At 41.9% G+C, this 144179-nt stretch overlaps 1 protein-coding gene across 3 annotated transcripts; it reads left to right on the plus strand.

The window, feature by feature from the left end:
• The first annotated feature begins 1509 nt into the window (after positions 1-1509).
• Positions 1510-120063, plus strand: oat (ornithine aminotransferase). 3 transcript variants are annotated; one of them, XM_060939213.1, is made up of 10 exons: positions 1510-1578; positions 54329-54538; positions 88793-89017; positions 89275-89370; positions 100619-100746; positions 100887-101009; positions 108037-108165; positions 110712-110825; positions 115167-115311; positions 115392-120063. In XM_060939213.1, exons 2-10 carry the CDS (start codon positions 54337-54339, stop codon positions 115550-115552), a joined length of 1323 nt encoding a protein of 440 aa, XP_060795196.1. In that variant the 5' UTR covers positions 1510-1578; positions 54329-54336; the 3' UTR covers positions 115553-120063. The 3 variants fall into 3 exon arrangements, with proteins under 3 accessions (XP_060795196.1, XP_060795198.1, XP_060795197.1); XM_060939215.1 differs by lacking the exon at positions 1510-1578 and adding an exon at positions 42603-42785; XM_060939214.1 differs by lacking the exon at positions 1510-1578 and adding an exon at positions 42791-42877.
• The last annotated feature ends 24116 nt before the right edge of the window (positions 120064-144179 follow it).

Genomic DNA, 144179 nt, shown 5'->3' on the forward strand with positions numbered 1-144179 from the left:
CGAGGGCTGATAGGGCATGCCCGCCCTCTGAGCGCCAATACACGTCAAGAAGAGCAAAGATTAACTCGAGCATACATCTCTTAATATTGTTAATATTCTACTCCATTCTATTTTACTATTTCAGCGAGAAGGCTAGAATTCTTCTGTGACCTTGTGTCTCACTGTGTATTGTACTGTTGTGATAACACATTGCTCGAGACATAATATTGATATCTTTTTGAACATTCTATCAGGACGTGACCTGCTCAAGGTCTGACTACAGGCTCATCTCATCTCATCTCATTATCTCTAGCCGCTTTATCCTTCTACAGGGTCGCAGGCAAGCTGGAGCCTATCCCAGCTGACTACGGGCGAAAGGCGGGGTACACCCTGGACAAGTCGCCAGGTCATCACAGGGCTGACACATAGACACAGACAACCATTCACACTCACATTCACACCTACGGTCAATTTAGAGTCACCAGTTAACCTAACCTGCATGTCTTTGGACTGTGGGGGAAACCGGAGCACCCGGAGGAAACCCACGCGGACACGGGGAGAACATGCAAACTCCGCACAGAAAGGCCCTCGCCGGCCCCGGGGCTCGAACCCGGACCTTCTTGCTGTGAGGCGACAGCGCTAACCACTACACCACCGTGCCGCCCACTACAGGCTCAGTTTTGAGTTATTCTCATGCAGGCATTTGCAACGATTAATATCCCTTGAGATCACACCTCAGCCCGGTAGATGGCGGTAATACACAGATTGTTAACCGCCAATAAATCGACAGAAGAAGAAGACGACGACATCATCCGCTAGCTGAGCAATCTCCATCATAGACATCCTAGGATGTCAGATAAGAAACAAGTACAGAATTGTATGAACGAAAGAAAGATACAACGACTACACGCCAGGGGTTATACAATATACATACATAAACAAAGCAAAAACACACATTTACAATACAATATTAAACTTCGTACACAGTTTCACAGTCTTGATAGCTTTTGTGTTAAGTGAGGCAGAAATGGTATTAATATAAATCTCTAGATCTTTAAAAAAAAATAAGTAAAGGATGGCTTAATTCTTATGACCTTGCACTTATGAATATGGAATTTAGCTAAAATAATTAAAGAAAATATTCCTCCTCCATTTCCTTACTATAAGTGGTAAAACCAAATAAAACATCTTGTAAACATAACTGAAAAGTATCACAGATATGGTCAATTATAAAACGACAGATTTGACGCCAAAAGTCTTTTGAGAAGTCACAAAACCAAAAGAGATGAATGAGTGATTCTGAATGTGTATTACAAAAGGTACAATTGGTATTAATATCTTTTCTGAACTTGGCTAAATAGGATTTCACCGGGTAACAACGATGCATGATTTTAAAAGAAACTTCTTTTACTTTATTAACTAGTAGAAATCTGCTGGGTAGCGTCCAAGATCTCCATCACTGAAGCTGAAGCCTTCTCCCTCATTGCGTCATGCGACCTGACTGAGTCACTCGGCAGTGCGCATGCGCGAAAGTAATTGGCTGGAAAATTACCAGAGCTAGCATCTCTGTTCCGGACCGAACGGCTCGCTTTTCTACAGGTAAATGAGGTGTGAGTGGTTTTATTTGGTGAAGATGTTCTCCTGATGTTAGTCCTGTGTGAATGAGGTGTGAGTGGTTTTATTTGGTGAAGATGTTCTCCTGATGTTAGTCCTGTGTGAATGAGGTGTGAGTGGTTTTATTTGGTGAAGGTGTTCTCCTGATGTTAGTCCTGTGTGAATGAGGTGTGAGTGGTTTTATTTGGTGAAGATGTTCTCCTGATGTTAGTCCTGTGTGAATGAGGTGTGAGTGGTTTTATTTGGTGAAGATGTTCTCCTGATGTTAGTCCTGTGTGAATGAGGTGTGAGTGGTTTTATTTGGTGAAGATGTTCTCCTGATGTTAGTCCTGTGTGAATGAGGTGTGAGTGGTTTTATTTGGTGAAGGTGTTCTCCTGATGTTAGTCCTGTGTGAATGAGGTGTGAGTGGTTTTATTTGGTGAAGGTGTTCTCCTGATGTTAGTCCTGTGTGAATGAGGTGTGAGTGGTTTTATTTGGTGAAGGTGTTCTCCTGATGTTAGTCCTGTGTGAATGAGGTGTGGAGTAAAGCCGGAGACTCAGAGATTTCGCATTGCGGTTGTGTGCAGTGTTTTCCTCAGAAAAAAAAAAATAACCAGCCCTAAACCAGCGCCCTCAGCATTCCGCCGGCTAAAATGTCTGATGTTGCGGTGTTTTTTAGGTTTTTGTTGCGATTTTCTCTTTTTGTGATTGACTGATAGGTTAAATATTAAGGCTACGTTCACACTGCAGGCTGAAGTGACTCAAATCCGATCTTTTCGCCCATATGTGACCTGTATCCGATCTTTTATTGACAATATGAACGACACAGATCCGATTTTTTCAAATCCGACCCAGGCTGTTTGGATATGTGGTCCTAATTCCGATTCCTATCCGCTCTTTTCATATGCGACTTCAGTCTGAACCGCCAGGTCGCATTCATCCGACTTACACGTCATCAACAAGCCACAAACGTCACCATTCTGCGCTGAAGTAGGCGGCGGGTCTCTCAAAAAAAGTTACAACAACATGGCGCATAATCACGGGCGCAGACAGAGGGTGGGACGAGTCATATTTAAATTCACTTCGTTCGGTCCCCCCCACTTATAGGGAGGAAAAAACGTCTATGCTGTCTTTCTTTGCATAAGGCAAACCTCACGGAAAAATCAAAAGACTAATTACCATTCGGTTTATTGAGGTGCACAGCAGTGTATACATAGTTGCAACAACTCAGATAAAACAAAACAAAGACTGATATTCGGTTGGTTGAGCTGCGCAGACTGCACAGGTTGCGAGCTCGAGCTTGGTTGCTATGGTTACTAACAATAAGTTTGACAGGCATATCGGGGTTGGGGTTGGTTTGCTGGCAGCTTTGTCCCCCCCAGTTTTTTGTCCCTCCCAGTTCAAAAAACGTATCTGCGCCCCTGCGCATGACATCAATGCGAGGGACGCTTCGGGCTGTGAAGGTTCTGAATCTTCTCAATGGAAGGACGCAGAGGTTAGGGAGCTGATTTCCATTTGGGGGGATGCAGCTATTCAAGCTAGATTGGATGGGTCATACCGCAACCGGGCGGTTTTACTTCCGTAAACACTGGCCATGCTCACTGCGTGTGACGTCGTCGTATCCTGCAATGCGCATGCGGAACACTTTTAGGTCGCTTTTCGTTCATACTGAGGATCACATACAAGTCGCATATATTTGTTAATGTGAACGACCTCACAAAAAAATCGGATTTCACAAAAAAATCGGAATTGAGCATTAAGCCTTGCAGTGTGAACGTAGCGTAAGTTATTACTGAAAAACTACTGAGTAAAAAAACAAAGGCACTGAGAAATGGTCCTATAAACAACTTTACCAATATAAAAGATTACCAGGACTACAAAAATGCAGAAAAATAGGCTTTACTTATCCAAATGCACCGGTTGGTTCAAAAGTTAAGGTGCATTCTCGAAGTCGGACATCCGGGTACTTTTGACGTCAGGTCACATGACCTTGGAGCCGCCATATTTAACTAGGGGAAAGCCTGGCTTTATTGTCTTAGCAATAAAATGCCTAAAAGCTGTTGTGTTGTTGGCTGCACAGCCAGTGCAAACAAGAACCCAGCATTAAAGTTTCACATGTTGCCGTTAGGTGGGAAAAGACGTTTGCAGTGGCTGAGAGCCATAAATAGAAGCGAAATCAAGTCTGATGGATCTGTGACGTCACGCCGACTTCGAGAATTTCAGCAAAGACAAAACTGACTAGAATATAAACGGGTCAGCCAAGATCAGATGGACCTTATAGACCCCTTTCACATGACGTCACCGCGCCGCGAAATTTTGTTAGGCGCCATATTGGAAAACCAAGTACATGCACTCACAATATAAAACAAAGTACGAGCGAGAGTAAAGTGACACGATGGCTGGTAATTCTGGTTATGTGAGTACATTACATTACCAGCTGCAGAAAGGGCACGGTATGTGGAGAAACTGGCTGTGATTGATGGGTTTGACCCATATGATAAGACTCGCGGCAATGGAGAATGGAAACACAGGCTTTCGTCTAAACGGGGGAACAGGGGCGCTGCGCCCTCTTACTCTCGGCGTGCGCCCCCTTACCGACTCCGTGAAAACATCCCAGCAACACTACGTGACAATGTGTCTGATCATCAAATACGTTTTAATTGCTCCAAAAATATTCCAATCATAGTAGATACACCGCCAGACGGTGCAAAAACAATCCGAATTGGCGTTTTCCAGACTGAGGCGCCATGTTGTTTAGTTGTCGCGGCTGCTCTCGCGAGATTTGACATGGGTTACATACAAGGTCAGCTGACTTGTAGAGTGAGATTTCTCGAGACTGAATGACCCTTCACCCACCGGCGCGGAAGCTTTTGACAGAAGTAGTTCGCGAGTTGTTTTTGTTGACACTTGGGCATTTAAAGATGTCATCCCGCGGCACGAAGCGGAAGAAAGCCAAAGACTGTCCGGGGCAGAAGAAGATTACTTCTTTCTTTTTCAATGTTGACAGACAATTTGTTACAATTTCCCTCTCAGATAGCCTCAGAATGTCCCATTGGAGCATTTTTCAAAGGCTTTGCACGGCGGGGGGGGGACAACGACAACCGGCACCATCCCCCCCCGCTTCGCTCCTTCGCCATGGTGAGCACCCTCATACTAAATTTTTCTAGAAAAAACCCTGGAAACATAAGGAGGACCAGACACCAATTCTGCCATCTGTTTGCTACCCAGACATTGTAAACTATTTGTTGTTTACACCCAGTGCCTACAAATCAAATCAAGTTTATTTGTATAGCGCTTTTAACAATAAACATTGTCGCAAAGCAGCTTTACAGAATTTGAACGACTTAAAACATGAGCTAATTTTATCCCTAATCTATCCCCAATGAGCAAGCCTGTGGCGACGGTGGCAAGGAAAAACTCCCTCAGACGACATGAGGAAGAAACCTCGAGAGGAACCAGACTCAAAAGGGAACCCGTCCTCATTTGGGCAACAACAGACAGCCTGACTATAATATTAACAGTTTTAACAGGTATACCGTATTTTCTGGACTATAGAGCGCACCTGTATATAAGCCGCATCCGCTCTATTTTTAAAAAAAAATTAAAAAAAAGATATACAAGCCGCACCGGGCTATAAGCCGCAGATATCTATGTTGAAAAATTAGATATTTACTGCATGTACAGAACGATTTTGTACTGTAAATGTACATGTATGTACCTGAACAGATTCTTTCCGAACAGTGCCTTTTAACACGGCAGCAACTTTGCTGATTAAAACGGAACAGAACCAAGAGAAAATAACCGGGATTTATTTACCTTCATTTCTCCTGTGTTTGAAACCACAAGTCACTTTAATCATCTTCGCTGGATTTGAAAATAATTACCAGTTAGTAATTTGTCGTGCGTGTTCTATCCAGGGCTTTGAACCGGTTCAAGGAACGAAAACGAAAACCGGGAACTTTTTCTATTTCACATGGAACAGAAACGAAACCAGAAACTTTATTATTTTTTATGTTCCGGAACAGAAACGCTTATTAAAAATAATGGTAACCGGTTAATACCGGTTTTTATTTCGTTCCTCAAAGTTTCTGTAGCCTACAAATAGTCATTCTTCTCCTGCGCAAGTTTCTATGACCCGCTGGGGTTCACTTCCTGTGTGACGTTCGCTGATTGAATGGAGAGCGCGGGAAGGTGGACTGCTAGTGAGTAAATGCATTACTGAGTGTCTGAGCAAAGAAGAGCCTGAATGTTGCAACCTCCCTATTGGCTGTTTGTAAAAATGTATCAGTTGTTGCCCTTCCCACGGGAATCATCGCGGGCTCGAGAGACGAGACCTGACGAGTTAGTTCGTTGGTAGCAGAACAAAATGTCTGGACACAAATCGGGTTTTCAGAAAAGGAAAGAAAATAAATGGAGGGTCGAAAATACAAAAAAGGAGGCAGAAAATGCAAAACGAGTTTTAAGGTAGGACAAATGGTTAGTTTTCTGAGGCAGCCCGCCGTGGCTGCCTGCAGGCTTATTTATTATAGCCCATTTAGTTAAAATAGTTGATATAAAATGTTTATAGTTATAGTTATGTGATGGTTGTCCTGATTTAGACTGTTTTTTTTGGGGGGGGGGCACGATGTTGCACCCGGGTCCAGATTAGGGCAGAACCGGCCCTGGCTACATTTCAGGTGTAGTTTATGAATGTATGTACTTGCATAGATGTGTACTTCCAATATGGCGCCTAACAAAATCTCGCGGCGCGGTGACGTCATGCGGTAGCCCTCTATAGGGCCTGACTAGCCTTTGGTAACACACTAAACGAATTCTCTTTCATTTTTGGCACTTTTTCTGTTTGTGTAGATGGGAAGACATACTGAGAATCCAAATCGCCAACATTTGAACTAATAATTGTTTTGAATTATTTCTTGTCTTATTTAATGAAGGTTGTAATAGAATTAGTCTACATTTGGCTTAAGCTGGATGAGACAGAGACATAATTTTATAGCCATTTGTTAAACAGCTGAGAGGGAACGTAATTAACCGTTCCGGGAACGAAATTTTTTTGTTCTAACTGGTTCGGGAACGTCTATTTAATGGTGGAACCCAAAACCGGAAACGTTAAAATTCCGTTTCTGTTCGGAACGAACCAATAGGAAAAAAATTCCGGTTCAAAGCCCTGGTTCTATCTGCTAAAGATCTGCTAATTCTTCTTTGCATTGATTTTTCGTCTATCTTATTTTTGATTCTACTTCCGGTTAGAGCGCCCCTAGCGGTGGAAGAAAAATCCACAGAATAGCCGCACCTTTGTATAAGCCGCATGGTTCAAAACCTAGGAAAAAAGTAGCGGCTTATAGTCCAGAAAATACGGTAACCCTCAACTGTCCTCATGGGGCCGTCCTTCACAGGAGCGGTGCGATAAAACTCCGACCAGACACAGGGCACCAGGATGGATCAAGCAGGTCCGAGGGGCAGAAGAGGCCAGCATCTCAATCCCAGGATCAACATGTAACTCAGAGGGACAGATTGGGGGGGGGAGAGAGAGAGAGAGAGAGAGAGAGAGAGAGAAAGAAAACACAGGTTGTTAGGTATGCCCTAAAAATGACAAGTATTAAATCTGTGTGGTAGGCTCGCAGAGACGAGAGTCTTTACATCAGGCATAACACACAACAATGGCATGTTAATATGGTAAAATATATCATGACCTGCTCTGGCTGGATGCTTGATTGGGTGATGGGAGCACACTCCTCAGCAAGGATGAGATGCAGATGGGACCCTTAGGGCTGGCCAAGACAATTCAGTTACATTTCACTGGGTCTGGGACATGCGACAGAATGTCTGACGGCCGATTCCCTGCAGGCTACGATAGCCAGTCGAGGTCTCCACCCTCTCCACCAAAAGATTTCCTGTTGACTCCATGTAACTCAGGCTGCTGGGCCATAGAAGGTTCACGCTGCACGCTACACGCTACATGTTCACGTGAAGAACCGGACCCTGGGCCATTAAACTTCATGCTTGGATGTTCACGTGTTGCGTCTGTTCTACTTTGACCGAGTAACCAACAATACGGACTCTTCGGATGACGACGATTGCCTCATTCTGCTTTTACTGAGACAGAGGAAGAGAAAAAGGAACAGAATTTGGAGCCGAGAACACTTCCTTCTGAGAGAAACCCGTGGTGAATTTCACCGAACATTCTATAATCTGCTTGACAATCCCGATGAAGAACTATTTTTCAATTATACCATTCAATTATATTTTTTCTGAAGTTTTCCCCTGAAAGCATAGAGTTATCTCCCTAGACCCGTTCTGATTGGCTGGCGCGGCGGTGACCGCATGCATTGACTGGAATTTCCATCTTCACGCCTAGAAAAAAGTGTGCATGTTCATTTCACGCTTCACGCGTGAAGTGTGCAGCGTGCAACGTGAACGCCGTTCTATGGCCCAGAGCAAGTCATGCTACGTTTGTCCACTTTTCTTTACACGCGTGTAGCGTGTAGTGTGCAGCATGCAGCGTGAACCTTCTATGGCCCAGCAGCCTCAGACCCCGTCCACACGTAGCCGGGTATCTGCTAAATCGAAGATATTTTTCTACGTTTTGGCCTGTCATCCACATGGAAACACATCAAAAACGAATATTTAAAAAAACTCCGGGCAAAGTGAAGATTTTTGAAAACTCCGTGTATGCCTTTTCGTGTAGACAGAGATAACCGGAGTTTTGCGTTTTAGAACGTCACAATCTGCGCCAAAAAATGACAACAAATCTGCCCTGACGTCAAACGTGTGACCTTTGTTTACTGCAGAAGGCAGATTAAGCATGGACTTAAGCTAGCCGCACACCACGGCGATCCACGCGGTACCGAACCGACCCATTTCAGAGCCGACTCCCGACTGTTGACGAGTGCAGTCGCGATTGAAGCGACACGTGACAACTTAATAGCTTTGTGATTGGCTATTGGATATAGTTACTGTTAAATCCAACACTTGAAGATGCTACAGGCTGAATTACAAATGACACAACATGGAATATGTAGTGCACTATCTAGGCTGCATGAGCTATTATTTCCAGTCTTAAATAGTGCACTTATATAGGGGAGTTAAAGCGATTTGGAATTCAGCCACACAACTTGAGCAGAGTGGCTTTCCAGCCCACCGTGTCTATGGATAAAGCTTCAGTCTATGGAATTACAGTATATACCTGCATTAGGTGCTACCAACACGTATTTCTCGTGCTAGAAATTGTGTTTAATGATGTCACGTGTTATATGCGAAAGATATGATTGGCTATTGCTCGCGACTCTCGCCGATCAGTCTGGCTCCCGATTAGTTTTTCGAATCGGCTGCGAGATGAGTCGGTACCATCGAAAACTAGTCTTTACGCCTGACTCGCGACTTCAGTTGGCTCGGTATGCTGAAAATCGGCGTAGTGTGCGGCTAGCTAAAGAGTAATGGATCGGAGTAGTGCCTTGAAAGCATTAATTATTGTGCAGGTGCTATTTACATGTTTAATTTTAGAAGCCCAACTACTGCTCCAAGAGCACAGGCGATGTGATTAGGGGGTAGGATTTGGGGAAATAACCATCTACAGGTTTGGAATGCTTATGAATGTGATTGAAAACGCAGATGTTCGGTTATGTGTGGAAGGGATTTTTTTCGAAGACGAGGTGGTGTGGATAAAACATTTTTATAAACGGAGGGGGGGAAAATGTTCGGTTTTAAAAATACCCGGCTACGTGTGTACATGGCATCAGAGGGACAGATTTGGGGTGGGGGGGAGGGAAAGAAAAAAACAGGTTGTTAGGTATGCCCAATGTCACCTGAATAAGTAGGAGCAGTATACATTCTGTCGCATGCCTACACTCAGTGTTCAAACTATGCCGATATTTTCGGGGGGCCCCTTTTTTTCCCTTGGGGGTGTGTGTGCTTGCGCTTGTCTCGGAGCGCGGATCTCCAAACACATGAGAAGCCTATCTTACGCACATATCACGCGGACTCCACACCTCCACACACGCATCGCGTCTGAAGTCATAACTCATCAGGGGAAATCGTGTCCGCATTGGCATGTTCAAAAAACAACCTCGCGTCAACAATGATACCACACGCAAGAACAAAAAACAGTCAGGCTACTCAACAACCAACCTGGCAGCAGCGAGCAAGCCCCAAACCATCCTAAATTATTATTATTAAATTGTAGAAGTCTGGGAGGCTTGCTCCTCATACAGTTATCAACTTGGGGCCACTTTAGCATGTTTTAAATCTGAATTTCTTGCGTTTGCTTACCTCAAAGTGTCCGCAGATCATGCACAGACTTATCCATTATATCCACAGTTTTTTGCCAAGTCTCACACAGGTTTCTCTCAAGTCTACTGTTGGGCCAATAAATCATAAATAAAACAGCTCAGATTTGTTTGTTTAAGTCGTTTGCCACTCCACTTTATTCTTGTGGGTTCACATACCGCTGCCGTTATTATCCCCTTATCACGAGTTTGTTGGTCTTCCAAAATGGCGCAGGGTCTGTTTACTTCCGGTTTCGGGTGACGTCAGTGAAAGGGGTCTATACATGCACCATTCTGCTAGGTTGTTGACGTTACGGACACTACATTAAAAGATGTAACGGGATAGATCCACTTAAAACACCTCAAAAGCAAATGTTGATGGGGCAACGAACTGTTATGCCATAAAGTGCCCTGTCGAATGTTACAATTGAGTATAGTTACATATATTTGCTGGGTCTTCTAGTTATGTGACACGTTATCAGGGACCCCGATATTAGACAGAGAAACACAAAATTTCACAACACTTTATTAAAGCTCCAATTATTGGGCTCACAAAACATCATTTTATGCATAGTATCGGCTTATTATACTAGTTCCTTAATTAATTGACAGTTGGTTGTCCTTTCCATCAAAGATTACATAGCTTATATACTTGTTGAACAGTGTTACACATAACGTTACGGACACTACACCCGTTACGGACACTACATATTGCAAATATATCTATTAATATAACAACTAAAGACGTATGGATATGTAACTAGAGCCCTACATGAGGCCAACAGGACCAATGCATGTCATAATCACCAAAAATGGTAAAAAATTCTGCAGCATTCTGTTACAGCAAGACCGTTACGGACACTACAGAAAACAACGGAAACGACACGCAAAATCTTTGGCATGTGAATTTTGCAAATGTATGCCCCCAGCAACAAGGTTTTTGTATCAAATCATATCACACACTACATAAAATGTCTGTATTTAATTTAAAGTGTTTATTAAAATGCATTAAATAAGATTTCTCAGGCCATTTTCGACTTTGCAGTGACAAAGAAAACAAATTAGGTTCAGCACCTCCCACTGACAAAACTATTGTGAAAGATTTCATTTTTATCGGAATTCCGTGATTCAGCTGTCAACTTGTTCCTCAAAAATCTGCTGATTTACTAAAACAGTTAGTGTTTGACAAATTATTGCCAAGTTTAAGCAGCAATGATGCATTCTGGGGTATTAAATCAAATGAACATGCGTTACGTGGTGAAAATGTGCAATATGAAGAGTTTGTCTGATAAAAAAAACTGAAACATGGATTCAGTGGTGGTAAATTATGATCTGGCTTTAAAATGTCATACATTGGCAATGATAGTCTACCATTACAACATATGAAATAGTTTAATAAACATAAATAGAAGGCTGTTACATAGTGTTACATGATCTCAAACAAGTAGGTACATCTGATTGTGGCTGACCCGAATATATTACACATCTGTGTTGACGCTGTCAGTGACAGGAGCTGCTAAACGACTCCACCCGTTTCTACAGAACTGCACTATCCACAACTCATACAGCCATCAGTGTTACACTGACTCGTCCCTAATTCATAGGCTATTGACCCTTCCCACTCACGTGACCTTCGTAAACGCGACCGCCATTTTGGACATAAAGAAATAACGGTTTATGGCACAGACCCTTTCGGTTCTCGCTCATCTAGCTGCTACAATGACTGCTTAGACTGCAACAATAATACCTAACACACATTTAAGTATCCGTCGTAAAGACGTGAAACTCATCTAGTGACGAGTGTGTTCATTGATAAGCTAACACAATCTAAAAGTAGACATACCATCACACTGCCCTGGCGCTGTGTACAGTTTACCTTCTATGGTTTGTGCACTCACTATTTGCCATTACTTTCTCCAACCCAGTGTTCGAACTATGCCGATATTTTCGGGGGGTCCCTTTTTTTCCCTTGGGGGGTGGGGGGTGCTTGCACTTGCGCTTGTCTCAGAGCGCGGATCTCCAAACACATGAGAAGCCTATCTTACGCACATATCACGCGGACTCCACACACGCATCGCGTCTGAAGTCATAACTCATCAGGGGAAATCGTGTCCGCATTGGCATGTTCAAAAAACAACCTCGCGTCAACAATGATACCACACGCAAGAACAAAAAAACAGTCAGGCTACTCAACACATCTGATCCACAGCAGCACCAAAGCATCGCTGGAAATCATGTCAACAACCAATCTTCCATTTCAACACGCGTCAACAAACAAATGGCACCACAAACATGAACGAATCGGTCAGGCTACCGATTCCAAACCCACAGCAGACGAATAATTAAATTCATCTTACCTTAAAGCAGAATCGACCACAAAGGAAGTGTGTTGGCACTGTTGGCACACTTCCTTTCTACTAGTTTGTGTCCCTAACCTGGCAGCAGCAATCGTTGTCATATCGGTTTATTTTATCTTTGATGTAAACACAACACTTCGGATATGCAAATGCTTCCCGTTACACACGATTGCTATGTCAATAAACATCATTTTGCCAATATTTTCGAGACCATCCATCTTCTCCGTCCGTCAGCATCTGTCGGGATGCGATAAAATGATAAATCTTGCCTTGTGTGTTGATGGTTACTACATCCAGGTGCACAACAATATAATGGCATGATGGAAGTCTTGCTGAAAGTAAAAACTTTCTTTGATGGCTATATTCCTTTCGATGCTTCGCCGTCGTTCCTCGTTGTTGGCTGTGGTAGACTACTGGTAGTTCATGTCCAAAATGGCAGCCGCATTTGTCGTGACGTCACGTGGGATGGGTCAATACACGCCGGAGAAGCAAATCATTTATAAAACAACGCAGTGTATTTTTCCATAAGCCACAGAGAGTCAGTTAGAGCTCAGCTGTTCGTTATCACAGAGTAGGGCTTTGACTTCGAACTTCGAGATTCGAATACAATTCGAATGTTGTGAAAAAAAGAGATGTTCGAACGAATATTAGGCAGCTCTAAATATTCGAACCTGTATATGGTATCATTAGGCATAATTCTTTTATTTTTGTGAATGTGGTTGTAAACATTTTCAGTTCAGGTCGCAGGTTTTTTTTTTTAACGTCTGTGGAATTTATGTGAATCGCGAAGGTCATTGTCTTTTGTCTTATCTGGGCACCTGTAGACGTTAGCGTCAAGCTGGCACGCATTGAACAATGGAGTCAGATGCTAGCACGTTGGAGATTTGGACTCCGGAGAATTTAAAAAGTGATGTGTGGTGCTATTTTGGATTCGAAAAAAAAAGATGGAGAATGCGATTAAAAAAAAGGTTACCTGTAAAATATGTGGAAACAAATTGGCCTATCAATCAACAACTTCAAACTTGAGGGCCCACTTGAAGACATTGCACGCGGGAGCGCTAGAAAGTGAGAGGGGGCTTTTTCTGCAGATATTTGGTTGGTTTTTGTACACCTGATGTTATAAGGGCTACGTTCACACTGCAGGCTGAAGTGACTCAAATCCGATCTTTTCGCCCATATGTGACCTGTATCCGATCTTTTATTGACAATATGAACGACACAGATCCGATTTTTTCAAATCCGACCCAGGCCGTTTGGATATGTGGTGCTAATTCCGATTCCTATCCGATCTTTTCATATGCGACTTCAGTCTGAACCGCCAGGTCGCATTCATCCGACTTACACGTCATCAACAAGCCACAAACGTCACTATTCCGCGCTGAAGTAGGCGGCGGGTCTCTCAAAAAAAGTTACAACAACATGGCGCATAATCACGGGCGCAGATAGAGGGGGGGACGAGTCATATTTAAATTCACCTCGTTCGGTCCCCCCCACTTATAGGGAGGAAAAAACGTCTATTCTGTCTTTCTTTGCATAAGGCAAACCTCACGGAAAAATCAAAAGACTAATCACCATTCGGTTTATTGAGGTGCACAGCAGTACAGACATAGTTGCAACAACTCACATAAAACAAAACAAAGACTGATATTCGGTTGGTTGAGCTGCGCAGACTGCACAGGTTGCGAGCTCGAGCTTGGTTGCTATGGTTACTAACAACAAGTTTGACAGGCATGTTGGGGTTGGTTTGCTGGCAGCTTTGTCCCCCCCCCCCCTGTTTTTTGTCCCCCCCAGTTCAAAAAACGTATCTGCGCCCCTGCGCATGACATCAATGCGAGGGACGCTTCGGGCTGTGAAGGTTCTGAATCTTCTCAATGGAAGGACGCAGAGGTTAGGGAGCTGATTTCCATTTGGGGGGATACAGCTATTCAAGCTAGATTGGATGAGTCATACCGCAACCGGGTAAGGTATTAGGCAGAGACCCGTCCACCCGTAAATTTGACGGGCGATTGCCGATTTCAACGGGCAAGTATACACACAGACGGATACTGAAACGGACGATAATGCCGAAAATTTTCGCACATGAATACTCCCACATGTCATCCGATAAATCCAGTTATGTTCCGCCCACACACGGACTGGCCATCGGGAGTAGCGGGAGTTTTCCCGGTGGGCCGGTGGTTCAGTGTGGGCCGGCGGAGAAAAAAAAAAACAAAAAAACAGTTGCGCGCTGGCCTTTAATATGATAAGCAATGTTAACAGTTTCTTTAAGAAACTGTTAACATTGCTTATTACAGTTGCGCGCTGGCCTTTAATATGATAAGCAATGTTAACAGTTTCTTAAAGAAACTGTTAACATTGCTTATCATATTAAAGGCCAGCGTGCAACTGTTTTTTTTTTTTTTTTCCTCCGCCGGCCCACGCTGAACCACCGGCCCACCGGGAAAACTCCTGCTACTCCCGATGGCCAGTCCGTGTGTGGTTCCGCCATCATTTACAAATCGTAAGAAACACAGTTTAATACAAAAAATACTGAAAACTTGAAATGAAAAATCAGAATATTTCATCACTTCCGCCATTTTGGCCCGCACTGAACCTTGTAACATGCGGACTGAATAAATCGCGAATTCTGATTGGTCGAAAATTGCCAAACACCCTGCGTTGTAGTTTCCTCTTTCTTGGCGGGAGAACTGCATTTTTTTTTTGCTGACTCACTCTTCTGGATCAAGATGAATCCCAACAAACGCCCCAAATTGAATGTTACAAAAATTGATTCGTTTTTCCACAAAAAGACAGAAAAGGTATGTGTGATACATTGATTAACAAGGGGGTTTCATGGGGGTATGTGGCTGTATTCCTGAGAATACAATAACATAGGACTCAAAGTATTCACCTGGAAAATGAGGTGCAGTTTTCAAATATCTGTAGGCCCTAACAGTACAACATTTGATATTTCAGAAAACTGCAGAACCATCAGTCCCAAATAGTAATGCAGGTGTTACAGCACATTTGGCCTTGGATACTGATGGAGGTGGTGGAGAAGTACAGGCATGCCATTCTAAAGACTCAACACCAATTGAAACAGACATACTACCAGATATACCAATAGCTCATAAGTTCGCAGCTAATCAGTCATCAGCTACATGTATGGAAGCTGTGCTTGAGGAACAGCAGGTAGATCCTGCTATCACCTGTGTGTCTTCATCTGGAATTGACACTGAAATACACACTGCTCCTGTTAAAACTACAAAACCCAAGACAGCCAAAGTTTATGCTAAAAAGTTTCAGGATTCTTGGTGCACAACATTTCCATGGGTGAAACATGATATGTCATCTGATGTCATGTTCTGTACAATTTGTCGACAGTGCAAGAATGATACAGTTCTGAGCTCTGGAACACAAAATTATAGGATCAAGACCCTTGAGGACCATGCCAAGAGTAAAGGTCATTTGGCTGCAGTGGCAGCTGCAGATCCTAAACAAGGCCAAGTGTTGGTGGGATTCAGTAAAGCCGCACAGACCAGGAAAGCTGCAGTCATATTAGCTCTAAAAACAGTGCACTGGTTGTCGGTTGAAGAAATAGCTAATAAGAAATATAGTAGTCTTCTCCACTTCCTTCGTGACATTGATGTGAAAGATGCAGTTCATCTTCAGAAAGGTGCGAATGCTACCCATGATAGCCCAGATATATTTAACCAGCTTCTTGAATGCCTCAACTTTGTCCTAGAAAGAAATCTCAAGACCGATCTCAGAAAATCACCATTTGTGGGCATTGGAGTTGATGAGAGCACTGATCGAGCACAAGAAAAGCATGTGGTGATTGTTGTTCGGTATATTCAAAAGCAGTCAGCTACACCAAAGACCACATTTTTATCTTGCGTTTCTGTACGTGATGGAACAGCTGCCACTGTACTGGAAGCAATTAGAACCAGCCTAAACCACTTTGGAGTGCCAATTAGGAAAGTTGTTGGCCTGGGTACGGATGGAGCAAGCTCCATGGCTAGTTCTCAGAATGGTCTCAATGGGCTTATGAAAAACCTCAACCCCTTCACAGTACATGTGCACTGTGTCTGCCATAGATTGGCATTGTCAGTGAGTCAGGCATGTAAGGATATTCAGCTGGCACAGGCTGTTACCACTATGATATCCACAGTTTATACGTATATCCAACTTTCCCCTAATCGTCTAGAAAGATTTAAGGATGTTGCAGCAATACTTGAGAGTGACACAGTGAAATTTCGGCGTCTCTTTGAGATAAGGTGGTTATGTCTTGGTGAGGCAGTTGTTGCACTGATCCGCAACTATGAGCCCCTAATGATCATGGTTGGCCAACATGCTGCTGAAGGTGATCTGACAGCAGCCAGTATTGAAAACCACATGTCTCAGTACAAATTTGTTGCAATGTTAAATTTGCTGGCAGACATTTTGGCTGCCACAAATCACCTCAGTAAACTATTCCAATACCAAGATGTGTCATTTGGGTCCATCAGGACAAATCTCCAAAACTGCCTCACAATATTAGAGGACTATCAGGCCAATGATGGTGTTTATATGCATCAGATGGAAGACATGCTTCATGAACACGGCTCGTACAAGGGTCAGGTACTGTCAGAAGCACCAGGAAGGGGCGAGAGGCAAGACCAGAGGGAAACTTTCATAGCAGCAAGGACTCAGATACTTGAAAACCTCCTTGCAAACATCAGGCAAAGGTTTCCTCGTGTGGATCTGCTGGATGCCATGCAAATCTTTGACCCCAGTGCCTATCCCATCGAAGTAGGCCTTCCTCTATGGGGCATTAACCATCTTGAAACCCTCCTGGCCCATTATGGTGCACATCATGACAACAGAGAGGGGGAAAGGTTTGCTGCTCTTGTTGATGCTGACCAGGCAAGAGGAGAATTTCTTGTCTTCAAGCGACTAGTATACCAGAACAGGTTCTCAACAGATGGTGATGATGAATGGCAGGAAGAGGGTCATTTTGCAAGACCAACTCAGCTCATGAAGAAGATATTTGGAGGTCCAAACATGCCAAATCAGCGGCTCTATCCAAGCATGTTTCACCTCATGTCAATGGCAATATGTGTGCTTGTTGGCAATGCAGAGGCTGAGCGAGTCTTTTCTGTTCAGAACAGGATCAAAACCAAGTTGAGAACAAAATTAAGTATAGTTAGGCTGGAGCAGCTTATCAGACAAAGCTACGAAAAGTTAGATCGTCAGGAATTTGACTTTGATGCAGCAGCAGACCGATTCTTGCAGGCCCCTAGACGTCTGTAATCTTTGTGTAAACCAAAGAAACTCAGTTCCCGTTCTTTCAAAGTTAATTTTCATTTTTGAGTAGTTTGGTCAAAATATTATGGATGACAGTCAGTGACAGACATTCTGCGATTTAATTTGTGCCACGTAAAATAGAATACTGTTGGGTTTTTTTTTTATTAAATACTGTAACTAGATCAAAAGATTATATACAATTCATTGTTGTTTATTTTCTTTTCACTTTTGTTACCAAATCAAACACCATACATACATCTGATACATTCAGGAGTGAAACTGAAAAAAAATACAAAGTAAAAATATGCAATATTTCTGATAAAAAATTACACGCCATTTCACCCTGAAAATGTCCTAGAATGCAGGAAATGAAGTCTAAATTTCAAAAATTTTCTGGGGGGGCATGCCCCCAGACCCCCCTAGAGGGACTTCACGCCTGCGGCGCTCGTCTTCACGCCTGCGGCAGTCATCAGGATTATATAAAATATTATTTTTGACTGGTAATTTTCTTTTTCTGCCTAATACCCTACAACCGGGCAGTTTTACTTCCATAAACACTGGCCATGCTCACTGCGTGTGACGTCGTCGTATCCTGCAATGCGCATGCGGAACACTTTTAGGTCGCTTTTCGTTCATACTGAGGATCACATACAAGTCGCATATATTTGTTAATGTGAACGACCTCACAAAAAAATCGGATTTCACAAAAAAATCGGAATTGAGCATTAAGCCTTGCAGTGTGAACGTAGCGAAGAAATGAAATTACTAACGTAGACTATTGCCGCTTTTCCACTACAAACGCGGCTGAGTCGGGCTGAGCCGTGCCGTGCTGAGTCGAGCTGAGCGGGGCTGTTGGAGTTGCATTTCGACTACAACCGCGCTGAACCGTGCTGGCTGGAAGTGGGTGGACACATTGGGTGGAGTTAGCGAAAGTGGGTGGACGTCAGGTGATGTCGTTAAGCGGCGCAAACAGTGACATCAGTGATCTTTTAAGCGGTAGTCTCACGACCCGAATAGTAAACAATAAACATGGAGGACATGGAGTCGTTAGTGTTGCTGGTCTTGGTGCTGTGGCTTGTTGTCACCGACAACGCGGACAGATACTGGCAAGAGCGTATAGATGAGGCGAGGCTCATAAGGCTTCAGAAATTCTCGTAATTCGTAATTATTCTCCTTCCGGGTTTACGGTGTTTACAGATCCCAGCGTGCTCGCGGGGCGTGTGTGGGCATGTGAGGACACTCCTCCTCACCAATCAGTGCACAGGGGAGTGTCTGCTCATGCCCCTAGCCCCACTTGGCTCGGTTTGGCTCGCTTCAGCCCCACTCCAAAACGGTGCGAGTTTTAGGGGCTAAGCAGGGCTGAAACGAGCTGAGTCGTGCTGGTTTTTGGTAGTCGAAACGCGAGCCGTGTCGGGCTGAAGTGAGCTGAAAAAGGGTAGTGGAAAAGGGCCATATGCGACACTGCGCAGTAATGCTTTCATGCGCTGTTATTTTTGTCAACTTGGGATAGTTGCTAAAAAAAAAACTATTAGCTTACTTGCGCAAGTAGCCTATAGGCCTAAATTAATTTAGCCTACACATGGTGGAACTTACATACCATGAAGTTCATAAGTTAACGAAGTGAGCACGTAAAACTAATCTGTGATCTTATAACATATCGTGTCCGTGTTTGTTTGAATTGTGAATCAGCAGGAAGCAGTGACATGACAGCTGACACCGGTCTCATTCAAAACAAACATTCTCAAAAGCCAACACGAATGGGCTCGGAACGGCAGTGTTATAAACTCACAGATTAGGTGTAGGCCTAGCAGTACCTGCTCATTTTGTAAACGTTCCCCTTTGATTGTCAGTGAGGCTACAGTTTAGAGGCTTTCATCAGTACAAGCAACCAGGAAACCGAAGGAACAGTGTTTCACACAAAAAAGGCAACGGACAAACGACGAAGTTTGTGGATTATGTAACGTTAAAAGTGTCAGCCGGTATAACGCCAATTACTACGACACTGGACGTTTCATTAGTAGTGGTTGTAAAAACACGCCTGAATATTTCATATTTCCTGCACGTAATCTTATTGACATTGACTGAACACTGCCCCCTGGTGGACTGAATATATTTAATTTTGATGCCGAGGTGTTGGTGAGGCATTTAAGAATAATATAATTAATAAAAGTTCAAATACTATTCGAATGTCTAGATTAATTTCCAAACGAACTTCGAATATGATTTTTGGGCCAAGGTCAAAGCCCTATCACAGAGCCTCCAAACCAACATTAGCTACAGACAGACGACGCTTTGGTTGCAGTGCAGCTTCACAAAAACACCACAGAGAACAGCTGCTTAAGAAGAAATGGCGTGGAAAATATACAACCACAGAACATATATTACTTAGCTGGAAGGCAGGCGTACCTGAGTTCATTCGTCCTCTTTTCGTGGACCAGTGCAGAGAGGTTTAAATCCCACGGATGTCGGATTAGGCCTTCATTGTTAGCTCACTGGCTAGTTTTCAACATGGAGCCGAAGTGACACCGGCCGGCAACACACACCAGCCGAAAACAAACTCATTCCCAAACTTATCAGTCACACAAAGGTTCACATGATGTACCAAAACCTAGTAGTGCTGCGTGCTTCCCCTAATTCCCCTAACATGTACGCTCTCTCTTTCCCCTAGTCAAATATGGCGGGCCTGTTGTCAAGGTGTGTCACGTGATCGTGACGTCACGCCGACTTCGAGAATAGAACCTCACAGCACAACATGAAGTTACCTTAAAATATAATGCCTCCGCTTTCGTGTAAGAAAAAAAAAAACTATTAATACTAGTACTGTGTGCAGGCAGTCTCTCCTGAAGACTAAATTAAACAATAATTATAAACTAATAAAATAAATGGCTCAGGCTTCATAGAAGAAAAAAAACAATTTGAACAGAATCTCACAGTATGATGCTGAAGCTGCCGAAACAATGGAAAATAAAATACCATTTTGGCAAAAATGTTGGCATCCATTAATTTCTTGTATTAAGTAAAAAAAAAATGTAAAAGTGCACACAGTCCTTCACTGTAAACATCACACACTTTCAGTAACAGAATTTAAGCCTATAAGTAAGTAAGTAAGAGCCTTTATTGTCTCTTCAAGAGAGAAATTTGTCTTGGGCACAAAGTCTGGCAATTCACATCGACTTATACACACAATGGACAACACAAAATACATTTAACGTTTAACATCCACACAACAGCATTCATAATAAATATTACCACACACACACACACCCGTAGACAGACACACACACACACACACACAACCCCATCACCCCCCCTCCACCCTCCCTTTCTAAGAAAATTAAAAGACCAGGGAATAAAATTGCACTTAACATAATACCACGGGTGGCAAAGCCTAAAAAACCTAACCTAACACCCCCACCCCAACACCCCCACACTACCTACTATTGAGTCATTTAATAGACCAAGGAACCATTGACAATTTAAACCTATTTGTCCTGCAGTTTGGCAGCCTATATCTTCTTCCTGATGGTAAGAGTTCATATTCTCCATGCAAAATGTGTTCATCATCCTCTACGATTTTCAGTCCCTGCCTCCTCACTGCCTCATCCAATAAAACCTGAAGCGATGTGGGAGGGGGCATGCCCATTATCTTCCCCGCTCTCTTAATAAGGGTTTGTAATTGGGCTTTCAGTTTCACAGACAGGTTCCCTAACCAAACTGTGATGCCGTATCTGATGATAGACTCAATGGAGGCCCTGTAAAATGCCATCATTATGTCTTTGTCAATGCCAAAAACTCTTAGCCTTCTCAAAAAATGCAGCCTCTGGCTAATCCTTGAGCATAAAAACTCAACATGCGGTCCCCATTTAAGTTCAAAGTCGTATACAACACCAAGGTATTTGTACATTGCTACCTGTTCCACTGCCTCCCCATTTAACGTCACCAAAGCATGGTTGCCTATGGATCTGGGGTCAAAAATCATCTCTTTTGTTTTACTCACATTTAAAACCAGTTTGTTTGATTCACACCACCTCACCACCCTGTCTATTTCTGACTGATAGACAGAGGCATCTGAGTCCTGCATTAACAGACTAAGAATTACTGTGTCATCTGAAAACTTAATAATATGATTATTTGTATAATAGTTTCTACATTCGTTGGTATATAGTGTGAACAGCAGAGGTGGGACAAAGTCACTAATGTGCAAGTCACAAGTAAGTCTCAAGTCCTACCACTCAAGTCCGAGTCAAGTCACAAGTCAAGGCACTTTTGACCAAGTCAAGTCCAAGTCCTACCCAAGCCAAGTCGAGTCCAAGTCCAAGGCCGAATCCCATTTCACCCCTTGGACCAACCCCTTGGCCCTTCCCCTCCATTTTGCGCGTTCACGTGAAGGGGTAGGGGTATCCCAATCCCAGTTAACGCGGAGGGGTAGGGGAAGGGGTAGGGCTTCTGTACCCCTCCAAACGGAGATTTTCCTGGAGCTGACTCCGAACGAAGGGGTTTGAGTGATTTCCCACAATGCCATGCGGATTTCAGCGAGATTTCATGCGGATTTCAGAAAGATGGCGGTTCCCGCGGCGAAAGATTGTCATAAATGTATTTTCTCCATTATTTACGTGTTTTAAGTTGTTATCCAGAGGAAACACGCCGCTTGATTCGCTTTCGAGCTGAGAATGAGCAGCGATTTCTGAAATCCAAGCTGCTGCTAAAAAGCTTTGGGAGTGAGTATTGTTTTCGGTTGCTTGACTGCGTACGTTTTGTTCTGTTATTCTCGCTTTTATTGTTTACATGAGTGTTCTGACACCTCATTCTGTCGGATGTGGTGCACGAAGCGCCAAAGATATCCCATTCAGTGGTGTTAGTTAACAATCACACCCTGCCAGCAGAGATTTCTGGTTCTGCCTCTGGCTCTGACTGTAGCGGCTGGTCGCAGCCAATGACGCGTTTGGTCGCGTTTTGCTAACGTAAACGGTAACGGAGGTACGCGATGACGTATGCGATCGTTGAAGGGCTATCCCAATACGTAAGGGTTGAATTTCAAGCCCTATCCCTTGTAGCTCAGTTTCAAGGGGAAGGGGGAGGGGAAGAGGAAGGGGTAGGGGTAGAAATTAGAATTGGGATTGGGCCCAAGTCTCATTTTTTTCCAAGTCCCTAACAAGTCACCATTTATTCTACAGGCAATCAACACATTTTTGATCACAAATGTATTACCTCTCCACACTGCAGTGTATGTCCTCCTTTTCCAGTCACCTTGGATAAAAATGTCTGCTAAATGTAATGTAATGTCAATGATTCATAGAGTCAGCATAAGTAACTACAGTACACCCATTCTTTTCCGTTTTAAAATGTTTTAGAGCTTGTGCCCCAAGACAATCAAAGAATCTCAGAGGAGACAATGATTAGTTAGTTAACGTTAGTAAAGCATCCTACATTTTCAGTGAGTTTAGTTTGAGTGAGTCAGTGTACATCTGAGGCTAAGGGTGTGAGAATGAGTGAAAGTATGACCATTTCCTTAAATTTTTTATTGGAAAATTAGTGAGAAATTAAAACAAAATTCTAAACAAAGCTAGTACTGGTACTGTGTAACAAAAATCATTTTCTTTTCATTTCATTCATGTAATTTTTCACATAAAAATGCTTTTCATGTGCATTTTAAGACATGAAACTCAAAGTCCAAGCTAACAGATGATCTGTGTACTTTTAGGCTACGTTCACACTGCAGGCTGAAGTGACTCAAATCCGATCTTTTCGCCCATATGTGACCTGTATCCAATCTTTTATTGACAATATGAACGACACAGATCCGATTTTTTTCAAATCCGACCCAGGCCGTTTGGATATGTGGTCCTAATTCCGATTCCTATCCGCTCTTTTCATATGCGACTTCAGTCTGAACTGCCAGGTCGCATTCATCCGACTTACACGTCATCAACAAGCCACAAACGTCACCATTCTGCGCTGAAGTAGGCGGCGGGTCTCTCAAAAAAAGTTACAACAACATGGCGCATAATCACGGGCGCAGATAGAGGGTGGGACGAGTCATATTTAAATTCACCTCGTTCGGTCCCCCCCACTTATAGGGAGGAAAAAACGTCTATGCTGTCTTTCTTTGCATAAGGCAAACCTCACGGAAAAATCAAAAGACTAATTACCATTCGGTTTATTGAGGTGCACGGCAGTGTATACATAGTTGCAACAACTCACATAAAACAAAACAAAGACTGATATTCGGTTGGTTGAGCTGTGCAGACTGCACAGGTTGCGAGCTCGAGCTTGGTTGCTATGGTTACTAACAACAAGTTTGACAGGCATATCGGGGTTGGGGTTGGTTTGCTGGCAGCTTTGTCCCCCCCCCCCCAGTTTTTTGTCCCCCCCAGTTCAAAAAACGTATCTGCGCCCCTGCGCATGACATCAATGCGAGGGACGCTTCGGGCTGTGAAGGTTCTGAATCTTCTCAATGGAAGGACGCAGAGGTTAGGGAGCTGATTTCCATTTGGGGGGATGCAGCTATTCAAGCTAGATTGGATGGGTCATACCGCAACCGGGCGGTTTTACTTCCGTAAACACTGGCCATGCTCACTGCGTGTGACGTCGTCGTATCCTGCAGTGCGCATGCGGAACACTTTTAGGTCGCTTTTCGTTCATACTGAGGATCACATACAAGTCGCATATATTTATTAATGTGAACGACCTCACAAAAAAATCGGATTTCACAAAAAAATCGGAATTGAGCATTAAGCCTTGCAGTGTGAACGTAGCGTTAGAATCAAAGAATGGTTTTCCTTCTGAAGTCAGGCACTGTCCCAACATACAACATGACATGCCTTTAACACAATACAACGTGACTTGAGTACGTTTGTGTGTGTGTGAGAGAGAGACCAACTAACTGACAAAAAATTCCGGAAATATCTGTTCTCCACTACTGAGAGAGGGATGTTGCATCCAACGACCAAATCTGTTAGTATTGAATTTGTGATGGCTTTTTGTTGTGGGTGGGTAGCATTGTACTGTGTATCTTTTGCAGTAAGGAATCCAGAAATGGACGGCTGCTCTGTCTCACTTGGGATGATCTTGTTCTTCAGATATTCTGCAAATCTAAACAAGAAAAAAAATGTAAAATTAGTAGGCCTACTTGTTTTCTGTTTTTAATCATGTAGACATTAACATGTTTTTATCATTTTCAATATCAAAGTCTGAGTTCATTTAATCTGAACATATTTGTTTATACACAGTATAATGTTTAATACAAGCCAGCCAGGATGTTCCCTTAAGCAGTTTAGCTAGACCACAATGCATTCACTAAACACTCGCTAAAATACCGGTAGCCTCAGTAAACACAGAACGTTGTGACGATGTAGCCAGAATCAGAGTCCTCTAGCGCTACGTTCACACTGCAAGGCTTAATGCTCAATTCCGATTTTTTTGTGAAATCCGATTTTTTTGTGAGGTCGTTCACATTAACAAATATATGCGACTTGTATGTGATCCTCAGTATGAACGAAAAGCGACCTAAAAGTGTCCCGCATGCACACTGCAGGATACGACGACGTCACACGCAGTGAGCATGGCCAGTGTTTATGGAAGTAAAACCGCCCGGTTGCGGTATGACTCATCCAATCTAGCTTGAATAGCTGCATCCCCCCAAATGGAAATCAGCTCCCTAACCTCTGCGTCCTTCCATTGAGAAGATTCAGAACCTTCACAGCCCGAAGCGTCCCTCGCATTGATGTCATGCGCAGGGGCGCAGATACGTTTTTTGAACTGGGAGGGACAAAAAACTGGGGGGGACAAAAAACTGGGGGGGACAAAGCTGCCAGCAAACCAACCCCAACCCCGATATGCCTGTCAAACTTGTTGTTAGTAACCATAGCAACCAAGCTCGAGCTCGCAACCTGTGCAGTCTGCGCAGCTCAACCAACCGAATATCAGTCTTTGTTTTGTTTTATGTGAGTTGTTGCAACTATGTATACACTGCTGTGCACCTCAATAAACCGAATGGTAATTAGTCTTTTGATTTTTCCGTGAGGTTTGCCTTATGCAAAGAAAGACAGCATAGACGTTTTTTCCTCCCTATAAGTGGGGGGACCGAACGAGGTGAATTTAAATATGACTCGTCCCACCCTCTATCTGCGCCCGTGATTATGCGCCATGTTGTTGTAACTTTTTTGAGAGACCCGCCGCCTACTTCAGCGCAGAATAGTGACGTTTGTGGCTTGTTGATGACGTGTAAGTCGGATGAATGCGACCTGGCGGTTCAGACTGAAGTCGCATATGAAAAGAGCAGATAGGAATCGGAATTAGCACCACATATCCAAACGGCCTGGGTCGGATTTGAAAAGATCGGATCTGTGTCGTTCAAATTGTCAATAAAAGATCGGATACAGGTCACATATGGGCGAAAAGATCGGATTTGAGTCACTTCAGCCTGCAGTGTGAATGTAGCCTAGGGCTCTGGCCAGAATGTGAGAATGAAGCCCTGGCAACATTCTAGAGAGCCGTATAATAAAGTAGAATAAACAGTTGTTGTGAATTTCAGAATGTTCAGCGGAATCCTCCAGATCCAAGTTGCGTGCTTTTGGCGAATTTGGTTTCTCGCCAGAGACTAATAAATGCACTGGTAAAGCCACGCTATGTAGAGGCATTGTGTGCCCTGTTGTTTGGGTAAGACTGTGGGATAATGCTTCGCGTCGGAGTAGGCTACACTCCAATCTGTCAGGATGTACTGCGCTATAAAACGTCAGCTGAGCTTAGGGCTGTGCCGATAGACGATGCCATCGTCCATCGACGATGGTGGTCATCCATCACGATGGAGAGCCACCATCGTGATACCACGCCCCCTCCTGTCATAAACATGCATATACGGTATCATCTGGGCCTATTTAACCTAAAAAGTTAGTTTTTTGTTAGTTTAGTTAGTTAGTTTTGTTTAATATATAAATATATTATATAACATATAATTATAAATACATAATTATATAAATCATTATAAAGTAATATCCTATTACCGCTTGTTCACACAGGCTATGGTGCAGGGACGTGCTAGTGAACATAACATGGTTACACAAATACAGTATGCTACTAATAATAAATTTCGACTTCATTTTTTAGCCTACACTATACTTTTAATGTAAAATTTGTCATGTTCAAACAAATAGCCACAATTAACGACTTCAGTCGGGAAATATTTCACCTTATCAAACGGCAGTGAAGCGCAGACTTCGGCAGAAGTCAAATAACTTTAATCTGGTAAATAGGCCTACTTTCAGACTCAAAATGGTCCACTCTAAGCCATAATGTCAAACCAAATGGAAGAATGAAGGTGATTCTGATAAATGTAAAGACAGTAAAAAAAAAAACAATATTAAATCATGATTTTAAAAGCTGGTGCAATAATTCAAACACTAATAAATTGGAAAAATTAGCGCGTTCAAGTGCGCACTAAAGGCTGAAACGCATCTTCAATTGATATGGTGTAAATAAACAATGAGTAATAGCTTAAGTGTAGTTTCTTCTCATAGTTTGAATACTAGTCTTTCATTGTTAGAGCAGATTAATATCTTGCCGTGATCAGTGAGTGCTCAGGGAGGTTCATTTCCACCTGCGCTTTGCGCAGCTCATTTCTCCGAAGCCAGCTGTGCGCAAACGCAGTGTTGACTGCTCGGCAAACTCCAAACGCTCGGTCTGTACTGGCCCTCTGTTGCGCAAGCGAGTTGGTTATGGCCAGGTTCAAATAGTGCCCAAAACAACTTGACCACGGCCATTTCAATTGCCTGATGGCTGTGACAATATTCACCCCGTTGTTGCAGGCGATCTTTTTCTCTATTTTCCATTCGGCAAGTGTCTCGCGCAGTGCGTCTTCTAAATTGTCCGCTGAATGTGTCTCTGGCATGAAACTCGTCTGCAGGCATTTGGACTGCATTGCCCACTCTCGGTCCACATAACAGCGCTCGAAACTAACGGTGTCCCGACGTCCCGGGGACCATAAAAAATGTCATCGGGACACAAAATTATCATACCTGGGACAATCCCGGGACAATGGAAAAAATAGATCTAGAAAAAAAGTTCTACATTAATATTATTTACAAAGCCGTAACACATACGTAGACATTCACCTAATTTGTCAATTTTAATTTTAAAACGTTAACAGCGAAAAATACATAGTAGCTACACTTTCGATGCACCTGCATCCGTAGGCTACAGAGCAGCGCATTCTGTTCTAGAATCTTCGGCCGGAGTCCGCATTATATGGACTTGGAATGGAATTGCTAGCGCACACGCTGCGCCGACTCTTGCCAGAACAAAAACGCTTAAGTGGTTGAAGCGGACCGACCGCGGGGAAGAAACTGAAAGCCCAGACATAACGTCTCCGGGACCTTCAGGATCCAAAGTGTCATCGCCTGGTCTGCAGGCAACGCTAGCAACTGAATGAACTTAATGAACACTGTTAGACACGTTATAAAATACAACAGGAATGATGTGGATGATATTGACGGAAGATACCGTTCAACAGAATAAGTGAGTTTTCTTGGTGTCTTTCTAGTTCAGAAAGTTTAGTCAGTCAGCAGCACAACTAGGCTCGGACCTGCTGGCACTATGCTGATGTTGCTAACATTTGCACCCACGTTTCGGCAGCGAAAGTTCATAAAATGGATAACAGAAAGTTCATAAAAATGGATAACGGTAATGGATAACGGAAAGTTCATAAAAATGGATAACGGTCTCATCTCATTATTTCTAGCCGCTTTATCCTGTTCTACAGGGTCGCAGGCAAGCTGGAGCCTATCCCAGCTGACTACGGGCGAAAGGCGGGGTACACCCTGGACAAGTCGCCAGGTCATTACAGGCCTATGGATAATGGTAATGGTGAAAATTATAAGTTGGCCTTATAAGTGCCAACAGATATTCAAGGTATAAGTAGATGAAATGAACGTAAAAGGGGTGTTATTTTCAACTAAAGTGTACTGCAGATGTAGGGAGTTGAAACATTTTCTGAATGAGCTAGTTGGCCCCTTTAAATAAACGGGTATCTATTCATACAGTGAGATCGCCAAAGTTTAATAAACTGAAAATGCAATAACTGTAATTTTGAAGTAGATGATGTATAGGACATGTCGCTTGTGTCTTGTGACTTATTGTAAAAATGATATAAAGGGTTCAAAATCGCATAGTTACAAATATAATAGTAACTTCATATGATAATATTAACCACTGGTTATTTCAGAGAGGAAAAAAATGGGGACACTATTGCTTCCATTCGGGACAATACAACACAGAATTCGGGACCACTGGGGGACACAAAGAAAAAAAGTTAATTTCGAGCCCTGCCACATAATGTACGGTAGCTGACATGTAGGGCATCATGTTGCAGCTGGACCACATATCCGTTGTCAAGGCCAAATATTCCACATCACCTAGCGCTTTTTTTTCCTTTACGTGCCAAAGCCTCGGATGAGTATCTAATACTTTTAATAATAATAATAATAATAATATTATATTTAATAACGTGGTATTAAAATCCCCCCCCCCCCGCCCACGATATCATCGTCCATCACGATGTTTGCACTGTAAACATCGTCGATGCCAATTAAGGGGACGTGGCACAGCCCTAGCTGAGCTTACATTTTACATAGCCCAAATGGCCCATTATTCACATTGCCTACATGACACCAGAGAGAAGAAGAGAATAGAATTGAATGTCTCTGATGACACGTAATCCCAGCACTAATAACACGCATCGCACAGCGTCCACGACTTGGTGCAGTACGTAGCAAACAGTTAAACGCCTGGTTTAACTTGCATTGCTAGTCATCTCGTCTCAGTGGTTTAAATGCCTTTCATGACAAGCACTGACTTTCTCATTGCAAAGAGCGAACTTCTGTTTTACATACTTAGTTTGCAGCCTGGGTAACTGTTTATTTGATTCACGTTTTATCCTTTGCTGTCCGGTTCTTATCATAAGTCTGTGTCGTTCTGACCAGAGCCTTTATAACAATCTTGTAAACGTTCTCTGCTCTGACCAAATCACCACCTTCTGGCTATGCCTTCCCAATGTGTGTTAACTGGTAGCCTAGCCCACATAATCTAACACTAGACTGAACACAAAAGCAATCCAATAAAAAAATCTACTTCACTATTTTACATTCAGCAAAGCAAAACAAATCCTTGACAGCGTTAATACATTAACACATTCCACTTCTAGCCACCAACTAGCCTGTACAGATTCTTGCTAGCTGTAGCCTAGCTTTGTTACTTACTTTTCCTTATGCAGCCTCAGGTGACGAACGAAGTTTGATGTGGTTGACTGGCTGTCCGAAATTGTGGCTCCACATGTTCTGCACGTAGCAATGCGTTTGTCATCTGTATTGGAGTATTCTTTAAATCCAAAGGAAATTACGCGGGGAATCATGTTTTTATCCGTCCGTTCATCATTCAGCGTCATCAATGTTCAGCGTCCTCGTTGCCCATCACCGTTTGGTTTTTCATTTGAACCAGTTGAAGTGCTTGAGTGACACCTAGTGCTAGTGGATTGAGCTGTCGTAGCCTAGGACAAGGAGCTACACCGCATTCAAATAATAACGAGTGTACTTGGATTCAAAATCGAGGGGGGGAAAAAAAGAATATTTATACCTGATACGCCAAGTCATTGCAAGCTAAAACTGTCAAGTCCAAGTCAAGTCTCGAGTCAACAGCGTGCAAGTCCGAGTCGAGTTGCAAGTCATTCCTCATCTAGGGATTTCAAGTCTCAAGTCATCAAAATGGTGACTCGAGTCTGACTCGAGTCCAAGTCACATGAGTCGAATCCACATGTCTGGTGAACAGTAATGAAGAGCTCACGCAACCCTGTGGAACTCCCATATTAATGGTCAGTGAGTCTGAAAGTGTGGAGTTTATCTTTACTTGCTGTGTTCTATCAGTAAGGAAGGCTTCATACCATTTTATTATTACTGGGTTGACTTCCATACTTTTTAATTTATCTACTAAAAGGTTTGGTACAATAGTATTAAAAGCTGAACTAAAATCCATAAAAAGTAATCTGGCATATGCCCTGCTGTTTTCCAAGTGTTTTAGTATGAGGTGGGATGTAGTGCATAAAGCATCCCCAGTGCTTCTCCTATCTTTGTAGGCAAATTGATAGGGATCAAGGAGATAAGGGTATAAACACTGACTCGCACATCATGCAGTGTTGCCAGATACTGCTGATGTTTTCCAGCCCAAAATATGTTCAAAACCCGCCAAAATGCACTTAAAACCGCCCAGTCTGGCAACACTGCGCACGTGCTGCTTCTCTTGAACGTATACACGGAAGTAAGGCGGAAGGTAGTTTGTCGACATCACCTCAAGACGACGCCAGCGATTGGTCAAATTTGCGGGAAAGTTGCGGTGATTGGATAGAATTGCAACACCGCCCTGAATTCGCGGGGATTGGTTGAATTTGCATTGAAGTTGCAAATCGCAACATCCTGGAGGGTCTGCTAAATGAGCATGCGCCCCGGAAACACTTCTGAAAACAGATGCTCTCAGGTGCATTTTCAGGGTCTCTGAGAGGTTTTAGATCCATGATGATTATAGGGTAGATTTGACCAGTGTTTCAATGATTTCTGACCTAAATAGTATTAATGTATACACATTTGAAACTTCACCTTAAAGTCCAACATGCAAGTTAAACTGTTGTGTTATAGATTACTGAAGTATACGATAGACTGAAAATCTACAGGGATCCCTTAATTACCTATAATTAAGTAGTGTTGTAACAAAAATATGCATGAAAATATGCCCAGTGGTTTGCTCCATCTTATGCAATACAGTGAAGAGAATCGATCATCATGACCTCCTGTTGATCACAAAGGGATCTGGACTAGGGATGGCGAAAACTAAAAAAAATCTTGACCGACCACCGAGCCTCATTAGCCGGTTAAAGTCGGTTAACCTGTGAGTTTAAACAGGGATGCAAACGGCGTGCCTTTTGGCGGATGCCGCCTTTTTCACGGCTGAATCGTGCAGATCCGATTTTTTTTTTTTTTAGGGGGGGCGTTGGAGTGTCTGAATAATTTCATCAGAGTAAATTCTGTATTAAAATTACTAAATAAGCAAATGCCGTTACAGTCCATGAAACATAGGAAGTATGAGTATGAGAAGAAAACAGTAAATCAGAAAGCTGCGCACGTTTTCGCGGATTTGTGCAGCTTTCTGATTTACTGTTTTTTTCTCATACTTCCTATGTTTCATGGACTGTAACGGCATTTGCTTATTTAGTAATTTTAATACAGAATTTACTCTGATGAAATTATTCAGACACTCCAATGCCCCCCCCCCCCCCCAAAAAAAAAAAAAAAAAATCGGATCTGCACTAGGGATGTTAACCGATGACCTTTTGACCGATGGTTGACCGAATCAACATTAACCGGTTAATTTTTTTTTGGTTGTCGGTGAAAAAAAAAATCAATTGTTCTGGAGCGGAGAATCTGGAATTCTGTGTTTTGTAAACGCTTGGGGCATGCCATGTGGTGTAAGGACAACAGCTGGCAAATCAGAAACGCCCATTCAGTCATGTCCCGCCCTCCTGCCCCAGTTAAAGACAGCTGACAAATCAGAAACACCCATTCAGTCATGTCCCGCCCCAGTTAAAGACAGCTGACAAATCAGAAACACCCATTCAGTCATGTCCCGCCCCAGTTAAAGACAGCTGACAAATCAGAAACACCCATTCAGTCATGTCCCGCCCCAGTTAAAGACAGCTGACAAATCAGAAACACCCATTCAGTCATGTCCCGCCCCAGTTAAAGACAGCTGACAAAACAGAAACACCCATTCAGTCATGTCCCGCCCCAGTTAAAGACAGCTGACAAATCAGAAACACCCATTCAGTCATGTCCCGCCCCAGTTAAAGACAGCTGACAAATCAGAAACACCCATTCAGTCATGTCCCGCCCCAGTTAAAGACAGCTGACAAATCAGAAACACCCATTCAGTCATGTCCCGCCCCAGTTAAAGACAGCTGACAAATCAGAAACACCCATTCGGTCATGTCCCGCCCCAGTTAAAGACCCCGTCCACACGTAGCCGGGTATCTGCTAAATCGAAGATATTTTTCTACGTTTTGGCCTGTCATCCACATGAAAACACATCAAAAACCAATATTTAAAAAAACTCCAGGCAAAGTGAAGATTTTTGAAAACTCCGTGTATGCCTTTTCGTGTAGACAGAGATAACTGGAGTTTTGCGTTTTAGAACGTCACAATCTGCGCCAAAAAAATGACAACAAATCTGCCCTGACGTCAAACGTGCGACCTTTGTTTACTGCAGAAGCCAGATTAAGTTTATCCTCCAAAATTGTGTTTAGAAGCAATTCTGTCTCCGAGTCTGTCCAGACGAACGAGCTTGGCGCCATGTTTTATGTTTAGGCGGAAGTGACGCCAACAGAGATCTATTCTCATGTGATTTGGGGAAATAATGCCATCTACAGGTTTGGAATGCTAATGAATGTGATTGAAAACGCAGATGTTCGGTTATGTGTGGAAGGGATTTTTTTTCGAAGACGAGGTGGTGTGGATAAAACATTTTTATAAACGGAGGGGGGAAAATGTTCGGTTTTAAAAATACCTGGCTACGTGTGTACGTGGCCAAAGACAGCTGACAAATCAGAAACACCCATTCAGTCATGTCCCGCCCCAGTTAAAGACAGCTGACAAATCAGAAGCACCCATTCAGTCATGTCCCGCCCCAGTTAAAGACAGCTGACAAATCAGAAGCACCCATTCAGTCATGTCCCACCCCAGTTGAACACAGCTGCCACCAGTGTTGCCAGATTGGGCGGTTTCCCACCCATTTGGGCAGTTTTAAGTGGATTTTGGCGGGTTTTGAACATATTTTGGGCTGGAAAACGTCAGCAATATCTGGCAACATTGGCTGCCACTCGGCGAAAGAAAAGTGTAGACACAGGCTTTTTAGCTTACAAATTACTATTCTGGGTTTTTTTTTTTTTTTTAATTATTATTAGAAGGCACATGGAGTTTAGTCCTGCCTTGGCCAGTGCATTCTGAAAGTATGTTTCGGTCTGTAGCCAACAATGCATGTTATTGCAGATCATATCTCTCCACACAAACTAAAGGCGCAGATGCCGACTTTTTCATGGACTGTAACGGCATTTGCTTATGTAGTAATTTTAATACAGAATTTACTCTGATGAAATTATTCAGACACTCCAACGCCCCCCCTAAAAAAATCGGATCTGCACGAGCCGTGAAAAAGGCGCGCCGTTTGCATCCCTGTTTAAACTCCTAGGTTAACCGACTTTAACCGGCTAATGAGGCTCGGTGGTCGGTCAAGATTTTTTTTAGTTTTCGCCATCCCTAATCTGCACAATTCAGCCGTGAAAAAGTCTAACTTAATATTTAACCTATCACTCAATTGTAATCACAAAAAGAGAAAATCGCAACAATTTCTCGCAACTTTCACTTCCTCCCGCAATGTAATCGCAACAAAAACCTAAAAAACACCTCAACTTTCATCGCAATTTTTTGGAAAACCCCCCGCAACATCAGACATTTTAGCCCACAACAATCACAAAAAAGGCCCGCGGAATCCTGGGGGGACTGCTTACTGTAACTGTAATGATTTAGAATGTTTGTTTCTGATGCAATTACCGTAATATACTAGTGCATCTCAAAAAATTAGAATACCATGAAAAAGTTCCTTTTTTTTCATAATTTAATTCAAAAAGGTAAACTTTCATATATTCTATATTCATTACATGTAAAGTGAAATATTTAAAGCCTTTTTTGTTTTAATTTTGATGATTATGGCTTATAGCTCATGAAAATCAAACATCCAGTATCTCAAATTATTAGAATATTCCCTAAGATCAATCAAAAAAGTATTTACAATACAGAAATGTCCAACTTCTGAAAAGTATATTCATTTATACACTCAATACTTGGTTGGGGCTCCTTTACCATGAATTACTGTATCAGTGCGGTGTGGCATGGAGGTGATCAGTCTGTGGCACTGCTGAGGTGTTATTGAAGCCCAGGTTGCTTTGATAGTGGCCTTCAGCGTATCTGTATTTTTGGGTCGGGTGTTTCTCATCTTCCTCTTGACAATACCCCATAGATTCTCTATGGGGTTCAGGTCAGGCAAGTTGGCTGGCAGTCAAACACAGTAATATCATGGTCAGCAAACCATTTGGTAGTAGTTTTGGCACTGTGGGTAGGTGCTAAGTCCTGCTGGAAAAGGAAATCAGCATCTCCAAAAAGCTCGTCAGCAGATGGAAGCATGAAGTGCTCTAAAATCTCCTGGTAGATGGTTGTGTTGACTTTGGACTTGATAAAATACAGTGGACCAAGACCAGCAGATGACATGGCACCCCAAATCATTACAGACTGTGGAAACTTCACACTGGGCTTCAAACACCTTGGATTCTGTGCCTCTCCACTCTTCCTCCAGACTCTAGAACCGTGATTTCCAAATTAAATGCAAAATGTACTTTCATCTGAAAAGAGGACTTTGGACCACTGAGCAACAGTCCATTTCTTTCTCTCCTTAGCCCAGATAAGACACTTCCGACATTGTCTCTGGCTCAGGAGTAGCTTGATATTAGGAATGCGAAAGTTGTATCCCCTTTCTTGAAGATGTCTGTTCGTGATGGGTCTTGATACACTGGCACCAGCCTCAGTCCACTCCTTGTGAAGCTCTCCCAAGTTCTTGAATCAACATTTCTTGACAATCCTCTCAAGACTGCGGCCATCCCTGTTGCTTGTGCACCTTTTCCAGCCACCCTTTTCAGCAATGACCTTTTGTGGCTTACCCTCCTTGTGGAGGGCATCAGTGATCATCTTCTGGACAACAGTCAAGTCAGCAGTCTTCCCCATGACTGTGGTTGTGTGTACTGAACTAGACTGAGAGATGCACTGTGTTCATACTGTTTTACTCAAACTCGAAATGAAATATTCTAATATTTTGAGATGTTTTTTTTTTTTGTACTGTATGCCATACTGATTAAAATAGAAAAATGCTTGAAACATTTTAGTTTGTGTAATGAGTCTATAATATATAATATTTTCACTTTCTTAAATAACTGATGGGAAATATTGAACTTTTTCACAATATTCTAATTTTTTGAGATGCACTAGTACTGTATGTATAACTAAGATACACTGAAAAGAAAAGTAAGGCAGCTGCATATTATCAAGTTTAAATTTTGGCACTTTATTAAATGGACTAGATTAAGATTAAAACATACTTAAAGGAAAAAAGAACTTAATTCATACATTTAACTTTGCAGAAAGATTATGTACTTATAAACACATTCATTGTATTCACATTCAGTGTAGCATAAGGCCATTTATTAAAAAATGTTCTGTTTCCGGTCCACCGGCCGGGTGAGTGCCGTTTGTGCGGTTGAAAAAAATTTTTTTTTTTTAACGCCGGTTTTTCAACATTTTTTTCGGGTTCGTAAATCTAAAATCGAACTTGACATTTGCGCATTCCCAGGGCTTTCCACTAAGGCTCATACTAGCCAGCCATGACAAATAAGTAGCCAGCCGGGGGGAGTAAACACAAAATAAACTCCTGTGCACGCAGTTCCCAGGATTAAATGTATTTTCCACAGACCATTTATTTATTCACTTTACTCAAATACAAAGTAAAATGGCAGTAAATCTTCTTTCTTTTCTTGCGTATTGCATCATGAGGCGTTCCTGGCTTGTAAATCTCTTATTTTCGGTGCATGACACATTCACGCAGCTGAGCATGCTATGAATTAACAACGACAACGGTCTGCAGTGGGGCGACACAATTACACACTCAGCCAACATTTCTCCATTTGTGTATGAAAATACACTCCAACCACTCAGTTTGGGTTCATTTACAACCAACGGTGTCTTTTGATGCCAGCACGTAATTGAACGAGAGAAGACTGGTTTACCGGAGACAAAATAAGCGTCATCTCTGCCTCTGTTCACTCCGACACACTACTGCCTCCGCCGAGTGCGCGCGCACACACCGCATGTCGGGGCCGCGGATGAGTTACTCTCCCTCGATCAACGAAGTCGGCGGGGAATTTGTGGTTATTATCGGTACAAACAGCGCGAATCACAACTTAAATGAGTGCGGTTCAGTTTGACATTATTGTCAGTCCGTGAGATAAACATTTAATTTTATTAAAATCGAAAATTAATATTTAGAGCCTGTGGGCTACAAAAATAAGTCATTAAAGTAGCCGGCTAGACTTAATCGTGTAGTCGGCTGTACGTCCGGCAGCCGGCGCTTGTGGAAAGCCCTGCATTCCGCGCAGAATATAGAACTGAATCAGCTCTGCGCATGCGCCGTGCGGCACAAAAAAATGGCAGCCACCATGAAGGAAGGCGATCCGAAGTTTTCAAACATTTGCTTAAGTGTGAAATCACAAAATGGTATTCTAGCGAACAACAAAATAGTAAAGATTCAGAAAAACAAATCATTCAGTGATCATTTTAATAGTGTAATTTCATCCGAACTCGGCCTAACGCTCGATTTAGAACTACAAAAAGCCCGTGTGTCGGACATTTTAAGTACCTTTGTAAAAGTTTTGCAAATGTTGCAGTCAGCATTTAAAACGCTAACTTAAAGTTTTTGTACAAGTTTCAGTTGATTAAACCGTCATATTTTATTAAATGTGTGTCTGCTTTTGTAATAAAAAAGTACTGAAAGAAAAAGCAAACACAGCATTGCAATTTCTTATCCATCCATATATAAAAAAATAAATAAATCCATCTCTCCCGACTGAAAATTTTTTTGCTCACCTGGTGGACAGGAAACGGATTTTTTTTTTTTTAAGGATGGCCTCATGATTGCATTTTCTAGTAAGTTAGAGTGCTTATTATGAAAACTACACCACAGCTGTCCATATCTTTAACACTATACTGTTGTGGACCAACTTCTTATGCCCTTCATGGATTTGCATGGCTGTAGATGTTCTAGCTCTTAAAGTGCACATCTTGGGTAAATTCAGGAGCAGGATCAATGTAATTCTCCTATTTTATATTCAACTTTGGTCAAATATCTGTCACATTTTGCATTTTGTGCAATTTTTTTTACCTTGCGCAATACCAGAAAAATTCACTTGAAATCAAGCCATTTGAGGCGAATTGGTCCGCCTCTGAAAAAACCCGCCGTTTGGATTTCCCGGGAAACATTGATTTTCGTGACGTCGCGTGCAGGACGCCTCCTTCTGAATCCTACGTCAGCGCTGGTTTGTTTATGAGAAAACGACCTGGTGGTTTCCTGCAAACTTCAACGTTATCGCGTGATTATTAAAATGGTTAACAGATGTATCGTAGCAGGGTGGAGCAACACCAATCTTGATGGGATTAGTACTCATCGTTTTCCAAAAGACCGGACAATGAGAGAGAAATGGGAGCGCTTCGTGCGAGGCACCCAGAAAAACTGGCAACATGCAGCAGACCACAGCGTCATATGCGGGGCTCGCTTCATAAAGCCCGACGACTTTGAGAACTCTTTGCAGTGGGAAATGGGCTTCAAGAAGCAACTTGATCTGAAAGAAGACGCAGTTCCATCTGTCAGAATGCCCCAAGCAACACCGTCTCCATCTGTGTCAGTGTCACCAAAGGAGCCAGCCGTGTTCGTCTCCCCTGACAGAAGGCCAAGTGCCGTGACCCTTCCACCGCCGTATTATTTACATGCCCGGTGTTGTCTCCGTCGTCTTCACTACTTGAATCATCATCATCAAATCCAAACAGATGAAGCCGCAGTTCTGACATCTCATTATATTCTTCATCCAAAGGTGAAGTAACATTGCGCTCAGGTGACAATTCCATATTTCAATGCAAGATCGCTGGCTGCTAAACTTGGTCTCCACAGACTGGGCGCTGAACCCATGCAGGGTCTCTCAGCCTGCTGGCGGATCCGCACGCGACGTCACGACTCCCTTGGGATTTTTCCAGACGTGTTTTATTTTATTTTTTTCTGCTGTAGACAGATGGTCTTGTGCGAAATTAACCCTTCTGGATGAGTGTGTAAAGGGACATACTTTCATATAAAAAAAAAAAAAACACTAGGTCCAGGATATGCAATTTAAAGGAAGGAACATGCAAACTTGACCCAGAATGAAAATGCCAAATTATCCGTTATTTTAGGGGGTCAAAATCCAGGGAGTGGGACACAGTGCATAGCTGGTATTTTATATATTTTTAAAGTAGGTTAAGAATATCAAATAATATGTAATAATTAGGTATGTAATAGCTTTCCTTCTTAAGGGGTGTTCACACGGCAACTTTTACTCCGGTGTCGCGCCGGGGCTGCCCCGGTAGAGCGTTCACACTGTACAAAGTTATAGCGGTGTCGCCCCTGAAAGCTGCTTAAACCGGTGCAAATCTAACCCTGCTCGGGAGGTGGTTTAAGAAATTTACTCCGGAGTAAATGCTAGTTTGCGGGGCAGCACCGATATAAAATGGGCCGTCTGAACGCTACAGGGGTAGACTCGCTACGCGTGAGGAGAGCTGATTACATACGGGCATTGCATAATTTGCATCCTGGTATTTTGCACTTCCAAAATGGCGAATATCAACAACAACAGAACTGCGTGTCTTCCAGTGTTGCCAGATTGGGGGGTTTTAAGTGCATTTTGGTGGATTTGAACATATTTTAGGCTGGAAAACGTCAGCAGTATCTGGCAACACTGGTGTCTTCATCCACGTTGTTTTCCCGGCGCTTGGTGATGCCATGACAACCGGGAAAAGGAAGTCCATTTTCACGCATGCGCATATTTCATTTCCACATTATTACTATCGTATAGCACCGTCGCAAAAACTGCCGTGTGAACGCAAGTGGGGCTGCACCGGTGCGAACACGCTTCTCTCTAGTAAGCAGGTTTGTGACGTGTGAACGCTCCACAAAATTTACACCGGTGTAAGATAAATGGGTCAGTCCATGAAATGGGGTTACCAAAATGTGACATAGAGGGAGTCACTTAAAACAATTTACAACTGAGAACAACTTTTATTTCCATGAAGCATTGACTATATAAGAAAATATAACATAGTTGTTAAGAGAACTCCTGCTCTACAATGTATGATAAAATCCATAAATATTTACCCGGTTGCTAATGTAACAAGGACACGAACAAGCTTTTAAAAATAAAGGAAAAATATTGATAAAATCAATTTTTTGCTTTTATTTGCTTACTTTAAACCTAAACACTGAATAAGAATTCATTAGAAATATTAGTTCAACATCATAAACACTGAAAATATGAAATACCAGTATTTCACAAACTTCATAAAATCTCTAAGATTTGAACAATAACAACAGTCATTAACAGGAAACAGTTTCATCCTATATGGGGTAAATGAGATTATTGAATTCATTACTTTACTTAGTCACACTTATATCTGCACTTCTCTAGAGCCCGTGTTGTGGTGTGTGAGATCCCGCGAGAAGTTATCTCGCGTCAGTTCAGCTGACCTAGATTGAGTAAATAGGTCTCGCAGGTTGTGAACGAACCAGGAAGTGAGTGGACGCTAAGTTAGGATGTGAGAAAAAAACATCGATAATTTCTTTTATTGCCGTTTGTTTAAATTTCTTTCTACCTACATCGTTTTATAGTATATTCTTCTTTATATCAAAAACATCAATCATGATTTCAACTCGGGGGGCGGCACGGTGGTGTAGTGGTTAGCGCTGTCGCCTCACAGCAAGAAGGTCCGGGTTCGAGCCCCGTGGCCGGCGAGGGCCTTTCTGTGCGGAGTTTGCATGTTCTCCCCGTGTCCGCGTGGGTTTCCTCCGGGTGCTCCGGTTTCCCCCACAGTCCAAAGACATGCAGGTTAGGTTAACTGGTGACTCTAAATTGAGCGTAGGTGTGAATGTGAGTGTGAATGGTTGTCTGTGTCTATGTGTCAGCCCTGTGATGACCTGGCGACTTGTCCAGGGTGAACCCCGCCTTTCACCCGTAGTCAGCTGGGATAGACTCCAGCTCGCCTGCGACCCTGTAGAACAGGATAAAGCGGCTACAGATAATGAGATGAGATGATTTCAACTCGTTTTATCATTTTTTATAAGCCTGGTTTCTAACGTAACTCGGTAGGACATCACAATGTTACGTTCACAACCTATTTTTAATGGATGAATTCGAAGCTAAATAGTTTATAGAACCTTCTTAACTTTATTATGTGAGTGTAAAACTAAACTGCAAGTACCATGAAACTAATTTTATTGAAATTCTCAGAAAGTAATGAAGGTTTATTTAAGCTCAAAGTCAGCAAATATTCCATGTCACAAAAAACGTGTCATCCGTGTCCAGTCACGGGAAAAAAATGTTTCACATTTCTTTATTTCAAAAGAAAACTTCATTTTTTTTATTTATTTTATTTCTTCAAACAATATTTATGGATAATCTGCTAAATATTTCTTTAAATCATGGAAATTCAAGATGAAATGATTATGTAAACCCGGACCAATGAAAAGTAACATCATTTCATGGACTGACCCATATCGCAACAAAATACATCGGTGCAGCATCGATGCAAACATGTGCCGTGTGAACACCCCTTTAGACAAACATTGGCATCATTTATGCACAAAAAATGCTAATGTTTCTCTTCTGAGCCAACTTTGACCTTGCATAAATTGTTAATTATGATGATCTGGGATCTAAATTTGTGGTAACTTATTTTTAGCTAGCTGTTCAGATCGCTTATGCCGCTTTTCCACTACAAACGCGGCTGAGTCGGGCTGAGCCGTGCCGAGCCGAGTCGGGCTGAGCGGGGCTGTTGGAGTTGCATTTCGACTACAACCGCGCTGAACCGTGCTGGCTGGAAGTGGGTGGACACATTGGGTGGAGTTAGCGAAAGTGGGTGGACGTCACGTGATGTCGTTAAGCAGCGCAAACAGTGACATCAGTGACAGTGGCGGAACAAGTCAGAGCCGGGCCGGGGGCGGGGCAAATGACCGGGCCCTTTATTAAAGCTTATCATAACATCATTTTAGGCTACAAAATGTCCGCAACTGCGGTGTTTACCAATTTCAACACTACCGGGTGCAACTATGTTATTTAGTACATCAAGTCCTTCAAACGAACATGTAACTCAGAAACAAAAAACATTAGGATACTGTACATGGCTCATAATAAAACATCAATAGCCTATACTGTGCACATTATTTGAAGGGCATACGAATGAGCGCTCAGAGGTTGCAACGGTGACAGGAAGAGTCAGAAATAAAAGGAGGGCGGTGCAAACCTCACTGAATGCACTGTGTTTACCAATTTCAACACTACGGGGTGCAACTATGTTATTTTGTACATTAAGTCCTTCAAACGAACATGTAACTCAGAAACAAAAAAACATTAGGCGGCATACTGTACATGGCTCATAATAAAACATCAATAGCCTACTGCGCGCATTATTTGAAGGGCATACGACGAGCCTTGCGCTCCGCGAACTCGTCCACGATGCTCTGTATGTCACTGATTCAGTGAGCTTTTAAGCGGTAGTCTCACGACCCGGATAGTAAACAATAAACATGGAGGACATGGAGTCGTTAGTGTTGCTGGTCTTGGTGCTGTGGCTTGTTGTCACCGACAACGCCAACAGATACTGGCAAGAGCGTATAGATGAGGCGAGGCGCATAAGGCTTCAGAAATTCTTGTAATTCGTAATTCTTCTTCTTCCGGGTTTGCGGTGTTCACAGATCCCAGCGCGCTCGCGGGGCGTGTGTGGGCATGTGAGGACACTCCTCGTCACCAATCAGTGCACAGGGGAGTGTCTGCTCACGCCCCCAACCTCACTCGGCACGGCTTGGCTCGCTTCAGCCCCACTCCAAAACGGTGCGAGTTTTAGGGGCTAAGCAGGGCTGAAGCGAGCTGAGTCGTGCTGGTTTTTGGTAGTCGAAACGCGAGCCGTGTCGGGCTGAAGTGAGCTGAAAAAGGGTAGTGGAAAAGGGCCATTTGTCTGGCATCCGTCTGTCCATCCATCCATTAAGTTGAGGTGGGAGGCTCTGGTTGAGTTGACCTGGAACGACCCATTTGCCCTCTGTCCAGGGACTCAATAAACCTCACCGAATTTAACTGCTGTTCTGTTTTGGTGCAAAAAAAAAAAAGCCTTTCTCTCGGCCTTTAAACTCCTGTTTCGGGTTTAAATAAAGCTGTTCGAGGGATTAGGACACGCCCAGCCCAGACTTGTCTCGCTGGCGCAAGAGGGGTTTCTCAGATCCATCACAGCTGTGTGTGTGTGAGAGAGAGAGAGAGAGAGAAAGCATTTGGGTGCTGGCTGCGTGACGGTGGGTGTGTGAGGGGTTGTGCACTCTCGGCCTATCAACTTCCAGCTTCACGAAGGAATCGAGGTCAGCATGTGTAGTCTGTAGATTACCGTTACTGTCTAAGCTCTTGTTTCAGTGCTTCTGGGAAGCGTTAGGAGACTGAGCTTCACGGAGCTGTAAGTTTATATCCCTGTATCTACATGACTGAAAGAGGAAAACAATCTTTTATTGTTGTTTGCGTATTTCTTTTTGCTCACAATCTGTCTGTTATAGAAGAGAGAGCAGATGTATTTATTTTTAATATCACACACTAGACTTGGACAATTATTTATCGCAATTGTTTGTCAAATTTAGAATCTGTGTTATTTATTTTATGATCACTGTTATTCCTACTTTTTTTTTCTTCTTTTAACGTTTCAATCATGGGAGAGAGAGAGAGAAAAGGAATAAAGAATTATTTAAAAATATTACAATCAAGAAATATTTTTCTAATTATTTTGACACTTCCTATTTTATTTAATTTTACATTAATTTTCTTTGCCTATTTATTGTATTATTGTTTTTATGGCACTCCTGTGCCTCCATAACAGTTAAAATAATCTCATAAATAATGCATGCAAATAATTCTCTCTCTCCCCCCCCATCTCCATCACAGTTTAACTTGAATTAAAATGGTCCTAATGCTGCTTATTTAATTTCCTTTTATTCCTGTAAAACGTGCTTTTCAGAGTCTTTGCTCATACTGACGTGTCCTTCACGCCGTGACCCGATCTGACATCAGACACGTTTCACCTCCTCTGTAAATCTTTTAGTGTGCGTGTTCAGCTGAATGCGTGGATTAGTCCAGGGGATTAGGTGAACAGTGGGTCGAGTGTGCATTCAGTAAAGACCTTATTGTTGCGGCTGTGAAATGGAGCTGCTGATTATTCGAGAGAGAGCGTTATTGTCAAAACCTCCATCCACACGTACACGGTGTGTCGAAATCCCGTCTCCCTCTGGATCCCCATGGTGTGCTTCTAGGGAAAATAAAAGCTGACAAGACGAGGCATATAAACGAGACGGTCAGTGACGGCGTCGCTCGCTCTGGCCTGGTCAAGTCCAGAAGGCGCGATCTAAAGTGGGCCACTTTGCGCAATAAATGTTGCAAGCTATATACAAAAGCTCTATCCGCCCTAGGGCTATCCACCTATTCGCCGGAAAAAATCCAAAACGGCGAGGAATTGACTGTGATTTTTGTTGAACTGCTTATTAAGGCTTAATTAGTCCATAACTTTGTTAAAAATTGTAATTATGCAAATCTGGGTAGAAGTTATATGCATCATAGCTACCCCTACCTTCATGCCAGAAAGAATCAAAATTGGAGAAGTGATTTGTGTGGAAACTGCTCAATAAGGGCTTAATTACTGCATATCTTGATTTATTAACTGCAATTATGCAGATTAGGGTAGAAGCTATATACACCCCAGGCAGACCTACCATCGTGCCTAAAAAGAGTAAAACTCTGAAGAATTGAAAGAGAAGAAGCGATTTTCGTGAACTGTGGACGACGGACAACACACGATGGTATAAACTCATCACCTGTCGGCCGTGTGATCTAATGACTATCTGTAGCTAGTTTTTACCCGGGCACTTGCTCCAGAATGAATTGTTCCTGGAACATGTTGCCCCGGCACAACTGCCCTTCCAAACCCAATTTGTTCCAGGACAATTTGACACGGATCGGTGCAACTTGCTCCGCTTTGAGGTGTTCTGGAACGTCTTGGTTCCGGGCACAACTTGCTCCACTTGACGAGGCTATTCGCCCCCGAAGCCCCATGTGAGCGCTGCTTGCCGAAAACTTTTAAGGCTCCAGCGGCATGAACACGCACGGGTTTAAAAATTCATAATTCGGCCACCTAAACCTAACGCTGCCAAACTTTCCCCGGTACGACTGCGGCTTGACCCGTTATTCATGGCGAATTTTGACCCCTTTCTAGAGCGTTTTATTGGCTTGAGCTAAATTCTTTGTCTCAGGTCGCGCTATACAAACCATCGTAAGAATGCAGGTAATTACGTAGGTTGGGTAAGCAGCACCGCTTACCGCAGGTGGTCGGATCCTGACCCACTGATCAGTTGGTTGAGCGTGACTATAGTCCATGTAGCTGGCTAGACCTCGGTTCTAGGTCTGGATCCATCCCTGTAAAAGCAGCTTATAATGATGGCGAGTGTTGATCGTACGTTAGCATCGTGCTGCGTGAATAGTTGGAGTGTGTTGTAATTACATTAGTCACTGAACAAAATGGCTTCCACAGTCGTTACTCAGCAGAGCATAGAATATAGAATAGCACTTGATCCAGCACAGAATGTTATTTTATATTTTAACTTTTTGTTCTCGGACAGTTACTCGTGTGCACACTATAATAAAGACGTGATGTACTACCTCGAGGTCGTGAAATTGTAACGGGAGTGTTTTTAATTTGCGTTTCTTCTGTGATTAACGTAACCCTGAATACGACGTTTAGAGATTTCTTTTGGGTCAATCCATGTGAAATCACCAGAGGCCTCACCACTGACCGTCTCAGATTTGCTTCATACTTTCTGGAAATATTGTCCGTGTGCCCAATAAATAGTGTACAAAATTTTAGGCTTGTACCTTCGTTAGTTTGAGATATTGAGGTATTTCACTCACATGACCAAGTCATGTGATGCTGCCATTTTGGACGTCACGGCTCGAATCAGTTTGAATGCGAGGAAGGCGACAAACGAAAAACATAAAAGAAAAAGGAGCGAGATGCAGAAAACACCTTCACTATCCAGCGACGTAGGGCATTTACAGGGCGAGCAGAGGGAGAGGTATTTGCAAAAATTGAGGTTAGCAGGCTTAGAGAACGACGTTTACCTGCTTCCACCAGGATTGTTCACTGACGTACGGAAGTACACGAAGCCCTCGTCTTTACCTGACTTCGGCCCACATGATCTGTATACCTATGTCGTTAAAAACACAGGTATTGATCTGAAAGCGTATAAGAGTTTGGATGCCTACAAATATTTTGTGTCAGGCTGGGTAACATGCCTACATCAGCGGGTCGTCCCTGGAGCCGGTGGTCGCCATCTTATTACAGCGAAGGTTTGTTCACATTTTCATTTACTTTCGGTCCTCAGGATAAACAAAATGTTCTTAAATGTCATTGAAATAACTTCTTAGTCTGTTGAGACATGGCCCGTTATAAATTTACTGTTACCAGGCAATGACCAAGAACTGTATTATTAGGGTCGGTGTAGTTGTAGCAGTGTATTAGCAACTAGCTGTTAGCACTAGCTAATGTCAACAACATCATAGCTAGTATGTTACTGTAGCAATGTTTACGTTCAGTCATTTGGATGACTGTTAAAACCTTTCAGTCTCAAGTTTTTCCTTTACTGGATTTACTAGTTTACTGAGCTAGCGCGCCGGCCGGCCGGCAGGCTAGCACGCGCGCTAGCTCCCAGCTTCCCCGAGCGCGCTAGCTCAGTAAACTAGTAAATCCAGTAAAGGAAAAACTTGAGACTGAAAGGTTTTAACAGTCATCCAAATGACTGAACGTAAACATTGCTACAGTAACATATCAGCTACTGTTGTTGACATTAGCTAGCTTGATGCTCAAAATGGCGGACACCGGGGCGTCACGTGACCCTGTGACGTCAGGTGAAATACCTCAATAGGGGCTTTAAAAAAGGGGCGTGGCCCCAATTTCACTGTTAAAACGCGTGCTACAGAAAACGCACCTAACTTCCAGAAGTCGTTACTTTGAAACTATTCATGCAAGATACATGAAATTTTCAAGGATTGTTCTTCAATGCCAGACGCCTTTAAATACGAAAATAGAAAGTTCACAGTTCAATATTTGCCAAGTTATGGCTTGCTGAAAATCATAAAATGTGCTTTGGAGCAACTTTGACGCCCCGTATCTCCACATTAAAGCACACCAGATTTTTCAAATTTTCTTATTTATTACTCGTGTTATACTCTTTAGGCAACTAGGTATGTGTTCAAAAGAAATCAAACTTTCTGATTTATTAGACTTTAAAAATAAAAAAAAACATTTTGCACCTATAGACCCCTTTCACTGACGTCACCCGAAACCGGAAGTAAACAGATCCTGCGCCATATTGGAAGACCAACAAACTCTTGATTAGGGGGAAATAACGGCAGCGGTATGTGAACCCACGAGAATAAAATGGAGTGGCCAAACGACTTAAACAAACAAATCTGAGCTGTTTTATTTATGAGTTATTGGCCCAACAGTAGACTTGAAAGAAACCTGTGTGAGACTTGGCAAAAAACTGTGGATATAATGGATAAGTCTGTGCATGATCTGCGGACACTTTGAGGTAAGCAAACGCAAGAAATTCAGATTTAAAACATGCTAAAGTGGCCCCAAGTTGATAACTGTATGAGGAGCAAGCCTCCCAGACTTCTACAATTTAATAATAATAATAATTTAGGATGGTTTGGGGCTTGCTCGCTGCTGCCAGGTTGGTTGTTGAGTATCCTGACTGTTTTTTTTTTTTCTTGCGTGTGGTATCATTGTTGACGCGAGGTTGTTTTTTGAACATGCCAATGCGGACACGATTTCCCCTGATGAGTTATGACTTCAGACGCGATGCGTGTGTGGAGTCCGCGTGATATGTGCGTAAGATAGGCTTCTCATGTGTTTGGAGATCCGCGCTCCGAGACGAGCGCAAGCGCCCCAAGGGAAAAAAAGGGACCCCCCGAAAATATTGGCATAGTTCGAACACTGAGTGTAGGCACTGGGTCTAAACAACAAATAGTTTACAATGTCTGGGTAGCAAACAGATGGCAGAATTGGTGTCCGGTCTTCCTTATGTTTCCATTCTCCCTTCATATGGGTCAAACCCATCAATCACAGCCAGTTTCTCCACATACCGTGCCCTTTCTGCAGCTGGTAATGTACTCACATAACCCGAATTATCAGCCATCGTGTCACTTTACTCTCGCTCGTACTTTGTTTTATATTGTGAGTGCATGTACTTGGTCTTCCAATATGGCGCCTAACAAACTCTCGCGGTGCGGTGACGTCATGTGAAAGGGGTCTATAATTCAAATGCATATTGCAAATGTATGACAAGGTCTACCATAAAAACAATTATACCACCGGAAAGAGCTTGTTTTCATTAGTAAAGGCACAAAATATGAAGTTGGTACCCTAAACCAAACTATAAATATTAAGGTATCAAGTACGGCATGTTTTACGATAGACGGAAATGCTGTTTTAAGGCATATTACAATACAATTACAAACCTACAGTGTAGGAAAAATAACAAGCTTAAAAATACTTTATTTGAAGAGCTTAAACAGTGTTTTGATTTGCTTTTCCACATCAGATGGAAGTTTATACTGCCTGACAGTTGATGTAAGTGGGGCATCAATGATTTTCATGACATGCACCGGAGGGCCCCAACAGTTATCCCCTCTCCTGGGCCAGCTGTAAGTCTGAGAGGGACCATGAGGATGCATAAATGTGACTTGTACATCTTGTTCCTCCTCTGATAATGCACGAATGTTGCCTATCCACCACTGTCTGTCATATAAACATACAAGGCCATTATTTAAAAATGTTCTGTTTCCGGTCCACCGGCCGGGTGAGTGCCGTTTGTGCGGTTTAAATTTTTTTTTTAACGCCGGTTTTTCGACATTTTTTTCGGGTTCGTAAATCTAAAATCGAACTTGACATTTACGCATTCCCAGGGCTTTCCACTAAGACTCATACTAGCCAGCCATGACAAATAAGTAGCCAGCCGGGGGGAGTAAACACAAAATAAACTCCTGTGCATGCAGTTCCCAGGATTAAATGTATTTTCCACAGACCATTTATTTATTCACTTTACTCAAATACAAAGTAAAATGGCAGTAAATCTTCTTTCTTTTCTTGCGTATTGCATCATGAGGCGTTCCTGGCTTGTAAATCTCTTATTTTCGGTGCATGACACATTCACGCAGCTGAGCATGCTATGAATTAACAACGACAACGGTCTGCAGTGGGGCGACACAATTACACACTCAGCCAACATTTCTCCATTTGTGTATGAAAATACACTCCAACCACTCAGTTTGGCTTCATTTACAACCAACGGTGTCTTTTGATGCCAGCACGTAACTGAACGAGAGAAGACTGGTTTACCGGAGACAAAATAAGCGTCATCTCTGCTTCTGTTCCCTCCGACACACTACTGCCTCCGCCGAGTGCGCGCACACACACCGCATGTCGGGGCCGCGGATGAGTTACTCTCCCTCGATCAACGAAGTCGGCGGGGAATTTGTGGTTATTATCGGTACAAACAGCGCGAATCACAACTTAAATGAGTGCGGTTCAGTTTGACATTATTGTCAGTCCGTGAGATAAACATTTAATTTTATTAAAATTGAAAATTAATATTTAGAGCCTGTGGGCTACAAAAATAATAGTCATTAAAGTAGCCGGCTGGATTTAATCGTGTAGTCGGCTGTATGGCCGGCAGCCGGCGCTTGTGGAAAGCCCTGCATTCCGCGCAGAATATAGAACTGAATCAGCTCTGCGCATGCGCCGTGCGGCACAAAAAAATGGCAGCCACCATGAAGGAAGGAGATCCGGAGTTTTCAAACATTTGCTGAAGTGTGAAATCGCAAAATGGTATTCTAGCGAACAACAAAATAGTAAAGATTCAGAAAAACAAATCATTCAGTGATCATTTTAATAGTGTAATTTCATCCGAACTCGGCCTAACGCTCGATTTAGAACTACAAAAAGTCCGTGTGTCGGACATTTTAAGTACCTTTGTAAAAGTTTTGCAAATGTTGCAGTCAGCATTTAAAATGCTAACTTAAAGTTTTTGTACAAGTTTCAGTTGATTAAACCGTCATATTTTATTAAATGTGTCTGCTTTTGTAATAAAAAAGTACTGAAAGAAAAAGCAAACACAGCATTGCGATTTCTTATCCATCCATATATATAAAATAAAATAATAATAAAAAAAATCCCTCCCTCCCGACTGAAAATTTTTTTTTGCTCACCCGGTGGACAGGAAATGGATTTTTTTTTAAGGATGGCCCAACATATTTACCAGGAATTGTATCTGCCAGAGAGACTGCTGGTTTAACAGGGGTTTTATGCGTTACTTGTGGCCGGTTCCCACTCATATCCACAGTGAAGCTAGAACCACCTGACACCCTGCTGACCTGCAGCTGGTTTGGACATGATTTGGACATGGTTGTCTCCTGTTCCAGGAATAGTAGCTGACCTTCTAAATCTAGTCTCCAGTGCTTTTCCACTCTCCATAACTTCCCCTGTACCAACCCAGATGAAATGGATGTTCTTGATATGTTTTTCTGCCCACGAAAAACAGATCAGACGGGGTTGGTATGTGATCATTCGTGACTGCCTGTAAGCTAGCTCGAGCTGCTGACCGCTTTACAGTGCCTCCAGTACCATCACAGGCTGATTTACCATGAGCAGTGGCAAAGAAATGCCATTCTGCCAAAAGTCCATGCATGCATTTTCACTGATAAAAGGTAAAAGGCTCATTAAATAATCAGATAAACTGAGACGATCACATTCTGAAGCAAATTAAAAAAATCTCATACCGGTAACTTAAGCACACAATACAAGTTACATGTATTAATCTAAATGCAGGTAAATAACGAATGATGTTTTGTATCCGAATGAGAGTCGGAGTTTACCTGTCTGTGTTCTCGCTTCTTGAAGGCCGACCTTGTGGCCGATTTCTTTTGAAACAATCTAACTTTCAGTCCTCTGTTCATTCACTTCTTCCATGTAAGGGCGAGATGGCAGCAATATCCAGTTTAGAAATCAGACGGCTGCTTCACTCATTCACTATTGCTTCTCTTCATACTGTGTACTCCGCAATTATATGGAATCAACTTTGTGCCAATATGTTCATATAATACTTTTGAAATATCAAACAAAAACGACAAATCAAAATACAAAAAAAGAAAAAAAAGTCAATTTTTTTTTAGACTGGCAAACAAATTATTCGTGTAATCATGCAAAATATCAGTCTATTACTCTTCAGAAACCTTTTATTTTTGTTCCACGTCTTTCTCAGTTTTGCTTGGCGTAATTTATTTTGGTTGCGATTCCAGCTTTCTCGTTTGCGCTCCCTGACTTTTTGCTTGCAGTTTTGGCACAAACTTCACGTGTGGGTGGGCTGTCCAGGAATGCATTCCCATTGGCTAACTTGTGTTTGACTGACAGCTACACTCAGCCATTCCCTACTCGGATTCTGGCGGACTGTTTGACGAGTGACCGATCCATTGACGGTAAACAAGGATCGAGTGGACTTCAGTGGCGACTATGATATTGAATTTACACTTTGTTGAATTAATTCAATATCATAGTCGCCACTGAAGTCCACTCCATCCTTGTTTACCGTCAATGGATCGGTCATTCGTCAAACAGTCCGCCAGAATCCGAGTAGGGAATGGCTGAGCGGAGCTGTCAGTTAAACACAAGTTAGCCAATGGGAATGCGTTCCTGGACAGCCCACCCGCACGTGAAGTTTGTGCCAAAACTGCAAGCAAAAAGTCAGGGAGCGCAAACGAGAAAGCTGGAATCGCAACCAAAATAAATTACGCCAAGCAAAACTGAGAAAGACGTGGAACAAAAATAAAAGGTTTCTGAAGAGTAATAGACTGATATTTTGCACGATTACACAAATAATTTGTTTGCCAGTCTAAAAAAATTGACTTTTTTCTTTTTTTGTATTTTGATTTGTCGTTTTTGTTTGATATTTCAAAAGTATTGTATGAACATTTTGGCACAAAATTGATTCCATACCATTACTGCTCGGCTCAGGCAATTACTAAAACCCGGGACGGAACGGGATGTCACCGGTTTTAGCAACAACTGCAGGGAGGTCACTGCCCGAGCGATAATATGTCACGTCATGCCCCATGCCGTTCCATCTCAGGTTTTATCAACAACCCTCGGCTAACTCGGGGAGGGCTGGTGCAACTGAACTCTCTTTCCTTTTAAAAAAAAACTTGTAGTTTTCTGTAATTGTTGGTACTACACCCTCTTTCAATACGGGCTTATAGCCAACGCTCCTCAACAGATCAGAGGTCTCGTACGAGTCTTCGGTAAAATGTGCAGAGCAGAGGAGAGCCCACTTCATAGGCGCCCAATGTGCCCGTGAACTTCTTGCAAAACGCATCCAAATCTTTGCAGTTTGAACATCCTTGGGCCATGAATGCAACGTAAATCCACCTTCTGTCGTGTTGCTGCACCGGCCAGCAACACATCTCCGTGGCATGGCGATAAATTAGCTCAAAATGGAGGATCGGAGTTGCAGTCAGCTCTATGTTTTTAGTATAGCGGAAATGGTGATGAAACTGATAGACTTCCTGCTGTGACGTTACGGACGTCAAGGTCATTCGCTCGGACCGCTACCGATATGAATCACTTTAATTGTAAAAATTACTGTTTTAGATTTATTGTTAAAACTATTCCTGTGCCGTTCTTGAGGTCTCCAGGCGTTTATAAGCGAAAGTGAGGCCATGGTTCTGCGTGTCTGCTTTAAGTTAACGTGCTGAATTTAATTCCTCTTCTCAGCCAGGTAACATGACCCGTGCTGGGATTTGTAGGCAGAGCTAAACTAGTGCACAGCACTGATTGGTCAAACACAGTTGCTACAGAATCGTCCGGATTAAACTGATAGAGATTTATGGGGGGGGTCCCTCTCCTCCCCCCTCCTGTCACCTGATCCAATGTTTGTTTTTTTTTGTTTGTTTTTTAATTAATTTTCATTTAATTTTTTTGTGCACTGCAGGGCATGAAACCCAACAGTGGTCCACACTATCTACTGCCCTTGATGCATGGTGTAGAATAAATATATATAATAACTGATTTTTGTGTAGGTGCAATTGGTAATTAAGTGATCAATCTCATTAAATCAGTCTCATTAAATCAGTCTCATTAATTAATACCGTTAATTTTGGTGCTTAATAATAAATTACCAAACAGCTAAATTATGGTATATTCCAAATTATTATGATCACTTGCCGTATTACACAACTCATATGCACCTTGGAATTCTTTTGAGATTGGATGGCTTCAAAAATATCGGTACAACGAATAAACACAGTTTCAATAATTGAATTTATTATAACTGCTGTACATTCAATAAAGTCAGCAGATATATACATATAAGCAAGAATAAATGTGTGTGTGTGTGAGAGAGAGTGATGTGTGAGAGTGATTGGAATCTTATCTGAGGTATGTTTGTGTGTGTGTGTGTGTGTGTGTGTGTGTGTGTGTGTGTTATCTGAGGTGTGGGGGTCGTGACCACGTGTTTCTAAGTAGAACAAAAGAGTTAGCTTTGGTTGCTAGCTAAGATGTGTTTGTGTCCACGTGGTGGAGACAAAGATTAGCCTTGTGTTGCTAGCTAAGGCCAAAGAGTTCTACCTCATGGGGTTAAGAACAAAAGGGGTGTGTGGCCTAAACAAAGACTAGCCTGGATAGCTAACCCCACTAGCTTATAGCACTACTAAATCCACTGAAATCTTGATGAGGTCAAAATATGTGTAATGATGGAATTAAAGTGTTAGAAAGGAAAAGAGAGCATGCAAAACCTATTTATTAAAACAACTGAGAGATCAAAACAAAATAGAACAATCATCAATTCAACACGCTGCGTGTCTACAGTGTAAACAATTAAACCGTTCCGGAGTTTAAATTCACCCTCCTTAATAAAACTAATTCCTAAGACTAGTCTTTTTGCCCAAATGCCAATCTTACTTCAGTATCTCGCCTCTACGCAAGATTATGAGATGTTCTGAGACTTTTGGAGTTTCACAGTCGTGGAGGCCTCCGTGAAGCGCAGAGAATTTCTTGGTCCGACGCGTGGTCGCTCGTGATGAAAAGAAGTCTCTGATCAAACAATGTGCACAGCACTTTGTTAGAAGGAAGCCGGTCGCTTCTAACTCTAAATTAACTGCTTGGGCTGCAGTCGTACGTACTTATAAGGAACAAATGAAACCGGTTATATCTCAATCTGAATCAAAATTGCGCGATTCTAGAGTTTACCGTGGCCAAAGGTAAATAAGAGAAAGGCGCTAAATTCTGATTCTTGCCAGAAAGACGTCTTTATCTGGGTTGCTTGGCGGAGCGGATCTCTTTGTGCCTGCAGACGGCTGGTCCAGACGGAAAAGAGAGAGAGCGGAAACGTGTTCAGTTACTTATGGCTTCACAGAGGAAGTGACGTAGGTGATCCCGCCCAGGCGTGACGTAGGTCAACGCGGAAGTTGGTTGATGGGAAATGTAGTTAAAAGAGACTGTGACTGGCTGTACCTACATTTGTTTTAAATGTGTGATCAAGCTTGCACTCAAAATTCTCCATGGTCAACACAGAACTAAAGTATTGGCGCCCCAGACTCTCTTTTGCCTTTTAAACTACTGTAAATGTATCAGTTAAACGGAACATTTGATCCAAAGTCCGGACGTTTTGGAAAAAGCGGATACGCTAAAGACACCCTCTGGACCCTCATTTTAAATCTGACTGAGTAAAACAGAAGGTCTTGTTTGTCAGAGGGGAGTCCTGGGAGGATAAGATGCAGTTTGTCCATGTTTAATTTGTGCTCTCTGCGTACGCAGGTATCACAATGAAGCACATGCTGATTCGTCTGAGCCGCTGGGCCACGCTGAGCCGCAGCGCTCACTCTGCGATACGCTCGTCGTCGACGGCGACGGCTCACGCCAAGCATGACCAGAGAGCGCTCTCACCTGAGGAGGTCTTCTCACGAGAGGAGCGATACGGAGCTCACAACTACCACCCGCTACCCGTCGCCCTGCACAGAGGAAAAGGTGAGATGTCCGCACGTCACTGAGATTGAGATATAACGAACGCTGTCCTCACTGCTCAATTATTTCTTTACTGTGGCCAAGACGTTCATTTCTATGATTGAGTTATGCATGAAAGGGTTGATTATTTTTCATGCATGACCAGGAACTGGGTGTAAACTTCACAACGTGTGAGTGAACTGACCGTCTTTTAAAGCTAAACACAACCCAGAAAGTAAACCCCTTTATACTGGCATAATATCCACACAAGACATGTTCGAGTGTTCACTTGTTCATATTTGTACAAACGGCGTCCCTGGGCGCTGAGGTCTCACTCTGTCTGAGGTTCAAGTGTCGCGCTCCGAGTACACGGCGTCACGGACTCCAAATATGACTTGCCGCAACTGAGATCTAGTGGATACGTGTCGCTTCTAAATTGTTGTTGTAAACAAACCTGAAGATGCCGAGTGTCCAGCATTGGGTGTAAAAATAAACCCCGATCATTGATCCTTTTATGTGATTTGCTTGTTTGCTTTTCTCAGTGAATAAAAAGCAATCTGTTTTGACGGCAAGAATCGCACTGCTATGGCAACGGGGTTGTTTACTAGTTTCTGTGTCAGTGCTGCGCATGTGTCATCTCGCCGAGTGAGATTTAAATTTCATAAAAGCGAAGTCTGTTGATCTGGCAGATTTTGTCGGCAGTAAAAATCACACGGCTACGGAAAATTTCCGATTAGATTTTTTTTTTTGGAATTAGACGTCTGTATTTGTTGCTTTATAGCACAGTGAAGGTTTTTTTTTTTTCTCCTCTCCTCTGTGTTTAACTCTGCTGAAGCAGTGAACACACACAGAGAGAGCAAGAGAGCGAGAGCAGTAGCGCCTGGGGAGTTGTTGTTATTTATTTATTTATTTTTTAAAGAATTGGAAGCCTTTATTTGATGGCTCCGTGTTGGTAAGGGAAACGGCGTACTAGTGATCTGGTTGCGGCAGAGCTGGGCATTTATCCATTTTAAAAGTTATTATAAAGGTGTTTTTTTTTTTTTTACTTTAATTTTTATTGAAAATTTTTCTTTACAAAGGAGGAACAACTCAATAATAAATTACAACAAGTAAAAACACGTTCAGAAATACAACAAATGGGAGTCTCTTTACGTATAATCTGTCCATATTCTTTTTTCTTTTCCTTAATCAAGTTTTTTAGTTTTGTCGTTGTTCAGTGATAAATATTGTCCATCTCTTCCATTTCTCTTTGAATTGGGCTTCCTGTAGCCTCAGGCGGTGTATCATTTTTTCCATTGTGTATATTTCCTCAACCAGGTGAGTCCATTGATCTTGAGTGGGGGTGTCTTCCCTTCCCCATTTCTTCGTGATGGCTTTCTTAGCTGCTGTTAGTAATATTTTTTACCAGGTATCTATCTTTCGGTCTAATATTTTCTTCACATAGGTTACACAAATACAATACTGTACAAGTCATTGGAATCTTATATCCAAGAATTTGCAACAATGCATCGTGTACCATTTTCCAAAACAATCTGATTTTATCACATTTCCAGAAAACGTGCGAGTGATCCACATTCATTACTCCACAGCCTCTCCAACAAGGCATATTTTTGTTCACCTGTTTACTCTTGACTTTGGGTGAGATAAAAAAACGTACCAGATTTTTCCAGGAGAACTCCCTCCAGATCCGTGAATTGGTGGATGTGTGGTGTATCTTCCACATCTTTAACCACTCTTCTTCTGTGATTTTTATCTTAAATTCTGATTCCCATTTTTCTTTTATGTATTTGGTTGAGTGCTTATTTGATATTAATTTTTTATATAACCCGGAAACAATTCTAATTTTGTTTTCTTTGTATATATTGATTACGAGTTGGATCACACCATGCACTTCTCCGGAGGGGTCCATCCTGATCTCTTTCAGAAAGTAATCTCTAAGTTGTAGGTACCTATAGAATTCCTGTTTATCCAAATCAAATTTTTCCTTCATATTTTGGAAACTCTCCAGCTGCCCGTTCTTCACTAGCACACACCACGCTGTGATTCCCTTGGTTGTCCACCACTTAAACCCTTTATCATATCTAGCTGGTTTGAATTTGCTATCATATGCTATCCATTTTAATGAATTAGCATCTTTTTGAATCTTGTATTTTTTTATTATGCTGAACCATAATTTTAGTGTAAACTTCGTTATTGGGTTTATTTGGTTTTTAATCACCTTGTATGTGTCTTCATCTCCTATAATACTCTGTACTGGGTATTCTCCAAGCTGTGTTTCCAACTCTTTCCACTTTGCAGTGTAATCTGGTTTGCACCATCCAACCATATACCTCAGCTGGGCTGCATAGTAGTATGCTTTCAGATTGGGAAGTCCCATCCCACCTTCTTCTTTTGGCAGCTGGAGAGTCTCCAATCTTATTCTAGGCCTTTTTCCACCCCAAACAAACCTTGAAATTATTCTATTCCAGCTCATAAACTGAGACTGTGGGACCTCTACTGGTAAGGATTGGAACAGGTATAAAAGCCTTGGCAAAACATTCGTCCTGATTATCTGGATTCGTGAGCTTAGATCCAGTGTTAATGTGGACCATCTTTCAATATCTTTTTGTATTTCCTGATTTATCTTACCATAGTTTGATTTATATAGTTTAGATAATCCTTTCATGATTGTGACCCCCAAATATTCAATTCCCTTACGTTTCCAGTCAAGTTTAAATAATTCTTGGATCTCTTTAGGTGGGCTATAGTTAAGTGCTAATATCTGTGTCTTTGCAACATTTATTTTATATCCTGATAGGTGTCCAAATGTTTCTAAAAGTTTCATCAATTGAGGTAATGATTCATTTGGGCGTTCGAGGTAGGTTATGACGTCATCTGCGAAAAGTCCTATTTTTTGTTCTACGCCATTCACCACCACTCCTTTAATCTCTTGTTCCTGTCTTATAGCCTGTGCTAGCGGCTCTATAAAAATGGCAAATAGAGTGGGTGATAGACAGCATCCTTGTCTTGTTGATCTCTGTAGTCTAATTTTGTCTGTCAGGCTCCCATTGACTTTAATTCTTGCAGTTGGTTGTTGATAGAGTGTCTTTATGCACTGTATTGATTTATTATTAAAGCCAAATCTCCCTAACACTTTATATAGAAATTTCCAGTTGACAGAATCGAAAGCTTTCTCTGCATCAATACTTACTAATACAGTGCTCTTTTTGTCTTTTCTTGCTTGTTCCACTACGTGTAGTGTTCTTCTAATGTTGTCATGGGTCTGGCGCCCTCTTATAAATCCTGTTTGATCTTCCTCTATTATTTCTGATATAAAGGAGTTCAGCCGTTTAGAGATTATAGTTGTATATATTTTATAGTCAACATTTAATATTGAGATTGGTCTATAGCTTGCACAGTGTTCTTTGTCTTTTCCTTGTTTCGGTATGACTGTAATTATTGCCTCAGACCATGATGGGGGTATTTTATTGTTTTGGAGAGTCCAATTGAAAGAGGCAAGGAGTAGTGGTGACAGCTCTTCTCCAAACATCCTATACCACTCTGCTGGGTATCCATCGCTCCCTGGTGATTTATTGTTTTTCAATGTATTTATTGCTTCTTTTACTTCCTCCAGTGTAATCTCTGCTGTTAATTTATCATTTTGTATAAGTCCAATTGAGGGTAAGTCTAACGTTTCTAGGAATGCAATCATATCATTCTCATCTGCAGATGCAGGTTGTGTATATAGGTCTTGATAATATCTTTGGAAGATATCCTCAATACCATCCGGGGTAGACACTGTCTCACCTGTATGAGGATCTTTAATTTTGCATATATTACTAATTGCTTGCTGTTTTCTTATACGCTTTGCCAGTATTTTTGTGGCCTTTGAGCCTACTTCATGGTAGCCCAGTTTAAAATATTTATTCTTTTTTTCAATTTCGTCCAGAAGTATGTCATTAATTTTTGTTTTTGTATCTTTAATTTGTTGACTTATCTTGGGGTCATTAGTATATTGATATTCCTGTTCCAATACTCTTAACCTTTCATTGTACATTTTATAAGCCTCCATTTTAGCTCTTTTTGCATGTGCAGTTTCAGCTATCAGTTTTCCTCTGATGACTGCCTTCATGGCATCCCAGAAAATCGTTGGGTCTACAGTGCCATTGTTATTTTCCTCTATATATCTTTCAATTTCTGTTTTTACCTTCTTCTTTGTTTGGTCATTATTCAGAATTCCCAGATTAAGTCTCCATACTGTCTGCCGTCTTCTATTGTTTAAGTTTATTGTTAAATAGAGTGGGTTATGGTCTGACACGTCTGCGCCCCCTATCCTGCATTCTCGGACCATATGGTTGTCCTCTACATTCATAAAAAAATAATCTATCCTTGAGTGGACTTTATGTGCTGCGGAATAATGCGTGAAGTCTTTTTCCAGGGGGTGTAGATTCCTCCAAACATCAATCATTCCCATCTCCTTCAAGGATATGTTTATGAATCTTGTCAGATGCATTCTATTCTTTTTGAGACTAGTTGTATCTATTCTGTGGTCTCTAATAACATTTAGGTCTCCCCCACAAACCAGAATACCTCCTGTTTCTGCTGTGATATCATCAAATAGACATCTAAAAAAGGATTTGTCACTTTCTGGAGGTGCATATATGTTTACTAGTGTTAGCAGTTCATTCTCCACTCTTCCTTTTACTATAATGTATCTTCCTTCCTTATCCCTGCATTCCTTCTCAAGGTCAAATTTAGTTGAATTTGGTATTAGTATCACTACTCCTCTTCTACATCCCCTTGCTGGCTACACTTTTTCCTTTCACCTGTCAGAGGCAGTAGACTGTGTTACACAGTAAGCTATATTGCAAGAGCCTTTAATTCTCTGACTACACCTGTAAATTTATTTAACAAAATGATATTGAATCATGCTCTAACTTGACCGTTGGTGTGAGTGTGAATGGTTGTTTGTCTCTGTGTTAGCCCTGCGATAACCTGGCGACTTGTCCAGGGTGTACCCCGCCTCTCACCCATAGTCAAGCTCCAGCTTGCCTGCGACCCTGTAGAACAGGATAAGTAGCCACAGATATGGGATGGATATTTAATCATAGCTCCAGGCAAAATTTTTGACATTAACAGTGAGCAGGGGTGATTTTCTTAGAGCTGGAAACTCTTTTTCAAATAAATACTTTTTCATCCAGCCATAGCAAATACATATGCCTCAAGGGGCATATACACAGGAAGAAACTGTGAAATGGCAATGAAACTCAGCAACTGGTAGTGATGACAAGCTAAATAACCATTGGCAACACGAAGTGGGCAGGTACCGAGTTAAACTGATCTCATCTTTGAGGCGACTATGAATAGGAGCAAAGGATACTGTTGACTGACCAGTAAACATACAAGAGGGATACCTTGGCAACCAGAGCCTTGAATGTCCACTAACAACCAACTGTCCACTACAAAGCAATGAGCAATGAGTGAATCATTTCCTGTATGTATGTACGCTCCTTCATATGTCAATCAACTGCTGTAGTAATTAAGGATTTTAACATGATGAGACATCATAAAACAATTCATGGTCAAAGCAAAGAATATTCAGAGGAAGAAAGTGCAGAGAAACTGAAGTAACCAGAAGCAATCCTGGAAGAAGCAGCTTATCACAGCAAACAGGGAGCAGCCCAGCAAACACACAACGTATATACGACGTAGTGGTTAGGTAGTGGTTTGGTAATGTCAGGGAAATACGTCGTCGTTACGTAGTAGGCCGTCCTAATAGTCGTGCCAATACGTAACGACAACATAGTGGTAATACGTAATGACAACGTAGTGGTAATACCTAACGACAACATAGTGATAATACGTAACGACAGCGTAGTGGTAATACGTAACGACAGCGTAGTGGTAATACGTAACGACAACGTAGTGGTAATACGTAACGACGACGTAGTGGTAATACGTGACGACAACGTAGTGGTAATACCTAACGACAACATAGTGGTAATACGTAATGACAACATAGTGGTAATACCTAACGACAACATAGTGATAATACATAACGACAACGTAGTGGTAATACGTAACGACAGCGTAGTGGTAATACGTAATGACAACGTAGTGGTAATACGTGACGACAACGTAATAGTAATACGTAATGACAACGTAGTGGTAATACCTAATGACAACGTAGTGGTAATACCTAACAACAATGTAGTGGCAATACCTAATGACAACGTAGTGCAGAGAAACTGAAGTAGCCAGAAGCAATCCTGGAAGAAGCAGCTTTTTATCACAGCAAACAGGGAGCAGAACATTATTTGAGTTAATAAGTGCCAATGCTTCCAACAACTGAGCATCTAATGCCGCTTTTCCACTACCAATGCGGCTGAGTTGGGCTGAGCCGTGCCGTGCTGAGTTGGGCTGAGTCGAGCTGAGCAGGGCTGTTGGAGTTGCATTTCGACTACAACCGTGCTGAACCGTGCTGGCTGGAAGTGGGTGGACACATTGGGTGGAGTTAGCGAAAGTGGGTGGACGTCACGTGATGTCGTTAGGCGGCGCAAACAGTGACATCAGTGATCTTTTAAGCGGTAGTCTCACGACCCGGATAGTAAACAATAAACATGGAATCATTAGTGTTGCTGGTCTTGGTGCTGTGGCTTGTTGTCACCGACAATGCCAACAGATACTGGCAAGAGCGTATAGATGAGGCGAGGCGCATAAGGCTTCATAATTCTCGCGTAATTCGTAATTCTTCTTCTTCCGGATTTACGGTGTTTACAGATCCCAGCGTGCTCGCGGGGCGTGTGTGGGCATGTGAGGACACTCCTCCTCACCAATCAGTGCACAGGGGAGTGTCTCCTCACGCCCCTAGCCCCACTCGGCTCGGTTTGGCTCGCTTCAGCCCTACTCCAAAACCGTGCGAGTTTTGGGTGCTGAGCAGGGCTGAAGCGAGCTGAGTCGTGCTGCTCTGAGGTAGTCGAAACGCGAGCCGTGTCGGGCTGAAGTGAGCTGAAAAAGGGTAGTGGAAAAGGGCCATAAAACCTTTAGTGAATTCTTGAAAGAGTCCTTCCCAAAAGTGGATTTGCAACCAACCATGGTGCAGCCCAGGGTGCTGTAATTCCTACAGCATTCAGCCAATTTAGATGCAAATACCCTCAAATTAAAGCTGAAAGTCACAGTCACCTCACAGCAAGAAGGTTCTGGGTTTGAGCACAGTTCAAAGGTTAACGTGGTGCCCTTGAGCAAGGCACCTAACCCCCATCTGCTCCCTGGGTGCTGTATCATAGCTGCCCACTGCTCTGGGCATGTGTGTGTGCTCATTGGACTCATTGGCACGTGGACTTTCATTCAGCCAATTTAGATGCAAATACCCTCAAATTAAAGCTGAAAGTCTGCAGTTCCACACCATTATACTGAGGTAGACATTTATGATTTATGGACCTGACTGTATGTGCTTGGATTTTTTCCCCAATATTTGGTGACTGGCTGTTAGGTATTTTGATCCGGTCCATTTTGGCCCCTTTTGATAAAATTTGGACACCCCTTCTCAAAACACTACTCCTATTGGGGCATTGTAGCAACACTCCCACTCTGAGATTTTAATCAAAATTTTGAGACATTGTCAGAATTTTGTCTTTGGTTGTCTCTAGTCATGACAGCACTAAATCAGCCATGGTAATTTTGTCACATTATATGTTATAAAACCACCAAACTCGTGCCCAAAGAATTATTTTATGATGTGCAATTTTTGTTTGCAACAGCAAAATCTGGCTGAGAATCCGACAGTGTAAACCTGGCTTTAAAATATATTATTCAGTAACTACTAACTGCGGCATGGTGGTGTAGTGGTTAGCACTGTCGCCTCACAGCAAGAAGGTTCTGGGTTTGAGCCTAGTGGCCGACGAGGGCCTTTCTGTGTGGAGTTTGCATGTTCTCCCCGTGTCTGCATGGGTTTCCTCCGGGTGCTCCGGTTTCCCTCACAGTCCAAAGACATGCAGGTTAGGCTAATTGGTGGCTCTAAATAGACCGTAGGTGTGAGTATGAGTGTGAATGGTTGTTTGTCTCTGTGTGTCAGCCCTGCGATGACCTGGTGACTTGTCCAGGGTGTACCCCACCTCTCGCCCATAGTCAGCTGGCATAGGCTCCAGGTTGCCTGCGACCCTGCACAGGATAAGTGGTTACAGATAATGGATGGATGGTAACTACTATTCTATAGGTGGCATGGCGGTGTCGTGGTTAGCACTGTCACCTCACAGCAAGAAGGTTCTGGGTTTGAGCACAGTTCAAAGGTTAACATGGTGCCCTTGAGCAAGGCACCTAACCCCCATCTGCTCCCTGGGTGCTGTATCATAGCTGCCCACTGCTCTGGGCATGTGTGTGTGCTCACTGCTTCAGATGGGTTAAACGCAGAGATGAATTTCACTGTGCTTAAGTGTACATGTGATTAAATAAGGTTGTTGTTGTTCTTCTATTCATTATAGTTAGAAGAGTGAGGAAAGAAAATCTGGATGTGTCTGAAAATCGTCTGCATTGCAGTTTTAGCCTCCAAAAAAAGACAAAGAGCATCTAAAACCTATGTAGCCAGAAAAGATGTGTGGAATTTCTATAAAGAGAGAGAAAAATATCTCAGCCAATGTAAATATACATTAAATGGATGTATTGTGTTTAAAAAAAAATTAACCCTTTAGCTGAAGAATGCACCAGACCTGGAGTGTAGAAATCATGGAGAGGAGATGTGGTGAATAGGAGGAGATTTTTTTTTAAACATTATTTTCTTTGACAACAATGGTCTTCTGTTTTCTGAAATGGTCTTCTGTTTTCTGAAATGGTCTTCTGTTTTCTGGTCTCATGGGTTCTTTGAGATGATGGTAAAAAAAGGAAATTGCAGGTAATTGAATAACATGATTGACTGCAGTTTCTAGTTGCTTACCATCACTTGGTTCAAAAGCAAACACAATATCCATGATAACCTTTGTTCTTGCAGCATGTGGAAGATATCCTGGAGTAAATTCAGTAATGAAGGCAGATATTAAGGTGCTTATTGTTTGAAGGATGAATGCAAAACTGTGCAATTAAAAATCCTCAGTCTTAGAGTCTGCTGGGCGTCATGAGGAATATCAGATAAAGGTCACCTACATAACTGATGCATTTAAAATGGAGGCTACATGACAGGGCTGTGTTAGCGAAGTGGGTTTTGTGGGTTAATACTATGATCTGGATACAATGCAAAACTTCATCTGAGTTACCTTGGCAACGGTGTCTGCTGCTGTGATTCGAAGTTATTTCAGTCCAGCTAAAAGCTGTCTTCTGCTGTAAAGATTCCCAATTAGTATACGCTCATGCCTCACATTCTTTACATGAACTATAAATGAACTTTAAATGAACTATAGTATAAGTTCCTGTAGCCAAATTTTTTAAGTTTATCATGTTCTGATTGTGACAAGTGGGTCTCCTGAAGAAAAATTATTTGTGCTTTTTCTTTTTTAAGTTTTGTCATGACCTTTTGTCTTTTAATTGGATTATTTAGACCATTTACATTCAACGACATTATTTTAATATTATTAGTCGTCATTTTGTTTTGCTATTATTTGTAGGTATACTCCCAAACATTTCTGAACAAAACACTCATGAACAATAAATACAACACCATGAACCAAAACAATGGTGACTTCAAACAGTGGGGTGAACTGTGCCCCGAGTCCCTGTTGGAGGGTGAAGGGGAAATCCTCATCTCTCATGGGGGCCCCTTCCTAGACTTGATTAGTTCCTAATTGAACTCTATAAGGTCTAGATGTGTCCAACTATTGAAAAGAAAACTGAACATCTCCTGGTCGGATATGATTATTATCAGTGTTGAAGTCTATGTTTTACTGCTACCTGTCTCCAGTGCATGTTCATGTTTTCCTGAGGCAGTCCTGTAGCTTCTCTCTGGCACGGTGCGCTGCTTCACGTGTCGTATCCTTTCCTCTGGCGCGCTGCCATTCCGGTGCTACGCGTGTCTTCTCCCTCGCCGCCGGTGTGCCGTCATCGCCCGGTGGGTCTGTGATGAATCCCCTTTCTCTCATAGCCTGCGCGGCTTCCACGGCGGTGTCGTATGTTTTCACTCCGTTGCTCCAGTGTATCCGTATTTTGGTCAGCGGCGTCTGGAAACGTATTTTGTTTTCTTTAAGCACCTTTTTAATGCCCACATATGACCTCCGTTTCTGGACGACTTCTGCAGGATAATCATGATCAAAAAAGATCTGCTTGTCTCCTACTTGTATTTTTCTCTTCCATGCCGTCTTCAAGATCATTTCTTTCGTCTCAAACTTGAGAAAGTTGATTATGATGGACCTGGGTGGTGCATTCGGGCTTGGTTTCTGTGCGAGCGCGCGGTGCGCTCTCTGGACGTGGAGCTCCGTTCCTTCAGGTAGCTGTAGCTCTGTTTTTAGCATCTGGTCTACATACTTGCTAGTGGAGTTTCCCTCCGTCTCCTCTGGAACGCCGAAAATGCGGATATTATTCCTTCTTGATCTCCCCTCGAGGTCGGTTACCTTTTCTTGCATCTGGCGTGTCCGTTCCAGCATTTCCATCATCACTTGTCCCGCGTCTACTTTCCACTCCTCCAGCTCTGCTATGCGCTCCTGAGCCTCGACCATTTCCGCCTTCTGTGTCCGTAGCTCGGTTATGTTGTCTGCTAGCTTGCGCTCAATTTCTTGTTGAAGAGTCGTGATTTCTTCTTTCATTTCTTTTTTCAACTCGTCTTTTAGCGTGATCAGTTCGTGTCGTATCTCTTGTTTAAGGTCTTTTATATCCTTGCTGATTGTAGCCAGCCCGACTCGCAGTGTCTCGTTGTGGTCTTGTCCCTCCATTTTCTTTGCTGCGTCGTCCTCGTGTTCGCTTTCTGAGGTCTCAGGTAGCTTTTCAGTTTCGGGTAGTTTCTCAACTTTTTCTTGTCTCTGATTAGTGTTTCCTGTTCTTCGGTTGCCTCTCCCACCCATAATATAACTTTCGGTCGTCGAGTTTAAGCCTTAGGGTGGTTTTTTTATGTCCGACTTGGGAGAGCAGTTAACTATACGTCTGTTCACTCGGCCATCTTCCCGGAAGTCATTATAAAGGTGTTTTTTAATTTAAACTTGCAAAGAACACATCTTGCCGTGATCCGCAAACGGAGTTTACTTTTGGGCTTTGTTTTCCTTTAAATACTTTGTTCGCAATCGACGTTGTTTCCGGTAGTGATCTGCCTCATTACGTATTCAGATTTCCAGCAGATGGGCAGGCATCGTGTGTGGGTTTTTTTTTAAATTATTATTATTATTTTTATTTATTTTTTTAAAGCAGTTGTCGCTTTGCAGCAGTTTCTTGTGTTTTGCCTCCAAATACTCCAGATTGCTGCTCTGCTGCTTTGGATGTTCAAACCGATCAAATCAAGAAAAAGACAAAAGGTGTTCTAGGATGCCAAAAGACCAAAAGAAGTCGTGCTCACTAGGGCTGGGAATCGATCCAGATTTCCTGGATCGATTCGATTCCGATTCATAAGGTCACGATCCGATTCGATATCGATTTACTTGGATATTGCTGGATTGTCACTTTAAAGTAAAAAAAACCCTGTCCCTATTGACAGGAACAGCTCCATATGTGTTTGTGCATGTAATTTAACACCAAATGCCTTCTCCAGTGCAGTTTGATTCGCCGCAGGTTTAGCTGAAACTGTGTCGGCGTGGCGCCTGGATAAGTGGTTGCGGAGATTGGTTGTATTGCCACTATATTTTACCTCTATGTGGCACAGTTTGCACACTGCTTTTGTTCTGTCGAGTTCGTCTCTGTCCTCGTAACGTTTGAATCCAAAGTAATGCCATACATCAGCTTTCAGGCCAGGCGGTGATTTTAGCTGTGCAGCTTCAGCCATCTCGCGTTCTTAAGTTTCGGTTTCGTTTGCCGGCATCCGTCGAGAAAATAGTGCCTATAGCCACCTGGAAGAGATCGATCCACACATTTTTGAATCGATCTCGTGTTTTTTGAACGTGAATCGATATCGGATCGTGGATCGATCTTTTGAACCCAGCCCTAGTGCTCACAGGCGAAAGAATGACAAATATCTCAAAGACACCATGACAGGGTTTCCCGCAGAAAATCAGTTAGTCCAGGTGGTGACCAGGGGGGAGGAGGCGTCACCCGGGGTGGGGGGCAGTGGCGGGGTTGGGCAGGCGGTGTCCTGTTTGGGCGACGTTGGCGAGATATCTGGATCACAGGGCCGACAACTTACTGAACTCTTTTTATAAATAAACAAAACAGTTAAAGTGCAATAACAAGATGTGCAAGTATTGTAGCGTGATGCAACTTCACGTAGTTGTCTGTAAACTCTGAAGGGGCACTGTTGAGTCTTGTGCAAGGTACAGCATACAATTGCACAACGTGCAAAACCACTTCTAGTCTGACACAACTTCAGATAGTTGTGTTCAGGTAGTTGTTCTGACTACTTATGGCACAGTCGGCAAGTAACGTCAGTACAGGCCATCCTCCTTGGTTTGGCAAAGAAAAGTTCAAGGGCCCTGTGGTAATGGAACTCTCCCACTAGTGGACCGTTTATGCTGATCCTCATGCAGGCTGTTTCTGAGATCGGTTTTGATGGAGGGAATGAACATTAGATTTTTAGGCACAAAATTCTGATAGGATCTGAGATTGTGAGATGATGATGATGATGATGATGATGGACTCTCCCTATTCATGGCCGAGAAGTCCATCTCATGATTTTACGCTGGACACGGGTATTGTGCGGGCCCATAGCAGACAGGAGGGACAGGTTTGGCAGGGCTCGAAATTAACTTTTTTTCTTTGTGTCCCCCAGTGGTCCCGAATTCTGTGTTGTATTGTCCTGAATGGAAGCAATAGTGTCCCCATTTTTTTCCTCTCTGAAATAACCAGTGGTTAATATTATCATATGAAGTTACTATTATATTTGTAACTATGCGATTTTGAACCCTTTATATCATTTTTACAATAAGCCACAAGACACAAGCGACACATGTCCTATACATCATCTACTTCAAAATTACAGTTATTGCATTTTCAGTTTATTAAACTTTGGCGATCTCACTGTATGAATAGATACCCGTTTATTTAAAGGGGCCAACTAGCTCATTCAGAAAATGTTTCAACTCCCTACATCTGCAGTACACTTTAGTTGAAAATAAGACCCCTTTTACGTTCATTTCATCTACTTATACCTTGAATATCTGTTGGCACTTATAAGGCCAACTTGTAATTTTCACTATTACCGTTATCCATTTTTATGAACTTTCCGTTATCCATTACCGTTATCCATTTTTATGAACTTTCCGTTATCCATTTTTATGAACTTTCGCTGCCGAAACGTGGGTGCAAATGTTAGTAACATCAGCATAGTGGCAGGTCCAAGCCTAGCTGTGCTGCTGACTGACTGAACTTTCTGAACTAGAAAGACACCAAGAAAACTCACTTATTCTGTTGAACGGTATCTTCCGTCAATATCATCCACATCATTCCTGTTGTATTTTATAACGTGTCTAACAGTGTTCATTAAGTTCATTCAGTTGCTAGCGTTGCCTGCAGACCAGGCGATGACACTTTGGATCCTGAAGGTCCCGGAGACGTTATGTCTGGGCTTTCAGTTTCTTCCCCGCGGTCGGTCCGCTTCAACCACTATAGCATTTTTGTTCTGGCAAGAGTCGGCGCAGCGTGTGCGCTAGCAATTCCATTCCAAGTCCATATAATGCGGACTCCGGCCGAAGATTCTAGAACAGAATGCGCTGCTCTGTAGCCTACGGATGCAGGTGCATCGAAAGTGTAGCTACTATGTATTTTTCGCTGTTAACGTTTTAAAATTAAAATTGACAAATTAGGTGAATGTCTACGTACGTGTTACGGCTTTGTAAATAATATTAATGTAGAACTTTTTTTCTAGATCTATTTTTTTCCATTGTCCCGGGATTGTCCCAGATATGATAATTTTGTGTCCGGATGACATTTTTTATGGTCCCCGGGACGTCGGGACACCGTTAGTTTCGAGCGCTGGTTTGGGTTAGGGATGGCGAAAACTAAAAAAAAAATCTTGACCGACCACCGAGCCTCATTAGCCGGTTAAAGTCGGTTAACCTATGAGTTTAAAATTCTAGAATTGGAATTATTAGAATCTATTCTAAATCTAACCGCGAGCATCTGCACATTCAGTCCCAGTCGCTGCCCTCCACTCACATTACCTTTTCTACAGCGCGAAACATTTAGTCAAACGCGGCACTGATGTCGAGGGGTTTGTACTGGAGCGGAGGACAAATGGCTCCAGCTTAGAGACAGTTTCAGTTGGCCATGATGGCGTTGAAAATCAAATCAAGTGCTAGAAGAAGTACATAACATTCAGTGATGGGAATAACAGCGTTAAAATAAAGGCTGTTATAACGCCGGGTGATCTAATTACAACCCCTGGCAAAAAGTCTGGAATCGCCAGTCTTGGATGAGCACTCATTCAGACGTTTTATTCTGTAGAACAAACTCAGATCACAAACATGATACAATAATAAAGTCATTCCAAAGTGCACCTTCTTGGCCTTCAGAAACACTAAAAGAAACGAAGAAAATACATTGTGATAGTCAGCAAATGTTACTTTTGGGCAATTCCATGTAAATGTCAACCTCACCATGCAAAAATAAAGCAACATGTTAAACATCAAAACCACTCCCAGAGATCTCACCTAGGCCTGTATTTTACAGATGTGAATAAGTTGAACCAATTTGTAACCAACCTAATATGTCACTGTCAGTCTTTCTTTCTTATAATGTAAAACCCAAGCTAAAACCAACTTTGATCATGTACAATTCTATATTATTGCCACAAGCCACAGAAATGTATGCTAAAATCCACAAAACAGCAAAACAATAGCCATCCTAAATATTATTTAAGAACTTTGATAGTTTTAGCTGATATTTAGAGAGTTTTTCAAAGGGTTATGGTGGTTAAATTGCTGATTTTCTAAACATATGCCATGTCTATTTCAGACGCGTCACATCCATAACGGAATTTCGTCACATCCATAACGCTGACTTTTCCTTCCGAAACTGCATGAAATACAAAATATTTTAAACAAAGATTTTTTAATATTCACCTTGGACCCCTCTATCAAACGGATATCTCCATTTCGACATTAGGTTTACAATTTCACAGAGTTTGATAAAAATGTACAGTCACCCAAGAAAAGTGATACTTTTTCTGTCACATCCATAACGCATCTTTTATTGGCATTTTCTGGCATGCCCTAAATGTACTATGGGAATTGTTCTTGTTCTATCACTTCTCCAGTATGGTACAGCCTTAAAATATGCAACACCTGTTTAAATACTGGGAGACAATAAAACATGCACTGGGTCATTTGTTGCCATTTCGAGTTCAAGTGTCACGTCCATAACGCTGGAATTGCTCTTTTATAGACCAAGCACAGGGGAAAAAACTATGGACTCACTCAATTCTGAGGAAAAAACTATGGAATCACTCAATTTTCAGGTAGAAAATAAGGACTCACCCAGTCAATTTCCTTTCCCTAAATTGACACCTGTCTCAGATTAGATCTGCTCGTTAGTCTGCAGTTAGAAACAGCGCAGTTATCACACCTTGGAGGGCTGCTGGACCAAGTGGATTGGCAAGAATCACGGCTCCAACAAGAGAGATGTCTCTTGAAACAAAAGAGAGGATTGTCAAACTTCTTAAAGAAGGTACCTCTTCACGCATGGTTGCCAAAGATGTGGGCTGTTCACAGTCAGCTGTATCTAAGATATGGACCAAGTACAAACAGCATGGGAAGGTTTTTAAAGCCAAGCGTACTGGTAGACCAAGGAAGACATCAAAGCGTCAAGACAAAAAACTTAAGGCCATATGTCTCGGAAACCGAAAAAGTACAACAAAACAAATGAAGCATAAATGGGAGGAAGCTGGAGTCAATGTACAAGTATGTGACCGAACCGTGAGAAATCGCCTAAAGGAAATGGGAACATCTAGGAAATCTAAAAGAAAACCATCATTGACACCTAAACAGAAAAGAACAAGACTACAATGGGCTAAGGAGAAGCAATCATGGACTGTGGATGACTGGATGAAAGTTATCTTCAGTGATGAATCACAAATCTGCATTGGACAAGGTGATGATGCTGGAACTTTTGTTTGGTGCCGTTCCAGTGAGATTTATGAAGAGGACTGCCTGAAGAAAACATCCAGATTTCCACAATCCTTGATGATATGGGGCTGCATGTCAGGCAAAGGCACTGGGGAGACGGCTGTGGTTACTTCTTCAATAAATGCACAGGTTTACATTGACATTTTGGACAGTTTTCTTATCCCTTCAATTGAAAAGATGTTTGGGGATGATGAAATAATTTTCCAAGATGACAATGCATCGTGCCATAGAGCAAAAACTGTGAAAGCATTCCTTGGTGAAAGACACATCCAGTCAATGTCATGGCCTGCAAATAGTCCAGATCTCAACCCAATAGAAAACTTCTGGTGGAAATTGAAAAAAATGGTCCACGACAAGGCTCCGGCCTGCAAAGCTGATCTGGCAACTGCAATCAAAGAGAGTTGGCACCAGACTGATGAAGAATACTGTTTGTCACTCAAGTCCATGCCTAAGAGACTGCAAGCCGTTATAAAAGCCAGAGGTGGTGCAACTGAGTACTAGTGATTAGGGCTGCACGGTTATGGAAAAAATGATAATCATGATTATCTTGATCAAAATTGTAATCGCGATTATTAATCACGATTATTCTTGATGTTAGGGAAATCACTTAAATTTTATTTCACTATATTCAAACAAACAATATGAACAGCTTTCAGTGCAGAATGAAATTTAAAAGAGAAATTCTGATTTCCAAATGACAAATAAATGAAATCTCGTCTCGTCTCGTCGTCTTCCGCTTTATCCGGGACCGGGTCGCGGAGGCAGCAGTCTAAGCAGGGAAGCCCAAACTTCCCTTTCCCCAGACACCTCGGCCAGCTCCTCGGGAAGAACACCGAGGCGTTCCCAGGCCAGCCGAGAGACATAGTCCCTCCAGCGTGTCCTGGGTCTTCCCCGGGGCCTCCTCCCGGGGGGACATGCCTGGAACACCTCCCCAGGGAGGCGTCCAGGAGGCATCCGAAAAAGATGCCCGAGCCACCTCAGCTGATTCCTCTCGATGTGGAGCAGCAGCGGCTCTACTCTGAGCTCCTCCCGAGTGACTGTGCTTCTCACCCTATCTCTAAGGGAGCGCCCAGCCACCCTGCGAAGGAAACTCATTTCGGCCGCTTGTATCCGCGATCTTGTCCTTTTGGTCATTACCCAAAGCTCATGACCATAGCTGAGAGTCGGAACGTAGATCGACCGGTAAATTGAGAGCTTCGCCTTTTGGCTCAGCTCCTTCTTCACCACGACGGACCGGTAAAGCGACCGCATCACTGCGGAGGCTGCACCGATCCGCCTGTCGATCTCACGCTCCATCCTTCCCTCACTCGTGAACAAGATCCCGAGATACTTAAACTCCTCCACTTGAGGCAGAACTTCTCCACCAACCTGGAGAGGGCAAGCCACCCTTTTCCGGTCGAGAACCATGGCCTCGGACTTGGAGGTGCTGATTCTCATCCCAGCCGCTTCACACTCGACTACAAACCGCCCCAGTGCATGCTGGAGGTCCTGGTTTGAAGAAGCCAACAGGACAACATCATCCGCAAAAAGCAGAGATGAAATCCTGTGGTTCCCAAACAGGATTCCTTCTGGCCCCTGGCTGCACCTAGAAATTCTGTCCATAAAAATTATGAACAGAACCGGTGACAAAGGGCAGCCCTGCCGGAGTCCAACATGCACTGGGAACAGGTCTGACTTACTGCCGGCAATGCGAACCAGACTCCTGCTCCGTTCGTACAGGGACCGGACAGCCCTTAGCAAAGAGCCCCAAACCCCATACTCCCGAAGCACCCCCCACAGAATACTACGGGGGACACGGTCGAATGCCTTCTCCAGATCCACAAAGCACATGTGGACTGGTTGGGCAAACTCCCATGAACCCTTGAGCACCCTATGAAGGGTATAGAGCTGGTCCAGTGTTCCGCGACCAGGACGAAAACCGCATTGTTCCTCCTGGATCCGAGGATAAATGAAATTTATCCAAGAAATTACCAAAGGATGAAGGAACTGAAAACTCAATTGCAACAATTACATAGCATTATACTGAGGCCTACAAGTTTTTAGCTAGAAAGACCAGCCTATCAACATGCTCTGGCTTTAAACATGAGCGAAGGCAGGTCACAGCATTGCCTCCAGTGCTAAATAGTCTGTTGTTCCGACATAGTTAGCTTTTCTCTCTCACCTCAATCTGCTACCTACTCTCACACTATCACCCCTTGAAGAAGATACCGCTGCACTGAAGCTCTGCGCACTTGGCCAGTGTTGCCAGATGCTGCTGACGTTTTCCAGCCCAAAATATGTTCAAAACCCGCCAAAATGCACTTAAAACCGCCCAATCTGGCAACACTGCACTTGGCTTGCTTGCTTATTTAGGCGGAGTAATGAAACCTTACATGCGTCGGTTCGCCCCCTAATGGTTTGGCGGAGTATTGGTCTAAAAGTGCTTGATCAGATATACAGCAGAGCTCGCATTTTAAATGGAAATAAATCGCGATTTTCATTTAATTTAATCGTGGCAGCCAAAATCACGATTTTCGGTTAAATTCGATTAATTGTGCAGCCCTACTAGTGATGTGTTTTGAATGTTTTTTTTTGTTTGTCTGTTTTTTTCATGATTCCATATTTTTTTCCCTGTGCTTGGTCTATAAAAGTAACATTTGCTGACTTCCACAATGCTTTTTCTTCATTTCTTTTAGTGTTTCTGAAGGCCAAGGAGGTGCACTTTGGAATGACTTTATTATTGTATCATGTTTGTGATCTTAGTTTGTTCTACAGAATAAAACGTCTGAATGAGTGCTCATCCAAGACTGGTGATTCCATACTTTTTGCCAGGGGTTGTAATTAGCTACAATCGTTAGAACGCCGTTACCAGTATCAACACGCCATTACTGCATGGTATTGAAGTTGCTCTGAAGCATACTGCTACGGACTAGGCACTTTTCTTCGAAGTGAGACACAGAGACCTCATACTGCAATTGTTTTCCAGCTACTGATATTACGGTTACATGGCTGCTAATTGTGCACAGCCATTGGGAATGGGATAGCTGGAGCTGAGCTGATTCGCCGCTAAGCTAATATAGCAACTGTCTGATGTTAAGTAACATCAGTGAGTAACCAGGTTTTAGTTCAGATCTTGTGTATTATTATTACGTTGACATTAATATTCACCAGACTAATCAACCATCGACTTCATTCATGCGCCGTGTTCTTGTTTCTTTGATAGTCAAGAATTTCCTTGATGTTACGTACCTGGTTAACATCGTAGTAAAATGTAATCCAACACTGAGACACTTCTTTCGCCGAGTAGCAGCTGTCTTCAACTGGGGCGGGAGGGCGGGACATGACTGAATGGGTGTTTCTGATTTGTCAGCTGTCGTCCTTATATCACATGACGTGCCCCAAGTGTTTACAACACAGGATTCCAGGTTCTCCGCTCCAAAATCGGCAGCTTCAAAACGATTTTTTTTTTTTTAACCGACAACCAAAAAAAATTAACCGGTTGACGTTGATTCGGTCAACCACCGGTCAAACGGTCATCGGTTAACATCCCTAGTTTGGGTAGAGCAGATGCAGCTCATCATATCCTGATGCCATTGCATTCATTATGTCTAATTGGGAATTGTCCTGATGGATGAGAAAATTAGTCAGTGACACATGCATGAACCTATAAAAACAACTTGTGGTAATGACTCGCCTTTAAAACTCCAGTGGTGATGAGAACTTTGAATGCCTGCCATTCCTGGAGAAGTGCCCTCTCGTTGATGACTGAAAACTGCTTGGCAAACATCTGAAGGTGGCCTATTGCCGCTTTTCCACTACAAACGCGGCTGAGTCGGGCTGAGCCGTGCCGTGCGGAGTCGGGCTGAGCGGGGCTGTTGGAGTTGCATTTCGACTACAACCGCGCTGAACCGTGCTGGCTGGAAGTGGGTGGACACATTGGGTGGAGTTAGCGAAAGTGGGTGGACTCACGTGATGTCGTTAAGCAGCGCAAACAGTGACATCAGTGATCTTTTAAGCGGTAGTCTCACAACCCGAATAGTAAACAATAAACATGGAGGACATGGAGTCGTTAGTGTTGCTGGTCTTGGTGCTGTGGCTTGTTGTCACCGACAACGCCAACAGATACTGGCAAGAGCGTATAGATGAGGCGAGGCGCATAAGGCTTCATAATTCTCGTAATTCTCCTTCTTCCGGGTTTACGGTGTTTACAGATCCCAGCGTGCTCGCGGGGCGTGTGTGGGCATGTGAGGACACTCCTCCTCACCAATCAGTGCACAGGGGAGTGTCTGCTCACGCCCCCAGCCTCACTCGGCACGGCTTGGCTCGCTTCAGCCCTACTCCAAAACGGTGCGAGTTTTAGGGGCTAAGCAGGGCTGAAGCGAGCGGAGTCGTGCTGGTTTTTGGTAGTCGAAACGCGAGCCGTGTCGGGCTGAAGCGAGCTGAAGTGAGCTGAAAAAGGGTAGTGGAAAAGGGCCATAAGATTTCAGAGCTATCTGCTTGTTGTCTCTGTGGCCCCAAAATGTTGAAGGCACCCGTTTAAAAAAAAAAAAAAATAATAATGTTGGCATAGCAACAGGTGATGGATGGCGCAGTAACATATTTAACCAGCAGATGTGTGGATGTGGCAGATTTTTTTTTTCTTTCCTCGGGGGGGATGTAGTCAAGGCGGGGGGCAGCTGTTGTCAAGGTGGCCGCCCTGACTATAAAGCGCTGCGGGAAACCCTGCATGAAAAATGGCTCGCGAACCTTCCACCGTGTCTGAAAGGAATTGGAGTCCACACGCTCGCGTTAAAGATACGTACACTTATGGATCTAAAATCAAAACTTGTAACGTTAAACCAGTTTTCTTACGTTTTGGACGTCGTAAAACAAACCGTTGATGAAACTAGTTTGTAGGTCGGATCAATTGGGACTAGATTAACTTTTTTTTTTTTCCAGGTTGTCCAGGCAATTTGTATTTTCAATTCATAAGTCTGAGCTACATTCGAAATGTCTTGAAATAAAATGTAAGTAATCGTTGCAGAAATGCCGACAGCAGCTCCAACTCGAACCCCATCCTACACTTCAGCTTGCGTTTGGCTCACCCTCGCAAAAATAAGACGGTTATCGTCCTTCAGAACAGAAGTCTGCTTCCAACATCATGAACCCAGCCACAAACGAAAAAGTTATCGGCTTCAAAGCTTTCGTTTGATTCTTCGTGTAAAACTTCGTAATGTTTGGATGACCAGATAATCGGAAATATTTGGAAAGTTGTTGAAATCGCTTGAAAAGTCTTGACTTTTTTTTTAAGCTGTAGAGCTCCAATCCATCGCATAAATATATACTTTTTCTTTTGCAAGGCAAGTTTATTTCTATAGTGCATTTCATACACAGTGGCAGTTCGATGTGCTTTACAGAGGTAAAGGCAAAACAATAGAAAATAAAATTACATAAAATAAAGGGGGAAGAAGAGAGAAAAAAATAAGAATTAAACAATAGTAGAAATAAAATAATAAAATGAAGTAAAAGTTCAGTAAAAAAACAGCAGAATAAAATAGAATAAAAGTTAAGTAAAGTTTAAAACGTAAAGAAGATGACGTTTATCAGAGGTTGCCCAAGGAAATGATGGAAGGGTTGCATCAAGGAAGACCTGAAGGCATTTGGGTTCGACTTGACCTCATGGCACAACCTCACCACAGACAGGGATGCCTGGCCTAACCAGACGAAAAGAGACTGTGTCCACGCTGAGGAACAGCTTGATCTTAGATCTCAAAGGTGCCGTCAAAGACGTCAACTGAGAGACTCCGCTCGTCATTTGTGACGCGGACCAGAGAGAGAGAGAGAGAGATGGGGGCCATCCTCCACAGGAGCGATGGGATGAGACTCCAGCTAGAAGTAGGGCATCAGGATGGATCAGGCAGGTCCGAGGAGCAGGAGAGGTTCAGCATCTTGCTGGTGTCTCAGGATTGACAAGTAACTCGACAGAGAGAGAGAGAGAGAAACACAGGTTGTTAGATTTATCCAGTGTCAATTAATGAGTAAGAAGAGTATACATTTTGCGCTGAGTGCAGGGTCTCTGGCAAAACTAACTATGACAGCATAGCTAAAAGGGGAGAGCCAGAAGGTAACACAGTCATGAGGGAGCCCCGGGACATAAAGCAGCAGCCACTACACCGTCAACAAACCCTAGTGAATGAGGCCCACTTTACACGGGGACGGTCTGAAACAAAAACGCAAAAGTCCGTTTTCGTTCTCACTTTTTTCCGCGTCTACACGACCGTTTTCAAGGAGGAAATCTGCGTCTATACGGTGACGCATAAATGTGTGGAATTCAATTGGATGTGCATGCCAGGCGGCTAGGTGGTGCTGTGAAAGACCTCCGCTATGTCTGCACGCATGCGCAACGTCTTCCGTCTTGTCTGATCTGCGCATCTGCGCCGCGAAAACTTTGACTACTCTGGCTATGGTAAGTAAGAAAGTAAGTAAAAAAGTAAGAGCGTACTATACCCGCCTCTGTTCATTAACGGTATATGTGCAGATTCGCTATAGATGTTCGAAGGACTCCTGGACGTTTATTAAAGCTGCCAGAGCAGCTTGAAGGTCCGTTGGATCGATGTAATCAGACATGCTCTTACTTTTTTACTTACTTTCTTACTTCCCGGGCTGGCATGTACAGTATATGACATATGTATGACGTAAACGCGTACCCGACGTGAGCAGATCCGAGCAGAGTTTGGCGTATTGGGTAGTTTAGACGGATATGCAACGGGGGCTGTTTTTAACTTATCCACTCTGGAAGGCGTTTTCAATTTTTTCCGTTTTTCAGCCTCGGAAACGCCGTCCCTGTGTAGACGAAAGGCACTTCCGATAAAATATTTAGTCGTTTTTACCCGACAGCATCCTTGTGTAAACGGGCCCTGAGTGAGAGTGGGAGGGTGACAACATCCAAGGCAAGGCAAGTTTATTTCTATAGCGCATTTCATACACAGTGTCAGTTCAATGTGCTTTACAGAGGTAAAGGCAAAACAGTAAACAATAGAAAATAAAATTACATAAAATAAAGGGGGAAGAAGAGAGAAAAATAAAAATAATATAAGAATTAAACAATAGTAGAAATAAAATAATAAAATGAAGTAAAAGTTCAGTAAAAACAGCAGAATAAAATAGAATAAAAGTTAAGTAAAGTTTAAGACATGTAAAGATGATGATATTTATCAGTTAGCAGAAAGCATCTGAGAACAGCCTGGTCTTTAGTCTAAATTTGAAGCTGCCAACAGCAGGAGCATTTTTAATGTCCTCTGGCAGTTGGTTCCATAGCTGTACTGCATAGTAGCTAAAAGCTGCTTCACCACACTTTGTTTTAACAACTGGTTTTACCAGTAAATTTTTCTGTTGCGATCTGGTAGATCTGATTGGGTTAGGCCGCTGCAACATATCCGAGAGGTAATTGGGCCCTGTACCATTTAGAGATTTGTACACCAGCAGCAATGCTTTAAAGTCAATTCTGTAGCTTACTGGAAGCCAGTGAAGGGACCTTAGAATTGGAGTAATGTGCTCTGTTCTTTTTGTTCGTGTGAGAACCCTCGCCGCTGCATTTTGAACCAGCTGAAGTCGTTTGATGGTCTTTTTTGGCAGGCCTGTGAAAAGGCCATTGCAGTAATCAACCCTACTAGAGATGAAGGCATGTATTAGTTTTTCCAGATCATTTTTTGACACAAGTCCTCTTAGTTTGGAAATGTTTTTTAGGTGATAAAATGCCGTTTTAGTGATTGCTTTCATGTGACTGTCAAAGTTTAGCTCGCTGTCAATGAAAACACCAAGATTTTTAACCATTTCTTTTGTTTTAATCCCCTTTGTGTCAAGAATAGTGGTAATCCTGAGTCTTTCATCTTTTTTCCCAAACAGAATTACTTCTGTTTTATCTGTGTTCAGCTGGAGAAAATTTCGTGACATCCAGTTGTTGATTTGGTCGATACACTGGTAGAGACATTCAAGGGGGGCATAATCATTAGGTGATGGAGCAAAATAAATGTGGGTGTCATCTGCATAGCAGTGATACAAAATTGAGTTGTTCTTGATAATTTGTCCAAGTGGGAGCATATAAAGGTTGAATAGTAATGGTCCAAGGATCGACCCCTGGGGGACACCACAGGTCAAGGACATTGATGTTGAGGTAAGCTTCTATCTTTTAAGTATGATTTTAACCAATTGATAACTTTACCAGTCAACCCAACCCAGTGTTCAAGTCGATATAGCAGTATGTTGTGATCAACAGTATCAAAAGCTGCACTGAGGTCCAGTAACACCAGGACCGATGTTTTGCCTGCATCAGTATTAAGACGTATGTCATTTATAACTTTAATCAGCGCTGTTTCAGTGCTGTGATTGGCACGAAATCCTGACTGAAAGTTATCAAAACGGCTGTTTGATATCAAGGCAGTTAATTGATTGAAGACAATTTTTTTTCAAGGATTTTCCCGATGAATGGTAGATTTGATATTGGCCTGTAGTTGTTCAATACTGAAGCATCCAGATTATTCTTTTTAAGTAGGGGCTTTACAACGGCTTTTTTCAGGGACGCAGGAAAAATGCCAGTCTCTAGGGATGTATTTATGATCTGAAGCACATCTGTAATTATGAGGTGATGAACAGACTTAAAGTTGGTGGGCAGAATGCATACATGTCAACCTTTGGTCAATCAAACCTGTATAATCAACCTCCAAAATCCGTATTTCCCTGATAAAATCCGTATAAGATGCAAATTAAAATAATTTACCTAAAATTTGAATGATAATTAACAATGATATATCCCAGTTACTTTTTATTCAATATTAATAACAATAAACCTTCAGAATGGATACAAAGCTCCAGTGTTTGACAAAAACACAAAGTGTCACTCTAATGTTCTGAATTGTACTCCATGACAGCTTTTTTAGCGCTCTGCACCAATACCTCACGAGGCTGCATGTCACAGCAAGTGTCTGTGTTGATCTTGCCGGAGTGCCCATTCAGAATCTTTTCAGTCGCTAGTGAAAATCGCTCAGGTGGAAATACGCTTTTCAAACAAAATGTTACTTCCCGGTTGGCGGGATTCTCGCAATGCGGTGTGCGCATGATCAGAAGTGGAATGAAGTCTCGCTACCACAAGATAACGCGCGATTTCATAAGACTCTTTACTGGCTGTCTGTGGTGTACAGAACGTTTGTAAATGGGCAATTCCATGTAAATGTCAACCTCACCATGCAAAAATAAAGCAACATGTAATACATCAAAACCACTCCCAGAGATCTCACCTAGGCCTGTATTTTACAGATGTGAATAAGTTGAACCAATTTGTCACAAGAATTGTTCCCTTCGCCTTAATGTCAGTCTTTCTTTCTTATAATGTAAACCCCAAGCTAAAATCAACTTTGATCATGTACAATTCTATATTATTGCCACAAGCCACAGAAATGTATGCTAAAATCCACAAAACAGCAAAACAATAGCCATCCTAAATATTATTTAAGAACTTTGATAGTTTTAGCTGATATTTAGAGAGTTTTTCAAAGGGTTATGGTGGTTAAATTGCTGATTTTCTAAACATATGCCATGTCTATTTCAGACGCGTCACATCCATAACGGAATTTCGTCACATCCATAACGCTGACTTTTCCTTCCGAAACTCTGCATGAAATACAAAATATTTTAAACAAAGATTTTTTAATATTCACCTTGGACCCCTCTATCAAATGGATATCTCCATTTCGACATTAGGTTTACAATTTCACAGAGTTTGATAAAAATGTACAGTCACCCAAGAAAAGTGATACTTTTTCTGTCACATCCATAACGCATCTTTTATTGGCGTTTTCTGGCATGCCCTAGATGTACTATGGGAATTGTTCTTGTTCTATCACTTCTCCAGTATGGTACAGCCTTAAAATATGCAACACCTGTTTAAATACTGGGAGACAATAAAACATGCACTGGGTCATTTGTTGCCATTTTGAGTTCAAGTGTCACGTCCATAACGCTGGAATTGCTCAAATGTTATGCACTCTTTTATCATCATGGGAATTGATTATAGCTCTAAATATTGAAGTGTTTTTAAAGAATCCGTATAACTTTATTTGTACGCCCGTATACTACGTTTATTGAATCAAATCCGTATAAAATACGGACATTCCGTATAGGTTGACATGTATGAGAATGTCCGATTCAGATGTTGAGGAACTGAGATTTTGTACATTTTTTTTCAAGAGTCTCGTAATCAATCAAACAAAATTCTGACATTGTGTTGAAATTGTCTGTCTGTGTCACTGGTGATTGCAGCTTTTCAGTTATTTGCAACTGAGATATATTATGAGCAATATTCTGCTGTATTTTATCAATTTTACCTTTGAAGAAGGATGCAAACTCATTGCATTTATTAACTGAGAGAAGTTCAGGTGCTAATTGTGGTGGGGGATTAGTTAGCTTCTCTACTGTTGAAAATAGCACACGGGCATTGTTCATATTCCTGCTGATGATGTTGGAGAAGAAAGACTGTCTTGCTTTACCAATTTCATAATTATATTTACAAAGCATCTGTTAATGGATGTGAAGTTTAGATTTGCGCCATTTTCTTTCAGTCTTCCTACATCAGGGCTGTGAAAAATCCATGGAATTCCGCGAATTTGGCCGCCCGCCAAAAATATAATTTTAGTAAATCATCTAATTTTGCAATAACAAATTGGGGGGAGGGGTTGTTGTCTACCAACCGCTAGTAGTCTCGTACAGCGAGCGTCACCGAGCCGGCGAGTCTGGGAAAGAGCCTACCGCAAATTGTTCTTTCTGTAACGACATTGTAATTTTTTTGGTATCTTTTTTTCTTTTGCGACAATGACAGACCAGTTTACGGCATTTGTGCCATGCTTACAAACCATGGCGCGAATCTTGTGTTCTTTTCGTTTTACCATTGTGCTCTTTAAACACGCTTTCGATATCAACGGTTTTGAAAAGGAGAATTTCGCGGTATGTCCGCGGCACGGAGGGACATCGTTCAGAGGGAGGACAGTGAGACCGACGATGTCAAAAACATTGACAAGGAAAACGGCATCAAAAATCCTTGGAATTGGCGATGGCTGGAGTTTAAAGCCGGTAGTGAATATCTCCATGAGCACATACGGAAGATAAAAGAACCGGGGAAAGCTTACTGCATCTTGTGCCATCAGGATGTGAAGTACGGTTCTGGTGGAAGAACACGTTTGGTTGACCATGTTAAAGGAAAAAAACATGCGGAATTGGTGAAATTGAAGCTGTCGAACTATAGATTATCAGGTAGACCATCTTGTTCACATTTATCAGACTACGTTCAGACTGCACCCTGAAACGACCCATATCCGATTTTTTTGCCCATATGCGACCTGTATCCGATTTGTTATTGACAATCTGAACGACACAGATCCGATTTTTTCACATGCGACCCAGGCCGCTTGGATATGTGGTCCTAAATCCGATGCATATCCGATATTTTCACATGCGACTGCAGTCTGACCGGACAGGTCGCATTCATGCGACCTACACGTCATCAACAAGAGACAAACGTCACTATTCTGCGTTGGCTAATCCCGCCTCTTTGGTGGAAAACAACGTCTGTACAGTTTTCAGAATTTAAATAGACTTTTATAGAATTGATGAAGCTAATGGTGGATTTGGTAGGGACCTGGATGTTGATCTGTTAGCCTGATTAAATAAAACAGTTTCTATAACTGATTTATAACTTAAACCATCCTGTATTACGAGATTATAAGATTGTTCTGGAAATTTCCAGTAATTTGACACCTTCGGTCTCATTAGTCTGCTGCCCACATTAATCAGATTATTGTGTGAGTTCCGCCGCCGCCACAAAAACCACATCGCCAGGTCTCGCCTCATCTCCATCGCAAACTGCACTGGTGTTTCTGCACCTTGAGCCAGCGCTGAGAGAAGTTGCAGAATTCAGCTGGCTATAAACAATCTAAATAAATATTTATAAAAATGTAGAAAAAGTTTATTAATATGACGAAATAAATATGTGCAAATTATTAAGCCTGAATTAAGAGTTTGGTAATACAGCGGCCGTATCCCAAATGACTGCCTACTGAAGCTCGAGTGCACTATATAGAGTTTAAAAATCCATTACTTCCTAGTAACATGTAGTGCACTTATATAGAAATTAGAGAGACATTTAGGAGTCAACCCTCGTTACCAGGCTACACGTTTTCATTTCAGTTCAGAAACAAAAACACACACGAGACCTCACACTTTAACCAGATAATTAAACAAACAAACAAAAATCATTAAACTTGAAGAGTGCGCTTTTTTTTTTGTTTACGTATTACGTAGATGTGCTTATTACGTGTCAATTTGCGCATGCGGGACACTTTTGGGTCGTTTTCCGTTCATATTGGAGATCGCATACAAGTCTCATATAATTGGTAATGTGAACGGCCTAACAAAAAAATCGGATTTCACAACAAATCGGATATGGGTCGTTTCAGGTTGCAGTCTGAACGTAGTGTCATTTATGTAGTTTTAACTTGTGTTATTGTTCATAATGTTCATTGTTATCATGAATATGTAATGAAAGAGAGACCAAAAGAGCAAGGAAAAGCCGTATAGAAAGTCAGAAAGAAAAGAGTAGGCTTTCTAAGCTGAAGAAACTGCTAACAAAGAAAAGGAAATAAATATAAATATTGACTTGTAAATAGTTGTATATAGTTTTTGACTACAATCTGTCTAACATGAACAAGAAAGACATTTTGGGATTGAATCAGTTCAAAAACAAGAACATTAGTGACTATTATTTAATAGTCCGTCTAGAATTTCCCCCCTGGAAAAGACATTATGGGACCCAATGAATTGATACAAGGATATAAGTGAATTTACAATATGAGGTATGTTATTGATATATTTTCATTCTTCAAGTGAACCCTTACCAGTTAGAAGGTAAATCAGTTCAAATTGTATTAATTTCAACATAATAATAACAGTTCAAATTAAATGGCATGGTTGAGAAAATATTTGCTTTCAGGAAATGCTTCAAATCTATCAATATACACAAAATCTGTTCAGCTTCTGGGGCCCTGCGGCCCCCAGACCCACAGCTAAAATTGTTTCCTCGGATTTTGTCATTTCTATTTCACAGTCCTGCTACATTCTCTCTTTAGCAGTTTAACAGCTGGGTATGGAGCACTTGCATGTGACGTCACAGCCGATCCAGATTGTGACAGACGCCATCTTGTCGGTCAAACGCCATATTCCGCCTTCTACTTCTGGTTCTACTTCTGCTTTTACTTCTACCTTTTCTTCTGGAAAACCCTACTTTATACAATTCTACTACAACAGCTGCGGCTACAAGCTCTCCCTACCTGTGCACGTTTTTTATGTTTTTTGTGTGTATTTTTGCGTGTTGTTCATCTGTATGGACTTACTGGACATTGGTTTCCAGCAGAAAATGACGGTTTGTAGCGATTTCCATCGCATGCACAACATTCCGGACGAGATAGCGAGACCAGCGGGGTCTCCGTGGATTGTTATCGGAAGCAAAGCGAAGGAGGCGGCGTCGGGAGAGGAAGCAAAAGCGAGGCTGCAGGCAGAGCCGGCCTGTTGACTAAGCTCAGAAAACAGCCACTCAAACCTCCACTGCCAAGCCTCTACCTCTCCAACACCAGATCCATGTAAACAAAACGGACGATTTGGAATTACAGCTGGAATTATTCTATTCTATTCTATAATCGGCTGGTCAGTGCAGTACTCAATACTTAAGTGACTTACAAAAAAAAAAAAACCTTAAGTGACTTACCCATCCAATGAGGATTCTTGTTTACAAGATGCCACATCTGAGTCGCTGACAAATCCTGAATTTCTGTAAAGATAACTGTCCAGAGATTTATAAGCACGCAGTGCTTCACCACTGAACAGCGAGGGAAAGTTAATGAGGTAATTGTACACGTCCGGGTATTCCGCTGGCAGTTCAACATCCAGTCGTGAAAACTCCGTCCGGTAAGCCATAAGGGTCACTAATCTATAGATCGTTTATTTTAGACATATATCTAGTTATCTGTTCATTAGAAAAATGAGCCGTGTAGTCCGTCGGTTGAAATTGATCCATTCTGTACACGAGTGCAGCAGTATTCAGCGGTGTTTTTGACCGACAAGATGGCGGTTGTGTACTTTCCGGTCACGTGACTGCAAGATCTCTATTGCTTTCATGGTGCTTTCTGCTTGTCATTGACTCTTTTGATTTTGAATGGAGCAATATCATCCATAATTTGGGTCATATTTAAATTAAAAATTTCCAGTAAGTCGTCTACAGAGTCTGACATTTTAGTTGAGATCCGTGAGAGAGCTTGCTCAAAGAGAACACGTGTTGTCGTTTATGACTCTCCTACCCATAGTCGTTGAGCTATTCTGAATGTGAGGAGACATAGAAACATCAGAGAAAACACAGAAATGATCGGATAAGGCCAGGTCAACAACAGTAGTAGGAACAGTAAGACCCTTTGCGATAACAAGGTCAAGGGTATGACCACGAGAGTGGGTCGGGCCCTGTACATGTTGTACTAGGTTGAAGTTGTCAATAAGTGCAAGTAGTTCTCTGGCATACAGTAAGTGTTTTCAGGATTATCTACATGCAAGTTACAGTGGTGCTTGAAAGTTTGTGAACCCTTTAGAATTTTCTATATTTCTGCATAAATATGACCCAAAACATCCTCAGATTTTCACACAAGTCCTAAAAGTAGATAAAGAGAACCCAGTTAAACAAATGAGACAAAAATATTATACTTGGTCATTTATTTACTGAGGAAAATGATCCAATATTACATATCTGTGACTGGCACAAGTATGTGAACCTCTAGGATTAGCAGTTAATTTGAAGGTGAAATTAGAGTCAGGTGTTTTCAATCAATTGGATGACAAATCAGGTGTGAGTGGGCACCCTGTTTTATTTAAAGAACAAGGATCTATCAAAGTCTGATCTTCACAACACATGTTTGTGCAAGTGTATCATGGCACGAACAAAGGAGATTTCTGAGGACCTCAGAAAAAGCGTTGTTGATGCTCATCAGGCTGGAAAAGGTTACAAAACCATCTCTAAAAAGTTTGGACTCCACCAATCCACAGTCAGACAGATTGTGTACAAATGGAGGAAAGTCAAGACCATTGTTACCCTCCCCAGGAGTGGTCGACCAACAAAGATCACTCCAAGAGCAAGGCATGTAATAGTTGGCGAGGTCACAAAGGACCCCAGGGTAACTTCTAAGCAACTGAAGGCCTCTCTCACATTGGCTAATGTTAATGTTCATGAGTCCACCATCAGGAGAACACTGAACAATAATGGTGTGCATGACAGGGTTGCAAGGAGAAAGCCACTGCTCTCCAAAAAACTTGCTGCTTGTCTGCAGTTTGCTAAAGATCGCATGGAAAAGCCAGAAGGCTATTGGAAACATGTTTTGTGGATGGCTGAGCCCAAAATTGAACAATTTGGTTTAAATGAGAAGCGTTAAGTTTGGAGAAAGGAAAACACTGCATTCCAGTATAACAACCTTATCCCATCTGTGAAACATGGTGGTGGTAGTATCGTGTTTTGGGCCTGTTTTGCTGCATCTGGGCCAGGATGGCTTGCCATCATTGATGGAGCAATGAATTCTGATTTATACCAGGGAATTCTAAAGGAAAATGTCAGGACATCTGTCCATGAACTGAATCTCAAGAGAAGGTGGGTCATGCAGCAAGACAACGACCCTAAGCACACAAGTCGTTCTACCAAAGAATGGTTAAAGAAGAATAAAGTTAATGTTTAGGAATGGCCAAGTCAAAGTCCTGACCTTAATCCAGTGGAAATGTTGTGGAAGGACCTGAAGCGAGCAGTTCATGTGAGGAAACACACCAACATCCCAGAGTTGAAGCTGTTCTGTACGGAGGAATGAGCTAAAATTCCTCCAAGCCGGTGTGCAGGACTGATCAACAGACACCGGAAACATTTAGTTGCAGTTATTGCTGCACAAGTGGGTCACACCAGATACTGAAAGCAAAGGTTCACATACTTTTGCCACTCACAGATATGTAATATTGGATCATTTTCCTCAATAAATAAATGACCAAGTACAATATTTTTGTCTCATTTGTTTAACTGGGTTCTCTTTATCTACTTTTAGGACTTGTGTGAAAATCTGAGGATGTTTTATGCCATATTTTTGCAGAAATATAGAAAATTCTAAAGGGTTCACAAACTTTTAAGCACCACTGTAAAATCCCCAGATATAATAAGACAGTCAAACTCTAAGCAAATGACTGACAACAGTTCACCAAACTCTTCCAGAAAAACTTTGGCTGAATGTCTCAGAGGCCTGTAAATAGTTAATAATATGTTAGGAGAGCATGTAACAAGTGCACATAAGTGTTCAAAGGATGTAAAATCACCAAGTGAGGATTGTTTACATTGAAAAGAGGCTTTGAATATATTTGCGATCCCTCCACCTTTCCCATGTCGGGTAGCACTCATGAAATTAAAATTTGGGGGAGCTGCTTCAATAAGGGTGGTAGCACTCTTTGCTTGATCCAGCCATGTTTCAGTTAGAAGCAAAAAACTCAAGATTGTGTTTGCAAATAAGATCATTAATTAAAAATGACTTGTTTGAAAGTGATCTAACGTTCAGAAGAGCTAGCTTTACAGCAATTCCAGCGTTATGGACGTGACACTTGAACTCAAAATGGCAACAAATGACCCAGTGCATGTTTTATTGTCTCCCAGTATTTAAACAGGTGTTGCATATTTTAAGGCTGTACCATACTGGAGAAGTGATAGAACAAGAGCAATCCCCATAGTACATCTAGGGCATGCCAGAAAACGCCAATAAAAGATGCGTTATGGATGTGACAGAAAAAGTATCACTTTTCTTGGGTGACTGTACATTTTTATCAAACTCTGTGAAATTGTAAACCTAATGTCGAAATGGAGATATCCATTTGATAGAGGGGTCCAAGGTGAATATTAAAAAAATCTTTGTTTAAAATATTTTGCATTTCATGCAGAGTTTCGGAAGGAAAAGTCAGCGTTATGGATGTGACGAAATTCCGTTATGGATGTGACGCGTCTGAAACAGACATGGCATATGTTTAGAAAATCAGCAATTTAACCACCATAACCCTTTGAAAAACTCTCTAAATATCAGCTAAAACTATCAAAGTTCTTAAATAATATTTAGGATGGCTATTGTTTTGCTGTTTTGTGGATTTTAGCATACATTTCTGTGGCTTGTGGGAATAATATAGAATTGTACATGATCATAGTTGATTTTAGCTTGGGGTTTACATTATAAGAAAGAAAGACTGACTGTGACATATTAGGTTGGTTACAAATTGGTTCAACTTATTCACATCTGTAAAATACAGGCCTAGGTGAGATCTCTGGGAGTGGTTTTGATGTATTACATGTTGCTTTATTTTTGCATGGTGAGGTTGACATTTACATGGAATTGCCCTTTACAGAAAGTCTAGAAGTAATATCCGCTTGGGCACTCTGATGTTTTGAAACAGGAAGGAGACTAGACTGGTTTACCCCCTGGGTTAAATATGCTCCATGTTTTTTCTATTTCTTATCAACACAGGAATAGAGAATGATATCTCGATATTTTGATATCTCGACTTTGGTTCTAGTCTGTTAACGGTCAGACGGAGAACGTTTTCCACAAGGTGGCGATGGATGCATGCGATGCGTGTGTACTCGGCTTGGACGCCATCTTTGATTGTTGCCCGTTACTTGGAAACCGGAAGTGAACCTGTGTGACTGCGAGGTGATTTGGGTTCGTGTGTGTGTGTGAGAGATTAGAGCTCTGGGGACTGCGAGTGCTGAGGTGCAGGATGGTCACTGTAGTCCGTGGTGGCCATATTTGAATTCTGGGAAGCAGGAAGTGGACCGTTGAGTGCAAGCAGGAGTAGACGTGATTTTGGTCAGAAGGTGAAATTGTATTTCAGCTCTCGCTCTGATACATTGAGCCGTTACTATAGAAACGGTATTCACAGAGGACGGGTTAACGTCAAGTTTTCCGACGTCTCGGGGACCGAGGAGTTACGATGTGGATGTTTTTTTTTTTTTCTGTGTGATCAGCGAGGACACGATCATGCGCGCCATGTGTGTTTTTTTTTTTTTTTTCAGGAGTTCACGTGTGGGACGTCGAAGGCCGTCGGTATTTTGACTTCCTGAGTGCGTACAGCGCCGTAAATCAGGGTCACTGCCACCCGAAAATCATTGCAGCTCTGACCGAACAGGCCTCCAGACTCACGCTGACCTCCAGAGCCTTCTACGGCGACGTGCTGGGAGAATATGAGGAGTACATCACCTCTCTGTTCGGCTACAACAAAGTCCTGCCCATGAACACAGGTCTCTCTCTCTCTCTCTCTCTCACACACACACACACGAGGAAGATGACATAAAATGAGTGTTATGAGGTTCGCTCTGCCATGACGAGCTCCTGCATGTGAAAACACACCACGCAGTAAACACATTTAATCCTGTTCACACACCTGCCCACCTCACTCACTCGTGAGAACCCGTGACACACTGGATTCTCAGATGATTGTGTTGCGTAACGCTGGAGCTGATCCTCGTGTCTTTCTCCCCTGTGCTGAATCACGAAGGTGTCGAAGGCGGAGAGACGGCATGCAAACTGGCACGCAAATGGGCTTACGGCGTTAAAGGTGTTCCGCAGTACCAGGCCAAGATCGTCTTCGCACGTGAGTCAATCTCGCAGTTGTTTTTTCCTGTCTGAACAAAGGCATCATAATCATCAATAAAACACTACAGCCCCTGGCAAAAAGTCTGGAATCGCCAGTCTTGGATGAGCACTCATTCAGACGTTTTATTCTGTAGAACAAGCTCAGATCACAAACATGATGCAATAATAAAGTCATTCCAAAGTGCACCTTCTTGGCCTTCAGAAACACTAAAAGAAACGAAGAAAATACATTGTGATAGTCAGCAAATGTTACTTTTATAGACCAAGCACAGGGAAAAAACTATGGAATCACTCAATTCTGAGGAAAAAAATATGGAATCACTCAATTTTCAGGTAGAAAATAAGGACTCACCCAGTCAATTTCCTTTCCCTAAATTGACACCTGCCTCAGATTAGATCTGCTCGTTAGTCTGCAGTTAGAAACAGCGCAGTTATCACACCTTGGAGGGCTGCTGGACCAAGTGGATTGGCAAGAATCACGGCTCCAACAAGAGAGATGTCTCTTGAAACAAAAGAGAGGATTGTCAAACTTCTTAAAGAAGGTAACTCTTCACGCATGGTTGCCAAAGATGTGGGCTGTTCACAGTCAGCTGTATCTAAGATATGGACAGAGCCTAATCTAGAGCGCGTAATACGCGATAATACGCGTTTTTTATCTGTCTGTCGCACATCGTCTTTTTGGGCGCGAGAGTGATATCGCGTATCTATTCATTTTGTCACGCATTTATAAGTAGAGAGCGTGTAGTCGCGTTTTACTGAATCTTGTGCGTCAGCACCAGCTAGCAAGCACTGCGGTAAATATAGCGTTGTTTACACACCAGTCGGAAAGGACCGAAGTATTCCGAATGGTTTATTTAGCGGAAGACAGTGTATCTCGACCAATCGTGTGAAGTGTTTTAAAAATACCCAGAAGCACATGGCATATCGTTCTGTCTCATCCAAACATAACATTCAGACCCTCCAGGATTTCGCGATTTGCAACATCAACGCAAATTCAACCAATCCCCGCGAATTCAGGGCGGTGTTGCAATTCTATCCAATCACCGCAACTTTCCCGCAAATTTGACCAATCGTTGGCGTCGTCTTGCGGTGACGTCGACAAACTACCTTCCATCTTACTTCCGTGTATACGTTCAAGAGAAGCAGCATGTGCGCAGTGTTGCCAGATTGGGCGGTTTTAAGTGCATTTTGGCGGGTTTTGAACATATTTTGGGCTGGAAAACGTCAGCAGTATCTGGCAACACTGCATGATGTGCGAGTCAGTGTTTATAGGCTTAAATTCTGTTACTGAAAGTGTGTTATGTTTACAGTGAAGGACTGTGTGCACTTTATTATTTTTTTTTTTTACTTAATACAAGAAATTAATGGATGCCAACATTTTTGCCAAAATGGTATTTTATTTTCCATTGTTTCGGCAGCTTCAGCATCATACTGTGAGATTCTGTTCAAATTGTTTTTTTTTTTTTCTTCTATGAAGCCTGAGCCATTTATTTTATTAGTTTATAATTATTGTTTAATTTAGTCTTCAGGAGAGACTGCCTGCACACAGTACTAGTATTAATAGTTTTTTTTCTTACATGAAAGCTGAGGCATTTATATTATATTTTAAGTTAACTTCATGTTGTGCTGTGAGGTTCTCTGCACTTTAACTTTTGAACGAACAGGTGCATTTGGATAAGTAAAGCCTATTTTTCTGCATTTTTGTAGTCCTGGTAATCTTACACATTCTACATGATTGCTAGGTTTTTTTTTTTTTGAGTAATTTGTTTAATTTTTCTTGTTGAAAGTTCAATTTAGTATTATGTTAATGATATTCTAAAAGTAAAGATCAATAGAACTGTTCTGTTTATAGATGTACTCTTGAAAATATCTACCAGTGTATTACTTATTTTTCTGTCCCCACTAACTGGAACAAATGAGGGATATTTTTACCCATGTTAATATTTTCTGTCCCCCGTTTCTACAGCTAGTGAGGGATCTGTCCCCTATTTTCAAATTCCTAGATTAGGCTCTGTATGGACCAAGTACAAACAGCATGGGAAGGTTTTTAAAGCCAAGCGTACTGGTAGACCAAGGAAGACATCAAAGCGTCAAGACAAAAAACTTAAGGCCATATGTCTTGGAAACCGAAAAAGTACAACAAAACAAATGAAGCATAAATGGGAGGAAGCTGGAGTCAATGTACAAGTATGTGACCGAACCGTGAGAAATCGCCTAAAGGAAATGGGATTTTCAACTAGGAAAGCTAAAAGAAAGCCATCATTGACACCTAAACAGAAAAGAACAAGACTACAATGGGCTAAGGAGAAGCAATCATGGACTGTGGATGACTGGATGAAAGTTATCTTCAGTGATGAATCACGAATCTGCATTGGACAAGGTGATGATGCTGGAACTTTTGTTTGGTGCCGTTCCAGTGAGATTTATGAAGAGGACTGCCTGAAGAAAACATCCAGATTTCCACAATCCTTGATGATATGGGGCTGCATGTCAGGCAAAGGCACTGGGGAGACGGCTGTGGTTACTTCTTCAATAAATGCACAGGTTTACATTGACATTTTGGACAGTTTTCTTATCCCTTCAATTGAAAAGATGTTTGGGGATGATGAAATAATTTTCCAAGATGACAATGCATCGTGCCATAGAGCAAAAACTGTGAAAGCATTCCTTGGTGAAAGACACATCCAGTCAATGTCATGGCCTGCAAATAGTCCAGATCTCAACCCAATAGAAAACTTGTGGTGGAAATTGAAAAAAATGGTCCATGACAAGGCTCCGGCCTGCAAAGCTGATCTGGCAACTGCAATCAGAGAGAGTTGGTACCAGATTGATGAAGAATACTGTTTGTCACTCATCAAGTCCATGCTTAACACTACATTCAGACTGCAACCTGAAACGACCCATATCCGATTTGTTGTGAAATCCGATTTTGTTAGGCCGTTCACATTACCAGTTATGAGACTTGTATGCGATCTCCAATATGAACGGAAAACGACCCAAAAGTGTCCCGCGTGCGCAAATTGACACGTAATAAGCACATCTACGTAATACGTAAACAAAAAAAAAAAAGCGCACTCTTCAAGTTTGCAAGTAAAGCATGGAGATGAGGCGAGACCTGGCGATGTGGTTTTTGTGGCGGCGGCGGAACTCATACAATAATCTGATTAATGTGGGCAGCAGACTAATGAGACCGAAGGTGTCAAATTACTGGAAATTTCCAGAACAATCTTATAATCTTGTAATACAGGATGGTTTAAGTTATAAATCAGTTATAGAAACTGTTTTATTTAATCAGGCTAACAGATCAACAGCCAGGTCCCGACCAAATCCACCATTAGCTTGATCAATTCTATAAAAGTCTATTTAAATTCTGAAAACTGTACAAATGATGTTGTTTTCCACCAAAGAGGCGGGATTAGCCAACGCAGAATAGTGACGTTTGTCTCTTGTTGATGACGTGTAGGTCGCATGAATGCGACCTGTCCGGTCAGACTGCAGTCGCATGTGAAAATATCGGATATGCATCGGAATTAGGACCACATATCCAAGCGGCCTGGGTCGCATGTGAAAAAATCAGATCTGTGTCGTTCAGATTGTCAATAACAAATCGGATACAGGTCGCATATGGGCAAAAAAATCGGATATGGGTCGTTTCAGGGTGCAGTCTGAACGTAGTCTAAGAGACTGCAAGCCATTATAAAAGCCAGAGGTGGTGCAACTAAGTACTAGTGATGTGTTTTGAATGTTCTTTTGTTTGTCTGTTTTTCATGATTCCATATTTTTTTCCTTGGAATTGAGTGATTCCATTTTTTTTTTTTCCCTGTGCTTGGTCTATAAAAGTAACATTTGCTGACTTCCACAATGCTTTTTCATTTCTTTTAGTGTTTCCGAAGGCCAAGAAGTTGCACTTTGGAATGACTTTATTATTGTATCATGTTTGTGATCCGAGTTTGTTCTACAGAATAAAACGTGTGAATGAGTGCTCATCCAAGACTGGCGATTCCAGACTTTTTGCCAGGGGTTGTATAATGCTATACAGTACACTCAGTGGACACTTTAATCGGAGCTTGTTCCCAATTTCTAAAATTCCTGTTCTTCACTGGAGAACACCCAATGTGTTCTATTTTTCTGTTGCGTGCTGAGATGCTTTTCTGCTCACCACAGTTGTAAAGAGTGATTGATTGATTATATGAGTTACTATATCCTTCCTGGCAAAAAAAAAAAAAAAGCTCGAACCAGTCTGGCCATTTTGTGATCTCTGACCCTCTCAGCAGCAAGTTTTTTCCACCCACACTCACTCACTCGATTACGGGGTTTTTTTTTTTGGCACAATTCTGTGTAAACTGCTGTGTGTGAAAACCCCAGGAAGGAGTTCAGCAGTTTCTGAAATCCTCAAACCAACACCCACGCCACACAAAAATCGAGATCGGTTTTTCCCGTTCTGATGTTTTGAGCATTTAATTAACAGAAGCTCGTGATTTGACGCATCGTGCCGCTCTCGAGGGGTCGGCCGATTCCAGACCTGCAGGAAGGAAACAGCAGGTGGACGTACGGGTGTTCCTGATAAAGTGGCCTGTGAGTGTATATCGTGGTGTAAGAGGAATAACGCAGTACAGGACGTGCTGTTCTAGGAAAACAATCCACAACGGAGCGATGAGAGAAGTGTTGGTTTTGTTTGCAGTGTACATCCTGTGCACTTGTGAGACTTGAAGTTGGAGAAATAAAAAAAAAAAGTAAAACTTCTATAAAAGCAAATCAGTTAATAAATAAATGCATGCACTGAAATGTACAAGTTAGAAAAAAGGTTATAATTAATGATCTGCAATAAAAATATTTCTATTAATTATTAATGTATAATTACAATTACTGAATTTATTTTATTGATTTAATTAAAGCGCTGTCGCCTCACAGCAAGAAGGTCCAGGTTCGAGCCCCGTGGCCGGCGAGGGCCTTTCTGTGTGGAGTTTGCATGTTCTCCCCGTGTCCGCGTGGGTTTCCTCCGGGTGCTCCGGTTTCCCCCACAGTCCAAAGACATGCAGGTTAGGTTAACTGGTGACTCTAAATTGACCGTAGGTGTGAATGTGAGTGTGAATGGTTGTCTGTGTCTATGTGTCAGCCCTGTGATGACCTGGCGACTTGTCCAGGGTGTACCCCGCCTTTCGCCCGTAGTCAGCTGGGATAGGCTCCAGCTCGCCTGCGACCCTGTAGAACAGGATAAAGCGGCTAGAGATAATGAGATGAGATGATTTAATTAATTAATAGTTATTAAATAATTTAACAAGTATTAACAGCACTTTTTTTTTTTAATTGCAAATCATGTCTTTATTGGGTGATTCCCCCCCCCCCCCCCCCCCCCACGTCCATGCTTTTTGAGTCAAACATTTAATGAACACTTTTTTTTTTTTTTAATGACCAGATGGACACACAACCCAAAAACAATAGAAAGAGAGAGACAAAACAAAGAATTTAAATTAACTACCATATTTTTCGGACTATAAGTCGCACTTTTTTCATGGTTCGGCTGGCCATGCGACTTGTACTCCGGTGCGACGTGTATATATATATATGGGTTTTTTTTTTCACCGCGGAATAACTGGAGCTGATGCCGAGTCTGATGACAGCCACGCAGAAGAAGAGGAAACGGCGCTTCGTCTGCTGCTGGAGTTGGCGGAGTTGTTCAGAAGCGACACCGAGGATGAGGAATTCAATGGATTTGCAGTGAAATCGTCAGCTTGATGAACTTGATTGACCTGTGTTTTATTATTAATGATAGGCCTCTAGTTATTTAAATAAGTTATGTAATGATTTTCGGCCTATAGGCTATTGAATAACTTGATGTTAGGGTACATATTCAGCCAGTTTTTCTCTGGGCTGTTATAAATGATTTATTTTTAAAAATGCAAAACAAACTCTCCTTCCAAGATGAACTTTATTCTTCGTCTCTGATGTTATGGTGTTCATGGTCTGAATAATGTTTAATGTTTTTATCTCATATGACGTTAACTGGCAGGCGCACTTTCTGCCTGTTTTTTTCTCTGAGCGGTTGTTGTTGTTTTTACTACCGTACCTGTCTTTGGAGATGATATACAGTGGGGCAAAAAAGTATTTAGTCAGTCACCAATTGTGCAAGTTCTCCCACTTAAAAAGATGAGAGAGGCCTGTAATTTTCATCATAGGTACACTTCAACTATGAGAGACAGAATGGGGGGAAAGAATCCAGAAAATTACATTGTCTGTCTGATTTTTAAAGAATTTATTTGCAAATTATGGTGGAAAATAAGTATTTGGTCAATAACAAAAGTTCATCTCAATACTTTGTTATATACCCTTTGTTGGCAATGACAGAGGTCAAACGTTTTCTGTAAGTCTTCACAAGGTTTTCACACACTGTTGCTGGTATTTTGGCCCATTCCTCCATGCAGATCTCCTCTAGAGCAGTGATGTTTTGGGGCTGTCGCTGGGCAACACGGACTTTCAACTCCCTCCAAAGATTTTCTGTGGGGTTGAGATCTGGAGACTGGCTCGGCCACTCCAGGACCTTGAAATGCTTCTTACGAAGCCACTCCTTCGTTGCCCGGGCGGTGTGTTTGGGATCATTGTCATGCTGAAAGACCCAGCCACGTTTCATCTTCAATGCCCTTGCTGATGGAAGGAGGTTTTCACTCAAAATCTCACGATACATGGACCCATTCATTCTTTCCTTTACACGGATCAGTCGTCCTGGTCCCTTTGCAGAAAAACAGCCCCAAAGCATGATGTTTCCACCCTCATGCTTCACAGTAGGTATGGTGTTCTTTGGATGCAACTCAGCATTCTTTCTCCTCCAAACACGACAAGTTGAGTTTTTACCAAAAAGTTCTATTTTGGTTTCATCTGACCATATGACATTCTCCCAATCCTCTTCTGGATCATCCAAATGCTCTCTAGCAAACTTCAGACGGGCCTGGACATGTACTGGCTTAAGCAGGGGGACACGTCTGGCACTGCAGGATTTGAGTCCCTGGCGGCGTAGTGTGTTACTGATGGCAGCCTTTGTTACTTTGGTCCCAGCTCTCTGCAGGTCATTCACTAGGTCCCCCCGTGTGGTTCTGGGATTTTTGCTCACCGTTCTTGTGATCATTTTGACCCCACGGGGTGAGATCTTACGTGGAGCCCCAGATCGAGGGAGATCATCAGTGGTCTTGTATGTCTTCCATTTTCTAATAATTGCTCCCACAGTTGATTTCTTCACACCAAGCTGCTTACCTATTGCAGATTCAGTCTTCCCAGCCTGGTGCAGGTCTACAATTTTGTTTCTGGTGTCCTTTGACAGCTCTTTGGTCTTGGCCATAGTGGAGTTTGGAGTGTGACTGTTTGAGGTTGTGGACAGGTGTCTTTTATACTGATAACGAATTCAAACAGGTGCCATTAATACAGGTAACGAGTGGAGGACAGAGGAGCCTCTTAAAGAAGAAGTTACAGGTCTGTGAGAGCCAGAAATCTTGCTTGTTTGTAGGTGACCAAATACTTATTTTACCAAGGAATTTACCAATTCATTTATTACAAATCCTACAATGTGATTTCCTGGATTCTTTACCCCCATTCTGTCTCTCATAGTTGAAGTGTACCTATGATGAAAATTACAGGCCTCTCTCATCTTTTTAAGTGGGAGAACTTGCACAATTGGTGGCTGACTAAATACTAAATCATTCCAGCCATGCAGCAGCACACCTGACTTGGCTCATTCAATCAACTGAACTGTCTTCACACAGTCAAATACTTGCAGCCACACCCACCCTTGATTAAAGGGTGGGTGTGTCAGTTGATTGAATAAGCCAAATCAGGGTGCTGCTGCATGGCTGGAATGAAAACCTGCAGCCACACGGCCCTTTATGGATCAGGTTTGACACCCCTGGTATAGACCCTTTTCAGTCACGTGACCTTCGTAAACGCGACCACCATTTTGGACATGTAGCGGACTTCGGCTCGAATTGGTTTGAATGCGAGGAAGGCGACAAACGGAGAACATACAAGAAAAAGGAGCGAGATGCAGAAAACACCTTCGCTATCCAGCGACGTAGGGCATTTACAGGGCGAGCAGAGGGAGAAATAACAACAGTAACGACACATTAGCAACGCCGTACAGAAATAACGGTTTATGGCACAGACCCTTTCGGTTCTCGCTCATCTAGCTGCTACAATGACTGCTTAGACTGCAACAATAATACCTAACACACATTTAAGTATCCGTCGTAAAGACGTGAAACTCATCAAGTGACGAGTGTGTTCATTGATAAGCTAACACAATCTAAAGGTAGACATACCATCACACTGCCCTGGCGCTGTGTACAGTTTACCTTCTATGGTTTGTGCACTCACTATTTGCCATTACTTTCTCCAACCGTTGTTACAGATTACAGGGAACGGCCTGGATTTAAGAGACAAATACATGTTCCTCTTGTTTTGAACACTTATTTGTAGGCAATGCTTAATTTGTAAAGTGGGAGGTCCCGGAGCGCAGAGGATGAGCGGCTCCGGTGCAGAAAAAAGAGGGGGGGAGGGGGGCGCAGCGCTGCGCTTCTGGGCATGTTTTGTAATAACACTGCAAATTAAGTTCATCTGCAGATATTTTGTGGATGTCGTTTCATGAGAGAAATCACCAACAAGACAGATATCAAAATCAGACATTAACACTAAATAAACTTGCATTTTTTTATTTAATTATTTGGGTTTTTTTTTTTTGTTACATAGTCAAAAGAGGTGTCGGATCACCGGATCCAGTGTAAATAGCTGCCGGAGCCAACGCCCGAGGTTCCGGAGCGCGCTCCGGCTTTCTCCCCCTCAAATTAAGCGCTGTTTGTAGGACACTGCCTCTGATCTGTCCTACAGTCTACCAACAGCAAAGGAACACAACGCTAGCTAATAGCTACTACAGAAGAACAAAGAGGTTACAATGGGTTATTTTAGCCTATTTGGTTACACACTCGCCGCCACAGAATGTTAACAGTAATGTAATGCCTTTTGTGGCTAATTTTATTCGTCTTACCTCCAACAAAGTGGTCACTACACAAGCATTGGTATGCCGAGGGCTGCCAATCTTTCCTGTTTATGGCCGCTATCCATCTTCTCCGTCAGTCAGCATCTACCGGGATCCGATAAAATGATAACCCTTGCCTTGTTTGTTGATGGTTACTACATCCAGGTGCACAACAATATAGTGGCATGATGGAAGTCTTGCTGAAAATAAACACTTTCTTTACTGCCGTTCCTCAATGTTGGCTGTGGTAAGCTACTGGTAGTACATGTCCAAAATGGCGGCCGCGTTTGTCGTGACGTCACGTGAAAAGGGTCCATATAACTACAGCTGCAACTGGAATGTGCTGATTCTGTTAGTGTTTGTAATTATTGTTCCGTCCACTATTAGATAAAATTGTTTGAAAGTCTCATCTCATTATCTGTAGCCGCTTTATCCTGTTCTACAGGGTCGCAGGCGAGCTGGAGCCTATCCCAGCTGACTACGGGCGAAAGGCGGGGTACACCCTGGACAAGTCGCCAGGTCATCACAGGGCTGACACATAGACACAGACAACCATTCACACTCACATTCACACCTCCGCTCAATTTAGAGTCACCAGTTAACCTAACCTGCATGTCTTTGGACTGTGGGGGAAACCGGAGCACCCGGAGGAAACCCACGCGGACACGGGGAGAACATGCAAACTCCGCACAGAAAGGCCCTCACCAGCCACGGGGCTCAAACCCGGACCTTCTTGCTGTGAGGCGACAGCGCTAACCACTACACCACCGTGCCACCCTTGTTTGAAAGTCTAGAGCAAGATATTTTATTTTACAAATAACACTTCAGATATTGTTTTAATAATAATAAGCATCACTGTATAAATTAGAGTGCAGATAGCTGTGTAACTACATGTCCTTGGGGTTGTTGAGACCTAGAGGGGTGGGAATAAGATCTAGCCCACAGTTCAAGTCCGAGCCCTTTGAGAGTAAATGCTTTTGGCTTTCGCAACATTCTGTTCTCAAAAGCTGATGTCGGGGGGATCTTTATACAAAGAAGGTTTTCTTGCTTCTGTAGTGTTTTTTTTTTTTTTAAACTCTTCTTCCGTGTTGGGACTTTTTGGGAAAAAGAATGTATATTCCAACATGTAGCTAATGCTAACACTAGGCCACAAATCTGCACCGTCACTCCAGTCGTTTCGAGGAATTTTGTACGGATCATGACCGCTAATAAGCTCTAATTTCCGTGTACATCTAGCCTGGCAAGCCAGACTAAATGTGAATATTTAGTCTGGTCTCGGTCGTAGACATTTCCGAAGGGTGTGGGTAGGAACAACCCGCTGTCTTTCAAACTGTCTCTGTGCGTATAGGCCAATGCTCTGACCAATCAGCGCAACAGTGACTGTGACGTAGTCAGAGCGACAGAAAGCAGTGGGGGAGGGTAAACAAACAGCATGTGGAGAGGGACACCAAAACAAAAAACGTCCGAAATAAACAGCGAAAACGTCCTTCTTGAAAAGGAATGAGCGGAGAGCCTCTTCCTGCTCATGTTTCAACGAAAACTCCAAGTCTAATTCTTCTAAAACTGATTCCAAAGCGGAGTCAAACGCGCGCTGTTCACTAGCCGTAGCCATCTTTCCTGTTGCGCTTTCTCCAGCGTCGCGCAGCTTTGTCGTCACTCCTGCAAAAGCCCGCCCAAAGAATCCAAACAAAAACCTTGCGTTGTGATTGGCGGGCACGATTTGATGCCCGGGGTGTGTTGTTGATATGGTCCGAGGCTAGACCCACTCGTAGGCAAAAATATTTTTGGCCGCTAGGCGGGTGGGTCTAGTTTACTAGGCTAGTGTATATCTATCCTGCACTTCTTTCTGACTAAGATTGTCCAAGTAATCCGGTAGCAGAACTTTTTTAGCTGTAGTTTTCTTCCGACAACAGTAACAGATGCCGGACATCTCCGCTTGGCTTCAGTACGTGAACAGCCAATCAGCGGGTCCTGTATGCGTGTTTACAATTTTGTCACGATTTGCAACCAATGGGAGACACCGTCTGATCCACCAATGTGTCTGTAAAATTAAATATCTTTTGAAAAACATGATATTTTGGAGGTTTTTAAAGCTAGTCCTCATTTCTGAGGATTGAATTTGATTATTGGAGGTGTGTGTGAGAGAGGGAGGGAGATCTGTGTCAGGATGTTCTGGAAGGTTCTGCATGCTTATGTTCATGTGTGTAAATGTTTTTTTTTTTCTGTATAGAGGGGAATTTCTGGGGTCGTACGATGGCAGCCATTTCCAGCTCCAGCGACCCCAGCAGCTACGAAGGGTTCGGCCCGTTCATGCCCGGGTTCGAGCTCGTGCCCTACAATGATGTTGCGGCTCTGGAGGTAGCACACAGCTCGTGTTTCCTATAGTTTTGTATACGATTACATGTGGTGTGTATAATGTCTGCACACTATCAGCGTTAATAGATTCTGCTTCAGGGTCCAGGTTGGAAGAAGAATACTGTGTGTGTGTGTGTGTGTAGAAAGCTCTTCAGGACCCTAATGTTGCTGCGTTCATGGTGGAGCCCATCCAGGGGGAAGCGGGTGTCGTGGTTCCTGATGCAGGCTACCTGAGGAAAGTGCGTGAGCTCTGCACCAAACACAACGTGAGTGTAACACACACACACACACACGCCTTCTTACAGGAGTGATCTTAAGATTTACACTACCGTTCAAAAGTTTGGGGTCACTTTGAAATGTCCTTATTTTTGAAAGAAAAGCACTGTTCTTTTCAATGAAGATCACTTTAAACTAATCAGAAATCCACTCTATACATTGCTAATGTGCTAAATGACTATTCTAGCTGCAAATGTCTGGTTTTTGGTGCAATATCTCCATAGGTGTATAGAGGCCCATTTCCAGCAACTCTCACTCCAGTGTTCTAATGGTACAATGTGTTTGCTCATTGCCTCAGAAGGCTAATGGATGATTACAGAGCCTAATCTAGGGTGCGATAATATGCGTTTTTTTATCTGTCTGTCGCACATCCAATTTTTGGGCACGAGAGTGATATCGCGTATCTATTCATTTTGTCGCGCATTTATAAGTAGAGAGCGTGTAGTCGCGTTTTACTGAATCTTGTGCGTCAGCACCAGCTAGCAAGCACTGCGGTAAATATGTGCCCAAATCCAGAATCCAGGGACACATGTCTGCCCGGGGGCATTTTGAGTTATTGACAGATTCAGAAAGTACAGTTTCTAAGCTTTCCAATGATGCCTTCCATGTGGAGATCTGACAATATTTGAAGAATGTGTGGCCTTTTGAAAGTGTATACTTCTTAAAACAGAAAAGGGAGAAAATCGCCCTCAAAGTTTTCCATCTCAGCTACTCTGGGTGCAGGGCGGGCACATAATGGTGCTCATTTGCATGACATTAAGGAAAGCCCTACCCCCTACGAGCTAGCACGATGCTACTTTCATGTAAACAAAGATCACCACGTCAATTTTCCTTCCATGCAAAGTATGCCCAAAACAATTATGAAGTACAAAAATAAGTCCTAAAGTATACTTTAACGTAGAGCCCTGCACTCCCGCCGCAAAGCAGTGCGGCGCAGGACAAATTTTGAAAGCTCATTGCGGGCGCGGGTGGGAGCGGAAGTGCACATATGCGGCGCGGGTGGGAGCGGTGATAAGCTGCAGTCCCGCTAACTAAAAACGTGCTTGAAATAAAATTTATAAATTATTAATTTATGTCTGTCATATATAATTTGTGCTGGATATTTTATTTGGCATTAATAAAAACACTTTAAGATGCAAAATTTGCAGAGAAAGTCAGATTGCCAGATTGAGTGAGAAATGGCATCTTAAACTTGCCATTGATCACCCTAAGGGGAAATTCTTTGATCACTCTAATGACTCGCAATTCACACCCAGCTAGCAAGAGAACCATGAGTGAATTGATTTACTTGTTGCGTTAGTCTACAACTTTAATCAGAGAGACAGGTTACACAGTGACGGTAGGCTTGACTCAATGCTATCCCAGAAATCCTTCCTGTAATATGCAAATTTGGCTGTCCAATCAGAGGTGGCCAAATTTGCATATTACAGGAAGGATTTCTGGGATAGCATTGAGTCAAGCCTACCGTCACTGTCTAACATGTCTCTCTGATTAAAGTTGTAGACTAACACAACAACAAGTAAATCAATTCACTTCTTTTACTAGCTCTGCTTTGCAATAAAAAAACAAAACATTGGTACAAAGCAAGCCCATTCACTTTTTTATGCTGATCAGAGAATTACAATGGTTTCTCATGTGATAAAAATGTGCGATTTGCGATTAAATATTTTAATCGTTTGACAGCACTAATTATTATTATTATTATTAGAGATACTACATGCTGAATTCAGAAACAAGGTAAACAATAACAAACGTGAGCTGTAGATATTTATGCTCAAATCCACTCGAAGTAGGGGGCGGGGCACCATCACACTGTGTCAAGACAAGAACTTTCCTGAGAAATAACGCGAACGTCTGCATCATGCGGGATTTGCGGGCGGGAGTGGGACAAAATATGGCAGGTGGGAGCGGGACTGAAAATCATAATTCTTTGCGGGCGGGAGTGGGACTGCACAAGGCGGGAGCGGGACTGAAAAATCCGACCCGCGCAGACCTCTACTTTAACGTTTTGTGGTTGAAAAATGACTCACACCGTAAGAAAGAAAGATAGCACGATGATGACACAACTGACACAACGCTAGTTTCATGTAAAGCCTCGGTCACAACCGGCCGTACGTGCTTCTACGGCCAGTCTACATGCAAAAAATGCAAGAAACGCACGGAGGGCGCGCATGAAACGCACAAGAGCGCGCGTGTGACGTGCTGATTTTCGAGCCGCAGACCGGCCGCAGAGGTTCGTTGTCATGTCAAACAAACTCTACGGGCGCTTACGTTTTTTTCAGGTTGCAAGACAAACTTACAGCCAACGCGCGTCTTTCTCCGTGAAAAAAAAAAAAACCGCAGCGATTTGGGAAATGCCAAAAATCACACGGCCAAAAAATCGTACGTCCGGTTGTGACCTAGGCTTAACCAAACCACAACACTCTCCGTTACATGCAAAAATAACCACACAGCCTTAGATTAATAAACTTACCCCATCAGAAAGAGAAACGGCGCCTTGCACACACCAATGCCTCCGATGGAATGTAATCCTAGCTTCCTTTTGGTTGGGTTTTTTTTTGCTAGAAATGGTTATCTCCGATGTAAATATCGTGCGTCTGTTTGCTTCGCGGTGTGTCAGCTCCTCTGCGCTCTGTTTAGCTTGCTCATTCCATAGTGAAATCACACGCCTGTATGCAGCTTAAGTAGCCACGAGCTCAGCTCGTATCATACAGCTGATTCGTGAAAAAAAAAAACAGACTTAAATCATCATGTGAATGGCCCATATGGTAATTTACCCACACCCCCCAGCAGGCTACAGTCCTGACAAAAACGAGACAATTTGCAACAAAAAATGTATGCTTTTCCAACAAAACAATCTATTATCTGAAATACTGATTGCATTCTTCAAGATCTCAACTTGCACATGATGGAAAAAAACAAAAATCACAAATTTCGAAAAAAAATGCTTCTTTTGCGATTATCTCGGATTCGTTTCGGCCGACATGCGTCCCTGGATTCGGTGAGGGGTCACATATAGCGTTGTTTACACGCCAATCGGAAAATATCGGAAAGGACCGAAGTATTCCGAATGGTTTATTTAGCGGGTAAAACAGTTTTGTGAACTGTTATATCATTGGTCACTGAACCGGAAGACAGTGTATCTCAACCAATCGTGTGAAGTGTTTTAAAAATACCCAAAAGCGCATGGCATATCGTTCTGTCTCATCCAAACATAATGTCAAAACGCGTGGTCACGTTGAAAGACCTTTGGACGAAAAAAGGAAACAAAATGAAGACACAGACGTGACAGATACTAATCCAGCCGACATTACACGACCCGATACAAGATATTATGAAATAGATTTAATCTGTTCTTGTATAATGGTAGGTACTGTAACATTACTGTAAATAATAAGAGATTATCATGATAATATACTGTTTAGGAAGTCTGAATTTTGGGATTATCTCTAGCAGGGTTTTTTCTAGGAAAATTTAGTATGAGGGCGCTCACCATGGCGAGGGAGCGAAGCCGGGGGGGTGCCGGTTGTCCCCCCCCCGCCGTGCGAAGCCTTTGAAAAATTGAGGCTCCAATGGGACATTCTGAGGCTATCTGAGAGGGAAATTGTAACAAATTGTGTGTCAACATTGAAAAAGAAAGACATAATCTTCTTCTGCCCCGGACAGTCTTTGGCTTTCTTCCGTTTCGTGCTGCGGGCAGGGATGGCAATTTTCCGCCGAACGGCGGAAATCCGCCGTTTTGAATTTCAATTTTATCATTTTTGTGGAACGTCTAAATCCGTAGAGAAAAGTTTTAGGGGGGGTTAGGGACCTAACTTTTATTGCTGCTACCGAGATTAGTGTCAAATCGTATCAAAACCACATGTCTCGCGAACAACGGAAGCTTCTATATCGAGTGTAACAATGAAAATAAGCAAACGAGTCTGTGATTGGTTGCGAAGTGAAGGATTCAACCAATGCGAAAGCATGTTTCATTTCACTGGCCGCCATTTTGCCTTTAGCTAAATGTCTTGCACGAGGTTTTGAGAGCATTGTTTTCCGCGGAAATATGAAGTTTTTATCACGAGATCAAGAAGCATCGGTGGCTGAAATTGACAAAAATGTCAAGAACAAATTTCGTTGGGATTGGCTACAGCGGACAGTTACTACGAAAGTGAAACTTGGAAAAAAGATCGAGGAGATCAGCGAGACGCTTGAACAGTTTATCAAGAAGTGCGATTTGCCTGGCAAAGCATTTTGCATTTATTGTAACGATGTGATCAACTACGGATCCCGTGGCTGTGCGGCATTAATTGACCATGCTTCTAAGGTCAAGAAACACTCGGATGTTATTGCACTTCGTAAATATGCCTGGGGCAATCAGAGTAAGTTGTCTTTTTTCTATTAAACTTTAGATACTTATTTTTATCATGTATTTTTCACACAATATACATGTAAAATGGCTAGAGAATAGATAGAAGAGGCTAAAAAGGCTAAAGCTTCAGGGGGGCTGAACCCCCCGTTCGGAGTTTCAGCTGAAATAAAATTTTCCTGTTGCCATCCCTGTGCGGGATGGCATCTTTAAATGCCCAAGTGTCAACAAAAACAACTCGCGAACTACTTCTGTACGCCGGTGGGTGAAAGGTCATTCAGTCTCGAGAAATCTCGCTCTACAAGTCAGCTGACCTTGTATGTAACCCATGTCAAATCTCGCGAGAGCAGCCGCGACAAGTAAACAACTAAACAACATGGCGCCTCAGTCTGGAAAACGCCAATTCGGATTGTTTTTGCACCGTCTGGCGGTGTATCTACTATGATTGGAATATTTTTTGAGTAATTATAACGTATTTGATGATCAGACACATTGTCATGCGGTGTTGCTGGGATGTTTTCACGGAGGAAAGATCGTTTTGAGAAAGATTGCATGTTGTGCATAAGTGCATGACCTAAGTGTGACTTGGGGTTCAATCGGCATTTCGGTAAAGGGGCGCAGCGCCCCTGTTCCCCGGTTTAGATGAAAGCCTGATCTCTAGTCATGTATGTCAAAAACTAGTTTAAAGATAAGTTCTACATGAATGCTAGTTGTTTTTTTGTTTGTTTGTTGTTTTTTTGTTTGGGAGTAATTTGTTGAATTCAGTTTAGTATTATGTTATTAATCATATTCAAATAGTAAAGGTGCTTAGTTGATATAAGTTTGTACAAATATGATCTTATATGACAGTGTGAAGACGTAGTAAGTCATTTGATTCTGATTGATGATGGTTTTTGAAGTTTGAATTTGATATTATTTTCCTAATGCCAATATACAATTAGTTTGATAATGTTTGGTATTATGTAAGTTTTATTTAAAAATATTATGAAATGTATTTAATCTGTTCTTGTGTAACTGTAGGTACTGTAAGACTGTAAATGATAGAGATTATATACTTTTTTAGGAAGTCTGAATTTTGAGATTATCTCCAGTCATTTATGTCAAAATCTAGTTTAAACACGGGTAGACTGTTTAATGTTTTTCACTTTCATGGAAGGTGGTCTGAACAAAACAAATATGATAGCATTTTTAAATATTTGATAGTGATTTTATTTTATTCAGAAAGTCAGATTTTTCATCTTAAGGCCTCTGCATGCTCGTGCGACAAGGCTTTCGCAGACAGCTTTTCGCAGATAGTTGTAATTTATCGTTGAGCGGGGATAATAGGCGTGCGCGATGTTATTCACCGGCACAACGCAAGGGGGCGCGAAGTCGCTAGGAGTAGTTGGTGGGTGTGGTTAGTGGAGTGTTTATCCTCCGGTTACTTATAATGACTAGAACTTTTTTTTTTTTTTTTATAATGACTAGAACTGGAGTCGTATAGATGTACGTACTTCCTCAATCAACCGCTCTTCGCGCTGCTCCATCTTCGCTCGTGTTTTTAAAAATGCCGGTCGTGAAAACAAACCAAACCGGGAAAGTAGGGAAGCGGAAGTGCGTGTACAGCGGATGTAGAGTGGACCAATCAGAGCCTTCTTGTCTGCGGCGCTGTCTGCGAGGCTTCTGCGGTGGTCACAATTTTTGGGAGGTGCGTGCAGAGCGTCTGCGAAGGTGGGGGGGCTACACAGACACTGTCTGCAATGCTGTCTGTGAGGACTGGGTTGTCAGCATAAATTGGCCTTTATTATTAATTAATCGTGGCAAGACTACACGGATTTTAGACTTAACTATATCAAATGATGTAATATTAACCTAGTCGTATTTGATATGCAATATTATACTACTGGTGGTCAAATTGGTAAAAATAGGCTAGTCACATGATTTATAGTAAAACAGTAGCCTATTTGTAAGGTTTTGCAGTATATAATTCATGTAGTTTTTGATCTAAAATCTTTACATTTTTAAAGTTCAGATCGGATCATAATGTTTGTGCAATACTATAAACTGTGGATAAGTGTTTGCTGATATGGTTTTCATATCGCTGTATTAAAGGATATGTATAGTGCCATAATTATGATATTATATAGATTAACGTCTGATATGAATGTTTGTTACATGTATTTAGTTTTATTAATAAAACTGTTCTGTTTATAGATGTACTCTTGAAAATATCTACCAATGTATTACATATTTTTCTGTCCCCACTAACTGGAACAAATGAGGGATATTTTTACCCACGTTAATATTTTCTGTCCCCCGTTTCTACAGCTAGTGAGGGATCTGTCCCCTATTTTCAAATTCCTAGATTAGGCCCTGGATTAGAAAACCCTTGTACAATCATGTTAGCACAGCTGAAAACAGTTGAGCTCTTTAGAGAAGCTATAAAACTGACCTTCCTTTGAGCAGATTGAGTTTCTGGAGCATCACATTTGTGGAGTCGATTAAATGCTCAAAATGGCCAGAAAAATGTCTCGACTATATTTTCTATTCATTTTACAACTTATGGTGGTAAATAAAAGTGTGACTTTTCATGGAAAACACAAAATTTTCTGGGTGACCCCAAACTTTTGAACGGTAGTGTAACTGTTTAAAAAAAAAAAAAAAAAACATCCGTGTGTGTTTTGCAGGTTCTGTTTATTGCAGATGAAGTACAGACGGGTTTGGCTCGTACAGGACGCAGATTGGCTGTAGACCACGAGGACGTGAGACCGGACATGGTGATACTAGGAAAAGCTTTGTCTGGAGGGGTGTATCCTGTGAGTATACACACACACACGCGCACGTATTATAATATTTTATATTATATTAAAATAAAGTATATTAACACACGCATACACACAAACAGACAAGGATTTTAAAACACACATGCATGAATATATACACAGGCGTATGTATAACAGCGCACACGCGCACACACACACACACACACACTTGTTTTATAAGAACATCATGTGACCAAAGCTGGCATGTTGATCTCATTTAGTTCTCAGAAAGGTTTGGAAGTTTCTGCCTGAGGTGGAACAAACACACGCAGGCACGCGATGATGATTTGTGTTAGGAAAAAGTTTGGATAATAAACAGAAAGGCTTTTCAGTCAGAGCCGGTCTTGTACAGTGAAGTGTAAATGACATGATTTATTATTATTAGGGCTGTGCGATATGGGAAAAAATGAATATCCCGATGCATTTTCTCCATTTCACGATATACGATATATATCTCGATATATTTAAATCTCCTCTAAAGGACCCCATGAAATCTAACTTTTACTCTTTACTGTTTTCACTACAATCCCTGCAGATTAAATAACACTCTTGGTTAACTTTACAGGTGGTTTTCAACAACACATTTTACATTTTCATGTTCGTGATTAATCACAATTGAGTTGAAATAAGACTATTTTTATTGAACAAAGATGTGGCACAAACTGCAAAAACAATCTTGAAAATTGCAACAAAGGGGCAACACAATACAGAGCTGCTCAGAGCTCAAACCAATAAAGTGCAGCTCAACACTGAGAAAGACATTTAGCCTAAATAAGAAAAGTGCTCTTTCATTAAATTATTTAAAAAAATAGATCTCCAAGCTGTTAACCTGACTACTGAGAACCACTGGAACATTCACAATAGAGAGAGAGATTGAGGGAGAGAAGAGAGAGATCTGCAAAACATCATTTTTCTCTTTGCACACTTTTCAACTGAATGTTTTCCGGCTCCGCCTCTCAGATGTCTGTAATTCCGGCTGCTGCCTTTCGTGATGACAGTTTTTTTTTTTGCACACTTTACAAACTGGCATTTGCTGTTCCACGTCCTCCTCGCGATATCCAAAAAAATGCCAGATGACTGACCCCTTACTACCGTATTTTCTGGACTATAGAGCGCACCTGTATATAAGCCGCATCCGCTCTATTTTTAAAAAAAAATAAAAAAAAAAGATATACAAGCCGCACCGGGCTATAAGCCGCAGATATCTATGTTGAAAAATGAGATATTTACTGCATGTACAGAACGATTTTGTACTGTAAATGTACATGTATGTACCTGAGCAGATTCTTTCCGAACAGTGCCTTTTAACACGGCAGCAACTTTGCTGATTAAAACGGAACAGAACCAAGAGAAAATAACCGGGATTTATTTACCTTCATTTCTCCTGTGTTTGAAACCACAAGTCACTTTAATCATCTTCGCTGGATTTGAAAATAATTACCAGTTAGTAATTTGTCGTGCGTGTTCTATCTGCTAAAGATCTGCTAATTCTTCTTTGCATTGATTTTTCGTCTATCTTATTTTTGATTCTACTTCCGGTTAGAGCGCCCCTAGCGGTGGAAGAAAAATCCACAGAATAGCCGCACCTTTGTATAAGCCGCATGGTTCAAAACCTAGGAAAAAAGTAGCGGCTTATAGTCCAGAAAATACGGTAGTTCTTTTAGGAACCAATTCGTCCGCTTCCATTTTTAATTTGTCGCTGAAATTGACAGACCTTACACAGTAGCCTATGCAAAATCAGCGATTGCACGAACTGAGTCAGCGCTGTAAACCGGAACCAGGAAATCTTCCCGCCGGCAGTGTTGCCAGATACTGCTGACGTTTTCCAGCCCAAAATATGTTCAAAACGCACTTAAAACCGCCCAATCTGGCAACACAACCGAAACTAGAAAATCTTCCCGGAAGTTCCTTTCAGCACCGAGATGTCGCCCGGGATTGGTTGGCGAGTGCGTGACGTTATTGTTTTCTTTACCCTTAGGCAGCCTCTCACGTTACTGCCTGAGGGACAGGGAGAAAACCACCGGGAAAGGTTTTAAACAAACACGAAACGAACACAAGTCGGAAGATGACCATAAAATACTCGATAGTTACGATATAATAATTTTATGTATCGCACACAGAATTTTCGGCGATATATCGAATATACTTGATATATCGCACAGCCCTCATTATTATACTTTGAGAGACAGTAGAACATTCCACAGCGCTGATCTGAAGAGAACTCCACACATAGCTGTGTTCAGGTCTCACCACAGGAAGCAGGAAGTGAGTTCGCTGCTGATGTTTATGGTTTAGCGTTGTGTGTTCTCTTTTTACTCCCAGTGTTGTTCACGTAACATCACAGCTCTGACTTTAAATCCTCACCGTCACAACAGCGAGTTTTCCTTCGCTACACTGCAAACGCCATCATAACGAGTGAAAAGATCCTGGATACAAGTTTTTGTTAATAATAAGCATGCTTGAAATGAGTAAAATATCTAGAAATAAACTTGAAATATTGGATAGGTTTCACTAATTTCACTGGTGTGTGTGTGTGTCAGGTGTCTGCGGTGCTGTGTGATGATGAGGTGATGTTGACGATTAAACCCGGTGAGCACGGCTCCACCTACGGAGGAAACCCCCTCGCCTGCAGAGTGGCCATGGCTGCCCTACAGGTCTGTGTTCACGCCTCCTCTCTGTACGTCACACCCAGGGCTCGAAATTAACTTTTTTTCTTTGTGTCCCCCAGTGGTCCCGAATTCTGTGTTGTATTGTCCCGAATGGAAGCAATAGTGTCCCCATTTTTTTCCTCTCTGAAATAACCAGTGGTTAATATTATCATATGAAGTTACTATTATATTTGTAACTATGCGATTTTGAACCCTTTATATCATTTTTACAATAAGTCACAAGACACAAGCGACACATGTCCTATACATCATCTACTTCAAAATTACAGTTATTGCATTTTCAGTTTATTAAACTTTGGCGATCTCACTGTATGAATAGATACCCGTTTATTTAAAGGGGCCAACTAGCTCATTCAGAAAATGTTTCAACTTCCTACATCTGCAGTACACTTTAGTTGAAAATAAGACCCCTTTTATGTTCATTTCATCTACTTATACCTTGAATATCTGTTGGCACTTACAGTATAAGGCCAACTTATAATTTTCACCATTACCGTTATCCATAGGCCTGTGATGACCTGGCGACTTGTCCAGGGTGTACCCCGCCTTTCGCCCGTAGTCAGCTGGGATAGGCTCCAGCTTGCCTGCGACCCTGTAGAACAGGATAAAGTGGCTAGAGATAATGAGATGAGACCGTTATCCATTTTTATGAACTTTCCGTTATCCATTACCGTTATCCATTTTTATGAACTTTCCGTTACCCATTTTATGAACTTTCCGTTACCCATTTTATGAACTTTCGCTGCCGAAACGTGGGTGCAAATGTTAGCAACATCAACATAGTGGCAGGTCCGAGCCTAGTTGTGCTGCTGACTGACTAAACTTTCTGAACTAGAAAGACACCAAGAAAACTCACTTATTCTGTTGAACGGTATCTTCCGTCAATATCATCCACATCATTCCTGTTGTATTTTATAACGTGTCTAACAGTGTTCATTAAGTTCATTCAGTTGCTAGCGTTGCCTGCAGACCAGGCGAGGACACTTTGGATCCTGAAGGTCCCGGAGACGTTATGTCTGGGCTTTCAGTTTCTTCCCCGCGATCGGTCCGCTTCAACCACTTCAGCATTTTTGTTCTGGCAAGAGTCGGCGCAGCGTGTGCGGTAGCAATTCCATTCCAAGTCCATATAATGCGGACACCGGCCGAAGATTGTAGAACAGAATGCGCTGCTCTGTAGCCTACGGATGCAGGTGCATTGAAAGTGTAGCTACTACCGTATTTTCTGGACTATAAGCCGCTACTTTTTTCCTAGGTTTTGAACCATGCGGCTTATACAAAGGTGCGGCTATTCTGTGGATTTTTCTTCCACCGCTAGGGGCGCTCTAACCGGAAGTAGAATCAAAAATAAGATAGACGAAAAATCAATGCAAAGAAGAATTAGCAGATCTTTAGCAGATAGAACACGCACGACAAATTACTAACTGGTAATTATTTTCAAATCCAGCGAAGATGATTAAAGTGACTTGTGGTTTCAAACACAGGAGAAATGAAGGTAAATAAATCCCGGTTATTTTCTCTTGGTTCTGTTCCGTTTTAATCAGCAAAGTTGCTGCCGTGTTAAAAGGCACTGTTCGGAAAGAATCTGTTCAGGTACATACATGTACATTTACAGCACAAAATCGTTCTGTACATGCAGTAAATATCTCATTTTTCAACATAGATATCTGCGGCTTATAGCCCGGTGCGGCTTGTATATCTTTTTTTTAATTTTTTTTTTTAAATAGAGCGGATGCGGCTTATATACAGGTGCGCTCTATAGTCCAGAAAATACGGTATGTATTTTTCGCTGTTAACGTTTTAAAATTAAAATTGACAAATTAGGTGAATGTCTACGTATGTGTTACGGCTTTGTAAATAATATTAACGTAGAACTTTTTTTCTAGATCTATTTTTTTCCATTGTCCCGGGATTGTCCCAGGTATGATAATTTTGTGTCCCGATGACATTTTTTATGGTCCCCAGGACGTTGGGACACCGTTAGTTTCGAGCGCTGGTCACACCCACAGCACTCGTACTATACGTTTATTCATCTGTCTGTCTGTTCAGCGAACACATTTCAGCCATCCGTCCATCCATCTCTCCAGCCATGCATTAAAATTCATTCATCGGTCAACCTGTTCACAGCATTTATCCATCTTTACACCCATCTGTAGAATTCACTTATCCAGCCATGGAATTCTTTATCTGTAAAATCCATCCATTTATGCAGAGGATCCATGCCAATCTGTCTATCCATCCATACAGAGAACCCATCCTTCCCTCCAGTTAATCCTTTAAAGGGGAACAGAGGGCAATATATAGAGTAAATATAACAATAAAACACACATTAACGAACCTTATTCAAGACTTACAAAAGTTTTTTGTTCTAAGGTTGGAAAGTTATAGTGTTTTGAAAGTAGCTCGAGCAAACTATTTCCGCAGTTTGAACAGCCCGCCATGATATTAATTTTATCCAATCAGAATGCACGTTCATTTTCTCTGCGTAACACTCATGACGTATGTATGTGCCCAGTTGTGTTGGCTCATTGAGGTTGGGAATAGCACGTGTGAAATACCTGTTTCTGCCTCTTGCGACGATTTCGCAACTCCACGGGTGGCGCCTATCTCATTGCAGCAAATAAATTCTGCTGGACTCGTGAGCAACTCCACGTTACATTTTCCGCACGAGCACCACGCCGTGTCACCTGCACGCAGACGCTCTGCCCCACGCTCGCCACGCCCATGGTCGGCATCAGTCTCATCCGAGCTTTCTTCTCTTATTTCATCACCGGAGTCAAGAGTACCTCTCCTAGGTTCAAACTGGTACCCTTCTAAGCCATAGCCTGCTTGCAGTGTGTCTTGCGGGATCTCTTCGTACGATTCGACAGAGCTGTCGCTTTCACTTGATGCGCCCGACGCCATGATTACACGCAGGGATGTGATTTTTCCACAAATTCGCGGAATTCCGCTTTTTTCACCTCAAAACTTGAAAAAAAAAGTTTCCGATTTTTCCCTCAAATCTACATTTGTATCCTATTCGTTCCGACTTTGTTTGAAAGATGGCAGCCTCGGATTTGCATCTTTACGCCTCGATCACAGAGGCTGCCATCTTTCAACTCTTTGTTTGAAGCGAGCGCATTCATTGGTTGTTACAGAGTGATGGGCCAATCACGTACCTCGTTACATCTCATTGACGTAATTACGTCATTTACGCAATTACATCATTGAGATGAAACGAGGTACGTGATTGGCCCATCGCTCTGTAACAACCAATGAACGCGCTTGTTAGATAGCTGTACGTAAGCTCGCTTCAAACAGAGTTGAAAGATGGCAGCCTCCGTGATCGAGCGTAAAGTGCACGCGCGTGAGTGAGAGAGAGAGTGCACGCGAGCGAGAGAGAGAGAGCGAGTGAGAGAGAGCGTGCGAGTGAGAGAGAGAGCGAGTGAGAGAGTGAGAGTGCGTGCGCGCGCGAGTGAGTGTGTGCGAGTGAGAGAGTGTGCGCGCGCGCGAGTGAGAGTGTGTGTGTGTGTCAGAGTTGCATGTTGACCATTAAATTGGCTTGAATTTGTTAATCATGACAAGTTTTTTCTTGTGTGTTTGCTTGCCATTTTAGTACAATTTTTAAGTCAGAAAACCCCAAAACCCAGGAGCTTCGGGGGGCTTCCCCCCCCTTGTCCCCCCACCAGGGTGCTGCCCTGGACCAGCTGGGGGCCTGCGGCTCCCAGACCCCCGCCTAAAATTTTCAGATAATTTCACCAGCCCCAAATCACATCCCTGTACACGCTTATCTCCTCTATTTCAGAGAGTTCCGCTAGTGCAGTGGGTAGCGCTGACGTCACGGTCTTTTAAAAATGGCGACTCTTGTGCGGTTTAGCGTATAAAGTATTATATTTACAATTACCAAGATATTTTGTTGTTTTCTAGTATATAAATTTGATAGAATACTTAAGAATACGTTACTTTGTCACATCAGCAACTGTATATATTATATTTGGTACCCCTTTAAATAAATCTACTCTACACTCGTCCATTCTGGTGTATTATAGGAGAGCTACGTGCACAGCAAGCATCTTTATCTTTGGAGTTTTACAGCAGCCTGTGTTTCATTACTGCCACCTTCTGGAGCGAGACAGTAACAGTCTCGAGGAGGGAAAATGAAAACGAAGCTGATTTTACATGCAATTCTATTTCATTTTAGGGTTTTTTTTTTTTTAATATCCTTTTTTTTTCAGTTAAATTTTTTTCACTCGTTGGAAGTTTGTTTTAGTCTTAGTTTTTGTTAACTATGTTAATCTGTGTGTGTGTGTGTGTGTGTGTGTGTGTTCATTTGTGTTCTGATATGTTCAGGTCCTCGAGGAGGAGAAGCTGGAGGAAAATGCAGCAGAAATGGGGAAGCTTTTGAGGGTGGAGCTTAACAAGCTACCCAAAGAGGTTGTAACGCAGGTGCGAGGGAAAGGCCTCCTCAACGCCATCGTCATCAAGGAGACTAAAGGTGTGTGTGCAAATCCTGACCACCTCTTTATTTATTTATTTTATTCTAAAACTAGACACTAAAACTTGTCCACTTTTCAGGTTGCAACGCCTGGGAAGTGTGCTTGCGTCTCCGCGACAATGGGCTATTAGCCAAGCCCACTCACAATCACATCATCAGGCTGGCTCCGCCCCTCATCATCAAGGAAGATGAGATAAGGGAGTGCGCAGAAATCATCCAGAGAACCATCTTGTCCTTTTAAAAGGCTCTTGATCATGACTAATAATTAGATTTTAACGAAACCTCACGACTACAGATATACAATTAACAGGGGCGTGTTTAAAAGGCGAGACGTTTATCAGGGAAGAAATGACGTGTAGGAGAGGCTGTTCAGATTTAAACTAAGCCTTAAGCGTTTTAAATTGTACACAAATTGCTTAGTATTAGTATGATTTATTGGGAAAAAAAATTGGATTAGCTTGTGATGGCAGGTGGTGTGTGTGTGTGTGTGTGTGTTACTGATACACCTGTGTCAGGTGTGATAAAGCAGATACTTCAGTTTGGCAAAACTTTCTTTGGAGCTATGAAGTTTGTATAGCGAATAACTCCTGCAAGCCATTAGCCACCAGGTTATCATGTTCAGCAGTGTTTCCCCTGGGTTTACTGATTTGGGGGCTGGGAGTGCTGGATGAGGACTGCATGGTCCTAGTGCCTGCATGCCAGGCCCGGTGCCGTGGGGGGGGGGGCGAAAGGGGGCATCGCCCCCTCGTGGCTACAGCCCTGCCCCCTCAACAGAGACTCAGATCACTTAATTGTTTTCTTATGAAAATATAATGTGTCATAGACGTATTAATAATTTGCATTTTCAAATACGAAATATTAAGTGGTCGCGCATTGCACAAAAATACATTTCACATAAATCACCTGTTTTAGACATAGATATGTAATGCTGACACAGCCGCGCACACACAGACCTGTGATAAGGACAAGGGGCGGGGTCGTGCGGGCGGGGGTTTTACATGTACACTTACAAGTGCACTGTCTCTGCAATATCCTGCAATATGCAGTCAGTTTACGGGAGTAGTCTTTCCCCTTCCGAATTAAACGAATTCAATCACAATACTGTGAATCCATTTTCTTTCTTTGTAGGCTAAGTTTATCTCCGTTTATGTTGGTGTATGTGTTCATATATGGTCCGCTTTGTGCACAAATAGCGTAAGAATATGTGTCGTTGACGTCACCCCCCATGCAGCGGGGGTGAAAATTCATCACTTCAGAGTGTTTAGTCCCCTACACGCCTAAACTGGGATCGCGGATTAAGTGGTTAGCGTTGACTCGGTGCGAGTCAGGAAGGCTATTACTGGTGCAGCCGCGGGGTCTGTTGATTTTTTTTAAATTATGATTTTGGCCGCCGAGCCAAGTACCTTAGACTTGCACTGACGTTTTGTTTTCATGCCGCAGAGCTATTTGTATGTATTTTAAATTTAAAGGACTTGCCTGTAGGTTTGTGTGTGTTGTTTTATGTTTGGCATCTTTCCGGTTGTACCGCGTGTCTGTGAGAAAATCGGAGGGGAGGGTTAACAGGTGGGCACGCGAGTTGATAAAGCGTAACTGCCCTGGTAATATGTCACATGATTTTCCCGGACTAAAGCAACCTTCAGGGCCGTGGTTTTGCGGTTGGCACAGTTAATTGTTTGAAACACGTTGTCAGACCGCCATCACTACTACACACTATATGAAAAATATTTGCCCCCTTGCGATTTCTAATTGCCCCCTTAGTAAACTGTTACTGGCGCCGGGCCTGCTGCATGCTCTCCTTTTTTTTTTTTTTGAGCAGGCACTCTTTCCGCATGGTCCTAGTGCTTGCACTCCCCCCCCTCCCCCCCTTTTTCTTTCCTGACCTTCAAAAGTGTGTGTGGGGGACTTTTGTGGGGGGTAATGGATCCCGTGGGGGGGCAATATAATGGTAGGGGAAATACTGCTATGTTTGTGTGTGTGATTTAGACATGCAGATTTAGCCCCCGATGCTAACCTGGTGGCCGTTCGCTCACATTACTTGCCTTATGCCTCTAAAGCTAAAGAAGCTGCCCTGAGTTACGTGCTGGCATTTCATACTTGCTGAAACGTTTCATTTCACGTTAAACAAATTTGCCTTGAAAGGACACATTCGAAAAGACATTCCCTATTTCAGAACACTGGTGAAAGTAAAGACTCCTTTTTAAGAGATCGAAATAAAGATTTAAATAAATGAAATTTAACACACTCATTTGGGTTTTGCACCGAATTGTGGATTTCGTATTCAGCGAGTTGAATGTGGTTTGTTATGAATGTAAAGCTCCTTTCGAAGTAGAAGAGAGTTGATCTTGCTTCGTCGTTGCACACGTACAGAGGGACGTGCAGCTCGACGGTTACGTTACAGGTAGAAAAGGCCGTTATTCTGTGGAAAAAAGTGTCAAAGGAGAATTGTGTACAGTGTCATTTTTTTGGCTGAGTTCTGGGTTGTTTTACAATCAGGGTATGCAAGCTAAAAATCACATTTAACGCTTAGGCCAAAAAAACAAAATAGTGTGTTTCCGGTAACATGAAATACTAAAATAAGGTCGGTAGGTAGGAAATTTTTTTTTTTTCCTTTTCTTAATTTTTTTTATTTTGTTCGAAAAAATTAACACAAGTAAACATCTTACAAAATAGTATTTTGGCACAGAATCCTTTATACCACACATCATAATAAAATAAGTGTTTTAAATCTTTAAACGAATAAAAAAAAAATCGCGAGAGTTCGAGTTATGATCTACGGAAGCGATATTTCATGATATTTTCATGTAATAACGTGAAAACACCTTATCAAGAAATAACGTGAAAATAACGTCCTAGGCTCGGCTACTTCCATTAAAAGCAGACGGCCTCGCCTAGCCTACTGTAGAACTTGGGTCGAGCAAAAACATGGCTGAATCCTGAATGACTCCTATTTGTATAAATAGGGGACTACATAGGTGGCAAAACGTAGTGTTTTTCCCTGCCATGGAAGTGCACTTGTATACTGAAAAGGAAGCAGTTTGCATTACAGCCTTGAATGAGGATTCAAAATGGCGCCTCGGCTCAGTTTTCCTTCCTCCTTCAGTATACAAGTGCGCTTCCATGTTTATGCAGGAGGGCTGATAGAAGTGGCGAAACATTTTACTTTTTATCATTTCTTTCACAACTTGAATGCGTTGAAACAAAAAATTATGACAAACTAACGCCGCTTACACTAAAATATCGAGGGAAATTTGTAATAAAAACTTTACGGTCGGCAATTTCGACGCGGAAATTCTCGATCGGTCGGGTTACCGGAAACACACTTTTTTATTTGGCCTTATTATCTTCAATATCAAAAGGCTTGACTAAATAAACTTGGTTGTTTATTGTAGCCCTGTGATAGCTCTATTTACCATGCAAAAAAAGTTTGGTGATAACGTTATTTTTGGTGAATGTATGGCAATATATGTCGTATTTAGCAAAATTACTCGTGTCATTTAGAAAAAGTGCTTTTTTGACCACAGGTAGCTCCAAAAGGGATGCACTTACATCATTCTTTATACCATAAAACACATATTTGGTTCCATATCATTGGAAACATAGTTAAGTTTTAATGTTGAATGCCAGTAAGTTTTCAGACTATTTTGATCAAATTAGTATGTAATTGTGTCAAAAAAAAGTCCTCTCCGAGACAGCTAATTTTTCAATATAAAATAACATATCTAAAATGATTATTTTCATCCTAAAATGTGGTCAAGATATTGGGACATAAATATTAAAGACAACTAACACAAAGCTTACAGCTTTATATTTAAAAGCGCTATGGAAGTAGTGGATTCTGAATTGTCAAACAAAAAAAAAGTCCTCTCCGAGAATCACTTCATTTGTTTCTCCCGTCTTATAGCAGATTACACAAAACTACCATACACACATGTCAAAAAATTACCTGAAATCTGTTCTTTAACTTGTCCTTCACTTAAAAACTGGTACAAGAACCAGTTTGAATTTTGGACCCCTGTGACACAAACTTTGTACCCTGATTGTAAAACAACCCTTATAGCTTTAAGGTTTATGCTCATGTTAAAGAATTAAATCCACAGTGAGGATCCACTGATAAATGAGCACTAATGCACTATAATTTATACCTGTGGCATGATCTAAGGTACCAGTGGAAAGTTTGGACATGCCTTCGAATTCAATGTTTTTTCTGAATGATTTTTATGAAGTAAAAGATGATATCGCATGTTAAAGTAATGATGGATGTTGTTTCTCTTTACTTAGAGTGGTTATTGATCTAATATGGATTACTACAGTTGTGGTGTTGACTAGAGCTATTTACTGATCTGAAACACATGAAGGCAAGAAACTCATCCACCAATTACCTTTTTGACGAGACACACCTGTTAATTGAAAAGTATTCCAGGTGACTACCTCATGAAGGTGGTTGAGATAACGGCAATAGTGTGCAAAGCGTCAAGGGAAACGCTGAAGGATCTAAAATATCAAACGTTTTGTTTTAATTCTTTGCTTCCCTCATAATTCCATAAATGTTCCAAGTGTTATTTCAGAACTTTGATGTCTACAATGAAACCTATGAATGAGAAGAGTAGGGGTGGACAAACTTGACTGGTGCTCAATAATGTGAATGATGTGCTTGTGTGTCTGTGTCACGGAGTTAAATTTATGTACATGTTAAATGCGTCTGATGTCTGCAGAGAGTTTTGAGGATAAAATAAATAAAGCAGATTTAAGAAATCAGGACCTGGTTGTGTTTATTTCAGGGTTGGTGTGCATTTTGACACAATTTCAAGTATGAGGTGGTTTTGGTATGAAAAGCTGAACCAATAAAAGTGCAAAAGAGGGAAGATGTCTACATATTTATAGCTTAGATAGATAAAGAAGACTTTGTCGTAGTTATACAACGAAACTTTACAGCAATAAAAAGAGAGACTGTGATTTAAAGTCAGTAATTTGCGCTAGCTCTGACAAACCGGGACGTCTGGTCAGCGTGCCCTGTAGATCGAGAATGATGCTTGGTGATGAAAAAAAAGCCAGTTTTTCATGGATCATTCTGGATCAATGATCCAGATCAGCACCAAAAGTCATAGCAATGTAATTCAGCCCAGAGGTGGTATTCATGTGTAATTTGGTGGTGATTGGGTGAAAACGGCGTCCTAAATAACATTAGGAGGATAATAAGAATGAAGTAGAACGATCCTGAGTGAGGGTAACAATTTGCACTTGGTCAAATTAAAATGCAAAATAAAATTTTAAAAGAAGCGCAATGTAAACGGATATTGCACAAACTAATAATTGTATTTACAGTTCTGAATGTAAAGTGAGCAGGATGTTGGCAGCAACTTGGGTGTGTGGTTTTTTATTTTTATTTTTATATGTATATTAGTTGTACATGAGCTGATAGCCGATGAGGTGCGTAGCACCAAGTTGTCTATAATGCGTGTACGATGAGATTGAGTGGAATAACTTTTTTTTTTTCTATCCACATTCACGTACATGTCAACCCCTTTGGGCGTCCACCTGTAGTATCAGAGGAAGAAATCCATAAAATCCTTATAGCCTTTGAATCGCACCAAATTTAATAAATAAATAAGTAAATATAACTTGCCTGAGAACTTCGTCCAGCATGTCGAAAATCGCCTCGCCCGTGCCGATATTGCACACGGGCATGTCTATGATTCTTGACTTCGCCCGTCTGTTTATGTCGAAGATCCGCACCAAAACGGCCAGTCGCTTGTCCGTCTTTTTGTCATTGGATTCGTCGATCATCAAGGAAAATGGCGGCGTCCGGCAGTGCTGGATGATCGGTAGTGTAGCTTCGGGGGCCAAGCTCTTTTTGATTATTTGCGTTGTTTTGGTGCGCCTACAGCTGATAGATTTCGCAATCGTACTGTCCGTGCAAATTCGCGGCAACAGTTCTGTCAGGTGGTCCGCAACGGCTAGCGGCAAATTGCGCTGAGCAATACAATTACAGATCGTAACTTCTGCTCTTATTACACTTGTTGGTTGATCATCGGTCTTAGGCTTTGCAAACATCGTCATTTGCGGCTGATTCTGTTTCCGTTGCAAATTTCGCTGATGTAGTTTGGACCTCACATCGTAAACTCCAGACGCCGCAACTTTTATATCTCGCACACAAACTGTGCAGTGCGCGTACTCCTCATTTTTCGCCTGAACAACGACACCATTAAATGTCTCCTTCCATTCAGGAAGATACCGCCCGCCGTATCTCATTTTCTTTCTCGGTGTTCCCATTCTTTCACTCAGCAGACGCTATTCAAAATCTCTCGGGTGTAAACAGTGTCGCTCTGCACAATGAGAAAATCGTTCGAACAATGACCGTTTGCCGCGTTTAAATGCAGATCGTTCGCATGACCGGAACGAGCGAAGTCTCGCAGTCGCGATACTGCATGAGGCTTGAGGAATAAACATCCGGTTTCACATAGTCTGGGTTATTGGAAAAAATAATACTGATCTAAATATGTTGTGTTTTTATTTTTAGACAGTATGTGTTTAGCAAAACACATACTGTCTAAAAATAAAAACACAACATATTTAGATCAGTATTATTTTTTCCCCTCTTCAGTATTATTTGATATTTTTTTTAATAATAAAAAATATGATAATGATTATGTTCACTGTATTGTTAATATTATTAGTGTTTTATTATTTATTGTTAATATTTAATTTAATGTTAATTTATTATTATTTATTGTTAATATTATTAGTGTATTATTAGTGTAATTATTATTGTTATTATTATGTATTCAAATGATTGTGCTTCTATTTTGCTGCTATAATATGCTCATCTTATGTATGTTCTAGACCAGGGCTTTTCAAAGTGTGGGGCGCCAGAGTTCTTCAGGGGGGGCGCAACGTGAGAGACAAAATGGATCGATTTTTAGTACCTAAAGCTACAGTGAGTGAGGAGACAAAGTCTGGGCCAAGCAAAAAAACAGACCCTCCAGGATGTTGCGATTTGCAACTTCAGCGCAAATTCAACCAATCCCCACGAATTCAGGGCGGTGTTGCAATTATATCCAATCACCGCAACTTTCCCGCAAATTTGACCAATCATTGGCGTCGTCTTGAGGTGACGTCGACAAACTACCTTCCGCCTTACTTCCGTGTGTTCAAGAGAAGCAGCATGCGCGCAGTGTTGCCAGATTGGGAAGTTTCAAGTGCAGTTTGGCGGGTTTTGAACATATTTTGGACTGTAAAACGTCAGCAGTATCTGGCAACACTGAAAGTGTGTTATGTTTACAGTGACGGACTGTGTGCACTTTATTTTTTTTTACTTAATACAAGAAATTAATGGATGCCAACATTTTTGCCAAAATGGTATTTTATTTTCCATTGTTTCGGCAGCTTCAGCATCATACTGTGAGATTCTGTTCAAATTGCTTTTTTCTTCTATGAAGCCTGAGCCATTTATTTTATTAGTTTATCTCATCTCATCTCATTATCTGTAGCCGCTTTATCCTGTTCTACAGGGTCGCAGGCAAGCTGGAGCCTATCCCAGCTGACTACGGGCGAAAGGCGGGGTACACCCTGGACAAGTCGCCAGGTCATCACAGGGCTGACACATAGACACAGACAACCATTCACACTCACATTCACACCTACGCTCAATTTAGAGTCACCAGTTAACCTAACCTGCATGTCTTTGGACTGTGGGGGAAACCGGAGCACCCGGAGGAAACCCACGCGGACACGGGGAGAACATGCAAACTCCACACAGAAGGGCCCTCGCCGGCCCCGGGGCTCGAACCCAGGACCTTCTTGCTGTGAGGCGACAGCGCTAACCACTACACCACCGTGCCGCCCCTTAATTAGTTTATAATTATTGTTTAATTTAGTCTTCAGGAGAGACTGCCTGCACACAGTACTAGTATTAATAGTTTTTTTCTTATATGAAAGCTGAGGCATTTATATTATATTTTAAGGTAACTTCATGTTGTGCTGTGAGGTTCTCTGCACTTTAACTTTAGAACCAACAGGTGCATTTGGATAAGTAAAGCCTATTTTTCTGCATTTTTGTATTTCTGGTAATCTTTTATATTGGTAAAGTTGTTTATAGGACCATTTCTCAGTGTCTGTTTTTTTAATCAATAGTTTTTCAGTAATAACTTAATATTTAACATATCACTCAATTTTAATCACAAAAAGAGAAAATCGCAACAATTTCTCGCAACTTTCACTTCCTCCCGCAATGTAATCGCAACAAAAACCTAAAAAACACCGCAACTTTCATCGCAATTTTTTGGAAACACCCCCCCCCCCCACCCCCCGCAACATCAGACATTTTAGCCTGCAACAATCACAAAAAAGGCCTGCAGAATCCTGGGGCACTGGAAAAAGAAGGAAGTATGACCACGATTATTTAAAGTTTGGATTTTCATGGACTGGATCTGAAGATGCTCCACTGCCATAGTGTGTTGTCTGCCAAGAGGTGCTAGCTAACGATGCTATGAGATGTTTAAAATGTGTAAAACAAGATGTTTTAAAAAGCACAGATGTTTAAAATGTGAAAAAGAAAAAAATAATGTGTACAACAACCATTTTTTAAAAATACGAATGGAACATTAAGTATAGCAACAAAAAAATTGTAAGGGGGGGCGCTGTTGTTTATTTGCTCTCTGAGGGGGGGCTGACTCTCCCACACTTTGAAAACCCCTGTTCTAGACAATACAAAAAGCACCACATGCCAAATAAATAATTGAATACATAATAATAACAATAATAATAAATGCTTCCAATGTTATAGTGTTTGTATTTGGTTGCATTCACTGCATGAATATATTTGATTGACAATTTGACTGACAGTGTTTTGGCATATTTAACATTTATCCTCCAAAATAAATCAACTGTTTTGGTTTAAGATTGTGCAAGCCTTCAAATTTTCTCACTGAACATTTCTCCTTCACATTTTTCACCTGTAGGCATGTGACAAGATTTAACATGATATTGCTCAACCTACCTCTGTAAAGTCAGCTAACAACTTATTAAAATGCACCAGAATTCAGTAAATAACATGTATGATAATAAAAAACTTCTGGGCGAGGACCCCCAGACCCCCCACTAATCATTTCCTTCAAACCAATGTACAACAACCTGTACAATCTGTTACACTGGCCAACCAATCTACATTCAAACTGCCATAATGTGTAGGGGGGCACTACAAGACACACACAGGCCTACAACACACAGATAAGGTGTATATCTCTGTGCAATATGATATGGTTATCAAATTAGAGGGTTATTTTCCAAAAAGTATATTGGGGCAGGGCGGCGGGGGCAGGGGCGGGTACGAGGCAGAGCCCCCCCACATAACCAATCCCAATTTAACCCCTGGACGTACGCATTCACTGGATTTTGAGAAACGGAGCATTTTTGTTTTTATTTTTTGCAAAGTCGATCAATAAAAACTTTATACAAATCGTCTGACAAAATCATTTCCGCTTAGCATGTAAACAAACCGGCGAAATGACAGGAGCAATTTGTGAAAAATGCGATAATTCTTAAAAAAAAAAAATCATTCTCACCATCAAAAACTTTTATTCCTTTTTTTTTTTGGGGGGGGGGTGTTTTTTGAGTAGAGTTTTTATTTCCTCCTCAGTTGGTTCAGCAATGCGTTCCGCCATTTTGTTTTTCCTCTATTCATAGTATATGTGCTGATATCCTAGTAGTAGACTAGCCAGGCAGAGCGTGTGATTGCTCATCCGGTGAATGTGGACAGAAATATATAGGGGGTGTGATGGAGGCTACAGCTGTGAAGATGTTCTTCAATCTGTGTGTGCGCTCTGACGGTCCTGTATCTTTTGCCCGATGTGAGGGAGACAAAGTTTATGACCTGGGTGTGTTGAGTCCTTGATAATGTTCTTAGCCCTTTTACATAAACAGCTCGCATAAATTATGTCCAGATTTGGTAGCTTAGGTCCTACAATCCTCTGCAGTCTTGGCTATCTGGTCCAAATCTGTCCGGTTCTCTGCAGTACAGCTGGTGTACCAAACTGTGACGCAGTAGCAGAGAAAGCTCTCTGTTGTGCTCCTGGAGAAGTTTGCGGAGAGTGGAGTTTGGCTTTTTTAAGCTTTCTCAAGAAGGAAAGTTTCTGCTGAGCTTTCTTCACCAGGTAGGAGGTGTTAAAAGTCCAAATCAGATCCTTTGTGCTATATGACTAACTTCAGTCTTTGAAATTGAACAGCTAACAGTGCACCAATTAACCTGAGCGTTCCAATAAATTATAGAAGTCGGCCTATAAATACAAAATTAAAGCTTTTGGCCATGTTGGAAAACTGATCCAGGGAGACAAACATTGTTTAAAAACATGATCTTACCAAGTTGTGAGTTGTCCTGTAATCGTAATTCGCAGTCTGAGATATCGGGTTCGAAACTGATACGGTGCTGTACTGTGAGAAAGGGTTAAACCTTCTCCTCCTTAGCATGAAGGATGCAAACAAGGACCAGAGGTGGACAAAGGACCCAACTTAAGTCAAAGTACAGATCCCACTGGTCAAATGTTACTCCGATACAAGTGAAAGTTGTCCAGTCAAATTTTTACTTACAGTGGTGCTTGAAAGTTTGTGAACCCTTTAGAATTTTCTATATTTCTGCATAAATATGACCTAAAACATCATCAGATTTTCACACAAGTCCTAAAAGTAGATAAAGAGAACCCAGTTAAACAAATGAGACAAAAATATTATACTTGGTCATTTATTTATTGAGGAAAATGATCCAATATTACATATCTGTGAGTGGCAAAAGTATGTGAACCTCTAGGATTAGCAGTTAATTTGAAGGTGAAATTAGAGTCAGGTGTTTTCAATCAATGGGATGAAAAATCAGGTGTGAGTGGGCACCCTGTTTTATTTAAAGAACAGGGATCTATCAAAGTCTGATCTTCACAACACATGTTTGTGGAAGTGTATCATGGCACGAACAAAGGAGATTTCTGAGGACCTCAGAAAAAGCGTTGTTGATGCTCATCAGGCTGGAAAAGGTTACAAAACCATCTCTAAAGAGTTTGGACTCCACCAATCCACAGTCAGACAGACTGTGTACAAATGGAGGAAATTCAAGACCATTGTTACCCTCCCAGGAGTGGTTGACCAACAAAGATCACTCCGAGAGCAAGGCATGTAATAGTTGGCGAGGTCACAAAGGACCCCAGGGTAACTTCTAAGCAACTGAAGGCCTCTCTCACATTGGCTAATGTTAAAGTTCATTAGTCCACCATCAGGAGAACACTGAACAACAATGGTGTGCATGGCAGGGTTGCAAGGAGAAAGCCACTACTCTCCAAAAAGAACATTGCTGCTCGTCTGCAGTTTGCTAAAGATCATGTGGACAAGCCAGAAGGCTATTGGGAAAATGTTTTGTGGATGGATGAGACCAAAATAGAACTTTTTGGTTTAAATGAGAAGCGTTATGTTTGGGGAAAGGAAAACACTGCATTCCAGCATAAGAACCTTATCCCATCTGTGAAACATGGTGGTGGTAGCATCATGGTTTGGGCCTGTTTTGCTGCATCTGGGCCAAGACGGCTTGCCATCATTGATGGAACAATGAATTCTGAATTATACCAGCGAATTCTAAAGGAAAATGGTCTGGACATCTGTCCATGAACTGAATCTCAAGAGAAGGTGGGTCATGCAGCAAGACAACGACCCTAAGCACACAAGTCGTTCTACCAAAGAATGGTTAAAGAAGAATAAAGTTAATGTTTTGGAATGGCCAAGTCAAAGTCCTGACCTTAATCCAATCGAAATGTTGTGGAAGGACCTGAAGTGAGCAGTTCATGGGAGGAAACTCACCAACATCCCAGAGTTGAAGCTGTTCTGTACGGAGGAAGGGGCTAAAATTCCTCCAAGTCGGTGTGCAGGACTGATCAACAGTTACTGGAAACGTTTAGTTGCAGTTATTGCTGCACAAGGGGGTCACACCAGATACTGAAAGCAAAGGCTCACATACTTTTGCCACTCACAGATATGTAATATTGGATCATTTTCTTCAATAAATAAATGACCAAGTATAATATTTTTGTCTCATTTGTTTAACTGGGTTCTCTTTATCTACTTTTAGGACTTGTGTGAAAATCTGATGATGTTTTAGGTCATATTTATGCAGAAATATAGAAAATTCTAAAGGGTTCACAAACTTTCAAGCACCACTGTAAGTACTGAAGTATTAAAAGTACGTTTTCTGTCAACGCGTTGTTGCATTATTGTCACAACGCTTACAAACCCTCACGCCGTTACCAAAGACAGAAATGTGAATTCACAAAATGAACGCATGCTGTGCATCATGGTAGTTTAACATTAAGCTAGCTAGTCAGTGAAACTCCACCTGACATGCTAGCAAATGCTTTTCAAACTTGAAATCATATTGTGTAGCTAACGCTACTAGAAAAAGATTTCTGCATTATTCATTTGGCAAGATTATGCTAAAACATATTTCTGAAAGGACTTCAGATAAGTTAACGTTATTCATGTTAGCGTAACTCCGTTTTTACATGCTAACTAACAGTGTCCAAGTTAACTAGCTGTGTGTTAACATTAGCTGTGGACAAGACAATGGCAACTTGGTGGGCAAATCCATAGAAAGTCATTTGACTAACCAGACTGCGTAGCTATTGTAATGTTATTGCTAGCTCTAAAAGCACAAACAACTTTGTTGCAAGCTTTCTCTTGGAATAAAACGTTTATATCCCTCAATGTGCTTCCGCAGGTTGGACGGCGAGTTTTTGTAGGCCGTGATGTGGTTCGTTTTAGACAAACAAAGCAAACATTTAAAACAAAACGAGTCTTTAATCTTTTCAGAAAACTGAAACATGGGTTCTAGGTATGGCCATGAGTGCTTCCATTCTGCCATCAACTGATCGTGTTAAATAACGCTCCTGAGAAATCATTGAACTTGATTTTATAGTCTATGGATGTGACGTGACCCTAGTGATTACTGATCGGCTGTCTCAGTGTCACCTGGGGAAAAAAAACCCAATCACGGTTTAGAAAAGAAAAGAAAAAACATCCGCTTTCAAAGTTGCTTCATAGTAACGAGGACCTTGACGGAAATGTAGCGGAGTAAAAAGTACAATATTTGTCTTTCAAATGTAGTGAAGCTAAAGTCATAAGTTTCCAAAAAAAAAACCTCAAATAAAGTACAGATACTCAAAAAGTCTACTTAAGTACAGTACTCAAGTAAATGTACTTCGTTACTGTCCACCTCTGACAAGGACAGGAAGAATCAAAAGTTTAAGGATGGGTTTCTGAGTGTCCTACTTTCAGGCATGATGATGTGCGTATCTGAACTGTCGTATTAAAATTCCCCCGTTCTTTTCCGCCAGTGAAATGGAAATCGACGTGTCAGGTATTTTCAATCAGTATAAACAAACAAATTATTTATTGTTGTAAGTTTGTTATAAGATTGGTCGGGACACTGCTGGGTTTCCATGTGTAGAATACAATGCTTAATTTGTGAAGTGGGAGGTCCCGGGCCGGAACGCAGGAGGTGGGTGGGTCCGATGACTCAAAAAAAAAAAAGGCGGGGGGTGGTTTACTATAACTTTACGCACACACGCCTATTGCATGACATGTATTGGCAACAGCACCAGTTATCAAATCCTGGACAACGCTCAGAATGTTCTCCAAACAGGCACTCAAGTTCACTCTCGCTCTCCACACATACATTAAGGCAGGGGTCGGGAACCTTTTGGCTGAGAGAGCCATGAAAGCCACATATTTTCAAATACATTTTCGTGAGAGCCATATATACGGTAAAAAGTGACGCTGAATACAACTAAAATGCATTTTTACGTATGACCAACAGGGCGGCACGGTGGTGTAGTGGTTAACACTGTCGCCTCACAGCAAGAAGGTCCTGGGTTCGAGCCCTGTGGCCGGCGAGGGCCTTTCTGTGCGGAGTTTGCATGTTCTCCCCATGTCCGCGTGGGTTTCCTCCGGGTGCTCCGGTTTCCCCCACAGTCCAAAGACATGCAAGTTAGGTTAACTGGTGACTCTAAATTGACCGTAGGTGTGAATGTGAGTGTGAATGGTTGTCTGTGTCTATGTGTCAGCCCTGTGATGACCTGGCGACTTGTCCAGGGTGTACCCCGCCTTTCACCCGTAGTCAGCTGGGATAGGCTCCAGCTTGCCTGCGACCCTGTAGAAGGATAAAGCGGCTAGAGATAATGAGATGAGATGAGACGTATGACCAACAATTTGAGTGTAATACAACCCCAATTCCAAAAAAGTTGGGACAAAGTACAAATTGTAAATAAAAACGGAATGCAATGATGTGGAAGTTTCAAAATTCCATATTTTATTCAGAATAGAACATAGATGACATATCAAATGTTTAAACTGAGAAAATGTATCATTTAAAGAGAAAAATTAGGTGATTTTAAATTTCATGACAACAACACATCTCAAAAAAGTTGGGACAAGGCCATGTTTACCACTATGAGACATCCCCTTTTCTCTTTACAACAGTCTGTAAACGTCTGGGGACTGAGGAGACAAGTTGCTCAAGTTTAGGGATAGGAATGTTAACCCATTCTTGTCTAATGTAGGATTCTAGTTGCTCAACTGTCTTAGGTCTTTTTTGTCGTATCTTCCATTTTATGATGCGCCAAATGTTTTCTATGGGTGAAAGATCTGGACTGCAGGCTGGCCAGTTCAGTACCCGGACCCTTCTTCTACGCAGCATTGATGCTGTAATTGATGCAGTATGTGGTTTGGCATTGTCATGTTGGAAAATGCAAGGTCTTCCCTGAAAGAGACGTCGTCTGGATGGGAGCATATGTTGCTCTAGAACCTGGACATACCTTTCAGCATTGATGGTGTCTTTCCAGATGTGTAAGCTGCCCATGCCACACGCACTAATGCAACCCCATACCATCAGAGATGCAGGCTTCTGAACTGAGCGCTGATAACAACTTGGGTCGTCCTTCTCCTCTTTAGTCTGAATGACACGGCGTCCCTGATTTCCATAAAGAACTTCAAATTTTGATTCGTCTGACCACAGAACAGTTTTCCACTTTGCCACAGTCCATTTTAAATGAGCCTTGGCCCAGAGAAGACGTCTGCGCTTCTGGATCATGTTTAGATACGGCTTCTTCTTTGAACTATAGAGTTTTAGCTGGCAACGGCGGATGGCACGGTGAATTGTGTTCACAGATAATGTTCTCTGGAAATATTCCTGAGCCCATTTTGTGATTTCCAATACAGAAGCATGCCTGTATGTGATGCAGTGCCGTCTAAGGGCCCGAAGATCCCGGGCACCCAGTATGGTTTTCCGGCCTTGACCCTTACGCACAGAGATTCTTCCAGATTCTCTGAATCTTTTGATGATATTATGCACTGTAGATGATGATATGTTCAAACTCTTTGCAATTTTACACTGTCGAACTCCTTTCTGATATTGCGCCACTATTTGTCGGTGCAGAATTAGGGGGATTGGTGATCCTCTTCCCATCTTTGCTTCTGAGAGCCGCTGCCACTCCAAGATGCTCTTTTTATACCCAGTCATGTTAATGACCTATTGCCAGTTGACCTAATGAGTTGCAATTTGGTCCTCCAGCTGTTCCTTTTTTGTACCTTTAACTTTTCCAGCCTCTTATTGCCCCTGTCCCAACTTTTTTGAGATGTGTTGCTGTCATGAAATTTCAAATGAGCCAATGTTTGGTATGAAATTTCAAAATGTCTCACTTTCGACATTTGATATGTTGTCTATGTTCTATTGTGAATACAATATCATTTTTTTGAGATTTGTAAATGATTGCATTCCGTTTTTATTTACAATTGGTACTTTGTCCCAACTTTTTTGGAATCGGGGTTGTATATTCTTTTTCATAATGAAGAGGCTCTTGACATGCCGTCTTCCTCCTGTCCCCCGCTGAATATTTTGATGCAAACGTAGCTTGGCGTGTTTCGAAGTGCCGCTTTATTTCATTGTTTCATCGGTGCAATCTTGTCATTGTATAGGCCTATTGGACACAAAGCAGAACCCTCTCACCCCACAAAGGCGAATTCCTCTGTCCGTTCCTGTTGAAATATACGGTAGCCTACCAGTCACCTTTTTTCCCTTTTCGCCATGTTCTTTGTCAAAACTTTTGACTTTTTCCCGCAGACTGGTACACTTGCAGCAGGTGCTGGTGCAGTGTCACTGTGTCCAACGTCGTCCATTTTAGGTCATTTAGGATCCGGCTGTCCTGGGACTTTGAAAAATTTTAGTAAGCTTTCTTGCTTTTTTGCCATTTTTTTCCACAGCGCAAGCTAACGGCTACAAAAAACCCGGTGTTCTATTGGGCGGAAGTATACACCCCATGTCCCCCCCCCCTTCCCCTTTCGTATAGATTTTGTGGATGTCATGGGAGAGAAATCAACAACAGATATCAAAATCAAAACCGAACACTAAACAAATTTTTATTTGCTTATTTATTTAATTTATTGTTTGATTTTTTTTTCCCCTTTGTGATGGTCACGGAGGTGATCTGATCCATTTAAATAGCTGCCGGAACACCGAATGAAATGAAAATAGCTGCCAGATCCGACGACGGAGGTTCCGGATCTTGTTCCGTCATGTTCCGGCTCAAATTAAGCCCTGGTAGAATATCGTGACTCTGTGTTTAGCTGCTGATGAGCAGGAAGATGGGAAAAGGGAAGGGTTTGAGCTCTGGTACAGAGATAAAATAGACTGCATAATGAGAGCTTTTTCGATATAATGGACAATTATAACATTTGAACCTAGTAAGCGTGACAAAAAAGAGAAATACTTCCTAAAGCCCTGAGAATCTACCTTCATATGAGCCATTGACATCAGAAATAAATTCAATGCTGAACACAGGAACCCCCAAAACAAATTTGGGACATTCCATTTCACTTTTAAAGGTGGTGTAGTGGTTAGCACTGTTGCCTCACAGCAAGAAGGTTCTGGGTTCAAGCCCAGTGGCTGACGGGGGGTCTTTCTGTGTGGAGTTTGCATGTTCTCCCCGTGTCTGCGTGGGTTTGCTCCGTTTTCCCCCACAGTCCAAAGACATGCAGGTTAGGCTAATTGGTGGCTCTAAATTGACCGTAGGTGTGAATGGTTGTGTTGTCTCTATGTGTCAGTCCTGCGATGATCTGGCGACTTGTCCAGGGTGTATCCTGCATCTCGCCCATAGTCAGCTGGGATAGGCTCCAGCTTGCCCATGACCCTGCACAGGATAAGTGGTTATGGATGGATGGATATTTCACTTTTAGGGCACTGCACACTTTTTCCACTAGAGGGAGGCACTTCAATACTTCACTGATTATGGTGCGTGATGCAACATGTAGGCTTTAAATCGCATTTTGCTAGAGGAATTGGTGTTTCCTGAGGCTAACTTAGATTGCCCAGATCAAATTAAGCCTATAATAATAACAATCAGAGGTGAGGTGTAGTCCAATCTGAGCACTGAGCTGTCCGAGAAGCTGAATTCTGCCATCTTGGCATCTGTAATGATCTTAAACTTTGTGATGTCTGGAAGGAAATGAAACAGCAGTAATGCTTATCCATTACTTAGATTTGGCTAATTACCAATTAAAATACAATTAAGTTCATTACACACTGATTCTACCCTGTAACGAGGTGATTTTACACATAAAGAATGAAAACGCTAACTGTTCAACTGTTCACCCAGATCAGGTACAAAAACTTTTCTGGCCACAAGCTTCAGAGTCAGATTGGTTTTTTTGTACTCTTGGCTTCTGGCGACTGAACAAATTTTTCAAATATTAAAATGCAGACAGCTTTTCGGGCAAAATGTACTCACTGGATTAAAAAAGAATGTTAATGTGTCATAATGTCTAAATTACTTAATGGACGTTTGAATGCTCCCATGAAATTGCTGATGGACTTCTGGAAAAAACCTGATTGGTTGGTGTCATCCAGTCAGTTGGCCTCTTGTCAACACAGGATGTCGAAATCTACGTTTAGTGACGTAATCTAACAGACTCTCGAGAAGAAGCTAGACATCAGGCTTGCAAAACTAAGGCCATGTTTCACTACCCTTTTAAACACTCCATCATTGACTTGCCCTCTCCATTTGCCCTTCATGAACACCATGTTAAAGGGACATTCTGGACAAGGCTGCTCATAAGCATCAATTGAACCAATCACAATTCTCACAACTGCAATGTAGCTTATTACAAAGTTTGGTTAGCGTTTATTAGCTTCACCATGCTAGCCTACAACCAAGTAGTTTCTCAACTACAACATTGAAAATGACTTTTGCTTGATGTTGATGTATTTGTTTGTGTATCACCAATGAAAATTAGTGTTTCATAGTGTTGTAGGACTCGAGATCGGTCTCAAGACCACTTTTTTGAAGACTTCGGTCTCGTCTTAGAATTGAGCACATTTTACTCTGTCTTGTCTCGGTCTCAGACATGGAGGATTCCGGATTTTATTTCAAGACCGGTCAAGACCACGGCTGTGAGGATTTCACTAAATTGCCTGTGCATTGTCTGATTTATTTGTTAACATCGTTACTGTGATTGGATGTAAAACTTCCTGCTTCAAATGCAGCCAATAATGTGACTCATTGCTAATTCAAAAATTTCGTTACTGTTAACGGCTGTTACCCCTCCACCACCCACACACACTGGTATGGTCTTGGTCTTGATTTGGCCTCGCCCTGTCTTGGTCTTGACTTGATCTCAACCCCTCAAGGTCTTGGTCTTGTCTTAGTCTTGATACACTCTGGTCTTGGTCATGACTTGGTCTTGGGTTAGGTGGTCTTGACTACAACACTGGGTGGTGCAATGGTTAGCATAGTCACCTCAGAGCAAGAAGGTTCTGGGTTTGAGCCCAGTGGCAGATGTTTTTCTTGTGCTTGTGTTTCCTCTGGGTGCTCTGGTTTCCTCCTACAGTCTAAAGACCTGCAGATAAATTCAATTGGCTGCTCTAAATTGCCCATAGGGGTGTGTGTGTGTGTACCCGCCACCAAATGAGGGTTTTGGTCACTCTAAAGTCCTTCCCAATCTCCATTTCCATAGCCCTCGGCCTCTTGCCTATACACCTAGGGTTACAGTGGGGGGCTAGTCCTGTGGTAACCATGAGAGTTTGACTCCCCACTTGCATCTGTATTGCAGCATGCCTTGCCAGATGGCAGTAGGTAACATTTTTATGATGGTCTTTGGTATAACCCGACTGCGAGTAGAACTCGCGATCTCCTGATGGTCTCCTGACGTTAACCACTAGGCCAGCTTGCGGTCTTTGGTCCCTCCGGTGTACTATAATCACCCAAGAGAAGTTGATGGCTTCCTGGATCACTGACCATCAACTATGAGGATGGCCACAGACAGACAGAGACACTAACACCAGTTTGTTTTGGCTGGGTACCGCCCGAACTAATAATAAGGTCATCAGTTTTTCTTTGGCTAATCAGACACAAAATACACCACCACTCTTGCCAGAGCAGTTGAGGGTTAGGTACCTTGTTCAAGGGCACTTCAGCCATTCCTGCTGGTCAAGGGAATCAAACCAGCAACTTTTTGGTCCTGAAGCTGCTTCTCTAACCAATAGGCCATGACTTCCCCTACAACTTCCTTTCTACAACAAGCTTCCTTTAGAAAGCTTGACAGAAAAGTTGGCTCACAGGACATCTGGTTGAAACTAGAAATGTGCACCAGAATCCTGCAGAACATAAAAAAATGAACTGGAGGTTTTTACTTTCAGGGAAGCGTGAACGTGAGTTCTATATGAAGCTCTCAGGACAAAGAAAGTTCCCAGACATTAGTAAGAGCATGTGGGGCAGTGTGATGTGTTTACAGCGGTCATTCATTCATCTTTAGTAGCTGCCTGGTCAGAGTCATGGTAGGTTTAGGCAGCTAGTTTTGAAGAAAGATTGAGAAATAGAACCAACTGGAGTGATGTAGCTGAGGTTGAGGAACTGACAGAGCCGGAATTCATACACCATGTTTAAGCCAGTTTAGTCCACACCCACATTTACAGCACTAAACATACAGACGATGCATTGCAGATCTTTTATATCCTTTTTATCCCCCCCAGCATATAATGCGGGGGGATATAGCTATCGCTCTGTCCGTCTGTCTGTAAATGTTTTAGTTTCCAGAGCAAAACTCAAAAACTATTACAAATTTTTTCACAAAACCTGACAGTTATGTTAAGTGACTAGAGGAGTTGTGCCTTTTGACATTTTGGGATTTCTGGGATTTTTATTTTTTCCGTATTTCCATGGCAACAAATTCAACTTAGGGAAATTTGGAGTGGGGTTTTATGGGGGGGGGTATATCATCTTCTGATGACTCGTTATATCAGCTGTCTCTTTTCTCCATTCTAGATTTTCACATTACAGTGTGTGTCTTGATAATGGTAGCTGCATATCATGATCCTGCGTCTGTTTCATCGCGTCCCACATAATGGTTATTGATATCTGAGGCCTTTTAATGGTCACGTTCTCACATTTCCTCCAGACCTGAGAGAAAAACAGCTCTTCTCTCACCTTTTCACCTGTCACACCTCACTCAGATTAATGACTCTCCAATGGAGAACAAGATTACTCCAGCTCCTCCACAAGGAATCTCCTATTTATTCGTGTCCTCCAGCGCTAGAGGACATTCGAGACGTCCTGTCTACCTATCTGTTTCAGCAGCAGCTGGAATCTGAAGTCTGTTAAAGAATTCCTAAATATCATCCAGAGAAAAACGTGCTCCCTTTTCGGATGACGGACCCGTGGCACGTTGGCGGTCAGGAATAATAATAACCTTGTTTATGTAAAGAGCAGTGGAGCTGAAAGTGTGTGGTGTAAAGACATTATGTTAATTTGTCTAGCAGAACGGTGAAGTGTTTAAGGTTTGGCGCATGCTAATAAACAGTGGGATTTTTTTTTCTTAAATAGCTTCCACAGCTGTAATAAACCACACATCTGCAATTTGGTTGTGATTGAGTGAATTTCATTTATGAATCGGAGCATAATTCCAGCTCAGGATTGATAACAAATGGAGGCTTTTGAGGTTTGTTGTTCAAAACAAATCCAGAAATGGACTTAACAGTCGCACATGCCACAGCACTCTTAACTTCTGGACTGTGATTGGTCAGAAGGTGTTTATTAATTTTCTACAGTGGTGCTTGAAAGTTTGTGAACCCTTTAGAATTTTCTATATTTCTGCATAAATATGACCTAAAACATCATCAGATTTTCACACAAGTCCTAAAAGTAGATAAAGAGAACCCAGTTAAACAAATGAGACAAAAATATTATACTTGGTCATTTATTTATTGAGGAAAATGATCCAATATTACATATCTGGGAGTGGCAAAAGTATATGAACCTCTAGGATTAGCAGTTAATTTGAAGGTGAAATTAGAGTCAGGTGTTTTCAATCACTGGGATGACAATCAGGTGTGAGTGGGCACCCTGTTTTATTTAAAGAACAGGGATCTATCAAAGTCTGATCTTCACAACACATGTTTGTGGAAGTGTATCATGGCACGAACAAAGGAGATTTCTGAGGACCTCGCAAAAAGCGTTGTTGATGCTCATCAGGCTGGAAAACCTGTTACAAAACCATCTCAAAAGAGTTTGGACTCCACCAATCCACAGTCAGACAGATTGTGTACAAATGGAGGAAACTCAAGACCATTGTTACCCTCCCCAGGAGTGGTTGACCAACAAAAGTCACTCCAAGACCAAGGCGTGTAATAGTCAGCAAGGTCACAAAGGACCCCAGGGTAACTTCTAAGCAACTGAAGGCCTCTCTCACATTGGATAATGTTAATGTTCATGAGTCCACCATCAGGAGAACACTGAACAACAATGGTGTGCATGGCAGGGTTGCAAGGAGAAAGCCACTACTCTCCAAAAAGAGCATTGCTGCTCGTCTGCAGTTTGCTAAAGATCACGTGGACAAGCCAGAAGGTTATTGGAAAAATGTTTTGTGGATGGATGAGAACAAAATAGAACTTTTTGGTTTAAATGAGAAGCGTTATGTTTGGAGGAAGGAAAACACTGCATTCCAGCATAAGAACCTTATCCCATCTGTGAAACATGGTGATGGTAGTATCATGGTTTGGGCCTGTTTTGCTGCATCTGGGCCAGGACGGCTTGCCATCATTGATGGAACAATGAATTCTGAATTATACTAGTGAATTCTAAAGGAAAATGTCAGGACATCTGTCCATGAACTGAATCTCAAGAGAAGGTGGGTCATGCAGCAAGACAACGACCCTAAGCACACAAGTCATTCTACCAAAGAATGGTTGAAGAAGAATGAAGTTAATGTTTTGGAATGGCCAAGTCAAAGTCCTGACCTTAATCCAATGGAAATGTTGTGGAAGGACCTGAAGCGAGCAGTTCATGTGAGGAAACCCACCAACATCCCAGAGTTGAAGCTGTTCTGTACGGAGGAATGGGCTAAAATTCCTCCAAGCCGGTGTGCAGGACTGATCAACAGTTACCGCAAACGTTTAGTTGCAGTTATTGCTGCACAAGGGGGTCACACCAGATACTGAAAGCAAAGGTTCACATACTTTTGCCACTCACAGATATGTAATATTGGATCATTTTCCTCAATAAATAAATGACCAAGTGTAATTTTTTTTGTCTCATTTGTTTAACTGGGTTCTCTTTATCTACTTTTAGGACTTGTGTGAAAATCTGATGATGTTTTAGGTCATATTTATGCAGAAATATAGAAAATTCTAAAGGGTTCACAAACTTTCAAGCAACACTGCATAACAACAGGTTTGACAGTCGTGCAGGTTTATATTAATGCAATCAATCTAAAATTTAATTGTTTCTATACCAACAGCTCATTCACAGGGACTTTTATGACGGACGGTCCACATAAACAGAGTACGAAAAGTTTAATTGTTAATAATTTCACCCTTTCAGGAAGGAGAAATGTGTTTGTTTATCATTTATGGAAGGAGTCTCCAGTATCAGAGCTTTGTAACGGTCAGACATGAAGCTGTATCTTTAGGTTCACTGTCTTGGTAGAAATGCAAGCTGTTTTTTGTCTTATTAAAGGATATGGGACATGGATTTTTTTCTGGGTATAATTATGTATAAAGGACATAAGAAATGCCATCTAAATCACTGCAGGGCGTCAAAAATGTGAAAATCATCACATTATTCAACTTTTTTATACATCAGCGTAAAACAATGATTCGTTAATTAGCTAGGTGGTCACATGACCCGTGACGTCACAAAAACTTTCCAAGGAGCCAGCGCTTGGGAATCTAATGTAAACAGGTTACCGAAATGGACACCATCGACAGTGACGTTCCCGATGTTTCACAGAGATGTGAAGTTAGACCCTATCAATTCGAACCGATAGCTGGAAATTCACATGAACATGGATCTTGTCTTTACTCTGACGGGTCAGATGATTCTGAGAGTGAGAGTTCATTCAATCCCCATGAAACTGAAAGCGGTCGGCTCGATAACACTTCCTGGTAAGTTAAAAACAATTCTGCTCAAAGGCTGATGATCTGTTGAAAGAAGTATTATTTTTGTATCATACATTGAAAGTTCATCATAGATCTAGCTAAAGTCCGTTGCAAGCTAGTTTTTTTTTTTTGCTGATATTTTTCGAGATTGATTGAGATACAATGCTTCCAGAGTCCGAGATGAAAACATTCAAAATGGCGAAACGCCATCACACAGCCAACAACACTACGCCGTTTGGCGAAAGAGATGAAAATTAAGAAAAGTTAAACAAACTTACCAACTTAACATTTATTTAAATGTCCATTAATGTTACAGGATTTCTTGACTGTCTCTACAGTTGTAGGAATGTTAGGCCCTGTATATTATGGCGCTATCACTGCCTCCGTGAACCCGGCTATACGGCCTCTTAAATTTGGCTTGGCAATTAATATCGCTCAGTACCTGAGTATTAATGTTGAAAGAATCCTCAGCGAAATGGTCCGAACACAGTTTGTGGGAAACAGTAGGTGCAAAGTTTTTTCTACGGCAGTAGTGAGCCCACACTTTCCTCAGCTTCGGGTCCTTGGGGAATGCAAAAAAACTTACTCCAGGGCATTTCCCATTGGAATTATTGCAACCATAAGCAGCACAATACACCATGATGTTCAATGTATGTTAAAGACTATAAAAACAATTTTCTTGTCATCCACTTCTCCATTCATCTACCTGCTTGTGCTGTGCCCGAAAGTTTTTGTGACGTATGATCACGTGACAGCGGCTCTTCCGGTTGTAAAATATGCATATCGGAGCTCGAGCAGAAATGCCATATAATCATCATGAATATAACGATTTTGCTGAATTTAATAGATGATTTTGTATTAGTTGATGCAATTAATTCATATTTTTAATGGAAAGAAACTGATATAGCATGCATTTATGTTTCATGTCCCATGTCCTTTAACTCAAGAGAGAGAATAAAGAGTTGCCATGATGGAAAGACTGTTTATAGCTGCTATAACATAAGCAAGAAACTATAAGGAACCTGTTTTGCAGATGTACCACAAAATAAAATGTATGATGTTTTGTCATTTTAAAGAATTGTTGTGTTATGAGAGGAGTAAAACACTTCAGGACATGCTGCTATAGGAAAATGATCAACTTTGAGATGGTAGAAGTAACTCTGTTGTTTCATTACACCACCCTGTCCCTTGTTATTTTCCTATAAAAAGTTGCCGTTTGGATTTAAATAAGCAAATACTTAAGAACCTTTGATTGGATAATTACTGCAGTGATTAATAATCTCATTATCTGTAGCCGCTTTATCCTGTTCTACAGGGTCGCAGGCAAGCTGGAGCCTATCCCAGCTGACTACGGGCGAAAGGCGGGGTACACCCTGGACAAGTCGCCAGGTCATCACAGGGCTGACACATAGACACAGACAACCATTCACACTCACGGTCAATTTAGAGTCACCAGTTAACCTAACCTGCATGTCTTTGGACTGTGGGGGAAACCGGAGCACCCGGAGGAAACCCACGCGGACATGGGGAGAACATGCAAACTCTACACAGAAAGGCCCTCGCCGGCCACGAACCCGGACCTTCTTGCTGTGAGGCTACAGCACTAACCACTACACCACCGTGCCGCCGTGATTAATAATGTTTCAGCTAAAACCTTCTTTTAACCCTAACTGATGCAGCGAGTAGCTTCTCATTTCTTAAATGAACATGATGGAAGACGGATCCTGACACGTGGTCTTGGAAAAGACGTCCCTGTGTTTCAGAAGGTCAAATGATTGACCTGCATCGAGCAAAGAAAAAAGAATAACTAAGGAGATTTGAGCTGGAATTGGGTTAAGAAATTTGGACAGAAAGAAATCCTGACTGAGCAGGATCAGAGATCACAACTGCTTGGTGAAGTCAAATAATAAAAAAAATGGACAGTAGAACTTACAGCTATGTTTAATAGTGAAATTAAGAGCATTTCCACACTCGATGCGACGAGAACTCACAGGATTGGGACTAAACCACTTGTTAGTGAGACTAATCAAGAGAAAAAGCTTTAGTTTGCTTAGGAGCATAAAGATTGGGCTCTGGAGCAACGGAAAAAAGTCATGTGGTTTGGGTCTGATGAGTCCAGATTGACCCTATTCCTGAGTGATGGGCGTGTCAGGGTAAGAAGGGAAGCTCATGAAGCGATGCCCCATCATGCATAGCATCCACTGTATGTACAAGCCTCTGGAGGCAGTGTTATGATCTGGGGTTGATTCAGTTGGTCAGGTCAAAACTCAGCAATGTTATGGGGCAATAAAATGAAGTCAGCCGATGACCTGAATGCACTGAATGACCAGGCTATCATCACATCAATGGGGGTTTTCTTCCCTGATGGCACGGGAATGAAATTAGGGTTCAGATTGTGAAAGAGTGGTTCAGGAAGCACAAGGAATCATTCTACACATGAATTAACCACCACAGAGTCCTGACCTTAACCCTGGTGAAAGTCTTTGGGATGCTGGAAAAGACTTTACGCAGTGAAAAATGAATGCAACTCTGGATGGAGATAAATATTGTGATGTTGTATGAGGTTGTTGAAACAATGCCAAGGCGAATGCACGGCGTAATCAAATCTAAAGGCGTCCAACTGAATATTAGAGTGTGACATTTTTTTGGCCGGGCAGTGTATTTTAGTCCTTTCTTCAAAATATATAACTGATATGAAAAGAACATTAGCAAGATTAGCTCCGGCATCTGCAAAAATTAATCATGGTGGTTAGAATAATGTTGACCTGAAACGTGTTTTTTAAATTATTTATATTTCACATATTTAATAATGATTAAGTTAATTAACTTCCAGTGTAATTTTGTCAAACAGAGTGGAACGTGTGCGTGGGTGTGTGTGTGTGTGGGTGGGGGGCATGTGTAGACTGTCAGGATAAAACATCACAAAGATGAAGAGCAGTATGAGGATTTAATTGGTTTGGCAAATTAAAGTGCCCATCAATAATGATTTTATTAATTCAAGAAAATGATATCTGAGTGGGCGGGGCTAATTTCTTAAAGCAAGCACTACAGCCATAACAGGATGGAAAGTAAAACTGGGGATGAAATGCAAAATAGAAATGGAACTGAATTAAATGAAATGTACTCAGTATGAAACTGGGCTAATTTGTTTATTTTGAAAATGTTGTACACATCGAATGCATTTTTAACTTTCATCATTTTTTTGACTTTCTTAAAATAAAATTATATTTATTACTCCTCTTCTAAACTCCACACTGTATTCTATCCAATTCATACGAAAACATATTTTTAATTGTTTTTATTATTTGTATGAATAGTTTAATATTCACTTATATAGAGAGTAGATTTTGCCTTTATATTCTTTATAATTGTTCTGTATATTTGTTATTTATGTTTGTATATTTGTATATGTATATTTATTATACCCCCTGTCCGAAGGAGGGGGTTATACTGGCTTACCTCTGTCCGTCCGTCTGTAACACCCTTTTTCTCAGCAACCACAAATCATAGTCACTTGGTACCAGACACTTCAGCTTGGGGTTCTATACCGTGTATACCGTTTTCAGGTCTGTCACACATCGACTTCCTGTTTACCAACTGAATGTATTTACGAAACATATAGCATGGATTTTGACACTATTTCAAGAAGCAAAATGCTATTTCACAATGGCCATTTACCAGGATGCTATGTGAAATCCCTGGGGAGAGACACTGCTCTTTACTTACTTGTTTCAGGGTTCATTATTTGTTGAAGTCAACATTCATAATAAGTGTCCTATTCTTCGATTGCTTGCGTTCTGATATAAGCGAGAGTGGGGGGATACGTAAGTGAGCAGTAGATCACAGTTGATCTTGTTATATTTGTAAAAAAAAATTTATGTTAATATTTGTTGCTGTATGTTCTTTATAGAGCGGCAGCTACAATTATCGACACCTTAACAATTTTTTGGCCATTGCAAAAGTAGAAAAAACTTTCAATATGTAAATTGACTTACTTGACTTAATCCCTTCGCCCCTTTGAGGAGCATAGGTCCTATACTCCACTATCATCCACCATTTACATTGGTCTTTGGCTGCTGTCTCCATCTTTATCCAACCTACTCTGATGGTCCTGGCTTCAGCTTCTGTTGACCGCCTTCATGTGTTCTTTGGTAGTCCTGGTTTCCTTTTCCCTTGTGGGTTCCAGCACAGGGCATGCCTGGTGATGTTACTAACTGGCTTCCATATGGTGTGTCCAATCCAGCTCCACGTCCTCCTCTTAATCTGGTTCTCTATCCATTCCTGTCCTGTCTGCTTTCATAATTTCTCGTTGGAGATGCAGTCCTCCCACTTTAAGTTGACAATATTCCTCAGGCATCAGTTGACAAAGGTCTGTAGCCTGTTTGTCAATGCTTTGGCCATTCTCCATGTTTTGCAGACATACAGAAGGACAGACTTTCCCTATCCTTGCTTTGATGTCTTGGTCTGTGCCCCCATCCTTGCTAACAATGCTCCTGAGATGGAGAAACTGCTCGATCTCTTCTATCGTTTCTCCATGCATCTGAGGGGCTGCACGGTGGTGTAGTGGTTAGCACTGTCACCTCACAGCAAGAAGGTCCGGGTTTGAGCCCAGCAGCCGACAAGGGCCTTTCTGTGTGGAGTTTGCATGTTCTCCCCGTGTCTGCGTGGGTTTCCTCCAGGTGCTCCGGTTTCCCCCACAGTCCAAAGACATGCAGGTTCTAAATTGACCGTGAGTGTGAATGGTTGTTTGTCTCTACGAATGTCTCTCGTATATGTTAGCCCTGCAATGACCTGGCGACTTGTCCAGGGTGTAGCCCACCTCTCACCCATAGTCAGATGGGATAGGCTCCAGCTTGCCTGCAACCTTGTACAGGATAAGTGGCTACAGATAATGGATGGATGGTAAATCTGAAAAGGTGCCGATAATTATGGACTGTCGATAATTGTAGCCGCTGCTCTATTTGTATAAAATTCTTTATATTTGTTCATTTTCTGAAAAGAAAATGCCAAACAATTTGAAATTATAAAATAACGATCATATTTATATGATCATATTGACCCTGAGATTAATAATATGAAATTAAAGTGTTAATAAAAATGACCTAATAATGCCATAAAATGTATCTCATCTCATTATCTCTAGCCGCTTTATCCTTCTACAGGGTCGCAGGCAAGCTGGAGCCTATCCCAGCTGACTATGGGCGAAAGGCGGGGTACACCCTGGATAAGTCGCCAGGTCATCACAGGGCTGACACATAGACACAGACAACCATTCACACTCACATTCACACCTACGCTCAATTTAGAGTCACCAGTCAACCTAACCTGCATGTCTTTGGACTGTGGGGGAAACCGGAGCACCCGGAGGAAACCCACGCGGACACGGGGAGAACATGCAAACTCCACACAGAAAGGCCCT

Source organism: Neoarius graeffei, chromosome 14, assembly GCF_027579695.1.
Source record: "Neoarius graeffei isolate fNeoGra1 chromosome 14, fNeoGra1.pri, whole genome shotgun sequence".
Taxonomy (NCBI): Eukaryota; Metazoa; Chordata; class Actinopteri; order Siluriformes; family Ariidae; genus Neoarius; species Neoarius graeffei.

Bases quoted from the DNA above. Each gene is read 5' to 3' on its own strand.
- oat (XM_060939213.1), top strand. From the start codon at position 54,337: ATGAAGCACATGCTGATTCGTCTGAGCCGCTGGGCCACGCTGAGCCGC. The intron at 89,018-89,274 runs GTCTCTCTCTCT...TGAATCACGAAG, and splicing joins AGTCCTGCCCATGAACACAG to GTGTCGAAGGCGGAGAGACG. The intron at 100,747-100,886 runs GTAGCACACAGC...GTGTGTGTGTAG, and splicing joins ATGATGTTGCGGCTCTGGAG to AAAGCTCTTCAGGACCCTAA.